This window comes from Oncorhynchus mykiss, chromosome 26 (genome assembly GCF_013265735.2).
Source record: "Oncorhynchus mykiss isolate Arlee chromosome 26, USDA_OmykA_1.1, whole genome shotgun sequence".
Lineage (NCBI taxonomy): Eukaryota > Metazoa > Chordata > Actinopteri > Salmoniformes > Salmonidae > Oncorhynchus > Oncorhynchus mykiss.
Window position 1 is genome coordinate 34,933,055 of NC_048590.1, and position 144,179 is coordinate 35,077,233.

The 144,179-nt window shown below is 44.5% G+C and overlaps 3 protein-coding genes across 4 annotated transcripts; 2 read left to right on the plus strand and 1 right to left on the minus strand.

Annotated features, from left to right (window-relative positions):
• Window positions 1–309: 309 nt before the first annotated feature.
• On the plus strand, window positions 310–47,645 carry LOC110506118 (leucine-rich repeat-containing protein 49). The gene is made up of 12 exons (XM_036963624.1): window positions 310–537; window positions 17,863–17,919; window positions 18,061–18,122; window positions 23,091–23,238; window positions 25,578–25,661; window positions 31,263–31,441; window positions 31,558–31,653; window positions 37,691–37,925; window positions 38,126–38,311; window positions 38,500–38,609; window positions 45,464–45,626; window positions 46,082–47,645. Exons 1-12 carry the CDS (start codon window positions 310–312, stop codon window positions 46,301–46,303), a joined length of 1,770 nt encoding a protein of 589 aa, XP_036819519.1. The 3' UTR covers window positions 46,304–47,645.
• An 11,992-nt stretch (window positions 47,646–59,637) lies between these two features.
• LOC110506714 (thrombospondin type-1 domain-containing protein 4-like) lies at window positions 59,638–102,963 on the plus strand. The gene is made up of 18 exons (XM_036964153.1): window positions 59,638–59,949; window positions 61,012–61,068; window positions 61,284–61,353; window positions 62,813–63,174; window positions 63,700–64,723; window positions 64,998–65,100; window positions 66,132–66,268; window positions 95,379–95,586; window positions 97,701–97,876; window positions 98,004–98,094; window positions 98,247–98,444; window positions 98,616–98,745; window positions 99,027–99,231; window positions 99,653–99,826; window positions 100,212–100,385; window positions 100,758–100,937; window positions 101,093–101,237; window positions 101,506–102,963. Exons 2-18 carry the CDS (start codon window positions 61,040–61,042, stop codon window positions 101,646–101,648), a joined length of 3,549 nt encoding a protein of 1,182 aa, XP_036820048.1. The 5' UTR covers window positions 59,638–59,949; window positions 61,012–61,039; the 3' UTR covers window positions 101,649–102,963.
• A 2,567-nt stretch (window positions 102,964–105,530) lies between these two features.
• Window positions 105,531–116,632, minus strand: pepd (peptidase D). Of its 2 annotated transcripts, none has more exons than XM_021586531.2 (15): window positions 116,482–116,632; window positions 114,151–114,334; window positions 112,800–112,927; window positions 112,584–112,647; window positions 112,371–112,418; window positions 112,186–112,247; window positions 112,041–112,085; window positions 111,170–111,245; window positions 110,046–110,092; window positions 108,526–108,594; window positions 108,271–108,348; window positions 107,165–107,313; window positions 106,722–106,906; window positions 106,382–106,573; window positions 105,531–106,130 (listed from the first exon to the last, which is right to left on the minus strand). In XM_021586531.2, the coding sequence occupies exons 1-15, from the start codon at window positions 116,520–116,522 to the stop codon at window positions 106,014–106,016; spliced, it is 1,485 nt and encodes a 494-aa protein (XP_021442206.2). In that variant the 5' UTR covers window positions 116,523–116,632; the 3' UTR covers window positions 105,531–106,013. The 2 variants fall into 2 exon arrangements, with proteins under 2 accessions (XP_021442206.2, XP_036819723.1); XM_036963828.1 differs by lacking the exon at window positions 116,482–116,632 and adding an exon at window positions 114,557–114,621.
• Window positions 116,633–144,179: the final 27,547 nt, after the last annotated feature.

A 144,179-nucleotide genomic window follows, 5' to 3' on the forward strand; every position in this document is an offset into this window, starting at 1 on the left:
GCTGATCCACCTTTCATTTTCCATTTGTTTCGTCTTGTTTTCCCGCATACTTGGTTTACATTCCCTCATTACTTGACGTGCATATAATCCTCTGTTCCCCCCATGTCTGTATGTGGAATTGTTTCCACATGTAAAGTGTATGTGCAATTCAGACTGGTTTGCTACGGGATATTTCAACCTGTATTATGTTGTTCTGAGTGCAGTTTGTTTTGCTCATTAAACTGCTCCGGTTGTTACCCGGTTCTGCTCTCCTGCACCTGACTTCCCTGCAGCCAGTTACGCACCTCTTACAGAATTCCACACCCAAATATGGAGTCAGCAGGAGCAGATGCCCCTGGTATAGGGGTTGAGGAGCGTGTCCGGGGGAACGCGGCAATGCTCCACCATCTCGGCGCCGCCATGGACCGCGTCATCCAAACCATGGACCGCTGGGAGAGACAGGGAGTTCCTCCACCCCACCAGCGCAACCGGGGTCTCTACTACTCGCCCCCCCTCTGCACCCAGTCCCAGTGGGATTCGTCTCACCCTTCCCCGGGAGTACGATGGGACGGCTGCACTCTGCCAGGGTTTCCTGTTGCAGCTGGATCTATACCTGGCAACCGTCCACCCGGCTCCTTCGGGCCGTGAGAGGGTGTCCGCCCTCGTCTCGTGCCTCTCGGGGAAAGCCCTGGAGTGGGCCAACGCCGTGTGGGGAGGAGTTGCGACGCTGGATCATTTAGAGGATTTCACCCGCCGCTTCCGGGCAGTCTTCGTTCAGTCTTTGGTGATCGTCTCTTCCATCTGAGGCAGGGGACGAGGAGCGCTCAGGAGTTCGCGATAGACTTTCGAACCCTGGCCGCCGGCGCGGGATGGAACAACAGGGCCCTGTTCGACCACTATCGCTGCAGTTTTCGCGAGGACGTCCGTCGGGAGTTGGCCTGCAGGGACACCACCCTCACCTTTGACCAGCTGGTGGACCTGTCCATTCGGCTGAATAACTTGCTGGCTACCCGCGGACGTCCAGAGCAGGGTCTGTCGGTTCCATCCCCCAGCACCACCGCTCCGATGCCCATGGAGCTGGGAAGCGCAGCGCTCAGGGAGACCGGAGGAGGTTCCGTCACGTGCACCATCTGTGGCCGCAGAGGTCACACTGCCGGTCGGTGCCGGGTTGGTTCCTCTGGGGGTCGAGGCAGCAGGGAGGGCACTCTGGCGTCACCCCAGGTGAGCCGGCACCATTCTCACCCAGAGCCCTCTGTTGCACACCTGTTTTTGTATGTTACTTTTCCTGAGTTTCCCCAGCATTCCCAGCATAAGGCACTCGTCGATTCAGGTGCGGCTTGGAATTTCATAGACAGATCATTTGCCCATAGTTTAGGGATCCCCATTGTTCCAGTGGCTATGCCCTTCCCAGTTCACGCCTTAGACAGTCGACCATTAGGGTCAGAGTTGATTAGGGAGGTCACCGCTCCCCTGGGCATGGTGACGCAAGGGGGTCACAAGGAGAGAATCAGTCTCTTTCTCATTGACTCTCCTGTGTTTCCCGTGGTGCTAGGCCTACCCTGGTTAGCCTGTCATTACCCCCACTGTTTCATGGCAACGGAGGGCTCTCACGGGGTGGTCGCGAGAGTGCTCGGGGAGGTGTTTAGGGGTTTCCATTGGTGCTACTACGGTGGAAAGTCCAGACCAGGTCTCCACCGTGCGCATTCCCCCCAAATATGCCGATTTGGCTCTCGCCTTCTCCAAAAAGGAGACTCAATTACCAATCCAACATCGGGGGGATTGTGCGATAAATCTCCTGGTAGATGCCGCACTTCCCAGGAGTCACGTGTATCCCCTGTCACAGGCGGAGACTATGGAAACATATGTCTCAGAATCCCTGCGTCAGGGGTACATTCGGTCCTCTACTTCACCCGCTTCCACAAGTTTATTTTTTGTGAAGAAGGAGGACGGGGGTCTACGCCCATGTATTGACTATCGAGCTCTAAACCAGATCACTGTGAAGTATAGTTACCCGTTGCCTCTCATAGCTACAGCGATTGGGTCAATGCACGGGGCACGCTTCTTCACAAAACTAGATCTCAGGAGCGCTTACAACCTGGTGTGTATCCAGGAGGGAGACGAGTGGAAGACAGAGTTCAGTACCACTTCAGGGCATTATGAGTACCTCGTCATGCCATACAGGTTGATGAATGCTTCGTCAGTCTTCCAAGCCTTTGTGGACGAGATTTTCAGGGACCTGCAGGCTGTAGTGGTGTATATCGATGACATTCTGATATACTCCGCTGCACGCGCCGAGCATGTGTCCTTGGTGCGCAGGGTGCTTAGTCGATTGTTGGAGCATGACCTGTATGTCAAGGCTGAGAAATGCCTGTTCTTCCAGCAGTCTGTCTCCTTCCTAGGGTACAGCATTTCCACCTCAGGGGTGGAGATGGAGAGTGACCGCATTTCAGCGGTGCGCAATTGGCCGACTCCCACCACGGTAAGGGAGGTGCAGCGTTTTCTAGGGTTTGCCAATTACTACCGGAGGTTTATCCGGGGTTTTGGTCAGGTAGCGGCTCCCATTACCTCACTGCTAAAGGGGGTCCGGTTCGGTTGCAGTGGTCGGCTGAGGCGGACAGGGCTTTTGTTCACCTAAGGGCCCTGCTTACCTCGGCTTCCATGCTGGCCCATCCGGATCCCTCTTTGGCGTTCGCAGTGGAGGCGGACGCCTCTGAGGCTGGGATAGGAGCCATGCTCTCTCAGCGTCGGGGACGCCACCGACACTCCGCCCCTGTGCCTACTTCTCGAGGAAGCTCAGCCCAGCGGAGCGAAACTATGACGTGGGGGACTGGGGCTGTTGGCTGTTGTCAAGGCTTTGAATGCATGGAGGCATTGGCTTGAGGGGACTAAACACCCTTTTCTCATCTGGACTGACCACATCTGGAGTACATCCGCACAGCGAGGAGACTGAATCCTCGCCAGGCAAGGTGGGACATATTTTTTACCCGTTTTGTTTTCACCCTTTCGTACAGATCAGGTTCCCAGAATGTCAAGGTAGACACACTGTCCCGGCTGTATGACACAGAGGAGCGGCCCATGGATCCCACCCCCATACTCCTGGCCTCCTGCCTGGTGGCGCCGGTAGTATGGGAGCTGAACGTGGATATTGAGCAGGCGTTACGTGCAGAGCCCGCTCCCCTCCAGTGTCCCGCTGGGCATCTGTACATTCCGTCTGCTGTTCGTGACTGGCTGATCTATTGGGCCCACATGTCACCCTCCTCTGGTCATCCAGGTATCGGTCGGACAGAGCGCTGTTGGAGTGGGGAGTACTGGTGGCCCACCTTGGCCAAGGATGTGAGGGTTTATGTTTCCTACTGCTCGGTGTGCGCCCAGTGTAAGGCTCCTAGGCACCTGCCCAGAGGTAAGTTTACAAACCTTACCCGTTCCACAACGACCATGTCGATAGATTTTTGTTACAGATCTCCCCCTCACAAGGTAACACCACAATCCTGGTCGTTGTGGACCGTTTCTCCAAGTCCTGCTGTCTCTTTCCTCTGCCCGGTCTCCCTACGGCCCTACAGACTGCGGAGGCCTTGTTCACTCACGTCTTCCGGCACTATGGGGTTCCTGAGGATATAGTGTCTGATCGAGGTCCCAAGTTCATGTCGAGGGTCTGGAGAGCGTTCATGGAGCGTCTGGGGGTCTCGATCAGCCTTACCTCAGTTTTTCACCCTGAGAGTAACGGGCAGGTTGATAGAGTTAACCAGGATGTGGGTAGGTTTCTGCGGTCTTATTGCCAGGACCGGACGGGGGAGTGGGCGGCATTCGTGCCCTGGGCAGAGATGGCCCAGAACAGGTTACAGCTCCCCCCGATTACCGTATTAACCCCTCGTTCCATGTGTCTCTCCTCAGGCCGGTGGTGGCTGGTCCGCTCCAGGAGTCTGAGGTGCGGGAGGTTCCTCCTCCCCCTCGATCGAGGGGGCCCCAGCGTACGCCGTTCGCTCCATACTGGATTCGAGGCGGGGGGCTTTCAGTACCTCGTGGAGTGGGAGGGGTACGGTACAGAGGAGAGATGATGGGTTCAGGTGGAGGACGTGTTGGAACCTTCAATGCTGCGGGAGTTCCACCGTCTTCGTCCTGAACGCCCTGCACCTCGCTCGCCCCCCGGGTCGTCCCTGAGGCCGGTGTCGGCGCGCTGCTGGAGCCGCGTGTCAAGGGGGGGGGGGTTACTGTCACGTCTTCTGCCGAAGTCGGTTCCTCTGCGGACGGCGTTCGGCGGTTGACGTCACCGGTCTTCTAGCCATCGCCTATCCACCTTTCATTTTCCATTTGTTTTGTCTTGTTTTCCCGCACACCTGGTTTACATTCCCTCATTACTTGACATGCATATAACCCTCTGTTCCCCCTATGTCTGTGTGTGGAATTGTTTGTTGTAAAGTATATGTGCACTTCAGACTGGTTTGCTATGGCTTATTTCAACCTGTATTATGTTGTTCTGAGTGCAGTTTGTTTTGCTCATTAAACTGCTCCGGTTGTTACCCGGTTCTGCTCTCCTGCGCCTGACTTCCCTGCAGCCAGTTACGCACCTCTTACAGGAACACAGGAGTGATGGTTGCTGATAATGGGCCTCTGTACGCCTATGTAGGTATTCCATTAAAAATCTGCCATTTCCAGCTACAATAGTCATTTACAACATTAACAATGTCTACACTGTATTTCTGATCAATTTAATGTTATTTTAATGGACAAAAAATGTGCTTTTCTTTCAAAAACAAGTACATTTCTAAGCGACTCTAACCTTTTGAACGGTAGTGTACATAAATTTAAAAATATTAACGTGTGTGTGTGTGTACATCTATCAGTTACACATACATGTCAGTATATACACACAACATAGCATACATACTGAGAGCTGCTGGGTTTTGAGATCTGAGGGGCCACAGGCTGGGGTTGGTGGAGGGACTGCAGGCTTGACATACTGAGGGGGCTACTGACTGGCTGATGGTAGAGCAGAGCCCTGGCTGTTCTGAACTGAAGCAGCTGGATTGTGTCTAATCCTTTGGGCTCACACTAATGCACTGTGCAGATGTAATGGCTCAGGCCTATAGTGATTCAGATCTGTGCTAAGATCGCAAACAGCTTGGCCCTTCTATCATCACAGTAATGGTTGAAGATGGTTCCCCCCACCCTGCAATATACTGTGCAAGAACAGTATGCTGCTGTGTTGCTAATGCTGCCAATTATAACAGATGCACACATCCAACTGTCGTGGTTTGATATATACACACTCATTGGCATACAGCTGATGGCTTAAGCTAGTCCTCAAGGTGATGCCAGTGTCTGCCCCCCTACCCACTCACGCATTGAGATGTGTAGACAGATTATAATTTTCTTCTTAGATGATAATGTTAGCTGCAGATTCTTTTTTCATCTTGTTATCATCCTCCGCTGCTGGCACAAGCCTTTGCATGTTTTCCTTATTTTGATGTTTGTCTTGGTATCACATTTAGAAGAATTTCTGTTTCATGTCTCACCAAGAAAAAACACAAAGTGAAGTAGCATACTTGTCCTCCTGCCATTCATTTACGGTGGTTACCAAGGGGAAATAGCTAGCTCATTAACACCTCCTCATGCTGACTCCAGTGGAAATTAAATAGGATATTTTTGAAACAGAAATTCCCTCCCCCTAAGTTTCTATAGTATTGTATTTCTGATCAACAGAGGAGCACAAACAGGCCTAAACAGGTCCTTCATTTGTATACAAGTCTGACATCTCCAAACCCTTCCCTCACTTGGTATGTTGGAAAATTCAACAAGCTCTCAGTCTCACGTCAGAATTAGACATTCATTCATGTTTCTCAAACATCAAATTTCAAAGTGTTTAAGGTTAAGTTTAGGCATTAACTCTGAATTTTTAAGGTTAGGGTTAAGTTTAGGCATTAACTCTGAAATCTTATGGTTAGGCATTAACTCTGAATGGTTAAGGCAGTGGCTCGTGAGGCACGGCCCCCGAGCACGGGGATCAAAAATATATATATGCACTACCGGTCCAACGTTTTAGAACACCTACTCATTAAATAATTTTTATTTCTACATTGTAGAATAATAGTGAAGATATCAAAACTAGGAAATAACAGATATGGAATCATGTGGGGGGGCTGTTCCCCAATACTGGAGGGGGCCCCGAGTGAATTTTTGGGGGATTAAGGTTTATATCATTGGATTTAAACATTCAACCTACTTTTGTACCTGAGGCAGATGTTTACTCCCATCTCCCATCCCTATCCGCAACGCCTTAGCAAAACCGAAATCTTCTTGAAGGTAACAGCGCTCATGGTTGCCTCTAGTGGCCAGTTTCTATGTCATCTCCCGACATCATCAGACATAGATGGACGTCTAATCCTGACTTGTATCACGTGACCAGGCTGGAAAAATTGTTTAAAAAAACAGAAATGTCACATCTTATCAACTACAGCTTCTGTTTACTCACTTAGAAGTTTTGCTGAAATTACTTTTAATAATCGGATATAATGTTTTATTGGCCTCACTGGAAAAAATTCTACCCTCCAGCATTTTTCTCAAGGCTCTTTCATTTTTCGGATTGCAGGCGCAAACTAAACACAGATACTTTCAGGTGTCTTAAAAGGTTTTTCTTTTCATTCTAGAGAGGAATAGAGTGGATATTTGGAAAGGACTTGAAGGGAAAGACAAATACATTGAAGTGCACTTTTCCAAACAGGTTTAAACCTACACTTAAACATTGGGCTCAGTTACATGGAAGGCCAGTATTTTAGACATTCTGTATGTATAACCCTTTGGGTACTGTGCTACATAGAGTACATGTCTGAAAGGTTTGTTTACCCTAGAAAACCATCCTAAATGACACCTAAAATGGAACAGTTTGGAGATGATGGTAACAGAGTAACACTCTGTTTGTGATGAATGGGTGAGATACTGTTCTGTATGGTTTTAGTCTGTATATTGTATGCACTCTCTAAAAGACAAGTAACTTAAACAACCTTAGTCATTGAATGACCAGGTCACCAGTAGCACTTACTAAGGATCTCTCTCTCTCACACACACACACACACGTTTGTTGGCGCTTCTCTTTGTAGTGTTGTTGCATGCAGCAGAGACAGAGGTTATGAGAGGCTGTGTTGGCACAGTAATGGTTTTAGGGGCGCTCCTCAGTGTGTGAGAAAATCTAACACACGTCAGCTGTCAGCATAGCTTGGGTGGAGCTGAGCTGTTGAAGTGAAGCCCAGGACACGCAGGAGAGAGACGGACACCAGGTTCAGACACAACTCCTACTCTCTGGTCCCCTGCTGTTAGAAGATGAGATAGACAGTGGTGGACAGACAGTGGGCTTTTTTTATGCACCACATCAGCCCAGTGATGACATCACTCTGTCTGAGACTGTGTCTAAATATAGACTCAGCCACGGTCGGAGCTGGAAGTGCTGTTGCACTGACGGAGAAGCAGAGGTGAATATTCAGTCTGGGAAGCAGGTGTATGTGTGGTAGACTATGTGCTCATACTGTGGTATGAATCGCATTGTCAGCATGCAGAAATGTATGTTATAAGGATTCATTGCAGCGTTTTCCTCAAAGCCTACTATGTGACACTGTGAGTGGGAGCGCACAGTCATCTAATGTCTTTATTTCAGGAGCAGAGCGTTCCTGTCACTATGGGGATGCAGCAGCAGACAGTACTGTTAATGTGTGTTCTCAAGTAGCAGTAGAGAAATGTTCCTATAAAAGCAGTGTTGCAAATGGCAGAGATTACAGCCTCCCTCGCACCTGTCTCTCTCATCATTTATGCAGTGATTGATTTTACAGCACCCCTGCGGAGGCAGCATCCCTGTAATACTGTTAGTGTTAGAGACAGTAAGCTGTAAAAACAAAGAGAGTCACACACACCATATGTATAAACTCCTAGTCATTTATTGTGTAAAACACCAACGTTTCGGCGTCACTGTGCCTTCTTCGGGGTAATGTCAGGAATGCTTGAACCAGGTTATGTAGACAAATAGTGCAATTAGTGAAACCAATGACAATAGTGAGGGGTGTCATAATTATTAGGTTGATAAGGAATTGAGTGAAACTGCTAAAAGACAATAGTTTACAGCATATTGAATATATTAGGGTATTGTTAGCATTATCATCAACATATATTATTGTTTAATTTAATTTCACATATATATTTAATTGTTTCCAATTTCATAAAATGTTTTTACATGTAATCTTTTGGTTCAACCAAAATGTATAATAAGCATAATAAACAGGGAGAACATATTGGGTGTACTCTGATAAACTGTAGAAGACAGCACATTAAAAGTGTTGTGTAACGGTGCCTGAACGGCATGAAGTGAATGCACTCCTCTTCTCCTTAGTTGTTTATACAGTAATTGTGTTAGAGCAGCCCACCATTAATGTCCCCCTAACTAAGTCACTGAGTGGTGTGGTGGGTTGACGGTACTGTATGCATACAGTAGCCTTATTTTGTTTATGCCTAAAGTAGGCTATGGCTTTATTTTGTAACCCATTGCACACTGCCACTGACATGCGCATTTAGTGCATTCGGAAAGTATTCAGACCCATTGACTTTTCCCCCAATTTGTTACGTTACAGGGATTAAATAAATATAAATCCTCATAATTTGTAGACAGTACTGTTAATGTGTGTACTCAACTAGCAGTAGAGAAATGTTCCTATAAAAGCAGTGTTGCAAATGGCAGAGATTACAGCCTTCCTCGCACCTGTCTCTGCAGCCGTCTTCATCGACCTGGCCAAGGCTTTCGACTCTGTCAATCACCGTATTCTTATCGGCAGACTCAACAGCCATGGTTTCTCAAATGACTGCCTCGCCTGGTTCACCAACTACATCTCAGACAGAGTTCAGTGTGTCAAATCGGAGGGCCTGTTGTCCGGACATCTGGCAGTCTCTATGGGGGTGCCACAGGGTTCAATTCTCAGGCTGACTCTTTTCTCTGTATATATCAATGATGTCGCTCTTGCTGCGGGTGATTCATTAATCCACCTCTACGCAGACGACACCATTCTATATACAGTGGGGCAAAAAAGTATTTAGTCAACCACCAATTGTGCAAGTTCTCCCACTTAAAAAGATGAGAGAGGCCTGTAATTTTCATCATAGGTATACTTCAACTATGACAGACAAAATGAGAAAAAAAATCCAGAATATTACATTGTAGGATTTTTTATGAATTTATTTGCAAATTATGGTGGAAAATAAGTATTTGGTCAATAAAAAAAGTTTATCTCAATACTTTGTTATATACCCTTTGTTGGCAATGACAGAGGTCACACGTTTTCTGTAAGTCTTCACAAGATTTTCACACACTGTTGCTGGTATTTTGGCCCATTCCTCCATGCAGATCTCCTCTAGAGCAGTGATGTTTTGGGGCTGTTGCTGGGCAACACGGACTTTCAACTCCCTCCAGAGATTTTCTATGGGGTTGAGATCTGGAGACTGGCTAGGCCACTCCAGGACCTTGAAATGCTTCTTACGAAGCCACTTATTCGTTGCCCGGGCAGTGTGTTTGGGATCATTGTCATGCTGAAAGACCCAGCCATTTTTCATCTTCAATGCCCTTGCTGATGGAAGGAGGTTTTCACTCAAAATCTCACAATACATGGCCCTATTCATTCTTTCCTTTACAAGGATCAGTCGCCCTGGTCCCTTTGCAGAAAAACAGCCCCAAAGCATGATGTTTCCACCCCAATGCTTCACAGTAGGTATGGTGTTCTTTGGATGCAACTCAGCATTCTTTGTCTTCCAAACACGACGAGTTGAGTTTTTACCAAAAAGTTATATTTTGGTTTCATCTGACCATATGACATTCTCCCAATCTTTTTCTGGATCATTCAAATGCTCTCTAGCAAACTTCAGACTGGCCTGGACATGTACTGGCTTAAGCAGGGGGACACGTCTGGCACTGCAGGATTTGAGTCCCTGGCGGCGTAGTGTGTTACTGATGGTAGGCTTTGTTACTTTGGTCCCAGCTCTCTGCAGGTCATTCACTAGGTCCCCCCGTGTGGTTCTGGGATTTTTGCTCACCGTTCTTGTGATCATTTTGACCCCACGGGGTGAGATCTTGCGTGGAGCCCCAGATCGAGGGAGATTATCAGTGGTCTTGTATGTCTTCCATTTACTAATAATTGCTCCCACAGTTGATTTCTTCAAACCAAGCTGCTTACCTATTGCAGATTCAGTCTTCCCAGCCTGGTGCAGGTCTACAATTTTGTTTCTGGTGTCCTGACAGCTCTTTGGTCTTGGCCATAGTGGAGTTTGGAGTGTGACTGTTTGAGGTTGTGGACAGGTGTCTTTTATACTGATAACAAGTTCAAACAGGTGCCATTAATACAGGTAACAAGTGGAGGACAGAGGCGCCTCTTAAAGAAGAAGTTACAGGTCTGTGAGAGCCAGAAATCTTGCTTGTTTGTAGGTGACCAAATACTTATTTTCCACCATAATTTGCAAATAAATTCATAAAAAAATCCTACAATGTGATTTTCTGGATTTTTTTTCTCATTTTATCTGTCATAGTTGAAGTGTACCTATGATGAAAATTACAGGCCTCTCTCATCTTTTTAAGTGGGAGAACTTGTACAATTGGTGGCTGACTAAATACTTTTTTGCCCCACTGTACATCTGGTCCTTCTTTGGACACTATGTTACAAACCTCCAAACGAGCTTCTATGCCATACAACACTCCTTCTGTGGCCTCCAACTGCTCTTAAACGCTAGTAAAACTAAATGCATGATCTTCAACCGATTGCTGCCCGCACCCTCCTGCCCGCCTAGCATCACTACTCTGGACGGTTCTGACTTAGAGTATGTGGACAACTATAAATACCTAGGTGTCTGGCTAGGCTGTAAACTCTCATTCCAGACTCCTATTAAGCATCTCCAATCCAAAATTAAATATAGAATCAGCTTCCTATTTCCTTCACTCATGCTGCCAAACATACCCTCGTAAAACTGACTACCCTGCCGATCATTGACTTCGACGATGTCATTTACAAAATAGCCTCCTACTCAGCAAATTGGATGCAGTCTATCACAGAGCCACCCGTTTTGTCACCAAAGCTCCATATACTACCCACCATTGCGACCTGTATGCTCTCGTTGGCTGGTCCTCGCTACATGTTCGTCGCCAAACCCACTGGCTCCAGGTCATCTATAAGTTTTTGCTAGGTAAAGCTCTGCTTTATCTCAGCTCACTGGTCACCATAGCAACACCCACCCGTAGCATGCGCTCCAGCAGGTATATTTCACTGGTCATCCCCAAAGCCAACACCTCATTGGCCGCCTTTCCTTCCAGTTCTCTGCTGCCAATGACTGGAACGAATTGCAAAAATCACTGAAGTTGGAGACTTATATCTCCCTCACTAACGTCAAGCATCAGCTGTCAGAGCAGCTTACCGATCGCTGCAGCTGTACACAGCCAACCTGTAAATAGCCCATCCAACCAACTACCTACCTCATCCCCTTATTGAAAAAAAAACAATTTCTGCTCTTTTGCACACCAGTATTTCTACTCGCACATCCTCATCTGCACATCTATCACTCCAGTGTTAATTGCCAAATTGTAATTACTCCGTAGAGCTCTGAGAAAAGATTTTGTTGAGGCACAGATCTGGGGAAGGGTAACAAAAAATGTCTGCAGCATTGAAGGTCCCCAAGAACACAGTGGCCTCCATTCTTTCTTTTTTTTTTTTGCAAGTTCAAATCCCCGAGCTGACAAGGTACAAATCCGTCGTTCTGCCCCTGAACAGGCAGTTAACCCACTGTTCCTAGGCCATCATTGAAAATATGAATTTGTTCTTAACTGACTTGCCTAGTTAAATAAAGGTTAAAAAGAAAGAAAGAATGGAGGCCACTGTGTTCTTGGGGACCTTCAATGCTGCAGACATTTTTTGTTACCCTTCCCCAGGTCTGTGCCTCGACAAAATCTTTTCTCAGAGCTCTACGGAGTAATTACAGGTTACGAGTCCAACACTCTAACCACTAGGCTACCCTGCCTCCCCAAATGGAAGAAGTTTGGAACCACCAAGACTTCCTAGAGCTAGCCGCCCGGCCAAACTGAGCAATCGGGGGAGAAGGACCTTGGTCAAGGAGGTGACCAAGAACCAGATGGTAACTCTGACAGAGCTCCAGAGTTCCTCTGTGGAGATGCGAGAACCTTCCAGAAGGACAACCATCTCTGCAGCACTCCACCAATCAGGCATTTATGGAATAGTGACCAGACGGAAGCCACTCAGTTAAAGGCACATGACAGCTCTCTTGGAGTTTGCCAAAAGGCACCTAAAGGACTCAGACCATGAGAAACAAGATTGAACTCTTTGGCCTGAATGCCAAGTGTTACGTCTGGAAGAAACCTGGCACCATCCCTACAGTGAAGCATGCGGCAGGGACTGGGAGACTAGTCAGGATCGAGGGAAAGATGAACGGAGCAAAGTACAGAGAGATCCAAGACAACGCAGCAGTGGTTTTGGGACAAGTCCCTGAATGTCCTTTGAGTGGCCCAGCCGGAGCCCAGACTTAAACCTGATCGAACATCTCTGGAGAGACCTGAAAATAGATGTGCAGCGACGCTCCCCATCCAACCTGACAGAGCTTGAGGGGATCTGCAGAGAAGAATGGGAGAAACTCCCCAAATACAGGTGTGCCAAGCTTGTAGCGTCATACCCAAAAATACTTGATGCTTTAATCGCTGCCAAAGGTGATTCAACAAGATACTGAATAAAGGGTCTGAGTACTTATGTAAATGTGATGTTTAAAATGTTTAATACATTTGCAAAATTGTCTAAAAGACAGTTTTTGCTTTGTCATTATGGGTTATTGTGTGTAGATTGATGAGGGGAAAATAACACTAATACATTTTAGAATAAAGCTGTAACATAACAAAATGTGGAAAAAGTCAGCACTGTAGCTGAGCAGGATGGTGCAGCAACAGGCCATACGAGGAGAGTTTTGTTCTATTCTGTGCCTGGCCCTGTTTAGTTTGTTTCATCCTCATTAGCTGCAGCTTTAGAAGCCTTCTCCTGCATTTGCCATTAATCTTTTTCCAAGGGAAACATGCATTTTGATAATGATTGAGTGTTAGAGCCCAGGGGGTATGAACATAACGTAAACAAAAGGAATATGAGTATCAGACTTTTGAATTATATTCATGTTTAAGTAAATCGGAACCCATGAAAGCTTTGCCCAAGCTTTGCCCTTCATGTGGGAGCAGAGTGGAATGAGAGATTAAGGCATGTTGATGTCTGTCCTGTATTATTTTGACTTTAATGTTTCCCTTGGATGTTAACGCAGTGTCTATCTCATGGGCTTCTAATGTACTTTACTATCTGGGTCATATGCTTACAGCATGAGCTATTCATAAGTAATATTGATCTATGAGAACTCAGCTGCCTTAACATACTGGACAAATTATTTAGACTAATTCAGTACTGTATATTATTTACAGTGTATTATACATTTTGTAGTGAATCCATATATTTTATTGGTGTGGTCAGTACTAGTTTTGTCTGTTTATTGCACCAGGCACACATTTGAATCTAACATGCACTATTAATGTTATTTTTTCTAAGCTGTGCCCTTGGATTTGGTCCAGTGTTCTGGTTGCAGGCAGCTAGCCTGACAGTTAGCTGTTGGGCTGCTACTAGTGATGGTGAAGGAAATCATTGTGTTATGGGATTTCAATACTGATGTCTGCAAAAGTATAGACCAACCCACAATGTATTTATGCACTTCTGTAGATCACTTGCTCTGACCCAAATGATAAAAGATCCCACCAGGGTATGTGAAACAGTGCAAAGTACAATTGACTTAAATATTAGTGTCTGATAAGTTCTAAATATTGCAGAGTGGAGTAATAGTCTATGGAATCAGTGATCATTTATTACATTTTGCACAAGTACGATTTTTTAAAATATATATTTAAGGGTCACAAAACTGTTCGAATCAGAGGACTCAAAAAATACTCTGTTGAACTGTTTAGGGAGCAAGTGGGTAAAATTGACTGGTCACCTGTGCTCGATAGTGTAGGGGTAGACAGTGCCTGGGAAGCCTTTAAATGTAGATTCCTTGATGTGGTGAATGTGATGGCTCCCATTAGACATCTGAGTAAAGTAGAGAATAAGGCCTTTAAGAAATGTAAGAACTCTCAAGAGCAACCTGATTTTGTCCTACACACCACAGACAGAGCAGGATGGATGAAGCTAAGGGGGGTTACTTTGCTGATAAAAATCATTGAGAACAAATAACCCTAAAAATCTTTGAAAATCATTTAAGGAATTAGGCTGTAGTACTACTAAAAACAAGCTAAACAGTATTGGACTGAACATCAGGGGGGAGATGGTATATGCAGAGGTTGCCAATTAATTTGTCACGCTGGTGTAAAGGATTTGGAGACAGGCGCAGGAATACATCATTCGGGTTTTTAATACACCCAAAACAAACATGTATACAATACACTGGGATGTACCCAAATAAAAGAGCGAGGGTAAAGCTCATAGAATGACACGGGACCGGTAATACACAATGCACAAAATACCAAGCGCAGGCTAAGACAACGCATAGGTACTCACACAACCAATGGATATAGGAACAATAATCGACAGCCCAATGGGGAAACAAAGGGCACAAACACAATCAGTGAGGAATTGGAACCAGGTGTGCGTAATGACACAGTTCAGTACAGCCTAGAAGGCCATTGACGTCGACCTCCGGAACTGGTGAACAGAATGAGCAGCAGTACCGGGGGGATACGTGACATAATTCAACTATTTTTTTTACTTCTGTTGCCAGCAAGCTAGTTAGCAAGCTGCCCACCAGTTTGACTGGAAACGACCAAGTCAGGAAATATTATTCTGAGTTAAGGGTTCAGCCAAACTCTTTTCTATTTTGCAAATGTAGCAACATACAAAATAGCCAGTATACTAGCAGAACTTAAATGCTCCAAAGCCACAGGCCTGGATAATATTCCTGCAAGGTTTCTTAGAGATTCTGCTGAGCAAATTGCCCCTTATATTACGCATATTGTTAATCTCTCTCTTGAACAAGGCATCTTTCGCATGGACATGAAACAAGCTAAAGTTATACCTCTATAAGAAGGGGATAAAGTCTGACCCTGAGAATTATAGGCCCGTATCTATCCTTAGTAAAACACCAAATATCCCGGAGAGAATTGTACTGTACATGAGCAAATTTATGAATATGTCAAGAAACAGTCTAATGCATGATTTTCAGTCGGGTTTTATAAGAACATACTCCACTGATTCATGTCTACTTTACTTGACTGACTTCATTAGGAAAGGGAAATCTGTGTGGAATGGTACTGCTGGACCTACAGAAGGCCTTTGATACAGTTAACCACTGTCTCCTAATCTCCAAACTGGAGGCCTATTTGTCAAGTAGGGAGAAGGTAGTAGAGGTTAATGGTTCGCTGTCTCAGGCAAAACAAATGAGTTGTGGCATTCCGCAGGGGAGCGTGCTTGGGCTCTAGTGTTTTTACAGTATATAAACGATATGAAAGATGCTTGTTCTTGCCGTCTTTTCCTTTATGCGAATGACTCTACACCTCTGTTGTCTCACAAAAGTAAAACAATGTTGGAGAGCACACTTAGCACAGCGCTTACTAGCATTAGCAAATAGCTTGGAGATAATAAGCTATCTCTGCACTTAGGTAAAACTGAGGCAATTATTTTGGGGTCCAGACCGAAATTGTGTAGGTCCTCTGAAATCAGAGTGGAGTTAGGGGGTGAGGTCCTGACTACTAAAACCTCTGTTAGCTACCTGGGATGGAAGCTTGGGAGGTGTGAACATGGCCACTAAAGTGCTAGGGAAGGTTAATGCCAAGACTAAGTTTTTGGCTAGAATGTCTAAGCTGCTTGATAAGGACTCCATGAGAGTGCTAGACACTGCCCTCATTCAATGCAGTTTTGACTATGCGAGTACTTCCTGGTTTGGGGGCTTATCTAAGCTTATGAAGGGGAAGCTCCAGATAGCCCACAGTACGCTGATCAGGATAGTATTGAAGGTGAGTCCACATACTCACATAGGCAGGAGCTGCATTCAGGAACTCAACTGTCTGCCTGTTGAGGCTAAGGTGTCCCAGATTAGACTGGGTTTGGTTTACAGGAGTATTTATGGTTCTGCACCCAGATATCTAAATGATTACTTTTCCCATGTTAGGGATGCACACAATCACAGCACCAGATCAGGTGTTGCTAATGTGTGCTTATACAGGTTCAGGAGTAATGCTGGGAAAGGTACTTTCTTGTATACTGGAGCCTGAGAGTGGACTGAGTTGTCTCTGCCCATAAAACAAGGTCCTCTCTGGGCAGCTCTGAAAAATAAAAAACTGTTTGATGTCTTCTGTGCCCAGTTACGTTGTAACTGCAATGATGAGATGGATGTTATTCTTCTTTGTTTTTATGTTTTATTATCTTGCTGTCATACTTTGTTCAACCGTGTTCGATCTTTCCTAGCCATCTTGTTATAAGAGGACCACAATGAAAATAAGTCCCAGACTTTATTGTGTGTTATCCTCCATGATTTTACTCATGTGCATGTGTGGGTTTTTCAAGTTTTGTGTGTACTTGTTTTTTAAATGGTCGAATTAATAAACTAAACTAAATGACAAAGCCCCACAGATCTGATTCATGTAACAGAGAGCATGGATATGGCTTTAGAGGTCAGCATGGCCATTACACAATGTTGTGCTCTAGTCCAGTGGCTGACCAGTTGGCCCTCGGCATAGTGAGAGCTGTAGTAGACGACCAGGTGTAGTAGACTGATCAGAGGGAATCCACTATAACTGGGCATCACGTCTTTCACCCACACAGATGAAAGGAGTACCTCCATTAGGCTAATCTGCCAGGTGGGCGTTTGGGTTGTTAGAATGGGGGGGATGGGGGTGTGCGTGCAAGTGAGCGTGTGTGGATGAGTATTGTGGGAGTTTATGTGGATGAGTATTGTAGTAGCGTAGAGGGAGTTGATGTGGATGAGTATTGTACTGTAGAGGGAGTTTATGTGGATGAGTATTGTGGTAGTGTAGAGGGAGTTTATGTGGATTAGTATTGCGGTAGTGTAGAGGGTGTGTATGTGGATGAGTATTGTGGTAGTGTAGAGGGAGTTTATGTGGATGAGTATTGTGGTAGTGTAGAGGGAGTTTATGTGGATGGCTGCTAGGTTAAGCTCTACCAGCTCATTGCTGGTAGAGGCTGTACAGTAGCTGTATGTGAGGTATTGTGTGTCTGCAGTATGGGCTGACAGCGCTTTAAGTCCCTCCTGGCAGTGTCCGCACACACACACGCATCCCAGCGCAGATCATTCATCCTCAGAGACACACTACAGCAGTGCAGGAGAAGGCTTCGAAAGTTGCAGCTAATGAGGTTGCCCTGTCCTACTGCGAGGCTGAACACGTCATCCCCACTGCCATCCCCCTGTCCTACCCTCTGTAGCTGGCTGTGACATTGCCTGTGCCTCTGTGTCCTCATCAGCCAGCCAGCCTGCTGGTCCTCCTCACATCCTCCCATCCTCCCACAGACTCCCTTCCTCCATTGATCCTGAAACAGCCTGATGGTGAAACAGATTCCATGACAACGGCACCACTGGAGACTTTAATCTATTCCTGTTGAATTCATAATATGCCCATATCGCTGTCGCCTTCCCTTTGTTCTTCTTCTGCTGCTGGGCTGTGTCTCTGTGTGTTTCTGTGTGCCAGTAGCCCCCTCTTTCGCTCTCTTTCTCTCTCTCTTCTATAAGCAGAGTGAGTGAGCGAGTTCCTGCAGCAGGGGATCACTGCATTAGCGCACTCTCCTGTTCTCTCCCTCCCCTTCTCCTTGCTCTCCCCCTCCCCTCCCTGTGCAGCCGCGGCAGTGTGCCTGCGCGCGCAGGGCGGATGGGGCTGTATCTGGGAGCTGCAAGGTGACTGAGGGAATGGAGAGGGATGGGAAGATCTGAGCCACGCTGTGACTGTGCAGTGCCCCACCGCTACCACAACGCAAGCCCCTCTAGAGCACCCTCTCCTCTCTTCATCCCCCTCTTTCTCTCCCTCTTTTTGTCTAGACAGAGGTAGACCAGCTGCCCTGCCTCCAGCGCCTCTTTCTCAGCTGCAACAGCATCACCAGGTAAGATCTGCTGCTACTGCTGCTACTGCTTAACCCCCTCCTCTCCACAGAGCACAGTGCTGGCAGGTTCCCCTCCCAGCCAGCTCCCTATAGCGCAGGGCTAGGTCTGGCCTCTGCTGCAGAGGAGGACCCATACTGCCTGGTCTCTCTATCTCTGAGCACACACTGAATGACTGCTGAGGTGGGCAGTCTCTCCCTTCCCAAGTGGGTAATAACCTACTGTACTGCTGGGGTGGGCAGTCTCTCCCTACCCCAGTGACTAACAAACTACTATACTGCTGGGTTGCTAAGAGATGGTGTGTCGGCATGTCTCATGAATGGAAAGTCTGTTTTGTTACTGTAGAGAGAGTTTTCAAACCCCTGTTCTTTTTTCATTGTGTGGTTTGTGGCTCTGCCTTTTACCTCCCTTAGCCTTATATAAATAGTGGAGTTGTCATTGAGTTCAGTCAGGAGGACAGGGGCTGAATGCTGAAGTAGCACTGTCTCTGCCTGTGAAAACGGTCCTGTGAAGTCCTGATTTAATAAGACAGTGTTGCCAGTCCAGAGGGCCACAGTTGACTCCTGATGTGATTAATTTCTCATGGCAGCTCTTGCTAGCCCACTCTGTTTTAGGCAGGAAATAAATCATTTAAAGCCTGCCTTGCCCAAACATAAAGCGTATATAAATCAATAATGATGGCAAAATACAACATCTAGTCTAATCTGGCTTGCATTTGATCCTCTGTCAGAGCCTTTTGATTTAAATCGTCTGAGAAATGTAGGCTACTATGCACAGTGAAGTCCTGGTGGATAACACGTGCCTTTATTTGACGTCTGCATAGCTGTAGCTGAGGGAGAAGCCATCCCAGGCTCAGCAAAGCCTTTGGTTGAAGCGATCATTATCACAATTAGGCCAATCAGAAGTTCTCTGTGCAAACAGTGCCGAGAACACTATTTATATTCACATGGTGAACCAACTGTACTGTTTACATTACATTTCCATATTTGTCATTGAGCAGACGTTCTTATTCAGAGTGATTTACAGGAGCAATTAGGATTAGGTGTCTTGCTCAAAGGGACAGCGACCGATTATTTTCACCTAGTCAGCTCAGGGATTTGAACCAGCGGCCCAACGTTCAGTGGCCCAACGCTCCTAACCGCTAGGTCACCTGCCACCCTAGTTAGCTTGGCTACCTACCACCCTGTTTAGCCTAGTTATTCTCTTCCCATCTAAAACTCTGTTCACCCAGCCCCAGGCCATGTCTGTTACTTTCAATGCCTTCTTCCACTGCCAGCCCCAGGCCCAATTAGCACGTTTCCATGTTTTATTTTTGTTGAGTTCTGGGCCCTGGGTATTCAAAAAGGGTCTTAGGGTAGGAGAGCTAATATTGGATTCATTTTGCCATAATAAGATTATATGGACTAGGGGGACCTGAACCTAGATCAGCATTCCTAATCTGAGACGCTTTGTGAATACGGGCCCTGTTCCCTGGTGGTATTGTCGACCTATGGATTATAAGGTTAATTCAACAAAAATAGAGGTTGGGGGAGCTTTTCTAAGTGAATTACTCATCATATTAACATATAGTTGCATCAGTGCCTGGTATGGCAACAGCTCGGTATCCGACCGTAAGGCTTACAGCCCAGTACATCACTGGGGCCAAGCTTCCTGCCATCCAGGACACATACATACATACATACATACATACATACATACATACATACATACATACATACATACATACATACATACATACATACATACAACTATATATATAGTTGAAGTCGGAAGTTTACATACACCTTAGCCATATACATTTTCACAATTCCTGACATTTAATCCTAGTAAAAATTATCTTTCTTAGGTCAGTTAGGATCACCACTTTATTCACCACTCCAATACCTTGACTTTGTTGTCCTTAAGCCATTTTGCCACAACTTTGGAAGTATGCTTGGGGTCATTGTCCATTTGGAAGACCCATTTGCGACCAAGCTTTAACTTCTTGACTGATGTCTTGCGATGTTGCTTCAATATATCCACATAATTTTCCTTCCTCATAACGCCATCTATTTTGTGAAGTGCACCAGTCCCTCCTGCAGCAACACACCCCCACAACATGATGCTGCAACCCCAGTGCTTCACGGTTGGGATGGTGTTCTTCGGCTTGCAAGCATCCCCCTTTTTCCTTCAAGCATAACGATGGTCATTATGGCCAAACAGTTCTATTTTTGTTTCATCAGACCAGAGGACATTTCTCCAAAAAGTACGATCTTTGTCCCCATGTGCAGTTGCAAACCGTAGTCTGGCTTTTTTATGGCGGTTTTGGAGCAATGGCTTCTTCCTTGCTGAGTGGATGTCGATATAGGACTTATTTTATTGTGGATATAGATACTTTTGTGCCTGTTTCCTCCAGCATCTTCACAAGGTCCTTTGCTGTTGTTCTGGGATTGATTTGCACTTTTCGCACCAATGTACGTTCATCTCTAGGAGACAGAACGCGTCTCCTTCCTGAGCGGTATGACGGCTGCGTTTGCACTTGGTACCTTCAGGCGTTTGGAAATTGCTCCCAAGGATGAAACAGACTTGTGGAGGTCTTGGCTGATTTATTTTTATTTCCCATGATGTCAAGCAAAGAGGCACTGAGTTTGAAGGTAGGCCTTGAAATACATCCACATGTACACCTCCAATTGACTCAAATTATGTCAATTAGCCTATCAGAAGCTTCTAAAGCCATGACATAATTTTCTGGAATTGTCCAAGCTGTTTAAAGACACAGTCAACTTTAAACTTCTGACCCACTGGAATTGTGATACAGTGAATTATAAGTGAAATAATCTTTCTGTAAACATTTTTTTTTTTAAATGACTTGTGTCATGCACAAAGTAGATGTCCTAACCGACTTGCCAAAACTATAGTTTGTTAAAAATAAATTTGTGGAGTGCTTGAAAAATTAGTTTTAGTGACTCCAACCTAAATATATGTAAACTTCCGACTTCAACCTACTGTTCAAAAGTTTGTGGTCACTTAGAAATGTCCTTGTTTTTAACATTGTTAATGTTGTAAACGACTATTGTAGTTGGAAACGGTCTGATTTTTTATGGAATATCTACATAGGCGTACAGAGGCCAATTGTCAGCAAACATCACTTCTGTGTTCCAATGGCACGTTATGTTAGCTAATCCATGTTTATAATTTTAAAAGGCTAATTGATCATTAGAAAACCCTTTTGCAATTATGTTAGCACAGCTAAAAATTGCTGTGCTAATTAATGAAGCAATAAAACCTAGACTAGTTGAGTATCTGGAGCATCAGCATTTGTGGGTTCGATTACAGGCTCAAAATGGCCAGAAACAAAGAACTTTCTTCTGAAACTTGTCAGTCTATTCTTGTTCTAAGAAATTAAGGCTATTCCATGCGAGAAATTGCCAAGGAACTGAAGATCTCGTACAACACGGTGTACTACTCCCTTCACAATTACAGCGCAAACTGTCTCTAACCAGAATAGAAATAGGAGTGGGAGGCCCCAGTGCACAACTGAGCAAGAGTACAAGTACATTAGAGTGTCTAGTTTGAGAAACAGAAACAGACGCCTCACAATTCCTCAACTGGCAGCTTCATTAAATAGTACCCGCAAAACACCAGTCTCAACGTCAACAGTGAAGAGTCACTCCGGGATTCTGGCCTTCTAGGCAGAGTTCGTCTGTCCAGTGTCTGTGTTCTTTTGCCCATCTTAATCTTTTATTTTTCTTGGCCAGTCTGAGATATGGCTTTTTCTTTGCAACTCTGCCTAGAAAAGCCAGCATCCCGGAGTTACCTCTTCACTGTTGACGTTGTGGGTACTATTTAATGAAGCTGCCTGTTGAGGACTTGTGAGGCATCTGTTTCTCAAACTAGACACTCTAATGTACTTGTCCTCTTGCTCAGTTGTGCACCAGGGTTAACTAACACAACGTGCCGTTGGAACACAGGAGTGATGGTCGCTGATAATGGGCCTCTGTGCGCCTATGTAGATATTCCATAAAAAATCTGCCGTTTCCAGCAAAAATTGTAATTTACAACATTAACAATGTCTACACTATTTCTGATCAATTTCATGTTTTTTTAATGGACAAAAAATGTGCTTTTCTTTCAGAAACAAGGACATTTCTTAGTGACCGCAAACTTTTGAACGGTAGTATATATACATTTTTTTACTTAACCTTTATTTAATTATTATTTATAATGACGGCCTACACCGACCAAACCCGGACGATGCTGGGCCAATTGTGCGCCACCCTATGGGACTCCCAATCACGGCCGGTTGCCATCCAGCCTGAATTCGAACCAGGGTGTCTGTAGTGACGCCTCAAGCACTGAGATGTAGTGCCTTAGACCGCTGTGCCACTCGGGAACCCAATAAATATACTAGGTGGTGTCAGAGGAATGCCTAAAAAATTGTCAAAGACTCCAGTCACCCAAGTCATAGACTGTTCTTTCTGCTACCACACGGCAAGAGGTACTGTAGTGCCAAGTCTAGTTCCAAAAGGCTCCTTAACAGCTTCTACCCCCAAGCCACAAGACTGCTGAACAATTAATTAAATGGCCACCCGGACTATTTTCTTGACACACCCCCTTTGTTTTTACACTGCTGCTACTCGCTGTTTATTATCAATGCATAGTCACTTTACCCCTACGTACACGTACAAATGAACTTGACTAACATGTGCCCCCGCACATTGACTCGGTACCCTGTGTATATATAGCCTCGTTGTTATTTTATTGTTACTTTAAAACATGTTTACTTTAGTTTATTTAGTAAATATTTTCTTAACTCTATTTTCTTAAAACTGCATTGTTTGTTAAGTGCTTGTAAGTAAGCATTTCACGGTAAAGTCTACACCTGTTGTATTTGGCGCATGTGACAAATAAAATTTGATTTGAAATTGTATTTATCCCATTGATAGTTGTTAATGACCTTTGTGGTGTGTGTTTTCTCTCTCTGTGTGTAGTTTTGATGAGCTAGGCTGCCTGGGAGAGTCGTGCTCCCTTTCTGAGCTCACCCTGGATGGGAACCCAGTAGCCCTGGAGACATGGTACAAGCAGGCCGCCCTGCGCTGTGTGCTTCAACTCAGACAGCTGGACATGAAACGTGTCACGGTAAGACATACGCTCGGTGTAACACTTTACAGGATCCTTGAAACTACCACATGCTTGATATCCATAGGGATAAAAGCTAAATTGCCCGTCAAACATGATGTCATTGTATTCACACTACATACGAGGCACTAGAGTTCAGAGGTTCATGCATTTGAAAGCTGTTAAGCAGGCAGGCAACACGCAGGTCTGAGCTTGTAGGCTACATGAACCCTGAGGTACACCACACACACACCTTACCCTTAGAATATGGAGGTAATGGCCTGCAGCCAATAGGATGGGCAAGTCCTCCTGAGATCAGAATCTGATTTGCACAACTTTCCACAGATGAGCACTCGCTCTATGTGACTGGTAGTAACATAGTTTGAGATATAACATACTTGCTGTCAGTGCCAAGGCAGGTAGATATAATGTATGAGTAAAATAAGGGGTAAAGCTGGTTGCAGATGTGGAGGAGCTGAACTCCTCTTGCTTTGAGACAGAAAATAATCAATAGATGCCAGGAAACTGTTACCTTTGCTCCTTGTGGGATATCAATCAATCAATCAATCAAATTTATTTTATATAGCCCTTCGTACATCAGCTGATATCTCAAAGTGCTGTACAGAAACCCAGCCTAAAACCCCAAACAGCAAGCAATGCAGGTGAAGAAGCACGGTGGCTAGGAAAAACTCCCTAGAAAGGCCAAAACCTAGGAAGAAACCTAGAGAGGAACCAGGCTATGTGGGGTGGCCAGTCCTCTTCTGGCTGTGCCGGGTGGAGATTATAACAAAACATGGTCAAGATGTTCAAATGTTCATAAATGACCAGCATGGTCGAATAATAATAAGGCAGAATAGTTGAAACTGGAGCAGCAGCACAGTCAGGTGGACTGGGGACAGCAAGGAGTCATCATGTCAGGTATTCCTGGGGCATGGTCCTAGGGCTCAGGTCCTCCGAGAGAGAGAAAGAAAGAGAGAATTAGAGAGAGCATATGTGGGATGGCCAGTCCTCTTCTGGCTGTGCCGGGTGGAGATTATAACAGAACATGGCCAAGATGTTCAAATGTTCATAAATGATCAGCATGGTCGAATAATAATAAGGCACAACAGTTGAAACTGGAGCAGCAGCACAGCCAGGTGGACTGGGGACAGCAAGGAGTCATCATGTCAGGTAGTCCTGGGGCATGGTCCTAGGGCTCAGGTCCTCCGAGAGAGAGAAAGAGAGAAGGAGAGAATTAGAGAACGCACACTTAGATTCACACAGGACACCGAATAGGACAGGAGAAGTACTCCAGATATAACAAACTGACCCTAGCCCCCCGACACATAAACTACTGCAGCATAAATACTGGTCAACACAACAGACTGGGTTTGTTCACGGGGAAATGAACAGTGTTAATGACAAATATTCAGCGCTATTTCACCTAATAATCTAGTCTACTAATTAGTGGGAAAGGATGACAATGCATTATTGATACTATTACACATAGCCTAGTTGTGACAGCACTTAAGGTCCTCTGCTCAAACTGATTTGAGCCCTTATTGCATGGAACTTCCATCTCATATTGCTCAAATAAACAGCAAACCTGGTTTAAAAAAACAGATAAAGCAACACCTCGTGGCACAACGCCTCTCCTCTATTTGACCTAGATAGTTTGTGTGTATTCATTGATATGTAGGCTACGTGTGCCTTTACATTTTTTTTTATGTAGTTCTGTCCTTAAGCTGTTCTTGTCTATTGATGTTCTTTCTGTATTATGTCATTCTGTATTATGTTTCATGTTTTGTGTGGATCCCAGAAAGAGTAGCTGCTGCTTTTGCAACAGCTAATGCGGATTCTAATAAAATACAAAAATACAACATTTCACATACTGATTTAACTTTTTTGTTACAAAGTATTTTTGATAAAAGGCCTTCCCTTATAGAAAAAAACATTATGCAAAGGGTATGAAAGATAGCACTTTGATTCTGGGGCCATGGCAGCATTTTCAGTGAACCATATCAAGGAATCCTTTCTCAGCCGAATCGTCACAGAGTAGCCAGCGCTAAACATCCCCTAGAGCTCAGCTGGCAGTCTCATATTGTCTCTGCTGGTGCATTGCATGCTGGGAGCTCTGCCTGGCACACCCAAACAGCTGGGCTCAGTTCAGATGAGGCTGCAGCCGAATATTAGAGAGACAGATAATCCTGTGATGCAGCAGGAGATGTTGTCTCTCCAACTGGTCCTTCCTACAGATGGAAAACCTGCAGCCAACATATCAGACATTATTCTGACTGTGCCTCCGTCTCATGTTGAATAATTCAGACTCGTCCTTGAATGGAGCGACACCCTGATTGTGTTATTGGCCCTCTTTTCTGCAGGAGGAGGAGAGACGTATGGCCTGCGTCACGGCCCGGAAGGAGGATGAGAAGAAGAGGGAGAGTCACAAGCAGGCCATGCACAAGGTACCTGACTTACCTTATGTTAACATACTGCACTATACTGTTACTATTGCAGATATCTCGCCATGTTGACTGAACAATATGTTATTCTGTTCTGACATATATACAACTGATGTTAGCTGGCTGATTGTCACATAAGAGGAAAAATTCCACAACGATATAGTGGAATTCAAATAATGTCACAGGTCATTGACACGTACTGAGCAGACTAGCTGGTGAGAGTTTAAGTCATTAACCAAATATTTCAAATATTTTGTGGCATTTAACATGTTATATAAGCTTTTCTGCCTTATGCATGTCAACAACACAATTAAGCCATACAGATTTCATTTGTGGAAAGTGCTTATTTGGACAATAACCAAACTCCTTGGCCCTCAATGCTGTTTGTTAAAACGTTTTTACCTACAAAACATTTCCTGTTTATTCATATGAATAGCCAAAACTAGTCACAATATGAACATGCTTATCGTCTGCTAGCCATTAGGGTTTATTATGAATACAATAGGATGTTAGGTGTGCTTTTGTTTAAACACATTTCACATGTAACATACACTGCATAACCCCTTGTAGACAGTGGATGAGGATGACTAATGTTGTGGGAGTTACACTATAAGTGCATTATTTAAGGAGAGTGCAAGAGGGCCGTTTTTGATGTTGAACAATGTATTAAATCATTTATATCAACTTGTATGATATGCTGTCATATGTCTGTAAGCAATTTCTGTTGATGCTGAGGTCCCGGTAAGCAGTTATCTCAGATGATACCTAAAGCGCTCTGAGGGCTGCTCCTCAATGGCCACTAATTCTTAACTACTTGAAATGCACCGCGGTGTTCGCTTGTCATGTAAAGAGGAGTCATCTGCTTTGCATTAACCGCCCAACCATGAGTTGATCAATGGGAGCATTATAGTAGGGAGATGAAGGCTCAACCCACTATGCCCCAGTAACCCTGCATTTATGTAGCTTGGCGTGGTGTCTTCTGTTTAGAAAAAAAGTTATTTTTCCAAGGGGGCTCAAATAACAGTGACTGTAGCTACAAGTTTTTCAATCCACTTCAATAGTCATGTCTTTTTCCTCCATTATCTTTTCCATAAGTGTTCCTCACAATAACTGTTCTAACTACAGGGTTTCTAAGTGCTCAGTTCCTTTTGAAGAATATCAGATCCCACCAACCTTTGTTTGAGACTGGTTATGATTTCAGTTCAAATGACCAAAACATGCTTGTTCAATCATTGTCTATCTGTACTGTACCTCTGTATTAGAGAATGCATACTGTACTGTATCTATACTGAACAAAAATATAAACGCAACGTGCAACAATTTCTACGATTTTACTGAGTTACAGTTCATAAGGAAATCAGTCAATTGAAATAAATTCATTAGACTCTAATCTATGGATTTCACATGGCTGGGCAGGGGCGCAGCCATGGGTGGGCATAGGCCCACCCACAGGGGAGCCAGTCCTAGCCAATCAGAATGAGTTTTCCCCTTAATAATGACTTTATTACAGACAAATACTAATCAGTTTCATTATCTGTCCGGCCGGCTGGTCTCAGCCGAATGTGGAAGTCTTGGGCTGGCGTGGTTACACGTGATCTGCAGTTGAGGCCGGTTGGACGTAATGCCACATTCTCTAAAATGATGTTGGAGACAGTTTATGGTAGAGAAATGAACATTTAATTATCTGGCAACAGCTCTGGTGGACATTCCTGCAGTCAGCATGTCAAATGCATGTTCCCTCAAAACTTAAGACATCTGTGGTATTGTGTTGTGTGACAAAACTGCACATTTTACAGTGACCTTTTATTGTCCTCTAGCATAAGGTGCACCTGTGTAATGATCATGTTGTAATGCCCGGGGTGTAGTGGAGGAAGAAGTCAGATGCAGGAAATAGAGAGTTCAGAGTAGCGCTTCTTTATTCACCACACAGGTGAAAACAACGCCACTCAAACAAATGCCCCAAAACACAGGGGAACTAAACAGTCCAGAATAACACACATACATGAACAACCGTGACTTACAGGTGTGTATACGAGTACACATAAAACAATCCCGGCACACCCAGCAGGCGGGCCGGCTGGATAATAAAGCCCAACTAATTAACCTAACTAAACACAGGTGTAAGTAATAAACAGACAAGGAGGGGGAGAAAAATATCAGTGGCAGCTAGTAGGCCGGTGATGATGACCGGCCTCGAGGGCGACCCGGAGGGCGAGGCGCAGGGCGAGCCGGATGGAGGCGATGGAAATCACTCAACATTGACGGATCCAAAATGTCCCCCACCGGTACCCAGCACCTCTCCTCCGGACCGTACCCCTCCCAGTCCACGAGGTACTGCAGGCCCCTCACCCGGCGTCTCGAGTCCAGAATGGCCCGTATCGTGTACGCCGGGGACCCCTCGATGTCCAGAGGGGGAGGAGGGACCTCCGGCACCTCACCGTCCTGCAGGGGACCAGCTACCACCGGCCTGAAGAAAGACACATGAAACGAGGGGTTAATACGATAATAGGAAGGGAGTTGTAATCGATAACACACCTCGTTTATTCTCCTCAGGACTTTGAAGGGCCCTACACACTGCGGCCCCAGTTTCTGGCAGGGCAAGCGGAGGGGTAGGTTTCGGGTCGAGAGCCAGACCCTGTCCCCCGGTACAAATACGGGGGCCTCACTGTGGTGGCGGTCAGTACTCCTCTTCTGCCGTCCACTGGCTTGTTTGAGGAATTCCTGGACGGCCCTCCAGGTCTCCTTGGAGCGCTGCACCCACTCCTCCACCGCAGGAGCCTCGGTCTGACTCGGATGCCAAGGTGCCAGGACCGGCTGGTGGCCCAACACACACTGGAACGGAGATAGGTTTGTCGAGGAGTGACGGAGTGGGTTTTGGGCCAACTCCGCCCATGGGACGTACCTAAACCACTCGCTGGGACGGTCCTGGCAATATGACCACAGAAACCTACCCACCTCCTGGTTCACTCTCTCCACCAGCCCATTACTCTCGGGGTGATAACCGGAGGTCAGGCTGACCGAGACACCCAGACGCTCCATGAACGCCCTCCATACCCGGGACGTGAACTGGGTACCCCGATCAGAGACGATGTCCTCCGGCACCCCGTAGTGTCGGAAGACGTGGGTAAGTAACACCTCCGCAGTCTGTAGGGCTGTAGGGAGACCGGGCAACGGGAGGAGACGGCAGGACTTAGAGAACTGATCCACAATCACCAAAACCATTGTGTTCCCCTGAGACGGGGGAGATCGGTCAGAAAATCCACTGATAGGTGAGACCATGGCCGTTGTGGAACGGGGAGGGGTTGTAAATTCCCTCTAGGAAGGTGCCTAGGAGCCTTACTCTGGGCGCACACCGAACAGGAAGAGACATACACCCTAATGTCCCTGGAACCGTGGCCTCCCGGACCAACCTTGACCCTAATGGCTGGCTATCAAGGGAGTGCACAGGGAAGGGAGAATCTATCGGCACGAGCGGAACACCCAGCTTGATGGCGAGTCCGCGATCCATAAAGTTCCCAGCTGGACCTGAATCGACTAGTGCCTTGTGCTGGGAAGAGGGGAAAAAAAATCAAGGAAAGAAATAAAGACAAACAAGTGACCAACAGGGGGTTCTGGGTGAGTTTGGTGCTGACTCACCTGGGGTGCCATCTCGACTCCCAGACGGGCCCCCCGCAGCACCGATCGGCCGTGTGTCCTCTCCGACCACAGCTGGTGCAGGGGGAGCCTCCTCCTCCGGTACCCCTCGGCATGGCCCCTCCCAACTCCATAGGAATGGGAGTGGGGGCGTTGGTTGGTGGAACGCACAGGACCCTCTCCGAACGCCCGCGGGCAGCCAGCAGATTGTTCAGCCGGATAGACATGTCAATAAGTTCATCTAGGGAGAGAGCGGTGTCCCGACACGCTAGCTCCCTGCGGAGGTCCTCCCGGAGACTACACCGGTAGTGGTCTATAAGGGCCCTGTCATTCCACCCAGGCCCAGCGGCCAAGGTCCGGAACTCCAAGGCGTAATCCTGGGCGCTCCTCTTCTCCTGCCTAAGGTGGAACAGTCGCCCTCCCGCCGCTCGAACCCCTGACACCATCATGATCGGTGGATGACGGTGGTGTGGTGGAGGACAGGTTCCTCCATCGATGGGAGGGGGTTGGCAGCTGCTCCTGCTGACTTCATTCAATCGGTGTGGTATTCTGTAACGTCCGGGGTGTAGTGGAGGAAGAAGTCAGACGCAGGAAACAGAGAGTTCAGAGTAGCACTACTTCTTTATTCACCACACAGGTGAAAACGACACCACTCAAACAAATGCCCCAAAACACAGAGGAACTAAACAGTCCTGAATAACACAGGTACACGAACAGGCGTGTACACATAAAACAATCCTGCACACCCAGCAGGCGGGCCGGCTGGATAATAAAGCCCAACTAATTAACCTAACTAAACACAGGTGTAAGTAATAAACAGACAAGGAGGGGGAGAAAAAGATCAGTGGCACCCGAACAGGAAGGGGAGCCACCTTCGGCAGGAGTCGTGACAGTTGTTTAATCAGCTTCTTGATATGCCACACCTGTCATGTGGATGGATTATCTAGCAAAGGAGAAACGCTCACTAACAGGGTAATGGAACATTTCTGCGATCTTTTATTTCAGATCATGAAACACTTCACATATTTTTGCACATATTATATTTTTGCTCATTATATACTGTATATTGATGTGTGTGTTCCTGCCTTCCTGCTGCATTGACTGATCCATACTGAGAGATCAGCAAGAGGTCTAGAGGAAGTTTAATTGCCTGTGTGTAATCCAAGCCAGCTAATTGAGCTAGTTGAGGAAATAATGATAAATGGAATGCTCCGTGAGGGTTCATGTAGTCTCAGAATGATCCACTATCAATCCTGTTTGCCAGCCGTCCTCTGTGTGTGGGAGTGGAGCATTCCATTCCATACCTGTGCGTAACAAAACTGAACTGAATAAAGGCAACAACAAAAAAAAGAAGAGAAAGCGAGAGAGAGAGCTGCATTCTTCCTTGTTGCAGGGTGGGGGTGGCACAGAAGTACTGCTGCTGCCTCTGCTACAGTCAACACGGATTCTGCTGCTGCAGTAATGCTGAGACAGTTGTTGAGAGATATGGGGCATATACAGTACAGCACACACAAATTGTACCTTGTTATTACAGACAGAGCCTTTGTAACTGTAACTGAGACTAGGTATTGGTAAGATAGACATGTTTGTAAGTAATGTAAGCTAAGTGACAGTCTATCAGTTAGAATAACATTTGATGTTTTATTTTTTTAAGATAAACAGTACATGTGTATTTGTGTTCATAGAGTCCTGCACATGTTGTGCCTCAGCAGTTCTACACTCAACTTGGACTCAAGTCTCAGGACTCCTCAGTGACAAGCAAGGTAGGTGGAATGTATTTGTCTGTAGCAGGAGAGAGATTTCAGTTTCATAATATCATCCTGTCCTCTGTGTGCCCTGCTGAGGACCAATGCCAACTGAACCCTGCTCTGTTCCTTGTGTGTGCGCGCATGTTTGTGCAAACATGTGTGCTTGTGTGTATGCGTGTGATCGTGTGTGTGCCTGTCTGCGTGCATTTCTGTGTATGTGCAGGAGAAGCGGCGTCTGGCCATCCGTAATGCAGCACTGCAGTGGGAGGGGGTCAGGGCCTGCCTGGAGCACCCGGCTCAGAACGGAGCCAAGGAGGAAGTCAGCCCTGAAGCAAGCCCTGCCCACAGTCCTGCCCAGACCAATGGCCTTGCACTGGAACCTTCTCCGGATGAGCAGCTCAGGTAACGTTAGGGGGGAGGGGCCGTGCATAGGGGTTGTACTTTGGGCTCTGGAAGACAGTAGTTATAGTTGCAGGACTGTTATAGAGGTATACATAATATGTTTTCTGTTCTGCCAGACGGGTGAGTCCGGTGTCGGCTCCGGACAGGCCAACAGGGGGCAGTGAGACCCGGATACGCTCCACCAGTCGCCCCAACAGTCCTCGAGACCCCAAGTTAGTACTACACCACACCCAGGAATACATACACATCACAGGAGGTTGGTGGCAACTTAATTGGGGAGGACGGGCTTGTGGTAATGGCGTGAGCGGCATAGGTGGAATGGTATCAAATACATCAATCACATGGTTTCCATGTGTTTGATGCCTTTCCATTTGCTGCGTTCCAGCCATTATTATGAGCCGTCCTCCCCTCAGCAGCCTCCACTGATATGCGTACTCACAGGGGATAGGATATTGGAATGTAAACATTATTCCAATGCAAGAAAACATGGTCCCGTTATAATTGTTCACACATTCTAATTATTTAAAGTTTAGCCAATAAAACTGTATAGTTGGAGCACATTTGAGGATTTTGTTTCATTCTCCTGGGTTCCATATGTGTCAGATGACTGGTGTCTACCACAGGTGGCTTGTGGCACCTTAACTGGGGAGAACGGTTCATTGTAATGGCTGGAACGAAATTAATGGAATAATATCAAACACATGGTTTCTATATGTTTTAATACCTTTCCATTCCAGCCATTATTATGAGCCGTCCTCCCTTCACCAGCCTCCTGTTGACTGTCTTCACTATACACTAGCATACAAAAGGATATCCCTCATCTATAATGGTTCCCTCCATAGAGACATGGTTCCCTCTGCTTTACACACTCAACATTTCACCCTCTAACACTCGTTAGTCGTTACACTGAAGATTTTCCTAAAACTGCACAGGGCACCATTAATTAGTTAGCAAACTTTATTGTGAAGTTTAGGGAGGGAGAGACCTTGTTCTCCATATGGCCATTCCCCCAGCCTGGCCTGACCATGCTTAGCCCCCGTGCTGCAGGCCCTAACTCCTCCTGGAGGGACTGTATACCAGTCCTGTGAGTTATAAGGGGTCAGGCTGAGATGGACACTGTGGCAGTGTCAACCACTATTATTACATGTTGCTTTCTTCCTCCAGGATATGAACATGTCCTGGAAGCGCAATCCTTCATGGCCCTAATTCACTTATAGGCTCACTTATAGCAGTTTGTGTCGCGAAAGGGGCCAAGGCTAGAGCTCAAGTGATTCACCATTCGGTGTGATGTGGTCTACTTATCTGTAACGTTAACCGTTTTTTATTGTTGTGCGCAATTGTCCAATAGGATAAAAGAGAATAACCATTTTATGATGTTTTACATCTATAACCTCGTACTGTCCTTTGTCTAAGTGCAGTTTGTCATCTCTCTGTCTGTTTCATGTAGTTGATGTATGTTTGTGATGCTTGGTATTCACTCCTTTGGGTGTCTTACAGTAAATATGCCCATGGGAATGTTCCTATTCCTGAAAGTATAAAAGAGAAGATGATAGATGGACTGAGCAGTGATTTATAGATGTGATGTTCTACAGGTATGACCCTCTGTCATCCCATGGTAAGAATGATTTGCTTTATCTCCGGATTGATAGTCTGTCCTGGTCCGGTATATTCCTCCTTAATCCTCAAAAGACAGAAAGGGTTCTTCATTCCCACAAGCTGGGCAGAGCTGCAGAGCTGGGCCTGTCTCTCTCTGTCCTCCACATCTGGTTCTGCTCTGGGACCGGGGAGGGGGGCAGGGGGAGCAGGGGGGCCCCCTGGTGTGGAGGGTTTTCCTCTCTGAGAGATGGAGGGCCTGGAGGCTGCCCTCTGCTCTGTCCCCACATTGCTTCTGAGAAAGAATAACCACTGGCGTCTGCATGATTAGATCCATTAGCTCTGGATATGCTATCTGTTGTTCCCTGGGTGTGACCGGCAATGTTCACATTCATCACAGAAAAATCAGCGTGTGACAGTTCACACGTTACTGCTGCTGCCATATGAAGACACACATCATCGTCTTTATAAGAGCATGTGAGAGAGGGCCAGCTAAAGTCCTGCTGAATAATTAACAACCACATAAACATGAATAGATGTGATGCGGGTTAGTGGAATCGTCTGATTTTACTTCCCTTGAGAAACTAGCTTAAAGGACTGTGCCCAGTGAAAGTCATGCACCTCAGAACTTCAGAACACTTGTCCCTGCAAAATGGTGATGTTTGGCACACACAGAGGCATGAACCTTGGCTAACCTTGTGCAATTATACCTAGTTGGCTAGAATTGGTGTATTAATGCTGTAAGTGTTTATCAGTATAGTCAATGGCCTTTTCAAGCTCCCCTTTCCACACCAAGCTAGAGTGGTAAATGATATGGGTTGACTGAAATGGGCCCCTGCCCCTCAGCAGGTAAAAGGAAACATATGTTGTCATCTCTGTTTGGCATTAGCAGTCCGACCTGAGCTGGAGAAGAATTAAGACAGGAGCAAATGTTGACAGTTCGTTTAGAATGGAGGAAGGAGGGAACCCCTTTTAGTGTGTTAGCATGAGAGATGGAGTAGGAGAATGGTTGTCTCTGTGAGGGCTTAGCAAATGTTGTGTGTGTGTGTGAATGTCTGTTTGTGAGTGTGTGTGTTAGCGTGTGTGCGTGCAGAAACAAGTTTGTGTGTGTGTGTATACGCGCGGGTGTGCCCGTGCCCGTCCGACTGCTGGATAGTAGCCTCTGTTTTATATTCCTTTGTGAGCAGACTGGAGGAACATTTATTCGTTCACGGTTCCCTTGAGATATGACAGGAGGGAAGAGTTATTACCCAGAAATCCAATATTGGGGCTGGCCAGAGAGTTAGAGAGGAGACATCAGTGCCCACATGCTATGTATATATTCATTAATACAGTGGCACGCTGGGTCTCCAAGCAGGTGGAGGGGCAAGCACATCAATCTTCAAGTTCTACTTATGATGGGAGAAGGAAGTCTGGGAATGAGCGAGAGAATCTGATGTCACCACCACTCAGAAACACTTCAATAAACACACTTCATTCAATAAATGTTACATCTACATCATGCCGAAGATATACAGAAATAGCCTAGTTCCAGATCTTACTCTACATCATGTCAGGAGAGACATACAGAAATAGCCTGGTTCCAGATCTTACTCTACATCGTGTCAGGAGAGACATACAGAAATAGCCTGGTTCCAGCTCTTACTCTACATCATGCCAGGAGAGACATACAGAAATAGCCTGGTTCCAGATCTTACTCTACATCATGCCAGGAGAGACATACAGAAATAGCCTGGTTCCAGATCTTACTCTACATCATGTCAGGAGAGACATACAGAAATAGCCTGGTTCCAGATCTTACTCTACATCATGTCAGGAGAGACATACAGAAATAGCCTCTACATCATGTCAGGAGAGACATACAGAAATAGCCTGGTTCCAGATCTTACTCTATATCATGTCAGGAGAGGCATACAGAAATAGCCTGGTTCCAGATCTTACTCTACATCATGTCAGGAGAGACATACAGAAATAGCCTGGTTCCAGATCTGTGTCAGCTCTAGCCAACTCCTCTGACTATCATTTTCATGCCTTATTGCAGACACTGTACAGATCTGCTACCATGCTAATAGAGAAATTGCTTGAACAATGACATTTTTCTTTCAGTTTAGAACATTTTGAAAGGTTCTTCTCACATCATGACAAGCTAAATAACCATGTTCCTTATGTGGTGCTATCATACACATGTAGGCTCATGACAGACATCGTTTTGAAGCTCCTGCTGGATTAGGTCCAGATAATTGAGCTGCTGAACACATCAGGAAATGTTTTCCACAGTTAGACTTTCCTCAGTTTGATCATCTTTGTGTCTCCTCTTCCTCTAAGTGTTTCAGGAGGGGATTTGGAGGCACCTGGCAGTCTATCAAGAGTGATTACCAGGAACAATACATGACACAGTGCAGAGTGGGCTGATGGCATGCTTCCAGACTTCCCCAGAAGGGGATGAAAAGTTACCATCACTCTTTTTTACTCTATCTACATATTACCCAGAGTCTCCTTTCTCTCGCTCTCTCTCTCTCTCTCTCTCTGTCTGTCTTTCTTTCTTTCTCTCTCGCTCTCGTCTCTGTCTCTCTCTCTATACCACTATCCCTCTCTGTCTGTCTCTGTCTGTCTGTCCAACTGCTTTTGATTTAGTACCTTTGGCAAAGCCACCTCTGAGAGGTGTGGCGTGTCCTGAAGATTAGCACCGTCTTTCACTTGTCTTGTCTATCGCTGGCCCAGACTTCCGCTCTGCTCCGTGGGGCCTGGGTCTCCCAGTGTGTGTGTGTGCGTGTGTGTGTGTGAATGAGGAGACCTCCAGCTAGTAGCTCCCTGGACGAGATGCTTTCCTCCGTGTGGCCAGTAGTACCCCCTTGCTCTTACATCACCGGTCATCACCCCTCACGTTCCTCGCCTGCCCCTCGGTGTCAGACGCGGCGCTTCCTTGAAACGCGACACTGTTTGATTAAGATTGGGTTTTACATCCACCGCATGGTGGGTCGTCTTAGATTAGCAACACGGCCAGCTAGCAACACGGCCTGCTAGAAAAATTGTTCTCCATGATTGAGTCAGACGCTAGTCTGTCAGTCACTGCTGGATTCTTGGAATCGGCTCGTACTGAATGTTAGGATTATCTGGAGGTTGTGTCTATTAGCTAATGTAATTCCTGGGTTGTTTTGTTAAGGTTGGGTTTTCTCCCAGGTTATTAAAACTCTGAGGGGAAATGGAGTATTACAGCAGGTGTTAATGACTGAACTCTGAGGCAGCCATGGGCAGTTTACTGACTCTCATTCACTCACACACACACACGCACGCTTGCATGCATACACAAGCATACACACACACACACACACACACACACAGGTGGTCCTATAGAGACACAGTAGTCATGGTGGCCAATACATGGCTTAACACTGTAGCTATGTGACCTTTAACCCTAGTGTCCTGAATCTCTCTGGCTCACATTCACCTTTCTTTCTCCTAGGGATGGAGTCAACTCTAGACCTGTAACCCTGCAGCTTGATAACAAACTGCTCTCTTGTGTCCCTTTGCAGCCACAGCCTTGATAGTGGTCTTTAGAATGTCCTGTCATGGTTATTACATGATAATCACAAGTCAATCAACATTTTAATCTCTCCTCTGTTCCAATACACCTTAATTTGTACCAGAATCTTCCCTGTTTCCCACTTCAGCACTCTCCTTCTGGGTCAGCACACCTGTCTGACCATCTTTGTATCCTCTCTTCTTCCTGTTCTTGCTCACAGTACAAAGCCTCTCTTACAGGTTGTCAGACCACTCTCCTTGATTCCTCTCTGTTCTTTGTCTCTGCTTACCTGGACAGCATCTTGCCAGGTCTTATATGCACTAAAAGGTGAGGCAGACAGAGATATGAGAGGAGGGTATGAGTCGGTCCTCAGTCCTCTAGAGAGAGAGAAGTGACCTCCAGGGGATCAGGTTTGGTGTGTGACAACAACGATGGCTTTTTAAAGAAGCCTTGTTTCACTCCCCTGACTCTGTAACAATCAGCCCAACAAGACTTGGCCTATAGGATTACAGCTCCAATAGTGTCAGGATTAGTCCTCCCTTGTGTTTTCTTTTCCCATGATCAGAGGTGTTACATTCGAAAGGGTGTGAAATATGAATAGACTGATTAGGTTGTTGGTGGGTGAACTCTAATGGCTGGTGTGGACTGCTGGTCCGTGGAGCTATATGATCCTCTGGTATGCAGCAGGTCCCCTGAGTGTCAGCAGACTGGGAGGCAGGGAGAGAAGGCAGAGAGACCCAGGGCAGCTAGTGAGGCTCCAACAGGGACAAAGAGATCATGTCTCCCTGAGACTCATCCTGATTCTCTACTCTCACGACTCCTTATCAGGGAAGGGCACTTCAACTGTTGTCACAGAGAATGGAGAGCAATTAGTCAGCATTGAAGACAAATGTTACATTCACTTAACTCTGATGACCCCTCTCACTGCTGTTTTTCTCCCCTCCGCTGATTGGCCCACTTCTTCAGACACATGTAAACTAAGATATCTTTTTCTTAATGATAGTCCAGAGGATCCTGGAAACTTGTGACTGTGCCAGGTGGGTAGAGAGTTGGCCAGGTGGGGGGGGGGGGGGAATCAGGTGCCCATCCTCACAGGTGTGTGTGCTGACTGTCTGTTTCTCTGTGTGCTCCAGGCTCCTTGAGGCAGGGGGTGCCAGCCTGCAGAGCCTCTCCCTGTCAGACAGCCACCTGGCGGAGCTGGATGGGGAAACCCTGCGCCTGTTCGGCCTCGGGGCCCTGGAGGCCCTGGAGAGAGGCTGGGGGGTCCAGACTGCAGGGGCCGTCACTGTCATAGCCTTCCGCTACATCCACTTTGATGCGATCGTGCCAACACTGCCACGCATAAGGGTCAAGTTCCCCAACCTATCTGTGAGAACACATTTACTACAAATTACATACTGTTCAATAAAGGGTCTTATCATTGGCTACTATGATAGGAGTCATATTCTCACCATGGTAACACATGGTCTCTGTTGGAGTTCTAAACTGAGGGTTCTCATTAGCCAATAGGATACTGATATGGCCACTCATTGACTGGTTTCCTGACTTATTATGGTACCTCCATACAGCACCTGATTTTCCTGGAGACCAACGTCAGCCGTCTTCCCCAGCTGGCTGCTCTGGCCCAGGTGAGACGTCTGGACCAGCTGACCATCCACCCAGAGGGGAACCCTGTAGTCAGCCTTTCCCTGTGGAGATCCTTCCTCATCTACCGCCTGCACCACTTCAACCTGCACAAGATCAACAACCTGGAGGTCAGGTCCACCTACACACTCAGAAAAAAATCTAACATGTTTTGTCTTTCAGTGTCTTTGTGCTATAATGTTCTGAACAACGTGTTAGCTGATGCCCTTTTTATTTCCCCTTGTGTGTGTGTGTGTGTGTGTGTGTGCGCATGCGTGTGTATGTGTGTGTATTTATATTGGGTGTGTGTGTGCATCAGGTGACCATGAATGACGTGATCTCTGCAGAGCGTTTGTTTGGGACGCTGGGTCATATCGCTGCCACCGAGACACCACGCTGCCGCCTGCTAGTACTACTGGAGGAGTCCAGGTGAGCTCCCTACCCACAGTACATGGTAACTGGCACTGACTGACACACACAGGCCGTGTCTGAATTTTATATATATATATTTTTTTTCACCTTTATTTAACCAGGTAGGCCAGTTGAGAACAAGTTCTCATTTACAACTGCGACCTGGCCAAGATAAAGCAAAGCAGTGCCACGCAAGCAACAACACAGATTTACACATAGACAAACGTACAGTCAATAACACAATAGAAAATAAACATAGAAAAATCTATGTACAGTGTGTGCAAATGTAGAAGAGTAGGGAGGTAGGCAATAAATAGGCCATAGAGGTGAAAATAAGGACAATTTAGCATTAATACTGGAGTGATAGATGTGCAGATGATGATGTGCAAGTAGAGATACTGGGGTGCAAAAGGGTAAGTAATAATATGGGGATGAGGTAGTCGGGTGTGCTATTTACAGATTGGCTATGTACAGGTACAGTGATCGGTAAGCTGCTCTGACAGCTGATGCTTAACGTTAGATAGGGAGATGTAAGACTCCAGCTTCAGAGATTTTTCCAATTTGTTCCAGTCATTGGCAGCAGAGTACCGGAAGGAAAGGCGGTCAAAGGAAGTTTTGGCTTTGGGGATGACAAGTGCAATATACCTGCTGGAGCGCATGCTATGGGTGGGTGTTGCTATGGTGACCAGTGAGCTGAGATAAGGCGGGGCTTTACCTAGCAAAGACTTTTAGATGACCTGGAGCCAGTGGGTATGTCGACGGATATGTAGTGAGGGCCAGCCAACGAGATCATACAGGTTGCAATGGTGGGTAGTATATGGGGCTTTGGTGACTAAACAGATGGCCCTGTGATAGACTACATCCAGTTTGCTGAGTAGAGTGTTAGGGGCTATTTTGTAAATGACATCGCCGAAGTCAATGATCGGTAGGATAGTCAGTTTTACGAAGGTATGTTTGGCAGCATGAGTGAAGGAGGCTTTGTTGCGAAATAGGAAGCTGATTCTAGATTTAATTTTGGATTGCAGATGCTTAATGTGAGTCTGGAAGGAGAGTTTACAGTCTAACCAGACACCTAGGTATTTGTAGATGTCAGAACCGTCCAGTGTAGTGATGCTAGTCGGGCTGGAGGGTGCAGGCAGCAATCGGTTGAAGATCATGCACTTAGTTTTACTTGCATTTAAAAGCAGTTGGAGGCCACAGAAGGAGTGTTGTATGGTGTTGAAGCTTGTTTGGAGGTTTGTTGACACAGTGTCCAAAGAAGGGCCAGATGTATACAGAATGGTGTCGTCAGAGGTGGATCAGAGAATCACCTGCAGCAAGAGCGACATCATTGATATATACAGAGAAAATAATCAGCCCGAGAATTGAGCCCTGTGGCACACAATAGAGACTGCCAGATGTCCGGACAACAGGCCCTCCGATTTGACACACTGAGCTCTATTTGAGAAGTAGTTGGTGAACCAGGCGAGGCAGTCATTTGAGAAGCCAAGGCTATTGAGTCTGCTGATAAGAATGTGGTGATTGACAGAGTCGAAAGCCTTGGCTAGGTAGATGAAGACGGCTGCACAGTACTGTCTTTTATCGATGGCGGTAATGATATCATTTAGGACCTTGAGCATGGCTAAGGTGCACCCTTGACCAGCTCGGAAACCAGATTGCATAGTGGAGAAGGTACTGTGGGATTCGAAATGGTCGGTGGTCTGTTTATTAACTTGGCTTTCGAAGATTTTAGAAAGGCGGGGCAGGATGGGTCTATAACAGTTTGGGTCTAGAGTGTCTCCCCCTCTGACTAGGGGGATGACCGCGGCAGCTTTCTAATCTTTGGGGATCTCAGACGATACAAAAGAGAGATTGAATAGGCTAGTAATAAGGGTTGCAACAATTTCGGTGGATAATTTTAGAAAGAGAGGGTCCAGATTGTCTAGCCCAGCTGATTTGTAGGGATCCAGATTTTGCAAGTTGCTGAGATGTTGGCCGGAATACCCATACTTGCATCCTAAATAGTAGGCCGTTAGAGTAAGCAAAAAATAAAATGTATGCGTCATTTTGAAAATCGAGTATACTTTAAATGCCCGGATGCCATGCTCTTTTCAGCTTTAACAACAGCTAATCAATTAGATATGGGGAAATGCTACCGAAATCAATGAATAACGGGAAACAACGCAATCATCATGTCGCGGTCTCAGTATGCGAAAATAGAGTATGTGAATTTCGAAAAATCGATTATGGTTTAAATGCCAGGATGTTATACTCCTTTTGGTTCTTCATCCAGTAGAATTAGATGAACACTTTTCCATAATGCATTGGAAGAGGTGGACTGGGAGTGATAGGCCCTAGTACTCTTCAAGTAGCCATACAACAAGACTAGGCTACTTAATTGGGAAGATGCCGAATAGCGAAGCTTCTGCAGTGGTGTTCAAATGTAAGCTAAGTCATTTTTCTTCTCCTTAAAATTTGTATTGCATCGTAGGATACATCTTTGAAAACAGAAGTCGTTTTTATTTTTTTATTTTTTTAAGTGGCTTTCTGTTTTCTCATTGAAAAGTGTTTATTGTTCTCTTGGCCTTTGTCAGAGCTTTTAAACTAAATACTAAACCATCTTTTGATTTGTTAATGTGTCGGCACCGTGGACTCAGGATGTGGCTGCGGTATTGATGTCATATTAGTCAGGCCTTTTGATTAAACACTTGAATTGTTTTAGTTTTGTAGGCGTGGCTACCTATTTAATTATTTCATTTATGGATCGTTCCCAATGATAAGTGCTTTAGTTTATTATGCTGCTGTCCAACGGTTCTGAATTTGCGACGCACCCGACAGTTTTCTGTGCAATAGTCTTTTGATTTGAACATTTGAAATGTTTCTGTGTGTGTACTAAGCTATTTAATTGAACTTATATATGTTACAGCACTTTAGTTTCACTAATAAATATGTTGACATTTAACCAAATGATCTGTTTCTGTCTTCTTTTTAAATAGGATAGATGGGCTATAAGGACTACAGTATAGGTCCAATTTGATAGTCTGCCTGTAACCAGCCTGAGTAGGCCTATAACTCCATTCATATTCTACAGTACATGCTAAATAGTATCCAACGATGAGTACATAGTATGCAGTTTGAATATGTAGTATGTAAGTATGAGTATTTGGACATGGCCACAGTCTGGTACCTGGTACACCTGGTACCTGGCACTGACTAACACACAGCGCTCACTCAGGTTACCAAACAAAAACATTAGCTACACTTTAATTACGTGTGTTCACTGTACCCTAGAGAACCTGTCTGAGTTTGTTTATGAGTTTGTATACTGTGTGGGTGTGTGCTTGTGTGTGTGTCTGTGTGTACGTATGTTAATGAGTCTGTGTGTGAAGGATAGACAAAGCCTGACATCAAGGAGCCATAGGGAGTTGGTTGGAAGCAGGGTCCCAGTGATAGGGTGGGTACCTGGCATCTTCCTCACATTCCCATTCCTCTCCCCAGCCAACAGCTCTTCAACTATATCACTTGGTCACTGAAACACAACCAAGCAAAGTAAAACATGCCATTGAACTGAAGGGGTCATGCCTCCTCAGCCCTGCTGTAGTGGCATCTCTCTCAGTGCCCCGAGCAGAGCCCTGTCTGTCAGGAGAATACTATATATTAAAAGTTAATTGGCAAACAAAAGGCCAACTGCCATTCTCTGCTGGCTTCCAGTTCCTCTTTAATAACTCACACTCACTGTCACCCGAAATAGAAAACACAATAAAATATGCCATTTAGCCAACGCTTTAATCCAAACCAAGTTACAGTCATACGTGCATACATTTTTACGTATGGGTGTACCCGAGAATCAAACCCACTACTCAGGTGTTATAAGCACCATGCTCTACCAAGTGAGCTACAAAGGACCACGCTCTACCAATAGCTGGGAGCTGATCATTATTTTCAGATCAACAATGAAATGGTATTCGCTGTGACCTGCTGACATTGTGTGATACTGCATAGATTTGTCAAATAAATATTTTATATGTATAGGATGTTTGATAACATGAACTTTGACCTTTCCAAAAATACTAGTTGAAATTAACTTGATCTTATAAAGAGAGTTTTTATAGACTGGTTCAGGGCAGATGAAGAAACAATTGATGTGATGGCCACTCCATGGAGATCAAACATGTATGGTTATTCATATCATAAATCTCTCTACTTGAATTAATTCCACTCTATGAATCACAATACACTTGGTACACTGCAAAATATGTTCTGAGAAGTTGAATGAGTGCCAGAGCGTTTTGTTTGTAATGTGTATCTGACTAATATATTAGTCTTTGAATGTCTTTGAATGTGTATTTATGTATGCATGTGTGCCGCAGGTATGTGTAATGTACTGTAAATGTACTGTATATCTCTGTCTGTGTGAGGCCTTGAGATGACAGGCCAGGGCTTGTCTGTCCCTAGCAGCTGCCGTTTTTATCGCTCGCTGTGAGAAATGGACGAGCATGGCAGTTAGTTCACTTCCCTAGCCTGTCCCTTCAGGTTCACTCTGTATGATTACCCACAACACCCCTGGGCCTTCTAGAGCAGAGCATTGAAGAAATGTCTGAGTATCAACCAATACTTTACCTTGAGCTGCCTTATGGAATTCATCCTTTTTCCCCCAACTGAGCCCACTGACCTACTCTGCAACAGCCCTAACCTTTTAAGTCCAGTAATATGTCTGTATTTGATTAAGGTTTAACCTTCCATATAAAATAATGTCTAAACTTTCCCCTCTCAGCCTCTGCACAGTGCACAGGGCTCTCACACTACTTCCTGTAGTTTGGTCCTTCCAGTGTATTCCTGTAATAATTAAGATGGGAGTTCACTACAGTCATCAGTGAATGGTTTCAGATCCAGTACAGACATGTATAACCCTGAGATATACATTATACAGTCATAGTTAGGTTTGGACAATCCATGTGGGAACACATATGGTCATGGGTAGGGCAGATATTGCTGTGAAGGTAGCCAGAGCAAAGGCTATGATGGCTATAATGCTTTTGGTGTATTGCGGTTGAGGACCAAGTCATAATCAAAAGTCATTGAACATGGGAGAAGGCCAAAAGGCCTGAAGATAGGCAATTCTGGGGTGGGGGACAGCTTGTCCCGTTGTGTGAACCATCATGTGATAGTTTTGACATTCATGTCTGTGATACAATACGAATTACTGGAGGCCAGAACGGAGTCCTGAACCCAATGTACGAGTGGTTCATCCTTCTTCTCAGTGAATTAAGTTGATGGTGTGGGCTGTTATACTGGGGTGTTTGCGTTCAACCTCCACTCTACTGTACAGTATCATTATACAGTAGAGTACATGCTCAGCTATGCTGAATGAGGGCTGTTTGATAGATACACACCACTCAGTTGATCCTCTGCCCACCTATACATACAGTGTTCAGGCTCTCTGTCTCCGACACAAGCACACACACTTATCCCAGTAGGTATTTTAGCCTGCAGCCTCTGTCTCAATGACTATTCCAGAGTTCTGGCACCAGCGTTTGGAACATGTTGGTGCAGTGCTGAATTTCATGAGATGAATAATGATGGACAGGGACGTTTGATGTAGCTAACATCCTTTATTAATGTTCTCATCCTGGTTACATCTGTACCAATCCTGCTGCTGAAAACTATACGACTGACAAAGAACTGATTTAAAAATGTATGTAGAAGTACTTTATCATTCCCAATTCATTGTTCGTAAAGTAATTGTTTGGCTTGGCTTCCATGGAATTAATGTCGGCACGACTGTAATAGTATCTGATACCAGTCTTGACAGATGTGTTAATGCGGAGCACTGAGTGAATGTCATTACTATTTGTCGAAACGTGTATTGTGATACTTTGTTATTCCCTTCTTTGACGATGGCACTGCCCCTGGCAGTGGATGCCCCTATTGGATGCCCTGATGCCCCAGACATGTCTAACTCACCTGTCCCCTTTGCATAGCCGCTGGAAGTAGGGGTGCTGCAGCACCCCCTGAAAAATCATATATATATATATTTTTTTAAACATTAATTAAGAAAAACATTTATTTGAACAAACAGTTTTTTCACAAAAGTAGTGCACTGGGCCTTTACTAGTATTAGCGGACCAATATAGACATCTGTAGCGTGGGCAAAACCATTTTTTCAGCATTCCCGCTTTGGCAAATAAGGTAGTTGAATAATTAAGAACAGTACCTTGCAGGATTCAATAGTTGGAATTGCAAGACTTGTTGCCCTTTCCCTTTCTCCTCGATTGTCATTCTAATAGAATCCAGAATGAACAAAACACTGTCCTCAACAAAACATCCACATCAAATTAAAGATTTTGTACATTACTGTATAGTACATAGGCTGGTCATCTAGGTTTGTCCCTGTAGACTTTCCATCACCATGAAGAAGAACAATGCACAATACAGTAATTGAGTACATTGACACATCAAGTGGTTTGTGATGATATGATGTGGCTCAGTTGGTAGCGCATGGTGCTTGCAATGCTAGGATTGTGGGTTTGATTCCCACGGGACTAGTATGAAAAAATATGTACGTGTGTGTGTATATATATATCAACCATGTATTTTTATATTCCACAAGCATTTTCAGATTAACTGTTTTGTACAGATAATCATCAGACTCAAGTTACAAATGCTGGTAAACACTCAAATGCATTTAGGGTAAAAAATGTCACAAAAGGAGTGTGTTGGGCCTTTGCTAGTCTTGTATTAGCGGACTGATATGGACGTAAAAGACAACACAGCACCCCCACCCCCAAAACGACTTCTGCCTTGTCTCAATCTCTCTCTCTTGCTCTCTCTCTCCCTCTCCCCTCCTCTCTCTCTTTTGCTCCCTCCTTCCCTGCCTCTCTCTCTCTCTCTAGGAAGCGTCAGCTGCAGTTTCTGTTGGAGGGGCGTGGGCGCCGCGCAGGCTTGAGCCCAGAGGAGCTGCGTGACAACGGCAAGCTGCTTGGAGAGGGCCTGAGCAGAGCCCTGTTCAACTACCCCAGTAGAGACTGCTGCAGTGTGGGAGCGGAGAGCCCAGAGGTCAGCACTCTCAGACTATCACTCTGTCTGTAGCCTGGTCCCAGTGGTGATGACTGCAGTAGCAGAGTGGAAGCAGCCAGTCTAGCCTGGTGGTCCCAGATCTCTTCCATCACAAAGAGATCTGGGACCAGGATAGACTGGCTGCGCTCACTCTGCTACTGTAGACATCACCACTACCTGTCACTGTATACCTGATGCTTCATACTATAGCAACTTTATTGAGGGCATGTTTCATACATTTACAGCTGTGATCCTCAATCCTGCTCCTTGAGCCGTGAAACACCTGATTTAGCCAATAAAAGTATTGAAGACAGTGGCTCTCCTGGAGAAGGATTGAGGATCACTGATTTACAATGTAACATGATTACTATCCAATAGGATGATCAATGGAGACTCTCACTCTTCCTCTCATCAGTGTCAAAGCTAACAGTCCTCTGTTCCCTGGATCTCCTCAGGAGGGTGCTATGGAGTCGTCATCGGAGCGCCGCGCTGTGATGGAACAGTATATACAGGCTCAGGTCCAGAGGGCATCTGACACCAACCTGAAGGGGGAGTCCCTCCACAAACTGTGGCCCTCCATGTTCATGGAGATGGTGAGAGACTATGTGCTGGAGATGAGGGACCGACCAACCTTCCGTCAGGCCTGCCTCAACAGGCTCTCCACACAGGGAAAGTGAGAGGGTGAGGGGTATAGACCTGGTAAAACTCCATAAGACCCACAGTACAGCAAACCGGACACATACTGGAAACGGGTACAGCATACTGGACAGATACTAGAAACAGGTACAGCATACTGGAAACAGCTACAGCATACTGGACACATACTAGAAACAGGTACAGCATACTGGACACATACTAGAAACAGGTACATCATACTGGACACATACTAGAAACAGCTACAGCATACTGGAAACAGGTACAGCATACTGGACACATACTACAAAAAGGTACATCATACTGGACACATACTAGAAACAGCTACAGCATACTGGACACATACTGGAAACAGGTACAGCATACTGGACACATACTAGAAACAGCTACAGCATACTGGACACATACTGGAAACAGCTACAGCATACTGGACACATACTAGAAACAGGTACAGCATACTGGACACATACTAGAAACAGCTACATCATACTGGACACATACTAGAAACAGCTACAGCATACTGGACACATACTGGAAACAGCTACAGCATACTGGACACATACTAGAAACAGGTACAGCATACTGGAAACAGGTACAGCATACTGGACACATACTAGAAACAGCTACAGCATACTGGACACATACTGGAAACAGGTACAGCATACTGGACACATACTGGAAACAGGTACAGCATACTGGACACATACTAGAAACAGCTACAGCATACTGGACACATACTAGAAACAGGTACAGCATACTGGACACATACTGGAAACAGGTACAGCATACTGGACACATACTAGAAACAGGTACAGCATACTGGACACATACTGGAAACAGGTACAGCATACTGGACACACTGGAAACAGGTACAGCATAATGGAAACAGGTACAGCATACTGGAAGATGGATGTGGATTTTTCTTTTAAAGGCAACTTTGAGGGGGGGTTCTCACCAGCTGGGCCTCATAAGCTTGAATTCACATTATCATGGAAAAGACAATATTGATGTTTGTTCTATACTCTGTTCTTCCTATTCAACTTGATTCCAGGATGCACGGAGCTATAGAGCTATAAACTTGAGAAAGTCATTGTGAGCTTGCATTGTCATCCCTAAAGAGGAACATGCTTTGCACTTTAAAGCCTTCATAAAAATCCTGTTCTGGAGCCTTCATCTCCAGCTGAAGATTACAATGAGTGTGTCTCATTGAGCCTAGAATGATTGTGTCATGATAATCCTCTTCTTAATGTTACTCTCTCTCTCTCTGCCTGGCGTGATGACAAGGGCACAAAATACACGTTTTCTTTTCGGACCACTCATTTTCTGTATTGTACTTAGAAATAAAATATTCTCTAACACTTAACTGTTCCATGTTTATTGCTCCTGTAGTGTCTCTGTTGATCAAGAAACCATGCTGCAGTAAATGTATTCTCCATCCATCAATCATCAAATTACTCAGAGCTAATATTTTGACTGAATCAGACAGACGATTTTGCACAACAACATATAATCAAAAGTTATTTTTTTGTTTTGTTATATTTATCTCTTTTGAGCATTAAACCCTAAGTATGTTATACTATATTATACCATCTCTGGCTCCTCTGATCTGACTATTAACTGAATTGTTTTGAAGAACAGCACTATATCCAGCCACCTCCTAATACATTAGACAGAGCCGTGTGCTAATGCTGTTCCACAGTACCTCAGTGTCCCTCCCTGTGCATGCTCTACCCTGCACTGGGACATCCAGGGGCAATGGAGAGGGTCCTCTCTCTCCTGTTGAACTCAGAAAGGAATGTTCTTGCAGGCTTCGATAGTGTAGACTGGTTTACTACCAGCTGTTCCTGGTCCCCTCACTCACTACAACTACTCTGTAGGGAGGCTGGGCTCTCCACGCTGCCTGTGCTGTCAATGGTTTACAGTCAAGGGTTTCCAAAGTCAACTCCAGACACCTGTGGCACTACACAGGGTTGGTGAAAAGGGAAACTGGAGCTTTGCCGGAGTGGGAGAGTTCAGAATTGAAGCTATCAGAAATGGTTTTCTGAATTGAATGTTCGATGTGCAACTGAATAAACAGAAGCATCTTGGGGAGAGGCAACTGTGGTTCAAGTGTAAGTACTACTGCTCTCAGACAGTGTAATGTCCTACTGCTCTCAGACAGTGTAATGTCCTACTGCTCTCAGACAGTGTAATATCCTACTGCTCTCAGACAGTGTAATGTCCTACTGCTCTCAGACAGTGTAATATCCTACTGCTCTCAGACAGTGAAATGTCCTACTGCTCTCAGACAGAGTAATGGTTTTATGTGCATTATAGTCAAACATTGTTCAGCAAAAATAAGAATTTCTCATGCACATTTAGGGAAAACGATATCATACACTACCGTTCAAAAGTTTGGTGTTTTGCGGGTACTATTTAATGAAGCTGCCAGTTGAGGACTTGTGAGGTGTCTGTCTCTCAAACTAGACACTCTAATGTACTTGTCCTCTTGCTCAGTTGTGCACCGGGGCCTCCCAATCCTCTTTCTATTCTGGTTAGAGACCGTTTGCGCTGTCCTGTGAAGGGAGTAGTACACAGCGTTGTACGAGATCTTCAGTTTCTTGGAAATTCCTGCACCCTCTGTAGTGCCTTGCGGTCGAAGGCCATGCAGTTGCCATACCAGGCAGTAATACAACCAGTCAGGATGCTCTCTGGTGCAGCTGTAGAACCTTTTGAGGATCTGAGGACCCATGCCGAATGTTTTCAGTTTCCTGAGGGGGAATAGGTTTTGTTGTGCCCTCTTCACAACTGTCTTGGTGTGCTTGGACCATGTTAGTTTGTTGGTGATGTGGACACCAAGGAACTTGAAGCTCTCAACTGCTCCACTACAGCTCCGTTAATGAGAATGGGGGCGTGCTCGGCCCTCCTTTTCCTGTAGTCCACAATCACGTTGAGGGAGAGGTTGTTGTCCTTGCACCACATGGTCAGGTCTCTGAGGATCAGCACTGCGGATTTGTTGTTACCTACCCTTACCACCTGGGGGACGGCCCGTCAGGAAGTCCAGGATCCAGTTGCAGAGGGAGGGGTTTAGTCTCAGGGTCCTTAGCTTAGTGATGAGCTTTGAGGGCACTATGGTGTTAAACACTGAGCTGTAGTCAGTGAATAGCATTCTCACATAGGTGTTCCTTTTGTCCAGGTGTGTAAGGGATGTGTGGAGGGCAATACAGATTGCATCATCTGTGGATCTGTTGGGGCGGTATGCAAATTGGAATGGGTCTAGGGTTTCTGGGATAATGGTGTTGATGTGAGCCATCACCAGCCTTTCAAAATCAAATCAAATGTATTTATATAGCCCTTCGTACATCAGCTGACATCTCAAAGTGCTGTACAGAAAACCAGCCTAAAACCCCAAACAGCAAGCAATGCAGGTGTAAAAGCACAGTGGCTAGGAAAAACTCCCTAGAAAGGCCAAAACCTAGGAAGAAACCTAGAGAGGAACCAGGCTATGAGGGGTGGCCAGTCCTCTTCTGGCTGTGCCGGGTGGAGATTATAACAGAACATGGCCAAGATGTTCAAATGTTCATAAATTACCAGCATCGTCAAATAATAATAATCACAGGCAGAACAGTTGAAACTGGAGCAGCAGCACGGCCAGGTGGACTGGGGACAGCAAGGAGTCATCGTGCCAGGTAGTCCTGAGGCATGGTCCTAGGGCTCAGGTCCTCCGAGAGAGAGAACGAGAGAATTAGAGAGAGCATACTTCAATTCACACAGGACACCGGATAAGACAGGAGAAGTACTGACCCTAGCCCCCCGACACCTAAACTACTGCAGCATAAATACTGGAGGCTGAGACAGGAGGGGTCAGGAGACACTGTGGCCCCATTCGATGATACCCCCGGACAGGGCCAAACAGGAAGGATATAACCCCACCCACTTTGCCAAAGCACAGCCCCACACCACTAGAGGGATATCTTCAACCACCAACTTACCATCCTGAGACAAGGCCGAGTATAGCCCACAAAGATCTCCACCACGGCACAACCCAAGGGGGGGTGCCAACCCAGACAGGAAGATCACATCAGTGACTCAACCCACTCAAGTGACGCACCCCTCCTAGGGACGGCATGAAAGAGCACCAGTAAGCCAGTGACTCAGCCCCTGTAATAGGGTTAGAGGCAGAGAATCCCAGTGGAAAGAGGGGAACTGACCAGGCTGAGACAGCAAGGGCGGTTCGTTGCTCCAGAGCCATTCCGTTCACCTTCACACTCCTGTGCCAGACTACACTCAATCATATGACCCACTGAAGAGATGAGTCTTTTGTAAAGACTTAAAGGTTGAGACCGAGTTTGCGTCTCTCACATGGGTAGACAGACCATTCCATAAAAATGGAGCTCTGTTTGCTTAGAAATTCTAGGGATAATTAGGAGGCCTGCGTCTTGTGACCCTAGCGTACATGTAGGTATGTACGGCAGGACCAAATCAGAGAGATAGGTAGGTGTAAGCCCATGTAATGCTTTGTAGGTTATCAGTAAAACCTTGAAATCAGCCCTTGCCTTGACAGGAAGCCAGTGTCGGGAGGCTAGCACTGGAGTAATATGATCACATTTTTTGGTTCTAGTCAGGATTCTAGCAGCCGTATTTAGCACTAACTGACGTTTATTTAGTGCTTTATCCGGGTAGCCGGATAGAGAATTGCAGTGGTCTAACCTAGAAGTAACAAAAGCATGGATAACTTTTTCTGCATCATTTTTTGACAGAAAAGCACTTCATGGCTACAGACGTGAGGGCTACGGGTCGGTAGTCATTTAGGCAGGTTACCTTAGTGTTCTTGGGCACAGGGACTATGGTGGTCTGCTTGACACATGTTGGTATTACAGACTCAGACAGTTGAAAATGTCAGTGAAGACACTTGCCAGTTGGTCAGCGCATGCTCGGAGTACACGTCCTGGTAATCTGTCTGCCCTGCGGCCTTGTGAATATTGACCTGTTTAAAGGTCTTATTCGCATTGGCTGCGGAGAACAGCTGATGCTCTCATGCATGTTTCAGTGTTACTTGCCTCGAAGCGAGCATAGAAGTAATTTAGCTTGTCTGGTAGGCTTGTGTCACTGGGCAGCTCTCGGCTGTGCTTCCCTTTGTAGTCTGTAATAGTTTGCAAGCTTTGCCACATCCTACGAGCATCGGAGCCGGTGTAGTACGATTCAATCTTAGTCCTATATTGACACTTTGCCTGATTGATGATTTATTGGAGGGCATAAGGGGATTTCTTATAAGCTTCCGGGTTAGAGTCCTGCTCCTTGAAAGCGGCAGCTCTACCCTTTAGCTCAGTGAGGATGTTGCCTGTAATCCATGGCTTCTGGTTGGGGTATGTACGTACGTCACTGTGGAGACGACATCATCAATGCACTTATTTATATCCTGCAGGAATCATTCCTTCATGACAGTGGCCTGTTGGGGATTAGAGGCTGTTACAATCTTTGAAATACAATTATTTTAATAACTAGAGCTGTCAGACACCATCTAGTCTTCTCTCATTAGTGTTTTTCTGACACTTTACAACATTGACCTGTGGAATGAGTGCCAATATCTGCCTCACTTAGAGCAAACTTAGATTTTTAAATGATGATAGCTAGAAAACATCAGTGCTGTGTTTCTTTTGTTGACAGATAAACAGTGCATTCATTTCTTCATAATACTTCATGTGATTTGGAGTGATAATGACAGTAATCAAAATACAACAAGTTTTTACACATTTCAGGAAGTTTTACTTTGACACAACATGCAACTACATCGTATTGAAACAGTTGTCAGTTTATAGAGACGAAACTGAGTCAGATTCACACAAACAGACTTTAGGGAGAACCTCAGAGAACCTGATGACAAGTGACAGCACACTGTGCTTGGTGGGGAGGTACAGTAGATAAGAGGAGAGGGAGAGTAATAAGTCATCCTTTGTTGGAAAGCAAATGAGAACTGCTGGCATGGCAGCACTTCCCAAACCCAGGGCTCTGAGGGGTCAACTCAATATCAACTCCAACATGCCGGACATTTACATACCACTCTTTGAGTAATAGCCAGCCTTATTGGTCTATACTCTTTATTTAGAAGCTTATTTTTACACTGACTGAAAGATGTGGTACTGGAATCCATCATTGGAAAACGTCCTTCTGATATCTGTTGGACTGGTGCATGAGAACCAACAATCCTTGATGTGAGCAAAACAAGGTCATAAAAGGGAACTTCTGCAGACTCCGTTCTTGAGAACATTTTTGAGAGATGCTGGTATCAAATCAAACCATATGTAGAGCTTCCTTCCAAAGCAATGTATTCCCAGCTGAATTCTCCCCCACACTCTTATATCATGCCCAGCCTAAGGTTCCTCCTTCGACACTGTAATGGAGGCAGGCCAAGGAGAGCTCTGCTGTTGACAAGCAAAACACAGCCAGGGTGTTTGTAGTATCAAAGAGCTGCATAGGATCCGTCATATTAATTAATACTGTATATTGCCATGTAGGTGTTGCTGTCAATGAGGAATCTTCACCTTAATCCACCCAAATTCTTTGATACGAGCAAAGGAAAAAGCCCTCAGGTAAGAGAGAAAAATGTTTTAGTGAATAAATATTGGACTCCTCAAGAATGATTGTCACATGCATATAGAACCCAGGTTGTCTGTGGGAATCTAGACTGCATAAGCCCACTGAGCATGAGCTCTGAGTGATATGATGAGTCTCAAGGTCTTCGTCAAGGTTACTCTTCATGCGTAATTTGTGAACTCATTCAGACATTAGGGAAATGCATTATGGTGGCATGCACAACCAATGAAAGTGACATTCATACAGTGTGTGGGGTGTTATCAAAACGATAGACTATCATGACAGACGATTAACTTTTTATTCATTAAATTTATCCTCAAATCAGAGTGTCTCCACAGTAATAGCTTGTTTATAAGCCTAGATACTTCTCCATATAGAGTATGTGACGACAGAAACTGGCAGTAACCTTGTGTTGTATTATTTACTTGTCATGCAGGATGTATTTCACAGGATTAAATACTGGTTATACTGTAAACAAACCAGCTCTGTTGGCTCTGATAGTAGCCTCTGCTATCAGTTCACTCATGTATATCAAAATATGTATCTGTACTGTGGTGTACAGGTATCATTCAGCAAATAGAGACTTTGATACCAGTTAAGATAGCAATGTGTGTGTGTATGGGTGAATGGACCAGAAGTATCCCATAGAAAAAATGTTTTACTTCTCAAGCAAAGGACGGATTGAGAGTCTGAGGTGCTGCTGATGAGGAGTTAGCTTTTTAAGTGTGTTCTATTGTTTCTGCTCGTAAAGCCATCCCACTGAGACACCACCTCCTCATAATGTATGATCTGGACACATGGATTCCTCTTAGTTCCACTTCATAGGACAGAGTATTACTTTTCCCTGGTCCTGGAATGAGCTTAGCACATTGTTTATTGTTAGTTACAGTGCTGACTGTGCTGTACGTCTGATGGCAGGGGATTCACATTTTTGTCGATGACAGGGTAGAACAGCTCTCCTTTTGAAAGTGTTTCCTTGTATAGTTTGAATGGGTCAACCGGAACAGTAGTTCATTAAGTTGCTATAATTGGGTGCGGTCACCCGTGACCATGGTTTGGAAACATAGAGGTTAAAGGCAAATTCACAGCCAGCATCAACATGGTCCCACCATTGAATAAAGCCATTATGATAGCCGGCACCTTTGGACACAACGGCCATGATGAGACACATATATAACACAGTATATTCAGTGGGGCAAAAAAGTATTTAGTCAGCCACCAATTGTGCAAGTTCTCCCACTTAAAAAGATGAGAGAGGCCTGTAATTTTCATCATAGGTACACTTCAACTATGACAGACAAAATGAGGGGGAAAAAAATCCAGAAAATCACATTGTAGGATTTTTAATGAATTTATTTGCAAATTATGGTGGAAAATAAGTATTTGGTCAATTGGTGAATACATATGCATGCACCACCTTTCTGTTTTCTATATTTTTGAAGTTCTTTTTTTCATTTCACTTCACCAATTTGGACTATTTTGTGTATGTCCATTACATGAAATCCAAATTAAATTAAATGTAGATTACAGGTTGTAATGTTACAAAATAGGAAAAACGCCAAGGGGGATGTCACGCCCTGACCGTAGATTGCTTTGTATGTTTCTATTTTTAGTTTGGTCAGGGTGTGATGTGGGCGGGTATTCTATGTTGTAGGTCTAGGTTTTCTTTTTCTATGTGTTTGGCCTGGTATGGTTTTCAATCAGAGGCAGCTGTCTATCGTTGTCTCTGATTGAGAGACATGCTTAGGTAGCCTGTTTTCCCATTTTGAGTTGTGGGTGATTATTTTCCGTTCCAGTGTTTTCACCATATGGGACTGTTTCGGTTTTCATTTATTTCTCTTGTTCTTTTGTCATTCAGTGTTCAGTTGTTCTTCATTAAAATGGACACTTACCACGCTCCACCTTCGTCCTCTCCTTCTTCCACCAACAACAACCGTTACAGGGGATGAATACTTTTGCAAGGCACTGTATTATTACTCAGAATTTTTTACTCAGAATCTTTAAACATACTTTCCCTGGTCTTTTCACCCTGACCCTTTACATTGTATTTGATCTTTCAGCAAATGACTGAGTGGGACAGTGTAAAGGGTGCAGGGAAGTCCGGCGCAGGAGAACGAACTTGGTATAAACGGATTTGTTTAATAAGTGCTCACAAACTCTGAAAACCAACATATACAAAAATAATGAAAGTGGGTACAAAACCCGTCGCACACCAGAATAATAATAGCATCAATACATACAACAAACAATCACCGACAAGGACATGAGGGGAAACAGAGGGTTAAATACACAACATGTAATTGATGGGATTGGAACCAGGTGTGATGGAAGACAAGACAAAACCAATGGAACATGAAAAATGGATCAGTGATGGCTAGAAGGTCGGTGACTTCGACCGCCGAACACCACCCGAACAAGGAGAGGGACCGACTTCGACAGAAGTCATGACAGTACCACCCCCCTGACGTCGACACCGACCTCGGGGGACAACCCGGAGGGCGAGGCGCAGGGCGATCCGGATTGAGACGGTAGAACTCTCGCAGCATTGAAGGATCAAACACGTCCTCCACCGGAACCCAGCATCTCTCCTCCGGACCATACCCCTCCCAGTCCACGAGGTACTAAAGGCCCCTCGCCCGACGTCTCGAATCCAGTATGGCTCCCTCGATTTCCAGAGGGGGGGAGGAACCTCCCACACATCAGACTCCTGGAGTGGGCCAGCCACCATCGGCCCGAAGAGAGACACATGGAATGAGGGGTTAATGCGGTAATTGGGGGGAAGCTGTAATCTGTAACATACCTTGTTCACTCTCCTCAGGACTTTAAATGGCCCCACAAACCGCAGACCCAGCTTCCGACAGGGCAGGCGGAGGGGCAGGTTTAGGGTCGAGAGCCAGGTGCGAACACGGGGCCTCACTGCAGTGACGGCCTGCGGCAACTTTCTGGGCGGCGTCTCATGTTTTCTCCGCGCGCCGGAACCAGTCGTCCACCGCAGGAGCCTCGGTCTGACTCTGATGCCAAGGAGCCAGAACCGGCTGATACCCCAATACACACTGGAAGGGAGAAAGGTTAGTGGAGGAGTGGCGGAGCGAGTTCTGGGCCATCTCTGCCCAGGGCATGAACGCTGCCCACTCCCCCGGGCCGGGCCTGGCCTGGCAGTAAGACCTCAGAAACCTACCCACATCCTGGTTATCTCTCTCCACCTGCCCGTTACTCTCGGGGTGAAAACCTGAGGTAAGGCTGACCGAGACCCCCAGACGTTCCATGAACGCCCTCCAGACCCTCGACATGAACTGGGGACCCCGATCAGACACTATATCCTCAGGCACCCCGTAGTGCCGGAAGACGTGTGTAAACAGAGCCTCCGCAGTCTGTAGGGCCGTAGGGAGACCGGGCAAAGGGAGGAGACAACAGGACTTAGAAAAACGATCCACAACGACCAGGATCGTGGTGTTACCCTGTGAAGGAGGAATATCAGTCAGGAAATCCACCGACAGGTGCAACCACGGCCGTTGTGGAACGGGTAAGGGTTGTAAACTTATCTCTGCGCAGGTGTCTAGGAGCCTTGCACTGGGCGCACACCGAACAGGAGGAAACATAAACCCTCATGTCCTTAGCTAAAGTGGGCCACCAGTACTTCCCACTAAGACAGCGCACCGCCCGACCAATACCAGGATGACCAGAGGAGGGTGACGTATGGGTCCAATAGATCAGCCGGTCGTGGACAGCAGACGGAACGTACAGACGCCCAGCCGGACACTGAATGGGAGCGGGCTCTGTACGCAATGCCTGCTCAATGTCCGCGTCCAGCTCCCACACTACCGGTGCCACCAGGCAAGAGGCCGGGAGTATGGGAGTGGGATCCATGGGTCGCTCCTCTGTGTCATACATCCGGGACAGTGCATCTGCCTTCGCCTTCTCGGAACCTGGTCTGTAGGATAGGGTGAAACCAAAACGTGTAAAAAAACATGGCCCACCTTGCCTGACGAGGATTCAGTCTCCTCACTGCCCGGATGTACTCCAGATTGTGGTGGTCAGTCCAGAAGAGAAAAGGGTGTTTAGCCCCCTCAATCCAATGTCTTCACGCCTTCAAAGCCTTGACGACAGCCAACAACACCCGGTCCCCCACGTCATAGTTTCGCTCCCCTGGGCTGAGCTTCTTCAAAAAGAAGGCACAGGGGTGGTGCTTTGGTGGCGTACCCGAGCGCTGAGAGAGCACGGCTCCTATCCCAGCCTTGGACACGTCCACCTCCACTATGAACGACAAAGAGGGATCCGGATGAGCCAGCACGGGAGCCGAGGTAACAGAGCCCTCAGCTGACCAAAAGCCCTGTCCGCCTCAGCCGACCACTGCAAACGTACTGGTCCCCCCTTCAGCAGTGAGGTAATGGGAGCTGCTACCTGACCAAAGCCCCGGATAAACCTCCGATAGTAGTTGGAATACCCTAGAAACCGCTGCACTTCCTTTACCGTGGTGGGAGTCGGTCAATTACGCATGGCTGAAATGCGGTCACTCTCCATCTCCACCCCTGACGTGGAAAGGAGACGGACTGTTGGAAAAACAGACATTTCTCAGGCTTGATGTACAGGTCATTCTCCAACAGTCGACCAAGCACCTGCGCACCAGGGACACATGCTCGGCTCGTGCAGCGGAGTATATCAGAATACACCCTGCCCATGCAGGTCCCGGAAAATCTAATCTACATAGGCCTGGAAGACTGATGGAGCATTCATCAACCCGTACGGCATGACGAGGTACTCATAGTGCCCTGAGATGGTACTAAATGCCGTCTTCCACTCGTCCCCCTCCGTGATACGCACCAGGTTGTAAGCGCTCCTGAGATCCAATTTTGTGAAGAAGCACGCCCAGTGAATTGACTCTATCGCACTGGCTATGAGAGGCAGCGGATAGCTGTACCTCACAGTGATTTGGTTGATACCTCGATAGTCAATACACGGGTGCAGACCTCCATCCTTCTTCTTCACAAAAAAGAAACTCAAGGAGGCAGGTGAAGTGGAGGGCCGAATGTACCCCTGCTCCAGAGATTCGGAGACGTATGTTTCCAAAGCCCCCGTCTCCGCCTGTGAGAGGGGCTCCGTGGAAGTGCAGCGTCTACCAGGAGATCTATCGCACAATCGCCCCCGTCGACAAGGTGGTTGTCAGGCCCTGGCCTTAGTATTTTGTGTTTTCTTTATTATTTTGGTCAGGCCAGGGTGTGACATGGGTGAATTATGTGTTGGTTTTGTCTAGGTTTTTTTTGTAGGTTATGGGATTGTGGTTAGTGGAGTTGTCTAGAAAAGTCTATGGTTGCCTGGAGTGGTTCTCAATCAGAGGCAGGTGTTTATCGTTGTCTCTGATTGGGAACCATATTTAGGCAGCCATATTCTTTGAGTGTTTTGTGGGTGATTGTTCCTGTCTCCTGTGTCAGTGTTTGTTCCACACGGGACTGTTTCGGGTTTACACGTTTGTTGTTTTTGTAGTTTATTCATGTGTAGTTTTCTTATTAAAAACAAACATGAATTTCAACCACGCTGCATTTTGGTCCTCCTCTCCTTTCCAGGAAGAACCGCGTAACAGTGGTAATTGAGTCTCCTTCTTTTTGGAGAAGGCGAGAGCCAAATCGGCATTCAGTGGGAATGCGCACGGTGGAGACCTGGTCTGGACTTTCCACCGTAGTAGCACCAACGGAAACCCCTAAACACCTACCTGAGCAATCTCGCAAACACCCCGTGAGAGCCCTCTGTGGCCAAGAAACATTTGGGTTATGACAAGCTAACCAGGGTAGGCCCAGCACCACGGGAAATGCAGGAGAGTCAGTTAGGAAGAGACTAATTCTCTCCGTATTACCCCCCCCTGAACACCGCCCGAACAAGGAGAGGGACCGACTTTGGCGGAAGTCGTGACAGACAGTTGGATAACTTTGACCTTTGTGTTGGCTTATTATTCTGTGTACCAATTAATTGATTGTGGTTGTCAAGCCTATGGCACTTGCAGTAATGACAGTGATAACCCTTACCTCGTCTGGTCTCTACACTCTGGGCTTTGTAGTCATGAAGAATTGTCTCAGTCCATATTTCAGCAGTGAGAGGATGGTAGTGGCCATCCAGGAGAGAAAGACTCTCAGAGACTCTACTGGAGGAGGAGAACATATCTTATAGATGATTATGAAAGTCTGACAAACCTTAGGAACTAGGACAGATTTCTGAGTTAATAAAACTTTTAGAAAAATATATACACTTAGTGTACAAAACATTAAGGACACCTGCTATTTCCATGACATAGACTGACCAGGTGAATCCAGGTGGTCACTTGTTAAATCCACTTTAATCAGTGTAGATGAAGGGGAGGAGACAGGTTAAAGAAGGATTTTTAAGCCTTGAGACAATTGAGACATGGGTTATGTATGTGTGCCATTCAGAGGGTGAATGGGCAAGACACAATATTTAAGTGCCTTTGAACAGGGTATGGTAGTAGGTGTCAGGCGCAATGCTTTGTGTCAAGAACTGCAATGCTGCTGGGTTTTTCACGCTCAACAGTTTCTCGTGTGTATCAAGAATGGTCCACCACCCAAAGAACATCCAGCCAACTTGACACAACTGTGGGAAGCATTGGAGTCAACATGGGCCAGCATCCCTGTGGAAAGCCTTCAACACCTTGTAGAGTCCATGCCCACACCATGCGGGGTGTTTTGTACACTCAGTTTATACAGTAGAGAGAGTAAGAGAGGCAGCAGGGGGCGCAACAAGCTGTTTTCTTCTCTGTCGTTCCCATGACTTTCATTCTCTCTCTGAGTAGAATTGTGTTTCAGGACGCCAGGGATACAGAGAGCGTGCGTGTGAGAGAGAGAGAGAGTGAAAATGAACTGAATAATGTCATGTTGACCAGTGACCAGCACGTTTACAGAACGTTTGGATATTTGGAGCGGTTTTAAAATGGATTAACTGATTCGGTTGTAGTAACTTTTTTACACCTGGATTGAACTCTGTCGATAGCTTGGATTATGAGGATAACTGGCGCCACAATTTACCATTGAGAAGCAGCAATACTGCACTGGAGAAAGCAACAAGGTAGCAAACACAAACACAGTCATCCAAGGTAGGAATAGACCATTTACGTTTTATGAAAGTGTAATAATATAGGCCTAATAATATTCATAATAGCCTAATCGTAATCATATAATACATAAGGAAACATTATAATGCAATTGATTAAATTATTGACATTTTAGTAATTTATCCATAATTATGCTTATAGTGTTTTTGTTTTGTCGACTAATTTCTTTCAAAGAAAATTCAAATGGTAGCCTACATGCTATGTTTCTATTAAATCGCTAAGGATTTCAGATTTTGAAAGTGTAATTTAATTTGGCTCGCTACTGCGCGCTCACACTTTAAATGAAAACCCCTCAGCCTGGACGAGAGCCTCCTGTCCAGTCCCTGTCGGGTTTGACAGAATGTCGATCTTTTTGCGCAGGATGCAGCCAGCTTCCTGTTTGTTGATAACACAGATATATACATGCCTGCAATTGTGATGTTGTTTACCATAACTACATCATATTTGTAATAGCCCAGCCTCATAATACGTTTTAAAGACGTTTGAAGTAATAGGCATAGCCTACATGTTTTTGGATAAATTAAATTCTAGGCTTTTGTGAAAATAAAGTAAATAGATATTGTGAATATTATTTATTTAATGACAATGGAACTTTCCAAACCTCACATGGAGTGGAATTGCACCAGTGTGAGACAAACAAAACAGATAGGTCTATGTTTAAGTTGGGATCTTTAAACCCCCACATTCATCATACCAAGTGTGGTTTATTTTGAGAGATACATCATGATGAGTTTTTACTACAAGCACAGTGATAAAAGTGTCACTGCATTCCAGCCATCTGAAAATGGAGTCCTATTTCAGTGGGTGGCCACTCATTAGGACCAGGGTAAGGGTCAAGGGTCAACACACATGGTCAAGTGGGCAGAAGCCATGTTCCCCTGAGTCTATGGTCAGGACCTTCAGACAAACTGAGACACTAAAGAGCAGACCAGACACTGCATGTGGTCTTGAGGAGAAAGTGTTGTATTAAATATGATATTACTGCTTTATTGCTGTGTTATTAATGTCATTATGTCTGCAAATACAACATATCAATTTTTTTAGGTACTGTAGCCCTCAAAATCTAGGAGATATGAGGGGACTTTGTATCTGGATTCTGAGGTGAGATATCACTTGTCACTTACAATCACTTTGGTGTACACTGAACAGACTCATCTTAAACATGTTGTATCACACTGCAGCTGCTGATCATGCACTATGCATGACTCAATTTAATAATTTTGTTTTAATTGTCTCCATTTTAGATTATAATACTTTTTCTCTGTAAAAAAGCTGTTAAATGTATTATAGCTCAGTATGCTATCTGTCACACACAGAGTTTCCATGCTTCTGCTGCTGCTCAGGCCAAATCCCCTGGATTGCCAACTCACTACAGGCCACAGGAAGGTCAGTAGAGTGGCTGGGGGTCAGCAGAGGGGAGAAGGGGAGCAGGGAGGGGGTTGTGCTGGGTGGAGTTTTAACATGTGTGTGGTCTGTTTGACATCCCCAAGCGCAGGACGATAGACCTCCCTCATGTGTTTGCAGCCTGAGAATCCATTTTTCACTCGCCTTTATCATCATCTCACGCCAGTTGGCACAGACTCACGGAATCTGAACTGCCAAAGAAGGCATGATCTTGTCTTCCGATCGTAACCGGAGCCAATTAACACCCTCCAGTTCACAGAGGATGTATATCCTTTCAGCTGTACAGGGGAAGTTTATAGTGTCTGCTGCCGTGATGATATTGTTCAACCACAAAGCCATTAAATACAACACTAGTCTATCTCGGGCCATTTAAACATGCAATCAGTCATTGAGGAAGGATGCCCCCCCAGGGGAATCCGATCCGGGTGTAAATCAGGAGAGCAGCGGTGAAAGTACGTTGTCCAACACTGGGGAACATGTAGAGGATCATGCCAGCAGTCAGCAATACATCCCCTTCAACCTCAGTGCTATGAGAAATGAAGAGTGGCTTGGGAAGGGGGGGAGGAGAGAGAGAGAGAGAGAGAGAGAGAGAGAGAGAGAGAGAGAGCAAATGAATGATGGACCAATATTTATAACTGTACTTTGTGGAGAGTGTTGATGGACAGGCTAACTGTCGGATGGGGCATTCCTCTCTGGGAGAGAGTTTGTCTCTGTTGGCCCTTTGCGTTTCCAGGAGTCCAGCTGTTTGACCCATGGCTGACCCTGGAGATGACAGTGGAGTAGAGTTACAAAGGCTGCAGCGAGGAGGAGGCCATGGTCTGAGTGATCTCTGAATAGCCCCATGTCAGTGACTGACAGAAGGATAGCTATCTGCCAACTCTCCCTACTATCCCTACCGTTTGGGTATTCTCTTACAGTCTTCTCAACGCCAAAGGGAGGCTGAGCCTTTACCATGTGCATGTGTAAGCTCACAGAGGACAGGATGAATGTAGACAAAGTGGCTCTTAAAGAGCTGGATTTCCTTCTTTGCGGCTCCTCAGGCAAAGCTGGCTGGCGTAGGGCAGGGTTGGCTGGCGTAGGGTCCTGAGACAGAGAGTGCAGTGATAGCCACTAAGGCGCTAATACGTCTCTGGCAGCTTTACACAGAGGGCTAGTCAACAGAGGGATATGCAGGTAGTCAGTAGGGGATGGGAGAGTAACAGACAACCTCTAATCAGACAAATCTGGGTTTTATCCGACATGAACAGAAGCTCATTGCATACACAGCGAGGGAGAGAGAAAACCGTTGTTGATGACATGAGGTCATTGTCTCATTGGCTTCAAGTCTTTCATGATTAATGATGTTATTCTTTTTCTTCTCTACTCTGCTCTTAAGTGGTGTCTGTTTCATGTTATCCATGCTGTGGGTGGAGTAGGGCTTTAACTCAGGATGTTCCTGCAGGTTCCTCAAAGGGCAGAGCAGCAGGAGGCTGGAGGAGTGCAGGGTGGGGCCCCAGGCTCCTGGGGCTCCTGGGGGCCTTGGTCCTCCTGCTCCCGCTCCTGTGGGGTAGGGGTTCAGGAACAGAACCGACCCTGCCTACCCTCCCACACCCCCTCCATGGGTGCTGTTGCTTACCCCTCCAGGCCGGATGGCCACCACCCCAACCAGAACCCAGGCCATGTAGTGTCTGCCCTAAGACCCACTGTCCCACTGCACCGCACCAACCCTGGGAGACCCCCACCGTCCAACAGCAACACCAGCTTGGCCAGCCGAGGAGAGCTGAGGGACCAGCAGAGAGACAGAGAGGCCAATGCTGGACGCAGGTACAGTTTCTATCACACCATACAGACAGGGGCCTGTCTCTGTCTTTCAGTCTGACCTGTGTTTAATGCCCTGCATGTTGAGCAGCCCAGTCTAAAAGTGTCCCTGTGGAGCTCCAGCTCACCCCATGGTCCATTGGACTCCCCTCCAGTGTAAAACTATTCTTTTAAGGATGGAGTCAATGGCTCGGCTTGTGCTTGGCGGGTTTGTGGCCTCCTTCCTGTGAGCTCGAGTTAAAAAGCTTTTAAATAAATAGAGCTGACAGTTGAGTAATGGGGGGTTGTTGACGTAGGAATCCAAGTCTCCAGACAAAGCGCTCTCTGCTCGGCTCTTGTTTGCTGATAGTAATATCCATCCGCCTCTCAGAAGTAATTTGCACCTGTGATGTGTATCTTTGACATTTTGTTTGACAGTCTTTGATAGTCCAGTCAACACATTTTGAATGTAAACAAGTGCCGTAAGTGGAGGTTATTTAGGACAATTGTCCTTACCCATGTGTGTGTGTGTGTGTGTGTGTGTGTTTTCAGGAGGGGCAGTGGCAGTCCCATCATTCCAGGGAAGTATGGCTATGGGAGGATGCCTTACGTTGTGTCTCTCCAGACAGACACAGGCCAGAGGTCTGGGATAGAGACAGGGACTGGTCTCTCCCACAGACAGAGACGCTCCCCACTCTCTGACCCCAGCCCGTCAGCCACCAGGCACGGAGGCCACAGGCCTAACCCCTACCGTCCGCCTTACAACAACCCCAGTCCAGTCCATCACCAGCTCCCAGCCTCCCTTCCCAGGTCTAACCCCAACCCAGCCACCCCTCCCAGGGCTAACCATAACTCTAACTCTAACCCTAACCCAGCCTCCCAGCCCAAGTCTAACCCTAACCCAGCCTCCCCTCCCAGGGCTAACCCTAATCCAGCCTCCCAGCCCAGGGCTAACCCTAACTCTAACCCCAAACCAGCCCCCCATCCCAGGGCTAACCCTAACTCTAACCCTAAACCAGCCCCCCAGCCCAGGGCTAACCCGAATCCAGCCTTCCAGCCCAGGGTTAACCCTAACCCTAATCCAGCCCCCCAGCATAGGTCTAACCCTAATCAAGCCTCCCAGCCCAGGGCTAACCCTAACTCTAACCCCAACCCAGCCCCCCAGCCCAGGTTTAACTTTGACTCTAACCACAACCCAGCCCCCCAGTCCAGGGCTAACCCGAATCCAGCCTTCCAGCCCAGGGTTAACCCTAACCCTAACCCAGCCCCCCAGCATAGGTCTAACCCTAATCCAGCCTCCCAGCCCAGGGCTAACCCTAACTCTAACCCCAACCCAGCCCCCCAGCCCAGGTCTAAACCTGACTCTAACCCCAACCCAGCCCCCCAGCCCAATTCTAACCCACCCTGGTCCTCCTCACTCTACCAGCCCAGCCAGAGGCACCAACCTAGGCAGGAGCAGCAGCACTCATCCAGCCAGGCCTCAGCAGCTCAGCAACCCTTTGGACGGCCCTACAACCCACTGCCCACCTCCTCCTGTGTGGGAGAGCACAACCAGTACAAGATTTGCAACAACAATGTAAGAACGGTTCAGCCATCACTTATGATCATTTATGAATGAATCCCTCACTGTAACCCACAGCTAAACAGCTACATCAATCATGAAGGGTAAAGCATGGAGGTTATTAAGGAAGATGAGGTCTGATAAGACAGATATAGTGGAGATGTTGTGATGGTTGACAATGCAAGGCTGCGATTGTAAAGACTGGAATTTACCTTGGGGGTGGCCATTTCTGGACTTAGTAGGCCGGGGGACACATATTCACTCTCTATCTGTCTATATGTCTGTCCAGGCCTGTCCTCCAGCCAGCAGACACATCAGAGCAGTGCAGTGTTCTTCCTACAACAGCTATCCCTTCATGGGTCGACTGTACGAGTGGGAGCCTTTCAATGAAGGTATGGGAGGGTCTTGTCATGTTTTTCATATTGCCTTGGTGTTGGACAATATTACCCAAGGTGTGAGGTGATGTAAGCACCACAGTATGTCACCTGTCTTGGCCATTTTGATGAATGTCCTGAGCTGCCAGATGTTGTTTAGCTGTTTAGAGATCTAGGTGTCTTAAGTATCCAAGCAACAGTCAAAACACCTCAAGGATAGACAATTACTTTTAGGATACTGATTAACATTTGATGTTTTTCTTCTCTCTGTTGGAGTGAATGGTATTTACTGCAGACGTATGACTAGAATAAAGCTCAAATAACTTCACTTTAGTTGATGAGGACAGGTCAAGTTTGCTTGATACCTATCTCAAACACATAAACATGCAATTACAACACTTTTAGCAGTAGCTGTCCTTGTAACCTCATGAGCTAATGGACAAAACATCTGAGTGAAGTCCAAGTGCAGGTGGATTACAAACCTGACGTTACATACACCCCACTGCCTGCCAACTCCCAATGGTTTCCAGGCCTGGAGGGCATCTGCCTCCCTCCCACACAAGAGACACCACCCAGAGATCTGTGGTTCTAATTACCACTAATGGATCACCAGAGAGGAGCAAATAACCTGTTAACTTCCCTTGATCCCTTGGATTTATTAAGAATTTGGTTAGCTTTCCTTGAATCCCTCGTTGTTGCTTGGCATTACCTTTCACAACACAGCATTACTGTAGAAGGCACACTGCAGACATTGATTTACTCATCACTTGTAATCACAGGATAATTGTGAGGACGTGCCAGTATTTAGTCCACTCCTCGCATCAGTTGCTAGATGGCAGCATGGCTCAATGGAAGAAAACAACAACTCTGCATCTCTTCACCAATTACTGCACTAGATCACAATTCTAATGCAGCAGTCTACCCAGCTTGTCCACCTACATTGAACAATGTACATTTACAGCCCTGCCAGGCACCGTACCAGAGAGAGATAATGTTTTGTACTCATAAATCATATCAAATCATTCATTTCTGTGTCTCCTCTGTCACAGTTTCAGGGGACCAGCGTTGTGAGCTCAACTGTCGTGCGATCGGTTTCCGCTTCTACGTGCGTCAGTCGGATAGGGTCATCGATGGGACGCCGTGCGGCCAGAACGAGACTTCCATCTGTGTGGCGGGGAGGTGTCAGGTAGGACACTTAACTCATTTACCAGTGGCCTGGCCAGACCTGTGGACTCCTGCCAAACCACTCAGAATAGAACAGAACAGTGACAGGATGGATGGAATCAGAGGAAAGAAAAGCTTAATTCATTGAGATGAAATGTTGACATCATTCCACACAAACCTTCATACACGAGAAAACACGGCCCCAAAAGAGTTCTCAAGATCAACTGCATCCAAATGCAAGATGACAGCACAATTTATTAAAGACATTTAATCAATTATATATAACCAGCAGAGGGCAGCAGAGTATAACACTGTTATCTGTCCATAAGGAGTGAAACAGAGGTCAGCTTGGGGTGATTGGGTTCTGAGTCCAGGATCTGGGATCTCAATGAAGGATTATGATGAACATATTTGTTCCTTTGACTTGATTTTTTATATACATCTCTAAAACACACCTGTGGCCAGAACTTGGAAAGTCAACAGTCCCTGTGTAAACCTGTGCTATTGACTGGCTGTGTCCAGTGTGCAGCTGGATACGTTTTACTTCTTATTTCATCAGGATTTAACTCTTAGAGATGTTTTTCCAATATGATTTTAAGCCACAATTCTGAGTGAACCCTTTCCAAGTTGCGCTCTAGGAACTCGTGCTTGCCTCTGAGTCTCCCTTCAACCCAATTTGCTGCGCTCTCAACCACATTTTTTCCCCCATGGAGATCTTTACTATATTAAGATTTAATCAAGATAAAGAGTCCCTCTGATCTCATATTAGCTTTAAGTAATTTCCACTTTTAATACCAGTGAAATTGTGATTTATCACAGGGGCCAGTGTTCTCACCAGACCTCTAGCCCTCCAGCCGATAGATCTCTGGGCAGTGTGGTGACTAGATGACCCCATGGAGGGAGTGGTCTGATTTTATGTGGCCGTGGTGGGATCTCACTCAGTATTCATGCAGCTGGTCTGTGGGTGTGGTATGGACTGCAGTGTGCACTGTACTGTACTCTACTGTACTGCACTGGACTGAACCGGACTGTACTGAAACTTACACTGTTGTGGTATGGACAGTAGTCTGGACTAGACTTACTGGACTGGACTGCTCTACTGTACTCTACTGTATTGGACTGTACTCTACTGTAGCTTATACTGCTGTGGTCTGTGGGTGTGGTATGAACTGCAGTGTGTACTGTACTCTACTGTATTGGACTGTACTCTAGCTTATACTGCTGTGGTCTGTGGGTGTGGTATGAACTGCAGTGTGTACTGTACTCTACTGTATTGGACTGTACTCTAGCTTATACTGCTGTGGTCTGTGGGTGTGGTATGAACTGCAGTGTGTACTGTACTCTATGTGTCTGGGTCCTTTTGGCTCTCTGTCTCTGATACCCTGCAGTGAGTTTCCCAGTAGGTTTACTTGTGTATAACACGGTCCATCTCTGTCCAAGGCGGACCCTGGATTTGAACCGACGCCAACGTCAACACCACTTACCCAGAAAGCCTAGGCATTTCCGACAGTGCTTTAGTATTTCCGACAGTAACTCCACCATCTGCTACACATTGTGAGCTAAACCAACCAGGGACCATTCTGTACTCTCTTTCTCTCACTACTAGGGAACGTATTGAGGCCTGATTTCGGTGTATACTCACCTAGGGAATATATTCAGCAGGTCAGAGCACATCCCATAGTAGCAGTGAGATGCTGTCATAAATTATATTGAGGAGACCAAAGTAGACTGATGACATAGACACTGAAACATCTGCTTTTCCTGCCTTGGCCCTTTTTGCTTGCGTACAATAACATCACATCTCCTACTGTAGCTGTGACCAAAGGCTCTGTTTATTCTGCCCTCTGTGTGGAGCTGGAGTCAGTTTGCAGCAGGCATCTCGTTACTTTGTATGGTTAAACTTTGACTCTGTTATTTCGCAAGGTGTCTGCAGAGGCTTATGGCTGCATTCTCTTTGAGCTCAATCAGATTTATCCTATAGACATGTTGCATAGAGTAGAGCCCAGGTCTGTTTCTGCCTTGTCTGTTTCCTGTGGTCCTGCTCAACAGAAAGCAGACCTGTCCTGCACTGTGTGCTGAACTCTGTGTTGCTGTGTTTTATAAGCTCAGGGTGTGTGTGCGGATGGGGGTGATTTTCAAATGTGATGAGAGGTTGTGCTGGAGCGTATAATGCAGGAGTATGTGTGTTTATTTATGTGTACCACACACACAATAGATAAGTAGAGTTTCCCACTGCAGATCCTGGAGAGCTTGGCATCCTGCCCACTCATACCCCTATAGCTCTACAGTCCTAAATACACACTGCAGACACAGACAGGTTTGACCTAAATTAGGCACAGTGACAATCCCTGTATTATTGCAGTAGATAATTTGTTCTCAATAATTTACCTGGCTAAATACAGGTTGAATAAATAAATATTGATCCTCTACTCTTTCTATTAGTCGGGCTAAACACATGCCTTTTGTGTGGTCCATACCGGATCAATATGATAAACAACCTAGCTCTCAATCTGACCTCTGACCTAAGGTGTCCCTGCATGCCTCTTGCTCATGTTCCTGACCCACTTTGATGATATATCAGTCTGACTTTATAGCTCAGTAAACACGGTGACATTTCCTTTAGGTCCATGTCTCAGAGCTCATACTGTTAATCAGGCAGTGAGTTGAGTATCAGAATATTAGAGAATGTCAGAAAAACTGAACATCTTCTTTCTTCAAAATGGCCCTAGATAGTATAAAAAAGGATTTGGCAGATATCCAGTAGTCATCGGTTAAAAATGTTAGTAAAGCCTGCTTGTATTGGTTCCTATTAAGTCCCTGTGCTTACTGTGAGACAGGCAGGCTGCATGCTGAATGTAAGAGAGCTTAGCTGGCTAAACACTTGGTCTGTTCTGTAGTCTCTTTGTGCTCAGAGTTGCTTTGTATTAAGATTGGTCTTCCTACAGCTGTGATGCCTTGGCTCCAATGAGCCGCCTCAGGGCTGTGGAACTGGGTTATATGCAATGCACTCTTAGTTAAAAAGCTCAACATAACTGTGGAATTGCACTACACACTTGATTAGATAGCTCAACATAAACGGTGAAATGAATGACATTGAATGACTCTTGGCGTGTGGCCCACTGTGATCTCCTAAGGCTCGTAAGAAATTTAACGGAATGGTGCCAGATTTCATAGCAGCACTAGAACCATCCGGCATGGAGGTATTCTCAGAGCTAGAGAGGTGTCTATCTCTGTCAGTGAGAGAGTAGTAAACCATATTCTACTACCACAGTCCTGTTACAGTCCTGTTAGCTCAGTTGGTAGAGCATGGCGCCAGGATGGTGGGTTTGATTCCCGGGGCCACCCATACATAACATTGTATGTCACTTTGGATAAAAGGCTTTGCTAAATGCAATAGATGTATTACATACAGTGACTGACTGGCAATGCACAAACAATACTTAAAAAAAATCTATATAAACAATATCATTATAGCGATAAACTCAAAATACAAATGAGATGTACTGTACTTTATTAATGTTTCAATGGAACCCACCAAAATCATTTATTGATTTAATAAAAAATCAATGTCCTCCAAATCAAGGTTTCACAAAATAAATCACATCTACCAAAATGTAACCAGGAATTAAATTCCTCTTATTTAAGTCTTAAGAAACTATATTGAGCCATTACTTCACTTCCTGTTTCACTAGGGTAGATGAGTAGAGATGAGTAATGTAGGGTGAGTAATGTAGGGTATGTAAACATTATATTAAACAATGCTACTTAATATGTTTACATACCCTACATTACTCATCTCATATGTATATACTTTACTCGATACCATCTACTGCATCTTTCCTATGCCGTTCTGTACCATCACTCATTCATATTTCTTTATGTACATATTCTTTATCCCCTTACACTGTGTATAAGGTAGTAGTTTTGGATTTGTTAGCTAGATTACTCGTTGGTTATTACTGCATTGTCGGAACTAGAAGCACAAGCATTTCGCTACACTCGCATTAACATCTGCTAACCATATGTATGTGATAAATACATTTGATTTGTATAAAAATTTGGTAACACGCATGCAATATCCCTTTGTCATCCAACACCATGAAGGAAACAAAATAACTGGCAGTTCAAAAGAGACAGATGGTTGTTATCCCGAACGTCGTCAGGGAAATGACCGGACCAAGGTGCAGCATGGTGAGCGTACATTTCTTTTTAATGTTATAAATGTCGCCAACAAAAACAAGTAATACCAAAAACGACACTTACTAGGGCAATACAGGCCACTAACAAAGTCAACTACCCACAACTAAGGTGGAAAAACAGGCTGCCTAAATATGATTCCCAATCAGAGACAACGATTGACAGCTGTCCCTGATTGAGAAACACACCCGGCCATAACATAGAAACAGAAAACATAGAAATAAAGAAACTAGAATTCCCACCCTAGTCACACCCTGGCCTAACCAAAATAGAGAATAAAAGCCTCTCTATGGCCAGGGCGTGACAGTTGTAGACCTTCATAAATCTAATAATGGCTACAAGAACATCCACAAACGATTGAATATACAATTGAGCACTGTCAGGGCAATTATTATAACATTCAAAAGATATGGAACAGTTGAAAACCTCACGGGTAGAGGACGCAAATGCATTTTGCCCCACAGGATAGGTAGGAGGACGGTGAGAGAAGCAACAAAATCCCCAAGAATCACTGTGAAAGAATTGCAGGCCTTGGTGGCGTCTTGGGGTCACCAGGTTTCAAAAAGCACTATCAGACGTCACCTCCACAACCACAGGCTCTTTGGAAGGGTTGACAGAAGAAAGCCCTTTCTGACCCCAAGACACAGACGCAAGCGCTTGGAGTTTGCCAAACATCATTTAAATTATGACTGGAAGAAGGTGCTCTTGTCAGATGAGACCAAAATGTTACATTTTGGTCAGATACAGCATCGGCATGTTTGGCGTCGAAACAGAGATGCATACAAGGAGAGGCACCTCATACCCACGGTGAAATATGGAGGGGGGGGGGGGGGTCAGTGATGTTTTGCGGCTGTTTTAATTACAGAGATCCAGGAGCACTGGTTAAGACTGATGGCATAATGAATTCCACCAAGTATCAGGCAATTTTGGCTGACAATCTGGTTGCCTCTGCCAGAAGGCTGGGACTTGGCCGTAGGTGGACTTTCCAACAAGACAATGACCCAAAACATACCTCAAGATCCACACAGAAATGGTTCTGTGACAACAACATCAATGTTCTGCCATGGCCATCTCAGTGGCCGGACCTCAATCCAATGGAAAACCTGTGGGCTGAGTGGAAGAGGGCAGTTGATAAGCGCAAAGCCGAGAATGTGAAGGATCTTGAAAGGATCTGCATAGAGGAATGGTCCAACAACCTTTCAAATGTGTTCCTTAACCTTGTCAAACATTACAGGAAAAGACTCCATGCTGTTATCCTTGCCAGAGTACTAAATGAGGAGTGCCAATCATTTTGAAAGTTTGATTTTGGTGAAATGTATTTTGTATTAAATAGTTGTATGATTTTGTTTGGTTCCATTGAAACATGAATAAAGTATAGCATTTCTCACATGTTGGTATTTTGAGTTTATCTCTATAATTATAATGTTTATATTTTTTAAAGTATTGTTTGTGTATTGCCAGTAATTTTGGAGCCCACAGTACATTACTTTAGACTGAGAACACTGCTAAGTTCTTCTCTCTACACGGGTGCTTTAGTTGATGCTTTCCATGGGATGCCTTAAATTCCACAGGGCTCACACACATCTCACTCAGATCCATGGGACACATCATCAAATCCAACCTTGTTGTCTAATGGCGTTTTGTTACTGGACACGGTACCCATACGCTACTATCTACTCTGGTTGAGTTGATGTGATATTTCTACAGTACACTAGAGGAAAATCTTACATAGGGTGTAGGATATCTTTATAGGTATTGTAAAGTGACAAATGTGTTATTTTGGGGTCTTTGATATGAGGAAGCAAAGAGTAAGCAAAGAACAGAGAGAATGAGTTGGAAGCAGCTCTTTTGATCAGCATTACTACTAAAGATGGCAGCTGGAAAACTGTGTGGCTTCTTCTACGGCTTCCTGTATTTTCCTTGAAACAGAAAAATTTGGTCAGAACTGTTTGAACTTGTCGTGATCCTCTGCGCATGTGCTACTGACTCTACCTACCAAGAAATGTGTTATTTCAGGTGCTGTTTCTCCCCTCTGTATAACACAAAGAGGAAAAGCCTGTCCTCTGTAGAGGACTGTTACATTTTCCTACATATATTATAGTCAGGATATCTGTACTTGTTAACAGATGTATGTCTTCATAAAGAGTATTCATCATGGGAGTGAGTACAACAGTAATAGTGTAGTGTGCACTGTAAACTGTCTGACCGATGCATAGAGGCTAAACGAGGTCTCTTTAGGATACCCCTTTGTCTCTTAACAGTGGAAAGACTGAGCCCTACCTATGAATCATGAGCTTAATGTGAAAGGCTTGGACCTTGTCACTGAATACGGTGCGCCTCATACACGATCCAGGTTTTACGCTGAAAGAAGGAAAACCCAGATTTGAGCCATAGAAAACGTTGAATGTGGTTACACATTTCAGATGGACGCTAAAATAAAGTTGCTTTTATGGCTGGAATTCCATTGAGCTGCTCTTTCTCTTTACATGACAAGGATAGGCACTTGAGAAGGGTGTGTGTATTTTTGAAGGGCAATCTCTGACCACACACTTTTCTGCTGGCGGGTGATGGTGGGGCTGAAGATCCACCTCAATAGCTGGAGGGTGTGTTCTGAGTGCTCTGTGGATAATTAGGAGATAAAGCTTTTACCTCATCTACCGTATTTTACCACATCTACCGTAAGAGTAACTTAATGACCCCCCCCCCCCCCACAAAAAATATATATATATATTCAACATCCACTGTTGGTCATTCTGGTCAAGACTTTCACATGCATTATACCTCTCTTTTTTTTCCACATTTGCTGTGTTTTTATTGAACACTGAGGATAGAGTGCTAACCTAGGCTCTATACCCTTTACATAACAGATGGCCCTCCTGTTCCTTCCTTTAAACTTTCTTCACACCAGTTAAATAAACATTTCCCTGTGAATGTATTCAATAGTACCATATGGTTTCGTATGGTTTCAAACAACAAGAGTATAAGGGTAAAATGACCATATAAAGGCTGAAAATAGTGTGGTTTCAACATGTAGGCTAACACAGGTCCCTGTTCTGAAAGGGTAAAACCATAGACTCCTACTACAGTAATTCAGCGGTCTCTTCCCCAGAGCCTTGTCTTGGCGGTCAAAGTCAGCTCCTCCACTGGTGTCTTTGCCAGTGCTCTGTCTCTGTTCCATATCTCACTTTCATTATGTGTTTGAGGTCAGATTGTGTGTCTGTGTGAGTCTATGGGTCCGCCCTGCCCTGAGTCCTGGGTAAAGAGCTTGGCTGCCTGGCCGTTGCAGTGGCTCCCTCTCCTCTCCTCCCCAGTGCTGCTGTGGCTGGCCTGCATACCTCTGCATCCCTCTCTGCCAGGCTCACCCTAACACAGCCAAGTCTCCCGTCGCTCCCTGCAAAACTCCTCCACCGACCAAGAGACAGCTGCATCTGTTTTAGGCATTCCCCGCGCGGGGAGCGACTGACTTGTTAAAATGGGGATGAGAGGTTCTGAAATACGGCTGGCACAGACTGGTGAAGAGATCACAACTCTGTCTCTCTCATGACAGGCCCCAGCATGTTATCCACCATTTTCTGGGTATGAAGAGGCACTTTAGTCAAACGAGCCTGGTCTTACATTTACATTTTAGTAATTTAGCAGATGCTTTAATCCACTTTGTGCATTCATCTTAAGATAGCTAGGTGGTACAACCACATTTCAGTCATAGTAACTACATGTTTCCTCAATAAAGTAGCTATCAGCAAAGTCAGAGCTAGTAAAGGGGGAAAAAAGTCAAGTGCGAGTGTTAGTTCACAAAAGGCTTTTTAAATTGATATATATATATATATATATATATATATATATATATATATATATATATATATATATATATATTTATATTATTTACAAAAATTGAGGAGGGGTGCGAGTGGGGGTACTGTGGAATTCTTTAAGATACTCTTTGAAAAGGTAGCGTTTCAGATGTTTTCGGAAGATGGGTAGGGACTCTGCTGTCCTAGCTTCAGGGGGAAGCTGGTTCCACCATTGGGGTGCCAGGACAGAGAAGAACTTGGGCTGGGCTGAGGGGGAGCTGCTCTGCCCTCTCGTAGGGGACCAGAGGTGGCAGAACAGATTGCTTGTGTTGTAGAGTTTGAGCATAGCCTGAAGGTAGGGAGAGGCAGTTCCTCTTGCTGCTCCGTAGGCAAGTACCATTGTCTTGTAGTAGATGCGAGCTTTGACTGGAAGCCAGAAGTGGGGTAATATGGGAGTATTTAGGAAGGCGGGCTGCAGCGTTTTGGATGAGTTGCAGGCGTTTGATGGCACAAGTGGGGAGACCAACCAACAGCGAGTTGCAGTAGTCCAGATGGCCTGGATTAGGACCTGCGCTGCTTCCTGTGTGAGGTAGGGTCGTACTCTACGGATATTTTAGAGCATGAACCTGCAGGTACTAGTCACTGCTTTGATGTTTGCAGAGAACGACACAGTGTCATCCAGGGTCACGCCAAGGTTCTTTGCGCTCTGGGAGGGGGACACCGTGGCGTTGTCAACTGTATTGGAGAGGACTTTGAGTGGGCAGGCCTTCCCCGGGAGGAAGAGCAGCTCTGTCTCATTGAGCTTTAGGTGGTGTGCTGACATCCAAGCTAAGATATCTGCCAGGCACGCAGAGATGCGTGTCTCCTCCTGGGTGTCAGAAGTGGGGAAGGAGAAAAGTAATTGAGTGTCATCCACATAGCAATGATAGGAGAGACCATGTCAGGACATGACAGAGTCAAGTGACTTGATGTACAGAGAGAAGAGGAAGGGGTCTAGAACCGAGCCCTGGGGGACACCAGTGGTGAGAATACATGGTGCAGACTCAGAGAGAGATGGTCAGAGACCGCACACCCAAGTGTTTTGGAAAGAAAAGAAAGGGATACCGGTCTGTAGTTTTTGATGTCAGAGGAGTCGAGTGTTGGTTTCTTTAGGATGGGAGCGACTCGGGCCATTTTGAAGTCAGAGAGGATGCAGCCAGTTGTTAGGGATGAGTTGATGATGGAAGTGAGGAATGGGAGAAGGCCTCCAGAGATGGTCTGGAGAAAGGAGGAGGGGATCGGGTCGAGCGGGAAAGTTGTCGGGCGGCCGGACCTTACTAGTTGCAGGATTTCATCTGGAGAGAGAGATTAGAAAGATGTCAAGGCGTAGGTTAGTTCTGTGTGGGACCAGTGGACTAAGTAGGCTAAGAGAATGAGGAGCTGATTTTGTCAACCTGCAGGTGGTGGAGGATTAAGGAGGTTAAGGAGGTTAAGGAGGGAGGAGAAGGTGGAAAATACTTTCCTAGGGTTAGAGGCAGAAGCTTGAAATTTAGAATGATAGAAAGTGTCTTAAGCAACTGATACAAAGGAAGAGAAGGTAGAAAGGAGGAAGTGAAAGGATGATAGGTCCTCCATTTTCGCTCAGCTACCCGCAGCCCTGTTCTATAATCTGGCGATGAGTCACGGAGCAGGAGGGAAGGACCGAGCCGGCCGGGAGGAAAGGGGACAGTGCGAGTCATAAGATGTGGAAAGGGAGGAGAGTACGGTCAAATATGCAGAATCAGGAGACAGGAGGGAGAAGGAATTAGCTGAAGGGAGAGATGATAGAATAGAAGAGGAGAGAATAGTGGGAGAGAGAGAGTGAAGATTGCGAGGGCACATTACCATTGGGATAGGGGCTGAGTGGCTAGGGTTGGAGGAGAGGGAGACAGAAAAGGAAACAAAGTAGTGATCAGAGACCTGGAGGGGGGTTCAGTGAGATTAGTAGGTGAACAGCCTCTAGTAAAGATGAGGTCAAGCATATTCCCTGCCTTGTGAGTGGGAGGCGACTGGGAAAAGGTAAGTTCAAAAGAGGAAAAGAGAGTTGGAAAGAAATTAATTGAAAGGCAGACATCGGGAGGTTGAAGTCACCAGATATGAAGAGCAGTGAACCATCCTCTGGAAATTAGCTCATCAAGGTGTCAAGCTCATTGAGGAACTCTCCAAGGGTATCTGGTGAGTGACAGCCGGTGCCAAAGACCAGGAATTCCACATGGGTTGTGCGTGCAGGATACACTAAATTAGAAGGGTTGCTGTCAAGGGGTGTGGAGCATCTGTAAAGCCTACAGGGAGAGGAGCAAACAGGTATAGAAAACACACACATAGTTGCAAGAGCAAAAGGAGATCATCTGAAAATGACTAGGTAAGATACTCAAGTGAGCCTAGTGGTGTGGATCCCTCTCTTTCCTTTCTCAGAACAACTCTGCAGAACCGTTTTTGTTACGGTGACAGCCTTAGTGTGGCAACGAGTCCGCCTCTGACACGCCATTTACAGCTGCTGCTGAGAAAACAGGGGAGACGGAAGTACTAATTGCTAATTTCCTTGCAAAGGTGAAGAGCACATTTCTCTGTACTAAGAAGCTGGTTATATACTCCGAAAAGAGGTGAAGTCACTCCCCCTTCCAATACAGTCACTGATTACCAAAACAACAACAGCCAGTGATTGGGTGAGTTAGTGTATGTGCTGTAAATAATTTCCAGTAGGACAGGCAACGTGTGCATCAGTGAAATACAGCAGGTAGCTTGTTCTTTCACTGTATGCATGTTAAAGTAGAGGTGTTTACTGTACAGTATATGGTTTAGGCCAGCCGGATGAGAAGGAGATGATAGACACTTAAATCACATTTTAGTCATGCATTAATGTCAATGGGAGACTAAGTGAACATTTGATTTAAGAAGAAGTTAGGATTCTCCCCTAAGTGTGTCATCTCAGCCTCCCTGGTCCCGTTCAGCCCTGGTCCACCTGTTTCGTACTGGGTGACTGGCCTGTAATGTGCCGGCTGGATCTGTGGGTCAGACTTCTGCTGACCAATTCTCAGGGGTTGAACACAGAGCTCATAAAGGATGTGTCTGGAGACAGGGGAGTCTTTGACCCTCTGAGTAGGGGCACGTTAAATCCTTCACGCTGTGAACAGAAAGTGTCTGCTTTCAATAGGACTCAAACTTTATCCATTTCCAACACTCTGTTAGTTCCGGTCTCCACCTCCTGGCTTTTAGATTTAGGAAGACTCATTTCCTCTGAATACAATAAATACATTTTTAGCTCTGTGTCTCTGAAGTCTGAGATGTTTTCCCTGTTTGATTCTTTGTCTGGTAGATAAAGTGAGATATACTATTTACTCTAAATACAGTAAGTACACTGTACAAAACTATGCATTTAATATTTCCATCATGATTCAATTTTGAAATAAATAATACGGTAATTTACATGTACAGCCAAAGGGCTGAACCATTTGGAATCCATTTGCTGACTGCTTACTGTCTGTGACGGCTGTCTGTCCAGGCTTCTCCACTGTGTGAAACATCCCCTGGTCTCTACGGCCTTCACTGCCCCCGGACCTCCATGCTCATTTCCTGCCCCTGGTATTCAGCTGAAATATATGGCTCCTTTCTACTATGGGAGCTGTCAGCTCCACTGAGCTTGAACAAGCCATACATGAGCGCAAGATAGACCTGAACTATAGTACACACCTCTGGGGACAGGTAGTGGAGCAGAACAGAATACTTCCAAGGTAGTGTTAAAGACTCTCTGACTGCTGTTGCTTCCTCTGCCAGGTTGAAACGAGTGCTAAACTGTCTCTTTCGACTGGAACAGTATCTTTACAGTACAGTACTCGCAGGTTATATACTAATACTCTCTCATCAGTCTTTGTTATGAGTCAATAGAAAAAAATCTAACACTCTTTTTTAGTTTTCTGGGAGACTGACCAAGGTTGATGAACTCCTCTAGTGATTGGTTTTTGGTATCCTGTGGTGATTGTTGTTCACTATACCATAGCCTAAGTAATATTATAGTTTTGGTACTATGTGGTTATGGGCCTTAGTGCAGTTGTACCTGAGAGGTGAACAGATTTATGAGGGGACCCTGTAGGGTCATACAGTGTTATTCTTTACATTCAGTCAGCAGCCACACACACTGACTAACTGCTGTTGACAGTGATTGGATTGGCTGTTGTCTGGGTGGTTGTCAATGTCAATTGAGGAGCTAGTTGAATGGATTTGAAGCTTCAATAGCTTGTTTGTTTCATCTGAAGGCCATTCAATGAGTGGTCAAGGTTCGCTGAATGGCAGGAATTATATGGTCAATTGAGAGGGTGACATTGTGTGTTTGTGTGTGTTTGAGCGCACACGAGTGTGAAAGTGCATGTTTGAGCGTGCATGTGTTTGTGTGCTGCATGTGTGTGTGAAAAAGGGGATAAGTGCATTGGTACATACTTGTCGTGTCTAAGTGAATGTGTCATCAGTGCTGCAAGTGGGCTGCCCCCAGAGGTCAACCTGGTCATGAATAATCACCTTTTCTGTGTCTCCTAACGACTTCATTACCATCAGGCAGGAGTGTCACGCAGGAAAAAAACACCAGCATACAAACAGGATCAGTTTTCCCACAGAGCTTATATCCTGTCTATCCCTCAGCTACATCCCACATGGCCCCTTATCCCCCTATACAGTACCTTCAGAAAGTATTCAGACCCCTTCCCTTTTTCCACATGTTACGTTACAGCCGTATTCTAAAATGTATTAAATAGTTTTATATTTTCATCAATCTACACACAATAATAATCTACACCCCATAATAACAAAGCAAAACCTGCTTTTTTAGATTGTTTTGCAAATGCATACACGTTTTAAAACTTAAATATCACATTTACACAAGTATTCAGGCCCTTTACTCAGTACTTTGTCGAAGCACCTTTGGCAGTGATTACAGCCTCGACTCTTCTTGGGTATGATGCTACAAGCTTGACACCCATGTATTTGGGAAGTTTCTCCCATTCTTCTCTGCAGATCCTCTCAAGTTCTGTCAGCTTGGATGGGGAGCATCGCTGCACAGCTATTTTTAGCTCTCTCCGGAGATGTTCGATTGGGTTCTGGCTGGGCCACTCAAGGACATTCAGAGACTTGTCCTGCGTGCTCTGGAGCAGGTTTTCATCAAGGATCTCTCTGTACATTGCTCCGTTCATCTTTCCCTAGATCCTGACTAGTCTCCCAGTCCCTGCCGCTGAACAACATCCCCACAGCATGATGCTGCCACCACCATTCTTCACCATAGGGATGGTGCCAGGTTTACTCCAGACTTGATGCTTGGCATTCAGGCCATTCTTCCATTTAAGAATGATGGAGGCCACTGTGTTCTTGGGGACCTTCAATGCTGCATACCTTTTTTGGTACCCTTCCCCAGATCTGTGCCTCGACACAGTACAGTGCCTTGCGAAAGTATTCGGCCCCCTTGAACTTTGCGACCTTTTGCCACATTTCAGGCTTCAAACATAAAGATATAAAACTGTATTTTTTTGTGAAGAATCAACAACAAGTGGGACACAATCATGAAGTGGAACGACATTTATTGGATATTTCAAACTTTTTTAACAAATCAAAAACTGAAAAATTGGGCGTGCAAAATTATTCAGCCCCCTTAAGTTAATACTTTGTAGCGCCACCTTTTGCTGCGATTACAGCTGTAAGTCGCTTGGGGTATGTCTCTATCAGTTTTGCACATCGAGAGACTGAAATTTTTCCCCATTCCTCCTTGCAAAACAGCTCGAGCTCAGTGAGGTTGGATGGAGAGCATTTGTGAACAGCAGTTTTCAGTTCTTTCCACAGATTCTCGATTGGATTCAGGTCTGGACTTTGACTTGGCCATTCTAACACCTGGATATGTTTATTTTTGAACCATTCCATTGTAGATTTTGCTTTATGTTTTGGATCATTGTCTTGTTGGAAGACAAATCTCCGTCCCAGTCTCAGATCTTTTGCAGACTCCATCAGGTTTTCTTCCAGAATGGTCCTGTATTTGGCTCCATCCATCTTCCCATCAAATTTAACCATCTTCCCTGTCCCTGCTGAAGAAAAGCAGGCCCAAACCATGATGCTGCCACCACCATGTTTGACAGTGGGGATGGTGTGTTCAGCTGTGTTGCTTTTACGCCAAACATAACGTTTTGCATTGTTGCCAAAAAGTTCAATTTTGGTTTCATCTGACCAGAGCACCTTCTTCCACATGTTTGGTGTGTCTCCCAGGTGACTTGTGGCAAACTTTAAACGACACTTTTTATGGATATCTTTAAGAAATGGCTTTCTTCTTGCCACTCTTCCATAAAGGCCAGATTTGTGCAATATACGACTGATTGTTGTCCTATGGACAGAGTCTCCCACCTCAGCTGTAGATCTCTGCAGTTCATCCAGAGTGATCATGGGCCTCTTGGCTGCATCTCTGATCAGTCTTCTCCTTGTATGAGCTGAAAGTTTAGAGGGACGGCCAGGTCTTGGTAGATTTGCAGTGGTCTGATACTCCTTACATTTCAATATTATCGCTTGCACAGTGCTCCTTGGGATGTTTAAAGCTTGGGAAATCTTTTTGTATCCAAATCCGGCTTTAAACTTCTTCACAACAGTATCTCGGACCTGCCTGGTGTGTTCCTTGTTCTTCATGATGCTCTCTGCGCTTTTAACGGACCTCTGAGACTATCACAGTGCAGGTGCATTTATACGGAGACTTGATTACACATAGGTGGATTGTATTTATCATCATTAGTCATTTAGGTCAACATTGGATCATTCAGAGATCCTCACTGAACTTCCAGCCTTGTCCTCGTAAACACTCATACCTGTGTTAACGAGATAATCACTGACATGATGTCAGCTGGTCCTTTTGTGGCAGGGCTGAAATGCAGTGGAAATGTTTTTTGGGTATTCAGTTCATTTGCATGGCAAAGAGGGACTTTGCAATTAATTGCAATTCATCTGATTAATTGCAATTCATCAATTCATCATCACTCTTCATAACATTCTGGAGTATATGCAAATTGGCATCATACAAACTGAGGATGCAGACTTTGTGAAAATTCATATTTGTGTCATTCTCAAAACTTTTGGCCACAACTGTAGAACCCTATGGTCTCTGGTGAAAGGTAGTGCACTATAAAGGGAATAGGGTGCCATTTGGGGCACATCGCTCTATCAGTCAGTCAGTCAGTCCCATGCCCCACAATGAATCTCCAGTGATAATGTAGCATACCGTGGATCTCCATACCACTGTCCTCCTCACAGGATGACCCTGTTATGCACAGACAGCTGGCTTTATGAGCCAAACAGGCCAAAGAATAAATAGTGATTGCAGCTATGTTCCCCGATTCCTAACCTCACCTCCACCACACCCCTCATTATCCTAACACTCTCACCTGTTTTATTCATTAACAACCCACTCTCTCTGCCTTCCTTAGTCAAAGACATTGCTTGAAGGAAACAATCAAGGGACCTACATGCCTGGCCTTGCTGCAGCTAATATGTATTCCAGATGCACAAAAATCTGTTTTTTTTTCTCTCTTTCTGCTCTACTACTCGATCTTCAAACTGTGCTCTTCCTGACACAGTCCACTCCAATAGGTCTTTCTAACGTACAAGCAGTTCATGTTTGGGTTTCGGGTTTGAAATGTACAGTAATATGGATAAATAATTTTTAAATATACAACAGATTGAATTGAAATCCAGAGTAGTGTTTGGTTAGAAAATGGTTTTTGAATATGTCTGCTCAAATTGACAGGATGTGAAAAAAGCAAACATGAATATACCCATTGTATGAATCCTTTTGTAATGCATCATAATACCATACAGTAATGGTAAGACCACCTGATGCTGTAGGCTAGTGCATGTCTCTGGTGTGTGTGGATGTGTGTGGGTAGGAGACTTCAGGAATCAGACATTGTGAGCCAAGGCTGCTGACCTGACCCATATGTTGAAGGAAACACAACTCCAACCAGAACCAGGCCATGCTTTACTTTTCAGCCTGTCTGATCCAGCAGCCGGTCTCGGGGCGTTACAGTATATCAGGAGAGCATTAGTATACAGTATATCAGGAGAGCATTAGTATATCAGGAGAGCATTAGTATACAGTATATCAGGAGAGCATTAGTATACAGTATATCAGGAGAGCATTAGTATACAGTATATCAGGAGAGCATTAGTATACAGTATATCAGGAGAGCATTAGTATACAGTATATCAGGAGAGCATTAGTATACAGTATATCAGTCCAGATTAGTATACAGTATATCAGGAGAGCATTAGTATACAGTATATCAGTCCAGATTAGTATACAGTATATCAGGAGAGCATTAGTATACAGTATATCAGTCCAGATTAGTATACAGTATATCAGGAGAGCATTAGTAGCTGATGTGTCTGAGATAATAGAGATATATACGCTGTTGAAAGCTCCCCATACACTACGTTCCCTGTAAACATGTGTGCAGCTGTGTTGCTGCAGAGACTGCTCACTGCTCACTCACTGGCTGTCAGTCAGTCTGCCTCTGGGAGAGAGAGAGAGTGCCAGCGTGTGGGAGAGACAAGAGAGTGCCAGCGAGCGGGGAAAGACAAGAGAGTGCCAGCGAGCGGGGAAAGACAAGAGAGTGCCAGCGAGCGGGGAAAGACAAGAGAGTGCCAGCGAGCGGGGAAAGACAAGAGAGTGCCAGCGAGCGGGGAAAGACAAGAGAGTGCCAGCGAGCGGGGAAAGACAAGAGAGTGCCAGCGAGTGGGGAAAGACAAGAGAGTGCCAGCGAGCGGGGAAAGACAAGAGAGTGCCAGCGAGTGGGGAAAGACAAGAGAGTGCCAGCGAGTGGGGAAAGACAAGAGAGTGCCAGCGAGTGGGGAAAGACAAGAGAGTGCCAGCGAGTGGGGAAAGACAAGAGAGTGCCAGCGAGTGTGGAAAGACAAGAGAGTGCCAGCAGAAGCCAAGCCAAGTCCAGGTGTTGAGACGCCTCTATCTAAACTTTCTGGCTTTTTGCCTGTCCATGATGCCTTTGCTTGCCGCTGTGAAAGATTTAAACACAATTGGAGATGTAATGGAATTAGATGCACTCAATAGGTGCTGATATGACTTGTTATCCTGTTCAGTGTTCTCAGTACTCTCATTCATATTATGCAGTGACTCACTGCTGGCTTTGCCTAACAGGGGCAGGCCATTTTTTTAGTGCTAAAAAAGCTTATTTTCTCTTAATGGTGTGTAAGCACCTGTGGCCCAAAGAAGAGGGTGTGTTCACTAACAGCCTGCTGGAACTCTCTCTCTCTCTCTCTCTCTCTCTCTCTCTCACTCACTCACTCACTCACTCACTCACTCACTCACTCACTCACTCACTCACTCACTCACTCACTCACTCACTCACTCACTCACTCACTCACTCACTCACTCACTCACTCACTCACTCACTCACTCACTCACTCACTCACTCACTCACTCACTCACTCACTCACTCACTCACTCACTCACTCACTCACTCACTCCTCATAGCCCAGCTGAAATACAGAATTGTAGTGGATACAGCAGTCTGCTGCATGTGCCTGTTTAGGTCTCCCTACACTGCTTTAAAATCGGAAAATATTGCGTTAAGTGAGGATGGCTGCAAAAATGCTCTTTGTCTACAAATCAAATACAGCCACAATGCCCTGATGCACCCACTATGGTCATATAATTTTATGTGAAAACCAACTGTCATAGTCTGATGAAGAGCGCACTCCTAACTACAGTGTGTCCTGATGAATTAGGGTTTAATGTTGTGGAAACAATGGTGCAGAAATAGGAAAACCATATGATGAGTTCAGTCTTTTTGGCTTCGGCTTCTTTACTTCCAGCCTTCCTTGCGACGTGGCTCGCAATTAAGTGCTTGAGTATGCTTGTATAAGAGAGGGTGCAAAGGGATCGTATTGTTGCAGAGTTTGTGGTTTTTCCATGTTTAAGAATATGAAATGCAGTCCGTAGTCTGTCTATTTCAGTGTTAGAATGTCCACTTGACCACAAAGTGTTTTGGGCTGTTATGTTACTTTACGTTGGCTGTCTGCTGTGTTCCATTGTCAGTGGTCTAGATTACATTGCAATGGTATTCCATCAAGTCCTACTAAATAATGATTAGCAAAGGTATCCAGTTGAGTTGTCTCACCAACACCTGTCCATTGTTGACTACACAGTAGGAGGCTTCATGTTCCACCATTCATAAACAATAAATACTCTTCCTCTTCCCTTCCCAAATATTTCCTTTTCTTTTAAACATCTCTCCACTAATCTTCTTTCTTCCCAGATATACCTTTCTCTCTCTCTCTGTCTCTCTCCCTCCCCCCTCCCGGCCCTAACTTTTCCTCTTAAATGCCCCAGCCTTCCCAGCTGCGCCTCCTCCAGCTCAGTTTACAAGGCTGTGCATACAGATCAGCAGAGTAGTGGTTTTGGCGTTCACTGCACTACAGGGGCAAGGCGAAACAGCCAGGAGCAGCTACCGTTTTCTACTGGACCTGTCTGAATGCATGACTGAGAGCTGCTGGTCAATAGTTCTTGGCCACATGAGAGAATGCTATCAGGTCTGGCTCTTCTGCTGCTTGTCTGCCTCCTCCACATGTTTGTGACTGCACAGGGGAACCCGTGGTCACAGGTAAGACTTAAACCATACCATGGTCTTACTATGGACCCTCTCTCTGCTTTTCCACAGGTTGGACTGAGACTGACCGTCTGGGACTGGCTACTCATCGCTCCCAGTCCCAGCACCTTTACACGTCCCAAACAGACATAAGAGGGACTCCCTCTAAAATTATGACCTGTATAAATCTGTATTATGAATGTAATTAGCCTGTTTAGCCGGTGCTCTTCTTAAGTAATTCTCGAGCTGCTGAACTGTAAGTTGATAGGTTTAATTCTATCTATTAGAATCAGACTAAGTTAGTTCATGCCTTGGCTATGACTGCAGACTATAGATCATGAGGAGGAAGTAGGGATCAGATCAGGTATTTACTGTGTGACTGTTTTCACTGTTAAGCAGCTTTGGCAGTCTGTGCTGTTGACTCTGTAGCACATATAAGGCAGGCTGTTATATAGTTATAAAGGACAGAGTCCTTCAAAGTTGTACTTAGTATAACTGTGGAAACTCTAAAGGGGGATGTCTGGCTTGTAATAGGGCATAGATTGGCACAGCTCCGTGTGTGTAGATGATTGACTACATGGCTGTGACATCATTGTGATACTGCTGCAGACAGGTGATGTACAGTCATAGAAATAGAATATCTCATTCTAGTGTGTACAGTATCCTGCTTTGATCTGTTCATCAAGGTCATATGCCTTAATGAAGGTCATTTTGACCAAAATATTACATGTGAATGAATGGAGTCCATGAAACCGGTTTGCTTTGTCTTCTGTTAAACATCTAAAATGTGTGACGTCAGGCGAAGCTGCAGTTGGTCATTTGGCAGGAGTTGAGATTGGTGTCTTAGAGAATGATTGTATAGGAATACGTGTTCCCTCTATAAAACTCTCACTATAGGGCACCTTTCATTTCCATATGTAAACATGTAGGTGTGTCCTTAAGTTGTCCCTCACCCTGTATTTAGGCACTTTTTAAAATATCCATTCATTATGTTCCCAACACAGAACCTCTACAAACAGATACTGATGACAGAAGAAACCCTCAGTGTTTTAAAGACTGTAGAATCAACACGGTTTGTGCTATTTCAGAGACGTTTACAAGCAGTGGGCATTTATGAGGCTGCTGTGCCCTTGACCTGAGGCCTGAGGCTGGGAGAGAGGTTTGAGAAGTTTGTGGGGTATGTGAGAAAACATCCCCCAGTCATGACCAGTATATATCACTCTACTCTTCACTGTTGAGGACCCCTCTCTTATCCAGGAGGGGTCCTCAAAAAGTATTTGAGTTACTATAGCTTGTTGCCATACTATTATCATGTTATTGCCACTTTATCCTGTATTGTATCCGGTGCTGATGTGACGTTCTACAGTAGAGGGTGTCTTTAAAATGGATGGAGGAGCCCAATAGCCCTACTCCTTTCAGTGGGAAGAGTTATCCCCACAGTTCAGTCATTATTCCTGGTTGTTTTGGATACCCACTTGGGGTTTGACACATGTAATGATTGATGTTGGGAAACGTAACCACTTATTTTAGTGGTTACAAGCTCAGATTATTGCCTTGGTTTGGTTGACTTCCCAACACATCCATGATATTCCCAACACATCCCTCAGAGCCTGGTTCCTCTCTAGGCTTCTTCCTAGGTTCCAGTCTATCTAGGGAGTTTTTCCTAGCCACCGTGCTTCTATATCTGGGGCGGCAGGTAGCCTAGTGGTTAGAGTGTTGGGCCAGTAACCGAAAGGTTGTTGGATCGAATCCCTGAGCTGACAAGATAAAAATCTGTCGTTCTGCTCCTGAACAAGGCAGTTAACCCACTGTTCCCCGGTAAGCCGTCATTGTAAATAAACATTTGTTCTTAATTGACTTGCCTAGTTAAATAAAGGTTCAAATAAAAAATCTGCATTGCTTGCTGTTTGGGGTTTTAGGCTGCGTTTCTGTAGGGCACTTTGGGACATCAGCGGATGTATAAATACATTTGATTGATACAAGTTCCAGGGATGAAATCGGAGGAAAAGTCTGTGATTCTTGAAAGTATTGTGATGGTCCATTTGTCTATTTAATTTTGTGAAGCAACATTTTTTTTTTAAGTGCACATGCATAGGACATAAATAGATTTTCTAGTTCTTTGTTGAAGTCTGCCAATTTTCCCTCTCTTCTGTCATAGCAGACAGAACGGCCATATTTCCTAATCTCCTTTTAATGCTGCAATCTGATATGGAAATGTCAATTGGTATTGGAAGTTGTACAGTACCACAGCAGGTCTAGCACTGCTATGGGAGCTGCCCTTCAATGTCTGATGGATGTAGTTTACAAAGTGACTTCATTATACTGTACGCAAGTGAAAATCACCTTTTACCTTGTGATCACTGAGCAGTCCCCAGCACTACAGTAGCCTACCTCCACCACAGCTGCAGATGTGTTTCCAGTGCTGACTGTGTTGAAGGCAGTGTGTGTTGTTAGCGACCTCACCCTCATTAAACACTGTTCTGATAAAGGAGCCTCTAAAGGGAAGGTAGAAAGGAACACAGCATCTCACCATGTGGGAGACAGATGCTTGTGGCCTACGCCCCTGCCAACGGTCGGCCACATGCACTTCACATGGACCGACCGACCGAACGGAGGGGGTGGGTTGTCATGCCATACTATGACGTTATACTGGATTCTGTGTGAGAAATGAAATAGGAATCAGTGGTAAAACACAAACAGACACTATTATATGGGACATGTGGCTCTGTATTTTCTAATGATATACAGGATGCCAGTATGGTCCTATTCTAAAAGCTGCCCAGTGTTTCAAATCAGCAGGTCCAATATTCAGTGTTCACAGGGTTTGCATTTGTCCTAGCCTTGGTAACAATTTAAAAGCTGATAGAATTTAGCATTTTGTTATTTTCTAAATAATCACCTTTACTTTATACCTGTATTGTGAATACTATTCAACAACAGCAGCAGCATAGAGGGGTTTGGTTAAATGCGGAAGACACATTTAAGTTTAATGCATTGTACAACTGACTAGGTATCCCCCTTTCCCATTAGAGCACCTTTAGCCTTCAGTCAGAAGTTGAGCTCATCAGACAGTAATGAACATAGTAGAGTGAGCCTCTGTCCTGAATCCCTGCCTGAATCCCTGCCTGTCTTCCTTCCTGCCTGCCTGCCTGCCTGCCTGCCTGCCTGCCTGCCTGCCTGCCTGCCTGCCTGCCTGCTGTGGCAGAGAGCACCTCCACCTCGTTGTGCTGTAGTGTTAAAACAGACAGGAAGGAAAGCGTACATGGACGGAGATTAAATTAATGGAATGACTGACGCATAGCTGAGGTTTGCTGCCCGCTCCAAAGCCAAGCCACACCGCTTCCTGACATCCTGACACCAACTCCCAGGGCTGCCTGCCTGGGAGATTCAGCGGTAGCTGGCTGGCATACCATACATACACCAACCCCAGATGATACCACTATGGCATGTCTAACTTAAAGTCTACACCAAACCCTTATGATACTGTACCACTATCACAAGTCTAGCTTGGGAGACTGACAGGATGTCAGGGTGAGAGCACTTCTAGTCGTTCACATCACAGTCAAGGAAGGTTAAAGGAAGGTCTGGTTCATTTCCTTGACCACAGTGCCAAAGTGCTCTGTGATTTCAAACCAGGCAGACAGTGAAGGCATCCTCAGTGAGTGGGTAGGTAGATAGAAAACCATAATCAGTCTCAGAGAGGATGTTAATTTGGCATTTCTATAGATCTATACCTTCGTCTTTCCAACCCAGTCAGCAGTAGTTAACTATGTTTATTGAATGTAAGTATTATTTTGTGCATTGGGGAGTCAAACTGAAAGAGTTTAAGTTGGCCCAACTGATGTAGGATTATGTAGACATAGTTTCTTGCATTCGGTTTGATTTTAAACGCTTAGAACCCACATATTTCTCATTGCCTGCACTTCTAATACGTATACAGTATGACCCAGTTTACTATTTACTACTACAATTTCTTCCAGAGCAATGAGTCACATTTTTTATAAAACAGACAATGATCCCAACTCATATTTTTTTTTATGTTGAGATTGTGGTCAGTCATTGAGTTTTCTATAGATTTCAGCATAATGTAATTTCCATTCGGTGGCCATCTTGCTGTAAGGTCACCTCCGCTATGAATTATTATCTGGTATGACATTGCCTCAGAATTCTCAGCTTGGAAGCCCAGTAATGTAAATATTACATTTCCAGGTGAGCTGGCATATCATTGCAAGCCAAGTCTTGATAACAGCAATGGCAACACTCCAGCAGAACTCTCTGCTGGCTGTACAGCAAGTGAAGAGTTAAAAATGTTCTCATAATGTTCACAAAACAACGTTTGTTACTCTTTGGTCGTAAATTTGGTCGACAGTGTGTGTGTGTTTTTTTTAAATGTCAAAGTGGAGTGTTATCATTTGAAAATAAAGGGAGAATTCCTTTAATCTGAAGATATTCTCATTAGAATTTAAGTTGAATCAAATGTCATTGGTGAAGCGAGGCCAAACCATTGAGCTGACACTTAATTCTAGAGCCTGTTATTGTTATTAATATGTATTCCATTAATGCAGCATTCATTTAGTTTGTTGTCATTTGATAAACATGTTGTGACAACATGTTAGGTGTTAAAATATTAGATGTCATGTTAAATAATATGCAAGATTTCAACCTTGGAACATTAAACAAAAACTTTTAGTATCGGTGACCAGATACAGCTGGATGCATATCTAAGTTTGTGCACTCAGCGTTTATGTACCCTGTAATCGTGTTAAGTGTGTTAATATATTCAAATTCAAACTTTATAAACTCAGCAAAAAAAGAAACGTCCTCTCACTGTTAACTGCATTTATTTTCAGCAAACTTAACATGTGAAAATATTTGTATGAACATAACAAGAGGACCTGCAACAACTGAAACATAAACTGAACAAGTTCCACAGACATGTGACGAACAGAAATTTAATAACGTGTCCCTGAACAAAGGGGGGGGGGGGGGGGGGGGGGGGTCAAAATCAAACGTAACAGTCAGTATCTGGTGTGGCCACCAGTTTCATTAAGTACTGCACTGCATCTCCTCCTCATGGACTGCACCAGATTTGCCAGTTCTTGCTGTGAGATGTTACCCCACTCCTCCACCAAGGCACCTGCAACTTCCCAGGGGGGGAATGGCCCTAGCCCTCACTCTCCAATCCAACAGGTCCCAGACGTGCTCAATGGGATTGAGATCCGGGCTCTTCGCTGGCCATGGCAGAACACTGACATCAGTGTCTTGCAGGAAATCACAAACAGAACGAGCAGTATGGCTGGTGGCATTGTCATGCTGGAGGGTCGTGTCAGGATGAGCCTGCAGGAAGGGTACCACATGAGGGAGGAGGATGTCTTCCCTGTAACGCACAGCGTTGAGATTGCCTGCAATGACAACACGCTCAGTCCGATGATGCTGTGACACACCGCCCCAGACCATGACAGACCCTCCACATCCAAATCGATCCTGCTCCAGAGTACAGGCCTCGGTGTAACGCTCATTCCTTTGACGATAAACACAAATCCGACCATCACCGCTGGTGAGAGAGAACCGTGACTCCTTTTTGCCAATCCTGTCTGGTCCAGTGATGGTGGGTTTGTGCCCATAGGAGACGTTGTTGCCGGTGATGTCTGTTGTGGACCTGCCTTACAACAGGCCTACAAGCCCCCAGTCCAGCCTCTCTCAGCCTATTGTGGACTCTGAGCACTGATGGAAGGTTTGTGCGTTCCTGGTGTAACTGGGGCAGTTGTTGTTGCCATCCTGTACCTGTCCCCCAGGTGTGACGTTCGGATGTACCTATTCTGTGCAGGTGTTGTTACACGTGGTCTGCAACTGCGAGGACGATCAGCTGTCAAACTTGTCTCCCTGTAGCTCTGTCTTAGGCATCTCACAGAACGGACATAGCAATTCATTGCCCTGGCCACATCTGCTGTCCTCATGCCTCCTTGCAGCATGCCTAAGGCACGTTCACTCAGATGAGCAGGGACTCTGGGCATCTTTCTTTTGGTGTTTTTCAGAGTCAGTAGAAAGGCCTATTTAGTGTCCTAAGCTTTCATAACTGTGACCTTATTTGCCTACCATCTGTAAGCTGTTAGTGTCTTAATGACCATTCCACGGGTGCAGGTTCATTAATTGTTTATGGCATGAGCATGAGAAACAGTGTTTAAACCCTTTACAATGAGGATCTGTGAAGTTATTTGGATTTTTACAAATTATCTTTGAAAGACAGGGTCCTGAAAAAGGGACGTTTCTTTTGTTGCTGAGTTTAGGATCATGTATACAGTGAGCAGTCTTGGTACTCTCTCAGGGACTCATTGAGCGATCTACCTTCCTGACTCCCTGGTGGTTTCTAGGCTGGTGGGTCTGGCATGGCACCCAGTCTAAGCTCTAGTCTAAGCTCTGACAAGACCCAAGTACATTCTGACCTCAAGCCATGGACATATCAGAGATCAGAAGAGTTATGGTCTAGGATCAGTTACAGCAATGACTGAATAAAAGTGTCTGGAGTCCCTGATATGCAGAGTGTGTGGTTGATAATGGATCATTTGTGTAGATGGGGCTCCTGAAACAGCTGCATGAATCTGGATGTATTTGTGCACCATAGTGCTCCCTGATAGGCCTATACAGTACAGCCGTCTGCACATGTTAATGTCAATCACTCGTTAGCTTAAATCTCGTTGTCATTAGTGTATTTCTCTGTCTAAACATCCACTCACAAACACTCTCCATTTAAACCCAGGGTCACAGTCCCACGCCTGTGAGAAACCCTAGCAGTCAGTCCACTGATGACTTTTTCCACCACATCTATAACTTCCTTTACAGAAGATGGGGTGGATGAAGGCCTCGATTCAGTCAGAACTAGTGTTAACCGGCGTTGGCAGACATACGCATAGCAGATGTTTTGGTGGTGTTGGAGGTGTAACTGTGGTGTGAGCTGACAAATAGGTGAGTGGCTGCTCATGTGTCACAAACCACTCCCTTCCTTATTATCCCCACTGCATTAGAAGTTCAAAACGGCGATAGAAACTGTAGGCTTCTAATGCATGTTTTCATTTGAATTTGAATGGGGGGGGGGGGGTTATAGTCTATCCGTCTAATCGAGGTGTAGACAAAACAACATCACACATTTGAGTGTTAGAACTTGTAATGTGGCTGCATGTGATTTGTCGGATTATAAAATTGGGTGATTTTGTTGCCACGATAAGCTAACGCAAGGAGCCGCTTGTGGATCTGACAGCTCTAACGTATTTCTATCAACAACACCGCCAAAACAATCGCTATGCGGGTGTTGACTAGCGCAGATCTAATAGAATCTAGCCCGAAGTCTTTACAGTCAAAGAAGATGGAGGCTGGTCGACTTAAGGACTGTAAGATGTTTCCAACATTCCTGTTGACTCCAGCATAAAGTCACCGTGACCACTCATTTTCATATTCATATTCATTCCTTGTGGGAAACCACAAACCAAGGCCCCCCACACAGTTAAAAGCAACATTATTGCAAGGCAAGTGTAACCTGCGCCAAGCCTGTGGGAAAAGGATCAAGTGACATGGAGTGTCTTTGCAACTGTTTATTGACAGTTTGTGCATGTTTGTAATGAAATAAATGTTGGTTTTCATTCCTTCTTTACCCACTCAATTAAAGTGCATTAGGCACTTATTTTAAAGCTCCCAAACCTTGATTTCTGAGAAGAGGCGCCTCTGTGCACAGCTGAGGACATGCTTGAAATTGGGATAGCTTTACCATCATAGTGAGACTGTAGTTCAAGGGTATCTAATAACCTTATAAATGCAAACTCAAACTTTTGTTATAAAGTGGTTACTGGTATGATGGCAAGAGACCGATAGTCTGCTGGTTCAGTTGTGTAGAATTTCATAAATTCAATTCAATTAAACTCAGCAAGGGATTATTATCCATATCATGACAAGCCAATTCCTAAAAGCACAAGACCTTACATCTATTGTATCTGGAAAAGTACTGCTGGGGTTTATTGGAAGGCTAATGTTGTTTTCATCCGACGTTCCTCACTTTGACTGGTAGTTGACTACCATCCTGACACGTCTAACCATTTCCAGATGAGGTGGATTTTAGTGACATTTAAAGGCCCATTATAGTGCTACTGAAAGGGGATGTCGTCCAGTGCCAAGCATAATTATAAACCACCCACAGAGAGCAGATTAGAAAAATGCAATGATGTGGTCTCTTAATAAATTGAGTACTTAAACACTGTGAATCCCCTTGAAAGGGAAAACTAGGATCCCTCCAAACTTGGTTCAGTGAGACACCTCATTTTGATGGATTCGTGATGCAGGACCTTTTATATTTGATGTATCAAGGACAGCCTGGATGACTGTTTTCAGGTTTGGGAAACAAATGACTGCTGGCTTCACTGTTTTGCATGGGGTATCATCTGTTCTCCAAAGTCTGTTTTGACAGTTTATGATTTGAAAGATATACTGTATATTAACAGTGAAACTATTTGATATCAAATAATACCCACACACTTCAATGCTTCCTGTATAGGTCCCATGCCCTAAGCCATTTTACCATATTAAAAGGCTTGGAAAACCTTATTGCACAATTTTTCTAAAAACACTACTGACGCCTCTTAGTCACATGATATTTCATACATTGACGGATGACTCAGATTACAGGTAATAAATTATGTGACTCTCCATTCACACGTTAACACACAGTGATTCAGAGCTTTTCTCTGGAAAATGGCCACAGATAGCCATTACTCGCCAAGCTTGTCAAGCTGTAGTTTATGAGGGGAAGGAAGGAACAGTTTTCTTTCTCCTGGGATTAAGGCTAAACATTGAAATGATATCTGTGATAATGTTGTTGCTTAAAGTCAGGGTGTTTTATGGTGAAAATTGAGAAGACCGATACCACTCACTTAGTATCCCAATTTTTTTGTGATAGCCTTGCATACTGTATATGTGATGTATGAAAATAAAATGTGTAAACTCATATGGAACAATCTGGTTTTCATCATATACCATTCTTACATTTGAGTGCCTATAGGCTACAGTATGTATCCATAATTCCACATAGGCTAATATAACATTTACCCTGTTCGGTCATTTCTCAGGGCTCTTAGTTTGCTATTCCCTCTCTCATCGCTTATTTCCTGTATAGAAGGAGGTGGTGTGTATTTGTTTTGGCCTGGGTGGAGTGTTGGCCCAATGCAGACCTCGCTGCAATGGGTGGGCGAGTGCCAGGCTTCTGTCTCCTGAGCCTACCCCAATCTCCTCAGTCCACCCCTAGCCCAGGCCTGGCTACCATCTCCCCTGTTCCAGCCCCATGTCCCAGCCTGCAACCAGCCTGCAGCTGACTGTCTTACTGCAGCTCCAGGAAGAACTAAGTCCGCTGAGAGAGCATGAATCTACAGCAAAACCCTTTTTAATTACCACTGTAGACTGCTCTTCATTTGTTTGTGTGATTATTCTATGTAAGCCTAGTTATGTCCCGTGCTTAAGGACCACACAAAACATGTTGTGTAATATTTTTTATGAATGTTGGGACATAATATATACAGTTGGTCTGAGAAAATACGCCGGTTTAGCAAGGCAAGATCCCCATTAGTCCTGGTTTGGGATTGGGAGGAAATTGTTTGTGACAGGGTTTTGTCTAGGAATGGGGGGGATTATTGACTGGACTGCTGAACGTAACGTTCCCTGAGAGATACTGACTTACTAGAGACTAACGTTGGCAACCGTCCAATCACAGAGGAGCTTTGTGTCATTAAAACAAAACAGTTGTTTTGTCCCCTGCTGACCCCTCCCTTGGTTGTTCGGTTCGAGGTTCGAGTGGTGACTCTCCACTGCCCAGGGGTCTGCAGTTATAGAAATACGGTGACCTGCTGGGATCAGTCCCAACCAGGCCCCTGCCTGCAGCACATGTTCACACAGCGAGCTACTTTTATGTCTGGATTGGCTGGATTTATCGACTGCTGATTTGAGTGTTCTATACTAACCTTATCCAGGCTTCCTGTAATTTATGAGTGCCAATGTGACAGAGAAAGCTAACACCCCCGAGGATTTGCTTTGGGAGCCATTACTACTCTAGCATCATGCCAAGAATATGCCTGTTGTTGGAATGAAGCCGGCTCAGGCTAATTGGTTGTTGTGTTATGGTAGTTAATTATGTGCAGCAGGTCATCGAATTAGAGAGGTGAAATAACATGGGTTTGTTTATGAATATGCTGGATAGGCTTTGGTTTATTATCTCTCATTCTCCCCTCTTTACTTGATTAATGAGGTTGCTCATGTTATTTACTTTTCCATGCACTTCAGTGGTAAAACAGTTGCCTGTTAAAATAGATGTCTCAGTAGCTCAACAGTTGAACATTGCTTCACCTCAAAAATCATACAGTCCCTCTGCTTACAACAAAAATCGTACTGTACTGTTTGTAATGTACTGGTATTGATTAGTGAGGTGCAATACATGTCTTCTGTCCCCTCCTTTAACCTCCTTCTCTCTCTCTGACAGAGTCTGGGCTGCGATGAGTACCTGGGCTCAGGCAAGGTGATGGACAAGTGTGGGGTGTGTGGCGGGGACAACACGGCCTGTAAACTGGTGTCAGGGCTCTTCCAGCAGCACAGCCTGAACAAGGTGGGCTACCACAAGATAGTGGAGATCCCAGAGGGAGCCACCAAGATCAACGTCACCGAGACGGTGAAGAGCAGGAATTACCTGGGTGAGTAGGACTGTGACTGACCAGTGTTTTAAACCGGGTCAGAATGTGTTAGCCTGCTGAGCTAAAGCCTAGACATTACCCACTGGGTACAGATGTCAATTCAATGTCTATTCCATGTTGGTTCAATGTAATTTCATTGAAATGATGAGGAAACAATGTTGATATGCCCAGTGGGTGGCTTGGGAGTCTTCATGTCTGAGGCAAGGTTACTCAACACACAAGCATGGTTCCAAACCACCTCTGTTTAACTACAGAGTTACCAGCTCTTTATCCACGGCCCTTTAAGGCTCCATACATCTCTGTCTGAATCAGACCCATGAGCTATGACACATGCAATAACAATTTTAGGTTTTCCCTTCGACCACGTTAGATTATGTTTCATATTACATTAACAGTACTAATAAAAAGTCACAATTTAAAGATAAGCTTCAGGTTATAAAACATCTGACAGCAGTAGCTATTTTTGAAATATAATTTAGGCCATGTCTTGCTACATCCGTGCTGTGAGCCTGGTATCAGGCAGCAGGGAACAGCTGCTTCTTAAATTGATTTGATTCATTTAATTAAAAGGCAGCTCAAATACAGAGCAGGAGGGATTTTTCTGGAATTTTGGATGTGAGCATTTCTATGTTGTCAGTAGTAAGTAACCACACAGTGCACTTCTGGTTACAAACTTTTATTTAATTAATTGAATAGATCTTGTCTTTATATGAGCATAACAGTGTGACACAGAAGTGGGTCTATTGTGTTTTAGAGAGAGAGAGAGAGAGAGAGAGAGAGAGAGAGAGAGAGAGAGAGAGAGAGAGAGAGAGAGAGAGAGAGAGAGAGAGAGAGAGAGAGAGAGAGAGAGAGAGAGAGAGAGAGAGAGAGAGAGAGAGAGAGAGAGAGAGAGAGAGAGAGAGAGAGAGAGAGAGAGAGAGAGAGAGAGAGAGAGAGAGAGAGAGAGAGAGAGAGAGAGAGAGAGAGAGAGAGAGAGAGAGAGAGAGAGAGAGAGAGAGAGAGAGAGAGAGAGAGAGAGAGAGAGAGAGAGAGAGAGAGAGAGAGAGAGAGAGAGAGAGAGAGAGAGAGAGAGAGAGAGAGAGAGAGAGAGAGAGAGAGAGAGAGAGAGAGAGAGAGAGAGAGAGAGAGAGAGAGAGAGAGAGAGAGAGAGAGAGAGAGAGAGAGAGAGAGAGAGAGAGAGAAACTCCCTTCCTTCCCTCGCCTGGCCTGGCTGCTCCCCTCAGGGGAAAGTATATAAACAAGCTTTCATTAGAGGACCCTTTCCTCTAGCCTTCCCATCCTTTTTAATTAAGGTGAGGAATTTCACTGCTGCCTAGAAAACCACCACTACTGACTGAACACAGCGATGAAACCTACTTTGAAACTACCTTTCTAAGTCAAAACTACTAACTGGGGGTGCCAAGTTATGCCTTGCTTTTTTTATATGAGTCCCCACTCAACCCATACACAATACTTACTCAGTGAGTAAGCACCTAAGCAGGAAATGTAGAGTATGCGTGAACAATGGCTCCTTTCTGTGACTGTTGTTCCTGCGTCGTTTGGCGTTGTTGTTGGAAGAGTTCATATATCAGTGGGTAAAAGCGTGCTGTGATGCAACATCCTGGGGATAAACAGGACTGAGGATTCTTCTATGGAACTACTTATCATTACCATTATCCCCTGATGTTTGCCCCACTCTCCTCAACAGACTTCTGTTCTAGTTTATTTCTGCATGCCTAATATGTGCTTTAAGTTGTCCAAACACTCTTATATTCAGTAGTCTTAATGTTACTTGTCTAATGTTCAGCATTTAAAGAAAAATAGCTCACTCCTTTCAAAATACAAAAATCCTCAGAAAAAAAAGCTGTCTTTTGTAAATGAGCAAACCTGTTAGTAAAAAGCTGGCATAGTTTTATGTTAATTGTGTAGCTGAATCTCTCAACTCTACAGCCAGTTTGGAGAATTCCATGGTTAGGGCAACAGGCCATCTGAAAAACATTACAGAAAAGTTACATACCTGAAAACTTGAGTGCTGGCAAGCAAAACATTTTGGGACTAATGGAAGAAATACCAAAATATTGTTTTTGGGTGCAGTTTTATTAACGGTCAACCATCAACTCATGGTCTGTCTGCAGCTCTGAAAAGCCGCTCAGGTCGCTCCATCATCAATGGGAACTGGGCCATTGACCGGCCAGGGGAGTATGAGGGGGTGGGCACCATGTTCACCTACCGACGACCAAATGAGGTCACCAGCACCGCCGGGGAGTCCTTCCTGGCTGAGGGGCCAACCAATGAGATCCTGGATGTTTATGTATGTAATCAGTCAACTTGTATGTACAGTAAAATGTAGCTCATATTGGCACATATGTCTCTGGCAGTTTACACTGGCACATTAAGTTGTAATTAACTTGTTCACTGAAGAATTTTTTTGTCCTCAGGTGATCTACCAGCAGCCCAACCCAGGAGTGAGCTTTGAATTCATCCTTCCCTCTGACAACCCTCCACAGCACCCCAACCACAGACCTGGAGGTGAGGCTCCCCATAGTTACTGATGCATCTGACTGGGACTGTATGGCCTAAATGAACTCTTAGTCCACAAAGGGAGGGGGTCGACAAGCATCTCAATGACTGTGAGTTTTCCCCTGGTTTTGTTGGCTGAAATACCATGTTCGATCTCCCAGGGAACACTCTGTATGGGCAAAGTGGGAATGATCACCGGGGCAACCCCAACCAGGATGGGTACGATCCAGCCGGAGGGGGCAAGTACCCTCCCCAGGTACCCAACAACCAGGTGCCAGCAGTCCTGCCACCCAGACGTCAGAGAGAATACAACTGGAAACTGTCTGGGGCAACAGAATGTAGCGCCTCCTGTGGCAGAGGTAAGACATGGCATGTATCTTTGTCTGAACTGAAGCCCCAAAAGTTCTCAACCTCTGATGCTATGATTGATACTAGTTGATCAACTAGGTTTAACAGATTCCCACAGTGAGTAGTGACGATGCAGTATTGAGGCATGAACATCTAATGCTCTCCTGTGTATTGGTTTTCAGGTAGCAGGTACACCATCTTCCGCTGTGTCCACAGACTGAGCCATGAGCAGGTACCAGAGAACCAGTGTGACAGCAGCACCAGGCCCAGTTCACAGGAAGAGCCCTGCAACCTTCAGTCCTGCCCTGCCTTGTGAGAGACCCCTCTGTCTCAACCACACTTACATTACATACAGGGCTCTTAGACATTACACACACTGATTCAATACATACACAGAGCTTTAGCAGAACTCATAGGACCCAGATTTCTATATTCTTCATGAAAAGTTCCTGACCCGTCCTCTTTATAGTCTAATAATTAGATCATAATTAGAATCTAATTGGACAATTGACCACATGTTTTATTAGCTATGTTGGTACCACATAGCTATTGTGTCCTTCTGAATGTGGGGCCTTGTGTGTCCTACTGTGCAGCTGGGACATTGGTGAGTGGTCGGAGTGCAGTAAGACATGTGGCCTGGGTATGCAGCACCGCCAGGTCTTGTGCAGGCAGGTGTATGCCAACCGGACCCTCAACGTCCACACCAGCCGCTGCCGCCACCTGGAGCAGCCCGAGACCACCAGCACCTGCCAGCTGAAAATCTGCAGCGAGTGGCAGATACAAACCGAGTGGAGCGCAGTGAGTGACAGCTGTCAATCAATATGCTTCAAATAGTATTTGTTTCAAATACTTTAGCTGCACTTGTTTGAGCTTGCTCGGCGCATGGAACTATTAGAGTAGTGTTAAAAGTGTAAACTTACCCCACCCATCTGAGGCTCAATCAAACGTTCCAAGTACTACAAGATTTAACATACTGTATTAGAAGAATGTATCAGAAAGTACATGAACCCCAATTAGATAAATGTTATCATTCCTCGAAAGTTGCTAGCATTCCTTATCAGAAATGAAACCCAAGCAAGTATTCTATGGAGCATTTTCCCAGTTGTTTTCACAGACAACAGATTACATTCATCAGAGAGAACTGACCATTATTTACACTGTGAGATGACCTGAAAACTACCCCTATAGTATTTTTACTGTCCCTCCTGTGTTTCCCCAGTGCTATGTTCCCTGTGGCGTGGGCCAGAGGACCAGGGAGGTGCACTGTGTCAGCAACGTGGGAGACTTTGTGTCGGACGAGGAGTGCAACATGAAGCTGCGACCCAGTGACAATGAGAACTGTGACATGGGGCCCTGTGCTAAAAGTTGGTTCTTCACTGAGTGGGGGAATAAGGTATGTATGTGTAGGACTGAGGACATGGACTCTCAAGATCACTGTCTAACACTTTTCTAACCTAATACTGTAGTAATTGTTGAACTTGATTGATCTACTACAGTATTATAGATGCAAGATTATAATTGAATACAAATTGACTTGATGCTAGTGTTAAAAATGGGGGTGATACTAGGGCCGGGATCCAATCAGTTGGCGTTTTGTCAGCTTTGCACTTTTTAAATGCAATGTTCCACATTCCCAGTAAACGCTGCATATGCCGGCTCAATTGGAAATTACCTTTGAATGTCAAGTGCACTATACACGGATCTGCCACTGATCGGATTGAATCAAGGCATAGGTCAACTGTTTGTATTGTCACTTACCATGTCTTTGCTCTCTGTAGTGTTCTGCTGAGTGTGGGATGGGTGTGCGGACCCGAGGCGTACTGTGCCTGACCAATCACATCAGCAGCTTGCCTCTGGAGGGGTGTGGCCATGAGCGCCCCACTGACTCTCAGGTCTGTAATCACGGCCCCTGTGAGAGTCGCATCGAGTGGTTTACAGCCCCCTGGAGTCAGGTAAGACAGGACAACACGGGGTCAAACTGGGCTTGTTTGCTGCTGATTTTACAGATGTCTCCTATCCATATCTTACATTTTTGCTGATGTCTCATGTCAGTGTTGTAAAGAGGAACACTCAGATGTTACAAATCCATTGTCCATTATTTCCATTTGAAATAGCTTTTTAGTTCAGGACAAGGCTTAATCTCTGTCCGGGAAACCAGCCCTGTAAGTAAGGTGTACCTTCTATAACTCAGGTCGGCCAATCAACTGAGCCAGTGATGCCTTTTTCTTTTTTTAAATAAAAAAACTAAACATGTTGAAACAGTTCAGATGCCTCATGTCATGCCCATGTGTAGTATTACCTATGGTATTTTCTCCTTCCCCCAGTGTTCAACGGAGTGTGGCTCTGGCAGCCAGCAGAGGGCAGTGGTGTGTCTGATGAAGTCAGACGAGGGGTTCAATGTAATGCCGCCCTACGAATGTTCTTCTCTAGACAAGCCTCTTAATCAGCAGAGCTGCCACCTAAAGTCCTGCGGGGCCAAGTGGTACCACACAGACTGGAGCGCTGTGAGTAACTGTACACGCACATGCCCACACATGCGTGCACTCACACATGAAAAAACAGACACACGCTTTTATGTGGAGTTGTGAAATACACTCTCTTGAAAGTGTAATTGAAGAAAGGGAGAGTGTGGTTTGCACTGTATTCTCTGTCCCTGCAGTGTTCTAAGACGTGTGAGGGGGGCTTCCGTGTGAGGGAGGTGCGCTGTCTGTCTGATGACATGCTTTCCAGTGAGCGCTGTGAGGAGGAGCTGAAACCAGTGGAGAGAGAGGAGTGCAACCCAGAGCCCTGCGTCCCACACATAGGTCAGTTACTACTGTGTAGTAAACATGGATCTGGGGCCAAGGCACCTCCGCTGGAATGTCATACAGTTGGATTGGTTAATGATGGCATGTCTGGTCCTAACTACTGTCAGACAGTTTTAATGAGGGTTAGATGGGATTTTAGTCTGAAATGGTTCAACATTTATGAAGATCTTATTCCATACAGAAAACTTGTGAAAAATACTTAAAGTTTTCTAAAACTTAAAATCACTGATCATCACTGACTTTCGATGTTATGATTGTTTTTCAGACGAGAACTGTCGAGACAAGTATTTCAACTGCAATGTGGTGGTCCAGGCACGTCTCTGTGTGTATGACTACTACAAGACAACCTGCTGTGCCTCCTGCACACGAGTGGCCCACAGACAGTCACAACACAGGGCACTCAGCTAGCCCCCTCTCCCCAGGCCTCAGACCTCTAGGGGGCCTGACACAGTGCCCAGAGCAGGCCCTCAGTCCCTGGGCCAAACACACTGACCCACAGTGGAGAGGACAGCCTAGAACCTGACTCTGGGTGGACACTGACTGGACACTATAATATGAGTGCTGAAACTACAGACTGAAAAACTGAAAGACTGCAAAGAAAGGAAGTGAAAGCCCAACTTGTTTTTGGCATGTGAGGAGATTGCCAATGGGCAATACGTGAAACTGAATGGTTCGTGGAGGATGGTTTTGAAGGACACGTTTAACAGGGCTATGAGTGGAGGAGCTCTGGTGAGGCGAGATGATAGACAGGACACCAAACCGAAGAATCTGGAACCACTTTATGGACTGTAACCAGAATCCCCTGCAATAAAAGTTCCCGTCTGGGTTAATATTGTGTTTCACGGGAAGCAGTTTGCCGCTGCCATTCACCTGAATGGATTAAGGTCTTGAAAAAGGTCTTTGGCCGAAACGTTGACAAAATAAACTGCTACCCCATCTGTGATGAGACTCTTGACTACCATGGCTCTCTTGGATTACATTAAAAGAGAGGAAGCTACAGTATGAAAGGAAAGCGGGATTGTTTGTTTTGCATAATGTATAGACTGTACACATTTTAATAAGCTTCTTTGTGCTCTAAAATCCACAATATTTATGATCTAATTAACTACATGTAGTATTAAGTTGCCCAAGCTTGCTCTTAAATCATCCCCAATTACGTATCATGAGGGCTCTATTCAATACTCTCCTACACTGCAGTTTAGTTGACCAAAGATTTCACTATTTCACAGGAGGACGTGTCAAACAGTAATTGCTCAGTCCAGATCTATGGCTCTATTTAATCTGTACCGGTGAAGCGTTACAGATGGTGCAATATAAATGTTAAGGTAATTTCTGATTGAGCCAACATATGCAGTGTTTACCGTGATGCAGTCTCCACTAATATGGAACATTGCCTTTAAGTTTCAAACACGCTGTAACGCTGAACTTCTGCGATACGGATTGAATAGAGCCCCAAGTTATGGTGCTAAGACAACTTAAGTTGAAAAGTGTTTTTATGTGACAGCTCACCAGTTTTACACAGCAACCCTCTAACAAATTAAGCTCTAAAATGTTAATGTGTTGTTGTAGTGTATCATATATTTTGCATCACTGCTGCGTGTATGTACTGTGTATATACAGAACCAGTCAAAAGTTGACACACCTACTCATTCAAGGGTTTTTTATTTTTACTATTTTCGACACTAGAATAATAGGGAAGACATCAAAACTATGAAATTTTACAAGGAATCATGTAGTAACCAAAAAAAGGTTAAACAAATCAAAATACATTTTAGATTCTTCAAACAGCCACATTTTGCCTTGATGACAACTTTGCATTCTTGGTATTCTCTCAACCAGCTTCACCTGGAATGCTTTTCCAACACTCTTGAAGGAGTTCCCACATATGCTGAGCACTTGTTGGTTGCTTTTCCTTCACTCTGCGGTCGAACTCATCCCAAACTATCTCAATTGGGTTGCTTGTGGAGGCCAGGTCATCTGATGCAGCACTCCATCACTCTCCTTCTTGGTAAAATAGCCCTTACACAGCCTGGAGGTGTGTTGGGTCATTGTCCTGTAGTAAAAAAGATAGTTCCACTAAGCGCAAACCAGATGGGATAGTGTATCGCTGCAGAATGCTGTGGTAACCATGCTGGTTAAGTGTGCCTTGAATTATAAATAAATCAGTGTCACCAGCAAAGCACCCCCACACCTCCTCCTCCATGCTTCACGGTGGGAACCACACATGCGGTAATCATTCGTTCACCTACTCCGCATTTCAAAATTACTCATCAGATCAAAGCACAGATTTCCACCAGTCTAATGTCCATATTCCAAATTTCTTCTATTGGTGTCTTTTAGTGGTTTCTTTGCAGCAATTACACCATGAAGGCCTGATTCACATAGTCTCCTCTGATGTTGAGATGTGACTTGAACTCTGTGAAGCATTTATTTGGGCTGCAATTTTTGAGGCTGGTAACTCTAATGAACTTATCCTCTGCAGCAGAGGTAACACTGGGTCTTCCTTTCCTGTGGCGGTCCTCATGAGAGTCAAGTCTCATCAAAGCGCTTGCTGATTTTTGCGAGAGCACTTGAAGAATCTTTCAAAGTTCTTGACAGACCTTTGTGTTTTAAAGTAATAATGGACTGTCATTTCTCTTTCCTTATTTGAGCTATTCTTGCCATAATATGGACTTGGTCTTTTACCAAATTGGGCTATCTTCTGTATACCACCCCTACTGTACATGTACCTTGTCACAACACAACTGATTGGCTCAAACGCATTAAGAAGGAAAGACATTCCACAAGTTAACAAGGCACACCTGTTAATTGAAATGCATTCAAGGTGACTACCTCATGAAGCTGGTTGAGAGAATGCCAAATGTGTGCACATCTGTCAAGGCAAAGGGTGGCTACTTTGTTGAATCTCAAATAAAAAATATTTTGATTTGTTTAACACTTTTTTGGTTACTGCATGATTTGATGTGTTGTTTTGATGTCTTCACTATTATTCAACAATGTAGAAAATAGTAAAAATAAAGAAAAACCCTGGAATGAGGTGGTGTGTAAGTGAGTGAGTGAAGAAGTTGCTGAACTGAAGGAAATTCAGCAGGTCCTCCCAGTGACTGAACAGAGCAGAAAGCCCTCCATTTATTTATTGGGGTCCCCAGGGAGGGCGCTGGTTTATCGGCACCAGTGGCCCCTTTTGGCTGCAGGGTTAAAACGTCTGTTACCTCTCCACCAATCGCTGCCTAGGAAAGGGATGTAGGCATTCCAGAGCCCACTGGATGGTTAAAGCAGATGGTTAGAAATTCTAGAACGCTATACTTCTTAAAGAGAAGGTAAAATAACTACTACATTTGCGTGAGATAAAAAGATTACACCATTGTACATTTCTATGCTCATGGGAAAATAGAAACATTAATTCACTAAAAGGATACTGGATTATTCATGACACTTTATAACTGCAGTAATGTACCACAAGTTTCACAAATAATAAAAATGTTAAAAAGTACATTTGATTAAATTGAAACTGTTACTCATGTAGGCCTGGTAAACATCTAAACAAAGGTGATAAATTGACCATGCCAGTAAAGCATTATGCCCCATTATTTTGTCCTTTATCCTGTATTGTACCTCAAGAGCAAGGAGTTCCCTTTTGATTGCATCCATCCTAGTAACGTTCACTGTAAGAAAAGGTTTTGAGGATTCTCATCCTGTATGTATTGTGTGTGTAATCAGATGTTACGTCTGGGATGGACTCAATAGCTAAAAACATGATAATACAGTGTATTCAATGCAACTTTGAGTTAAAGGGAATTAACTGAATTTGCCAACTGCCAAGTATTTAAGTTTAATGATTTAACACCATCTTGCTCTCTTTTAAAAAATATATTTTTAAATCAGAGACATGGTGTATGACTGAAATGCTATACTTTAGTATTTGGAATTCTAATGCAAACATCTGCAATGTACACTACTTCATAATTGAAATGGGAAAGGTTTGATTGACACTGTTTTGGAGAGAATAGGTAAATAAATGTGTTTATACTTATTTAGTGCATATTTGTAGTCATTCCATTTATTTTAACACCAGTTCACTGGTGGTGTGAATCAAATCTGTAACAAATAAGGGCATCAATACAAGGCAACTCTTCTTACCAGAGCTACATGAACTTCACAATGACTTAAGGACCCCATCTAGTGAAGACTGGCAGTATTACTACACAGTTGTAGTAAACCAACCCACTGTTCCATGACACTATGATCACTGGCATTTACAACTGGAAGCACACTCTACAAATGTCACAGAACGCAAAACTGCAAGTTGAGGGGTTTATTTACTTCAATTGCACTGTATTTTATGAGAATTGTATAAACGTCCAAGAAAATAAAGTCTATTACGCACAGTCATAAAGCAATTAACTAGGCACTGAAATATTGTCAACCGTCACTGTTTTTACACGGCAAGATGGCCACAGCTGTTTAATTCACTGCATTTTCACAATAATCATCTTTATCACTAAGAGCTTCAAATAGTATAGGTAGTTTAACCTGCACTTGTTTATTAGTGTGTTATGCTACTGATACTGCATTCACTGAGATTAAACAGACACCTTTCTAGATTGAAATGTTCTGCATCTAATGCATCCATTATTGATTATATATGGCATTATGTAGACTGGCAAGATATTAGAGAAACTGCATCTCTTACATCAGAAAACAGATATTCTCTCCACAATTAGGAGTGAAAATACCATTTGGTTAGATCAGCTTGGATATGTGCGACATTATTTAGAAGGATTTTCCACGGTCGGCCATGAAAGCCTCAATCTCCTCCACTGTACGAGGGACACAGGTGAGCAGCTCCATTCCGCTGGCAGTCACTGCAATGTCGTCCTCAATACGCACCTGGAGAGAGGAGGAAATATCCAGGAAGACACATGAGGGTCAGAGGCAAGGTTAATAATCAACAGCAGATAATAATCAGGGGAAGCAGGTATAGCAGAAGACTTAACAGAACAGCATAATGTGTATATTATTTGCTGCCATGGAGTAGATTGAGACAAAGGGGTTTCTATGTGTAAGCTTTGGGTGGTTGACATTGACAGTAAAACCAGCACACTAATGAGTACAAACTGTCTGTGGATAGGTAAACGTACCCCTCCAAAGCTGCGGAAGCGGGTCAGCACTTCATTGTTGATGAAGCAGCTCTGGGCTGGGTTGGCCAAGGCCTGGTCCAGCAGGTGGTTGATGAAGTAGATACCAGGCTCCACAGTCAGGACCATGCGTTCCTGCACCAGACGGCCCATCCTCAAGCTCTTCAGACCGGGCTCGTTGACCCGCTCAATACCCTGTGTAACCAAGAACAAGCGGCATGACACGGACGTTAGCTTTGTCTAGAAGGAAAGAGAGACATGTCTTTTTGGAAGTGTATTTAGAACTTCCTGTAGCACTGACCATTGATGAATAGAATACTGTATCTATCTCTCTGGTACTGACCTCTGGGTATCCGCCCACGTCGTGCACGTCGATGCCCAGCAGGTGTCCCAGGCCGTGGGGCATGAAGACAGAGCCCATGTGGACCTTCAGCATGTCCTCCACACTCCCACGCAGGATCCCAATCTTCACCAGCTCCTCTAGGTGAACCCGGTCAGCCAGACGGTGCATCTCTGTCCACTTGACCTCTGAAACACAAGACACCTTCAGTCAGGTTTTTAAATTGGAGGTTAAAAGTTTCAAAGCAGCCTAGTATGCAGGTGATAATGACCGGTGGTGAGGATATGTTCTGTGGTAGTCTTCAGTCTTCAACAACTCACTATTAGTCAAACCATGGAACAAATGAATATATTAAAGGTATAATCCTTCCTTGTGCCCAAGCTAAGTATGTACTGTATGTTTAGTGAATGCTTCCTCTGTCCTGCCTGTGTACAGTAGGATTATACCTGGTTTAATGGCAGCCATGACAGCCCGTGATGACTTGAGCACAGCCTCATAGATGGCCTTCTGGTCTGGAGAGAACTTTCCATTGGCTGGGAAGGAGCAGGTGATGTCAGAGGAGTAGCAGTAGTATTCTCCACCCATGTCAAACAGACTGCAAGAAAAAAAACACACGTCACAGTTAGATCAGTGTTACTGCTCAACCAAAGGGCTCTATAGCCATTCCGGCATCATTATTTCCAAACATAAATCAGAGAAATTATTCACAGCATGTACATCATAATGAATACAACTTTTGCCTTTCAAAGGTGCTCATGTTATGTCACCATGGGCGCTCCACACAGCCACTTTAAATCTCCATCAGTATCCCTATGCACACAGCAGCCTGACTTATGTTCAAAGCCAGTCCAAGCTATGCTCTCCATGGGAGAGCCACTCAGTGGATCTAGCTGACAGTGAGAACAAAACAACACCCTACTATACTAATGACAGCAAGGGAGGTGTAGCTCTCTGAGATGTACAGTATTCCATTAAACAAAACAACACCCTACTATACTAATGACAGCAGGGGAGGTGTAGCTCTCTGAGATGTACAGTATTCCATTAAACAAAACAACACCCTACTATACTAATGACAGCAGGGGAGGTGTAGCTCTCTGAGATGTACAGTATTCCATTAAACAAAACAACACCCTACTATACTAATGACAGCAGGGGAGGTGTAGCTCTCTGAGATGTACAGTATTCCATTAAACAAAACCCTACTATACTAATGACAGCAGGGGAGGTGTAGCTCTCTGAGATGTACAGTATTCCATTAAACAAAACAACACCCTACTATACTAATGACAGCAGGGGAGGTGTAGCTCTCTGAGATGTACAGTATTCCATTAAACAAAACCCTACTATACTAATGACAGCAGGGGAGGTGTAGCTCTCTGAGATGTACAGTATTCCATTAAACAAAACAACAGATCACTGCAAGTGTTTTTGATATACAAATCCAAGACAAAATTAACACAGAATATAATAAAACCAAGCAAACAACCCAAAAAGGACAATTGAGGAGTGGAATAACTTCACATCATGTGAAATGATCGCGCCGACTTACCACATGTCTCCGTCATCGATGGTCTTGTCATTGGGAGCTCCTGCATGGCCGTAGTGCAGGACTGAGCCGTTGTTTCCACTGATGAAGATTTAAGCATACGAGTAGGTCATTATAGAGGCACTGAACACACGTCAGATAGAACAATAGCACCTCATTTCTGTACGTCAAAATGTAACACGGATGATGTCACGCATCATATATGTTCTCCATTAAATTAACCCATTTGTGTGCAGCAAAGGGAAGTAAGTGCCTTACGTTCCACAGATACAGGTGTAGGAGGTGTGACGCATTCCCCCATGAGAGTAGCAGTAGTGCTGGAACAGGCTGCAACAGAAAAGCACTGACATGAGTGACCGTACACAAGAAGCTCCACAGTTCTAACAATGAAGTGTAATCAAGGGTTAACCTCCTTTTTGATATTGGTTAGCCTAGAATACAAGAAGAGAGTCATCTGAACCTCCCACCTTGAAGATCTCCATCGCCTGATACTTAACTGGGGGATAGTACAAATAAAAGCATTTGGACTCATCTTCACTTGGTTATTGGTTTATTCACTGGAGACTTGAGTCAGTGATTACATATTTCTCTGCTGCACGTTCTTTCTGCAGTCAATTAGTCAGATAGTGGGCTGGCGAGGGGCACTGCTATAGTAGTTCAGATTATTTACATTCTTCAGCCACCCAAATGAAGGTTTAATTAAAAACACAAAAAGCTGCCAACTAAAAACAGGAAATTGATTCAGCTCAGTGGGTGGCTGTTACTTCATCGTAAAATACACTCCCCTCCATATGTATTTGGACAGTGAAGCCATTTTTTCCATTTGGCTCGATACTCCAACATTTTACGTTTGAGATCAAATGTTTCACACGAGGTGACAGTACAGAATGTCACCTTTTATTTGAAGGTATTTTCATGCATACTGTATCTGTTTAACCATTTAGAAATGAAAGCAGTTCATGTATTGTCCCCCCCATGTGAAGAAGTCATAAGTATTTGGACAAATGTGCTTATAGTGTATCAAAGTAGTCAAAAGTTTAGTATTTGGTCCCATATTCCTTGCACGCAATGAATACATCAAACTTGTGACTCTGCAAATTCATTGGATGCATTTGAAGTTTGTTTTGGATTATGTTTTGCCCAATAGTAACAGAAAGAAAATGATTAGATATTTCTTATAAATAACACTTCTAAATACATTTTCATAATGCAAAAATCATGAATGAATCATGAATAACGATCAGTGAGATGCTGTTCAGAAGCTACAAAACAACATGCTAACCCCTCACCATTACCAGTAACGAGGTTAAAAATGGGGGGGGGGTGATATTTGTGCCTCTAACCTTTTCCTTTTTCACGATTCATTCATGATGGTCGATTATCCTGGTAGCATTCACATGAATATAGAAGTGTTCAGAAGCATCTTCTATTCTTACTTATAATAAATGCATCCAACACGTTTTTAGTCAGAAGCTTGATGTCGTCATTGCATGCAAGGAATATGGGACCAAATACTACACTTTTGACTACTTGAAAAAACTATGTGAATTTGTCCAAAAACTTATGACTTCAGTAGTGATCAGATCAGACGTGCTGTGAATGTAGTTTATCCAGAGGAACACACCTTGATAGATAAGGAACATACCGTTTTACCATCACCTTTATGGTCAGGCGGGACATAGTACACCACATAGCCTTTTGTCATACAATATGCCTTTATACGGTACAAACAGTTCAATATAGCTGGCATACCCTTCATGATAAAAAGCTCCACTCACCTCTCCATTTCATATTCTTTCTGTCCAGGTCTCACATGCTTCATGATCTGAGGAGAAAGACAACAGCACTTCAGGTTGGCTATACCTGTGATATACAAGGCTGCAAGTGGGCAATAATGACTGAGATGTATTCTTTTAGCTTTGATTATATTCATATATTAATCATGATATAACAACATGGTGAGCTCCAAAAGTATTGGGACATTGACACATTTTTGGTTGTTTTGGCTGTGTACTCCAGCACTTTGGTTAAAGTGCAGACTCCTAGCTTTAATTTGAGGGTATTTCCATCCATACCAGGTGAACTGTTTAGAAATTACAGCACTTTTTGTACATAGTCCCCCCCCCCCCCATTTTATTGGGACAAATTAACTCATATATACTGTACATGTGTTCTAAAGAAGTCAAAAATTCAGTATTTGGTCTCATATTCCTAGTACGCAATGATTACATGAAGCTTGTGACTCTAGAAACTCGTTGGATGCATTTGCTGTCACTTTTATTGGAAATAAGAAGAGAATGTTATTAAACACTTCTACATTCATGTGGATGCTACCATGACTACGGATAGTCCTGAATGAATTGTGAATAATGATGTGTAAGAAAGTTACACACAAATATCATACCCCCAAGACATGCTAACCTCCCAACATTAAAATAACAGGGGAGGTTAGCCTTTTTTGGGAGGTATGATAGTTGTGCGTCCAACTTTCTCACTCATCTTATTCACAATTGATTCAGGACTACTCATAATCATGGGTCCACATCCACATGAATGTAGAAGTGTGTAGAAACATTTTCTTATTTTCTTATTACTTATTTAATAAAAGTGACTCCAAAAGGACACAATACATGATTTACCATTACTTTATATTGGGCACAAAATCATCTGAAACTCAACCAAAACAAACAGCAGACGCATCCAACAAGTTTGAAGAGTCACACGCTAGATGTAGTTCTTGTGTGCTAGGAATATGGGACTACTTTAATACACATAAGTGAATTTGTCCCAATACTTTCGGTCCCCTAAAATCCAAAATGCACAGATCAAATGAGATGAGCCAGAATCTGGAGCTCCTTCTCCCCCTGTGGCAGGTATGTCTGTCTGTCCTGCAGGATTTTACCTCTTTATGGGCTTCACTGGAAATCCGGTTAGTGTATCGCAGAACCTCCAGCTCCATGTCAGTCTTAGTCAGCCGGCTGCAGGAAGAGAAGGAACAAGGAGTCAAAGGCCAGGTGTATATCTCTATATTATAAATTGGGTGGTTTGAGCCCTGAATGCTGATTGGCTGAAAGCCGTGGTATGTCAGACCATATACCACGGGTATGACAAAACATTACTTTTTACTGTTCAATAACGTTGGTAACCAGCTTATAAAAGTAATAAGGCACCTCAGGGTTTGTGGTAATATAATATACACTGTGTTCTGTCCACGCCAATATACCACAGCTGAGGGGTGTATTCAGGCACTCCACATTGTGGCGTGCATAAGAACAGCCCTTAGCCGTGGTATATCGGTCATATACCGCACCCCCTCAGGCATTTTTGCTTAATTCCATCATGCACAAACACGTACTAGGCTTGGCTTATAGCACCCAGCCAGAAACAAAATATTGATGATCAAAGCTAAAGCTCTGTGTTTATGTGTGTGCTTTATATTTGGTAGCTCATAATGAATGCAGAAATAATACCTGTATTACTCATCCATTCCTCACTGCTGGAGGAGCCTTACACTCCCCTCTTTATCTTTCAGGAAAATCAGCTTCTTACCATATTGTTAGTGAGGTGTTTTTCTGATTCTATTCTTGGTTATGGTTTCTACCACCATTTATGTCTTAATGGTTCTCTTCACATTAGAGATGCAGTCACCACCTCAGATGACTCAGTGTGAAACAGGCACAGACTAATAAGGTTTCACAAAAATAGTTCCACATAACAGAAAAGCAGCAGCAACCAATGGTTACGAGCTGGATATAGTATCATACAGTACTTACCATTCCACAATGACTGGATGCAGAAGAGTGTTGTTCACTTGGAATCTGAAATATCATATCATATTTATCAAGGTAAAACATTGAACCAAATAAATTAGAAATACAAAGTTTCAAATGGACATCAATTGATGCCAATTAAACGTACTGGCTGATTCCTTCAAAGGAGGCTTCGCGGCAGGTACTCCCACTATCTGTGTTCTGTCCACGCTGGAAGAAACATGATATACTTATCAGGCCCACTTTCACGTCTCTTTTAAAATGATACTTTATCTAATGAATTTCTACTGTAAACCACTGTCATAGCATCAACAGAATATATTAAGGACATACCAAAGTGAGAAGAGCTCCAAGCTTCATCTTGGAGAAGACATCAGCAATCTGTAAGAGTTCAGACAGAAAGGCAGAATTGTCGAGGGATCAGAGAACTGACACTATCAAATAGAGGGAAAGAAGTGAAGCTACAAGATCACAAGCTAAGCTACAACACTACAAAGATGGGTAAGGTGTACAGTATGTGCATGCAAACGTGACACACTAACTTACATCACAGGTGTATTGCACCTCATCGACTGCGTATTTCTCCTTGAAGTATTCCCGCGGATGGATCCTGTCAATAGACAATGACACAATCGTTTTTAATGAAAAGGCCTAAGGAGTGTTCTTAGAGTGTCTTTGTGAGTCCATGATGCTGAAAGTGGTAGGCTGTCTCCTGAGGCTGATCACATTCACATATAGTTTGAGTTACAGTCACTGACTCACTCTCCCATCCAGGTTGCATAGCTCTCAGGCAGCTTTGGGACAAAGAGGATGGATTTTCCTGTGTCCACATCGATGGCTCCGTAGCAGTCGGCTTCAGTCACTCCAAAAGCCCAATGGAAGAAGGACTCCTACAGAACCACATGAGTCAAAAGAGTCAGCCAGGGTCTGCTCAGTCACACCTCCATCCATCTCATCAATGTGTGATCCTATGTGGCTCAGCTGGTAGAGAAACACTAGGATTGTGGATTCAATTCTCGCTGGGGTCATCAATATGAAAATGTATGCACTTATTACTGTATGTCGCTTTAGGATAAAACAATGGCATATCTGTAACTGACTGTTAGGGCTAGGCCCCTTTTTTTCTCCACTTCCTGCCTGAATGACGTGCCCAAAGCGAACTGCCTGTAGCTGAGGCCCTGAAGCCAGGATATGCATATAATTGGTACCATTGGAATGAAAACACTTTGACGTTTGTGTAAAAATGTTAAAATAATGTAGGAGAATATAACAGATATGGTAGGAGAAAATCCAAAGAAAAACCAACCAGAATTTTGTTTTTTTGGAGAGACCAATTCTCTTAGAAATGCAAGAGAAAGGTCATATTGAAAATTAGCTCCCTGGATGCAATTCCCATGGCTTCCACAGACTGACAACAGTCTATGTTCAAGGTTTCAGGCTTGTAACTTTAAAAACGAATAAGAAATAACAGTTTTATGAGAGGGACACAGTCTTGGAAATTCATGTTTGCGTGCGTCATGGAGCCATTACGCACCTGCTAAAATCGCTTTCCTATTGAACATACTTCTTTCCAAAGTAAATATTATAGTTTGATTATATTTTAGGGTATCTGAGGAGTAAATAGAACCGTATTTTGACTTGTTGAAACAAAGTTTAGGGGTAGATTTTCGGATTAATTTCTCTGCAAATTGAACGAGTGGATTACTCAAATCGATGGCGCCAACTCAACAGACTCTTTGGCATATAAAGAAGGACTTTATCTAACAAAACGACACTACATGTTATAGCTGGGACCCTTTGGATTGCAAATCAGAGGAAGATTTTCAAAAAGTAAGTGAATATTTAATCATTACACGTGAATTTATGAAACCTGGTGGAAAAATATTTTGTGTGGCGCCGTCCTCAAACAATCGCACGGCATGTTTTCGCTGTAATAGCTACTGTAAATCGGACAATGCAGTTATATTAACAAGAATTTAAGCTTTCAGCCAATATAAGACACTTATAACATAAATGTTTAAAATCCATAATATTTATGATTATTTGAATTTTGCGCGACCTCCATTTTCACCGGAAGTTGTCCCGCTAGCGGGACACCGATCCTTACATGTACCTGTCTGAAGAGCATGTCTGTATCGGTGCAGTATCTCTGCTTCTGCTCCCCTCCCTGCAGCACGACTACAGACTTGGGGGCCACCCCATCCGTGGCCTTCATGCCTTGGCACAGCCGCCGCCGGTTCTCAGCAAACAGGGCTGCTGACACTCTCAGGGTGTCTTTACCCAGCCAATACACAGGTCTATAGAAAGACAGCATTGGGAAATGGGTTAATATGTTGTACATTACTGTCTAGTACTTTTCTATTTTCAGTTAGCTAAACCAATTGCCTGCCTTTGTTTCAGTTCGGCTGATTCTATCTAAAACAATAAATCAATAAAAATACTTAAACCCTTTAGTAAATATACAATGTAAAAAAAACAAATCATTGTTTATCATTATACTGCACAGTTATGAAAGTTACATTTTTAGTGAAACTTTAGCAGAAGTGGTGAGGACATAGACATTGACCATTTTTAGGACTCAAAGAGTTTTACACTCAACAAAAAATATGATTTTGCACAAACTGTAGAACAGTATTGCCCTAAATGGATCTGGTTTCAATGATCCCCAGTGTGTGGTAAAGACAACACTTGATCTCTGGAGAGTGCTCCCTTCCTTGTGTGATTTAGTAACAACAAAGACCAATGTACATGATCAAAGGTCACTAAACTTAGAGTTGTTGATCACCAACCTGCCTCAGATTTTGTCAACTCGACAATAAGATGTCTAAACACTTCTGTGATCATGTGAGTGGGTTTCAATGTGCACTTCCTGTTTTAGAGATGTAGTACATTTAAACAAGAAACACGAGCTATGATAGGATAGAGTATAATGCATCATATCACCTCTATATTAATTAATAACAATTGGAACATTGACATATTGTAGGGATGGGGGAAATCGATACAGTAGAGCAGTGGTCTTCAGTCGATCTTCTATGCATTCCTAGTTGATCACCAAACATAACATAGCTGTAGAAAAGCCAACGATAAAGGCTTGCGCTCCTTTATTTATTTGACTTTGCGCTTTTGGCGGAAGGTGCACTTGATTTAGAAGCCCTGCATGCCAGGTAGGCAAACTGTTCTGAACCATTTCAAACTCCACCTACCCAGCGGACCAGAAGAGCTGTCGTTAAATCAAGTGCGCTGGCCAATTAGATAGCTCAAAATGTTATCACCATGCCGAGTAACGCTTCCACAACCCCACAGCAAAGTTTGATACTAGCCTACGTGAGATTTCATAACTTTTAAAACCATGACCAGGGATAAACTTTCAGAATACAGAAAAGCCCTGCTGTTTTTATAAATGAGTTTGTTTAAAAAAAATTGCTGCACTGTCAACACTTCTACAAAACGCGCTTCTCCCTACTTCTCGTGCCACAGCTGCAATGAATTAGTAGCTAAGTGTATCGATGGGCCTGCGTTTCTATTATTAGCAGCTCGTCATGTCTATTTTAACGTTGAGGAATATTTCACTTTCTCTAGTCATACAGTAGGAACACGAATTTGTGCATGAGGCAAAAGCAATGCGGTGCGACTCAAGTTTTGGCATCAGTGGTAGGATGGTGTCCTCTCTCTGGCTAGTCTCACCGGAGGAAAGGAGAGAACAGGGACAGGGAGAGGTGGACCCTCTGCTGGTACCATCAGTCCAGTAAAATAAAAAAGCAACGTTTCTCAATTTATGCTCAGCTATGCCTCGCAAGTGGTACAACTGATCTATTTTGTTATCAAAGCTCGAGTTTTTAAATATAATATGGTCTTATAAGAACAATATTGACAGGCCAAGCACATATACTGTGGCCAATATGAGGCGATAACGTTTCTGGCCTGCTGCAAACTTCATTCCTACAGAACTGTTTTTATTAATGTTGAATAGGCTTACATGCTTTTAAATAATCTGAGTGGTAGATCTCAGCTTGTTTTTGACTGCAAAAGTGATCAAAAGTGCTACTACCAATCGTGATAACATCGTATCGTGAGGTCCCTGGCAATTATTCCGGAAACAACCCGTCTGTAGAGATACTAGCTAATATTATCCACAAACTGGAGCTGTAACCACCTGTTTTTGCCTATTATGCGAATAAATGTAAAGTCAGACAGGCATAGTTAGTTAATGGCAACGTTGCTCATTGATGTCTGACTGCCAGCCTGCAAAAACTACGCCGCTATTTTCTTGTGCTTGACAGCTAGCTCCGGTAACGAGAGTTACCTTAATTGATCAGGTTTATGCAGATAGCAAGCAAGCAAAAAATTCGTGCATTATAATTTGTTTAATTCAGAATCAGTGGCCAAGTACGCTTAAGAGAAAGAGAAATCACAGAAATAATACAAAACAGAATATACTCACTCCTGTCGTGCAGCCATGTTGCTCAAGAATGGAGGTGTCATGTGACAGTGGCGATCAGCTGATTATGGCTGAAGTGAGTGCTGAACAAAATGTATGTCGGCAGTATGTAATATCAAGCGAACCGAATGATGCTTGAAATAGTATGGCCATTTATTTGATCCACTAACTTGAAATATATGTTAGGGTTGTATTGCATGGCAAGGTCTTTATAACTGTCTTTCAGAAAACCCCCAGGGAGTTGTTTCAGTTACAAATCCACTTTTTTTTAAAATCAGTAAACGTCACACAATATTTAAATGTTTGTGTTGGATATATACCTAGTGTTCAGATTTTAGTTTTTATTATGAACCAACTTTTGAGGTGTTATTTCATTCTCAATTTCATTGTCACTCTTCAGTGAATATTCTTGACATATTTTCTCACTGATAACTTCTACAGAAGTCTGTTATCGCACACAAGTTATGTAACTTATTATGGCCTTTCTTTTTATCAGAAGCAGCAATTATTTCAACACTTAGTTCAAGGTTCAAGAAAGCATTTGCAGACACTGCGTGACTCATGCTGCATTTACACAGGCAGCCCAATTCTGATATTTGCCAAAAGATCTGATCTGACTGGTCAAAATACCCATTAGTGGCAAAAAGATCTGAATTGGGCTGCCTGACTGTCATAAATAGAAAATGCATCCCAGCCCTAACAGTATTGACTATGACGGACATGCCCCACTTGGATTAGGAGGGCAGTGGGGTGAATTTGTTTCAACTGAACAGATTCATGTAATCCATTTCAGAGACCTTATTACAGTGTAATTATAATGCAATAACCCATGTTAATGTGTACTAGGTAGATAAGTACATGCAGTAAAGTTGTACTTTCCACCGCTAAATTCAGTACTGTACTCCGTACAGCATGTACTTCTTAGCCAGTGTAAATGCATAGATTATTCTCCTGACAAGGACCCCGCTCCACATCCTGACCAGCACCAGACATACACCATTAGAACTACTGCTATAACTTAAAATATAATGAACAAATCAATGAGTTGCTGGTGCTTGTACTCTGCCTGGATGCTACAGAGTGCAGAGAAATGACAGACTGCGTCTTTAATTGAGACTCGAATTAACCTGTGCCTGCAGTCCAAACACTTAAAAGACACACCCTATCCCCTCAGCCCTCAAATTAAGTGGACACTTCTGATGACGTATCATGACGTCTGACGAGTATACACTTGCAGGGCAAGGGGCGAGGGAGGAAGGAAGGAATGATTTTTAAATGAACCACCCTTGGCTGCAAATTTGTCACTCATTCATCCCGCGATGATTGTGTTTTCAGCCACCGGTAGCTTTATATGTGCTACAGTCAATTATGAGTGCATGTCTACTTATATTAAATATATAATTATTAATAAACACCTACTGTATGATAGCTGACAAATTAATTTGCTTACTAACATTAGCCTGCCTAGCTAGAACTTCTGAAGAAGGAACATTTTCTATTTCTACAATTTCCAAAAGATAACCAAACAAAAACATATTTACTTTTTACGAGATGTGGTTGTGCCATCAAGGGCATTAGTAGCACAATTTCTAACTTTTCTTAGCAGATGTACAATAGTTGCGAATTGAATTACAGTGCATTGCAAAAGTATTCATCCCCTGTGGTGTTTTTCCTATTTTGTTGCATTACAACCTGTAATTTAAATTGATTTTTATTTGAATGTCATGTAATGGACATACACAAAATAGTCCAACTTGGTGAAGTAATATTTTAAAAATGAACAAAAATAAACAGAAAAGTGGTGTGTGCATATGTATTCACCCTCTTTGCTATAAAGCCCCTAAATAAGATCTGCTGCAACCAATTACCTTCAGAAGTCACAGAATTAGTTAAATAAAGTCCACCTGTGTGCAATGTAAGTGTCACAGGATCTCAGTATATATACACCTGTTCTGAAAGGTCCCCGAGTCTGCAACACCACTAAGCAAGCAGCACCACCACCAAGCAAGCGGCACCATGAAGACCAAGGAGCTCTCCAAACAGGTCAGGGACAAAGTTGTGGAGAAGTACAGATCAGGGTTGGGTTATAAAAAAATATCAGAAACTTTGAACATCCCACGGAGCACCATTAAATCTGTTATAAAAAAAATGGAAAGAACATGGCACCACAACAAACCTGCCAAGAGAGGGCTGCTGTTAGTGTTCAAATACTGGAGAGTTGAGACTAAATCACGGACGCTGGACAGAGTGGATTTCAGTTGTAACAAAAGACAGTTTTAATGAGTCAGAGATATCTTGTCCCGCAGTTTTACGTGCACGGACCTAGTTCACATAACTCGGCAAGGAGCCAGGTGAAAAAGAGGCCTATACAATGGTTACATACATTTTTATACATAGAATAAAGTAGGTGGAGTCTTGTCGTTTCGGTCTTCTTGACTGGTCGGAGGGTTGGAGGCGGGCCTTGCTCTAGCCAGAGCGGGCCCCATTGGTGCACAGCAAAAGTTCTTTGCTCTTGGGACCGGCCAGTTAGAGGGAGATGAGATGTGTGTTTATATAAGGAAAAGGGGGTCAGTCTTATGGCTGGGTGTATGTGTTCTTACGACGGAATGTCTTTGTTTATATGAGCTATGTGTATGAATATTTATATAACAAATCCCCCTCTTCACGTCTATTAGACGTGAAAACTATAGCAGAAAGGTGGCGGTTGCAATCGTGGGTATACATAAGGTGGTGCTCCTAACCTTGTCTGGTTTGCATGGTGGGTCTGTAGGTGTAGTGCTACGTTTGGGACGGGAGTGATTGGAGGGAGTGATATCAGGAAAGGAGTTAGGGACATGTGTAGGGGTTGGTGTATGTGATGTGGCAGGGTGAAGTAGTTGTTCAATTAACCATGTGAAAGTCCTAGGGTTACTCCAAATATCAGTATGAATATCACAAATAAGGGACCAGATATCCCCAGCCTCACCCAGAGAGGGAGAAATTTCCCTCTAACTGGGCGAGGTTCCCTTCTCAGGGGAGGCGGAGTTTGATGCCGCATCACCTGAGGAAGGAGTGTCTTCATTTGGAATCGAATTTAGGCCGCTCAAATCAGCTCTGACTTCAGTCAGTGTTCTAGAAGGAATTGGGGCTGGGGTGCAATGTGTAAGGCGGTGCCAAGGTGTGCCTGATTTACCTTTGACCTGGACTGAGTGTGAAGTAACCTCCTTCACTTCGTACGGTCCAGTCCACCTGGGTTCCAGCCACTTTCTCTTGTGGACTGTAACCCTCACCCCGTCACCAACCTTTACCTTCAGTAGTGGCGTGTCCCCCGGCAGCTCCCCCTCCTGGACCTTGTGAACCTGGGTAGAGAGTGCTGCAGCGAGAACCGTCAGTTTTTTCACATAATTAGACATTACAATTTGTTGTACATCAAGGGCGGGCATATGACCTCCCTCCCTTGGTGGACCATGCATGACTCTACCAGTCATTATCCCATGAGGCACATACTTTAGCTATCTTAGCTTTTGCTTTTGGTTTGACGTTCCACCAGATTTTGGGATTGGGGCCTGTACACAGATCCAAATCTGTGGGTTATGCCAAATCTTTCTTCCACCTGTCTCAGGTGTTTGTTAAATGTAGCCATTTGTCAAATTTGATTTGTCTTGGGATGCCATACCTGGGTATTAGTTTGGTTTGTAGCCACTTAAAGACTGACCTAGCATCCTCCCCTTTTGTTAGTATTGCCTCTACCCATTTGGAGAACCTATCTACTATGACTAGGAGATAGAGTTTGCCTTTAGATACATTTTTGGGGTCCATGTCGGTGTAGTCTATACTAATATCCTGAAAACATGCATTAGGTATTACGTATGAGCCCATTGGTGTTTGATATGGTTTCTTTGGGTTGTGTCTGTCACAACCATTGCATTCGTCACAAAATAAATCATCGTCATAAAATAAGTCAGTCATATTTTTTATGTGAGGGTGCCACCAGATGTGCGAGGCCTTTTTGGAGGGTCTTTAGTTTGCCTTCGTGTGTGGGGCCATGTGTTTCTCATAAAAGTTCTGGGTCCATCAGTGTGGCCTGCTTCCTGGGCATGGGCTGAGTCTGTATAGATATTCAGTCTTTCCTTTTCCTCTGATGAGGACCTGCGTCAATCCGATGATTTCAGCTAATTTGGCCGATGCTGGTTGAGGGATGATGGCTGATTGAAGGGTGCCGTCACGAGGTGAGCTGTTTTTTCAATAGCTTTTGCTACTGCAGCAACGTATCTGGAGCATGTTGACTGTCCTACCTCAATGTGGTCAAGTTTGAAGAGTAGTACATCAAGACCCTTCTCTCCCCCTCTTGTTTCTGGAATACGACGGATGAGGTGAATCCTTCCCTTCCAGAAACATCCAAATGGAACTTGTTCTTGTAGTCAGGTGCAGTCAGAGCTGCTGCCGCTGATAGATCTGTTTTCAGGAGTGCTATGGCTGTTGATGCTTCAGCCGTCCAGGCCAGGGGTGCATGGAGGTTCCTTGATCGTAGGATGACCGGTGCTGCCACCCCCTCTGGGCCACACCCAATGGTACAACACCTGATAGGTGGGGTCAGGTGCATCATGTCTTCGTCCCAGTCTGCAGTGTAGAGGCAGTCATCAGTTTCTGTTGCATTGAGTGTGCAATGGATCTCAGCTTGGGGAGTCTTATATGGGTGCAGAGTGTAGATTTGAGCTTTCAGTTGGTTGAACTTAAACTGGATGTGAGGGGTGGCAGGCCCTGTGGGTAGGCATTTTAGCCAGTACACTTCTTGGGCTTCAGACAGTGTGGTCATCGGCAGGAGTGGCATCCTCATCATTCTTACTGGGTGATCAGGTGTTGAAGTGGGAGGGTTAGTTGTAATCTTGCTGCTCCTGCTGCATGTGGCTAGATTCTGGGTGGTTGTATGCTGGCTGTTGCTGATGCATGGGTGTGGGTCCTGGTTGCTGATGTTGCAGAGGTGGGTTTCCCCCACTTCCTCTTGCTCTCCATTGCTGTTGCTGCGGGGAGAGTGGTTTCATGAAATCTCTAGCAAAATGACCGGTAATTCCGCAGTTAAAACACTGGTAGTTTCCCCCTCTGTATGGTCCAGTGTAGGGGCCTCGTTGAGCCCGTTGCCGTTGCAGGATATACCGCTGTGGGGGAGGGTAATGGGGTGGTGGGGCTGCCTGCTGTTGGATCATCTGAGAGACAGTCTGTGCCACGATCTGAGTGTTATCTGGCTGCTCCCCTTGGTCTTGAGTTTCTACTGCAATCATTTGTTTGGGCGTGATGGCTGCAGACATTTTATCTAAGTCGTCTGATAATGTGTATAATGCGTTATTTAGGTATATCCAATCCTTACTATGTGGTGTTTATTTCTATCGTTGTATGCTTAGCCTGTCCCTGGTCGAGACAAAGGGGGTTATCAGTATGTGACGCCCGCCACGTGTGTATTTCACCGGTATTTTATTTGAATTTGTTCAGCGATTCGTTTAGGTATTTTCTATAAATGATTCTGCGATTTCCTTTTGGAACAATATATCAGTGAATATATGCGGTTCTATAACAATTTTCAGAGTAATTCTAGCTCTTTAGTAAATATAGATAGAATAGAAAAACCCAAAAATCAGTGTGTAGCTTTTAGCGTCTGTCAAACAAAGTCTGTACTAAGCTCGGCGGCTTATTTAAATACTTTCTAGAAACAATTCAGTAAGTTCCTTTATGAACTTATATCAGTAAATTCCAGCGATTCTATAGCAATTGTCAGAATAATTTTAAACTTTAGGCAATATCAACAGGAATGAAAAAAAAGAAAATCAGTATTCCATTCGATACTAAGGTGGCTTTGTCTACCAGCACGTGTGCATAATAGCCCAGTTACGTATCCCAACCTACTCCGCGACAAACGTTTCTTTCAATTTAATTTCCCCCTCTCCAAATCATGGAATGTCAACTCTGGTTCATATTATGTTTATTGTTTGATGTGCAATAGCCACATCATTCCCGATCTCTGTCTTGTGGAAGGCCAAACTTACATATCCTATATCTATTCGACTACACCTCTAACATAACCAATTAAACAGTTTACAACTCATTCAATAGGATCTTTTACATGCAGATTCAGTCGATCTATTAATTAACTAAATCTCTAAACACAACCAATTAAACAGTTTAGAACTTATTCAATAGGAACTTTTACGTGCATACTACACTTCTAAACACAACCAATTAAACAGTAAGCACTTATTTAATAGGAACTTGTACATGCATACTACACTTCTAATAATAGGCCAATTGATAAAAAATAAAAATACAAATAAAAAATAAAAACGAGCAAAACAAGATCTCCCCGATCAATGTCTTAGGTTCTTATGTAAAAATTTGGGCACCGATTCATACTCACGCCCAGTACTTTCTGATCAAAATTTGGTTTAGGCTATAATACAATATGCAGATTTCGATATAACGGGCTCTGCTCACCTTTATATAGAGCGCTCCGATCAGATTTCCTGAGGCAAGATGAATGGCTGGGGAAGTCACTCTTCCGTCTGATTTTTTAGCCGTGATCAGTCTCATCCTCTCACACTAACTTATAATAGATCGAATTCAAGAAAAACCATCCTCTGCTACCAATTTTGTTAGTGTTCAAATACTGGAGAGTTGAGACCAAATCACGGACGCTGGACAGAGTGGATTTCAGTTGTAACAAAAGACAGTTTTAATGAGTCAGAGATATCTTGTCCCGCAGTTTTACGTGCACGGACCTAGTTCACATAACTCGGCAAGGAGCCAGGTGAAAAAGAGGCCTATACAATGGTTACATACATTTTTATACATAGAATAGGTATAAAGGTGGAGTCTTGTCGTTTCGGTCTTCTTGACTGGTCGGAGGGTTGGAGGCGGGCCTTGCTCTAGCCAGAGCGGGCCCCATTGGTGCACAGCAAAAGTTCTTTGCTCTTGGGACCGGCCAGTTAGAGGGAGATGAGATGTGTGTTTATATAAGGAAAAGGGGGTCAGTCTTATGGCTGGGTGTATGTGTTCTTACGACGGAATGTCTTTGTTTATATGAGCTATGTGTATGAATATTTATATAACACTGCCCACCAAAATTCAGGGACCAGGCAAGGAGGGCATTAATCAGAGAGGCAACAAAGAGACCAACGATAACCCTGAAGGAGCTGCAAAGCTCCACAGCAGAGATTGGAGTATCTGTCCATAGGACCACTAAGCCATACACTCCACAGAGCTGGGCTTTATGGACAAGTGGCCAGAAAAAAAGCCATTGTTTAAAGAAAAAAATAAGCAAACACGTTTGGTGTTCGCCAAAAGGCATATGGGAGACTCCCCAAACATATGGAAGAATGTACTCTGGTCAGATGAGACTCAAATGTAGCTTTTTGGCCATCAAGGAAAACGCTATGTCTGGCGCAAACCCAACACCTCTCATCACCTCGAGAACACCATCCACACAGGGAAGCATACTGGTGGCAGCATCATTCTCTGTGGATGTTTTTCATCGGCAGGGACTGAGAGACTGGTCAGAATTGAAGAAATTATGGATACCGCTAAATACAGGGAAATCCTTGAGGAAAACCTGTTTCAGTCTTCCAGAGATTTGAGACTGGGACGGAGGTTCACCTTCCAGCAGGACAATGACCCTAAGCATACTGCTAAAGCAACACTCGAGTGGTTTAAGGGGAAACATTTAAATGTCTTGGAATGGCCTAGTCAAAGCCCAGACCTCAATCCAATTGAGAATCTGTGGTAAGACTTAAATATTGCTGTACACCAGCAGAACCTATCCAACTTGAAGGAGCTGGAGCAGTTTTGCCTTGAAGAATGGGCAAAAGTCCCAGTGGCTAGATGTGCCAAGCTTATAGAGACATACACTAAGAGACTTGTAGCCGTAATTGTTGCAAAAGGTGTCTCTACAAAGTATTGACTTTGGGGGGGGGGGGGGGGGGGGGGTGAATAGTTATGCACACTCAAGTTTTCTGTTTTTTTTTGTCTTATTTCTTGTTTGTTTCATAATAAAAAATATTTTGCACCTTCAAAGTGATATGTTGTGTAAATCAAACGATACAAATCCCCTAAAAATCCATTTTATTTCCAGGTTGTAAGGCAACAAAATAAGAAAAATGCCAAGGGGGATGAATACTTTCGCAAGCCACTGTATGTGGAGTTTCAGGCCCCAGAGTGAACATAATTGTACACTCGCAAAGCCAACTAAAAACAAGGGCAGAGGGGTTTACGTTGCAAACTTCCCTTGCTTGGCTAATCATTGGACTGCCCTCCAAGATGGCAACGGGGATTCCCCAAGGGCATAAGGTGAGGGTAAGTGGACGAGGGTGTCTTTTAAGTGTTTGGACCACAGTCAGTGTCTCACCCTGGATGGTTCAGGAAGTACTGACATCTGGGTAGCTGCCCATTTCATGCACGTTGATGCCCAGCAGGTGTCCCAGGCCATGGGACATGAAGACAGAGCCCATGTGGACCTTCAGCATGAACTCCACACTCCCACGTAGGATCCCAATCTTCACCAGCTCCTGACAAACCCGGTCAGCCAGAAGGTGCATCTCTGTCTACTTGACCTCTGAAACACAAGACTCATCCAGGCATGTTTTGTGGACTGGATATAGTATTCACTATTAAAGGCATAGCCCATTTGATTTGCTCACTAGCATATATGAATGAAGAGAGTTGACACTTGATTTAGACATATTTGTAAGTATGCATGTGTTTTGAGTGGGTTGAGTCACTGATGTGATCTTCCTGTCTGGGCTGGCGCCCCGCCATGGGTTATACTCGGCCTTGTCTCAGGATGGTAAGTTGGTGGTTGAAGATATCCCTCTAGTGGTGTGGGGGCTGTGCTTTGGCAAAATGGGTGGGGTTATATCCTTCCTGTTTGGCCCTGTCCGGAGGTATCATCGGATGGGGACACAGTGTCTCCTGACCCCTCCTGTCTCATCCTCCAGTATTTATGCTGCAGTAGTTTAGGTGTCGGGGGGCTAGGGTCAGTTTGTTATATCTGGAGTACTTTTCCTGTCTTATCCGGTGTCCTGTGTGAATTTAAGTATGCTCTCTCTAATCCTCACTTTCTCTCTATCTCGGAGGACCTAAGCCCTCGGACCATGCCTCAGGACTACCTGGCATGATGACTCCTTGCTGTCCCCAGTCCACCTGGCCGTGCTGCTGCTCCAGTTTCAACTGTTCTGCCTGCGGCTATGGAATCCTTACCTGTTCACCGGACGTGCTACCTGTCTCAGACCTATTATTTGACCATGCTGGTCATTTATGAACATTTGAACATCTTGGCCATGTTCTGTTATAATCTCCACCCGGCACAGCCAGAAGAGAACTGGCCACCCCTTATAGCCTGGTTCCTCTCTAGGTTTCGTTCTAGGTTTTGGCCTTTTCTAGGGAGTTTTTCCTAGCCAACGTGCTTCAACACCTGCATTGCTTGCTGTTTGGGGTTTTAGGCTGGGTTTCTGTACAGCACTTTGAGATATCAGCTGATGTACGAAGGGCTATATAAATACATTTGATTTGATTTAATGACCTGGTTTAATGAGAGCCATGATGGTCCATGATGACTTCAGCAAAGCCTCATAGAGTGCTTTCTCCACCCTTGTCAAACAGACAATAAATTGTTCCCAGCATGCACATCAGAATGAATAAAAGTTTTGAGTGGAGGCAGTTTGCCTTTCAAAGGTGCTCATGTTTTGTCACCATGGGCGCTCCAAACAGCCACTTTAAATCTCCATCAGTATCCCTATGCACACAGCAGCCTGCCTCAGGTTCAAATACAGTCAAGCTGTGCTCTGTTTATGAATAAACTCATGGGAGAGCCACTCAGTGATACAAGACTCTAAAGGATCCATCTTCTGTGTATCAACATTTTAAACCTGCTCAACTTTCAACCTCTAAGACAAACGTTCAAGAAGAATCCAGTGGGTATGTTAAAGAGGCTTTCCAAGAGTTCCCCTTTCAAGCACCATCGTCTTTTTAATACCCTCTTAGATGTTTAGTCTTTCAGTGGTTCTGGACCAGTTCCGACTGACAAATAATGCCAAAAACCCTGGACTGGATCTAGTATTCACCCAATAAATATTTTGATTGGTACCATATGTAGAAAGAATTTCAGTCATTTCAAGTCCTATTGCCCCACTTTTGTTAAATAGGAAAAAAATAAAACCATATACACTGAACAAAAATATAAACACAACATACAACAATTTCAAAGATTTTACAGAGCTACAGTTCATATAAGGAAATCAGTCAATTTAAATGAATTAATCAGGCTCTAATATATGGATTTCACATTACTGGGAATACAGATATGTATCTGTTGGTCACAGATACCCTAAAAAAGGAAGAACTGGGACCTTTTCAGCTTCCAGGAATTGTGTACAGATCCTTGCGACATGGGGCTGTACATTATCATGCTGAAACATGAGGTGATGGCGCGACAATTGGCCTCGGGATCTCGTCACGATATTTCTGTGCACTCAAATTGCCATTGATAAAATGCAATTGTGTTCGATGTCCGTAGCATCCCATGCCATAACCCCACCGCCACGATGGGACACTGTTCACAATGTTGACATCGGCAAACCGCTCACCCTCACAATGCCATACATGCTGTCTGCCATCTGCCCGGTACAGTTGAAACTGAGATTCATCCATGAAGAGCACACTTCTCCATCGTGCCAGTGGCCATCGAAGGTGAGCATTTAACCACTGCAGTAGGTTATGATGCCGAACTGCAGTCAGGTCAAGACCCTGTGAGGACGGGGAGCACGCAGATGAGCTTCCCTGAGACGGTTTCTGACAATTTGTGCAGAAATCCTTCGGATGTGCAAACCCACAGTTTCATCAGCTGTCCGGGTGACTGGTCACAGATGATCCCGCAGGTGAAGAAGCCGGATGTGGAGGTCCTGGGCTGGTGTGGTTATACTTGGTCTGTGGTTTTGAGACCGGTTGGACGTATTACCAAATTCTCTAAAACTATGTTGGAGGTAGCTTATGATAAAGAAATTTACATTACATTATCTGGCAATAGCTCTGGTGGGCATTCCTGCGTGTTGTGTGACAGAACTATAAATTGTAGAGTGGCCTTTTATTCTCCCAATGCATCTGTGTAATGATCATGCTGTTTGATCAGCTTCTTCCAGTGGTGGGCCGTCAGGGCCAGCAAGGCCTTCTCTGCTGGCCTAAACATCATCAGAATATAATTTTTTTTAAAATATATTTTCCCACAAATATGTATTAAATTATTCCCCAGAGTAAGAGTTATACTCTTCATTTCATGGCTTTCCTCTTGGTTGCACTGCTTCCAGCCCCAGGTTGAGATTTGGAGGGCTGGTCTTTATGTTAGATCTTTTATCCAATCATATTCAGCCATCATGTGTTGCCAGGGGTCTAAAATCTGCCCTCAGGCCTTCAGAATCAACAGTGCGGGCGCTTGTAGCTTAAAGTGAATGGAAATGAAAATTTAGTGTCAACCAATCAGCTTTAGAGTTGGCTATTGTACGCCTGATGGCTGGCTCCAGTGTTACACAGGAGCCAGCTAGCAGGCGTAGTGCGTGCACGTCTTTTGATTGGATTACCAATATTGAGAGGCAGGTCCTATATGGGAAGGTATATGCAAACCCCAGAACTAGGAAACTGAATTTGATAAACTAATTAATTTGCGTACTACTAAGCTGTTTTTTTAACCCACAATGGCGGAAGGAGGAGAAGATATCGATTTGGTCGAGGATATAATTAGAACGCCATTCTCAAGACAAACTTTTCAAGAAAAGTTAGACATTGTCAGGAGAGGTCGCCCGACGCCGACGCTACAAAGCTTGTCACAGGCGGTTTGAAAGGGGTTTGTTCGCCACTTTCAAAGTTCCAACTACGAGCGCTATCAATGGCTCACAGGCTCCGAGAAGCACTGCAAACTGTACTGCTGGGAATGCCTATTATTTGCAAGTGATAGATTTGGTGTTTGGAGCCACACTGGCTTTGCAAACTTGAATTGTCTAACCAAGCAGCAATGAGACACGGCTGGGCACTTACAAGCAATGGTGCTTTTGAAAACTTTTGTGGACACCCGAGTGGATCTACAGCTCAACGAACAAGCGCGCAGGGCAATGGGAGCTGCACAATGAAAAGGTATTGTACTCTTCCCCTGCAATTCTATGAATAAAAATGTCAATTTCAAGGTGACGCAACGCCTGGTTTTATACTGCGTTTCTGTCTAAATGTATAGTGTCTAGAGCCATAGCATCATAATGATGGTAATAAGAGGTGGATTAATTCGGGTGGGACTGTGTAGGACCTCACTGAAGGCCCAGCCCACAGGCCCACCGCACGCCACTGGATTGTTGCCCCATCATTCAACTGGTATTAAAGCTGCCACTTTGTCACATAAAACTAATAGTGTTTATGTAATAATAGCTCATAATAAATATATAATGAAACATCTTACAGCTTCAATCACACTCTAGGGTTAGGCTATATGATGACTGAATCCAGGGTCAGATCACATCAGGGACAGCACTGCATCCATCATGTTTCCTAAAATAACAAGGGAAAACTACAGTAAGACACCACTATAGTATGGACAGCAGGGGGAGGTGTGCCTCTCTTTGACTGTACAGTACTGTATCCAATCTAAAACTGAGAAACAATGGATCTCTGAGAGTATTTCTTGATACCAAAGGTAGCTAAACTACATGAAAACCCCAGAATATTTTGATTGTGGGTACAGCAGTGGATCCCAACCTTTACTGTACCACCAACTGAATTTTACTCTTTATTAATTTAATTTCACCTTCATTTAACCAGGTCGGCCAGTTGAGAACAAGTTCTCATTTACAACTGCGACCTGGCCAAGATAAAGGAAAGCAGTGCAACAAAAACAACACAGAGTTACACATAAACAAGCGTACAGTCAATAACACAATAGAAAAATCTATACACATTGTGTGCAAATGTAGTAACATTAGGGAGGTAGTAAGGCAATAAATAGGCCATAGTGGCAAAATAATTACAATTAAACATTGGAGTGATAGATGTGCAGATGATGATCTGCAAGTAGAAATACTGGGGTGCAAAAGAGCAAAAAATAAATAACAATAAGGGGATGAGGTAGTTGGGTGGGCTATTTACAGATGGGCTGTGTACAGGTGCAGTGATCGGTAAGCTGCTCTGACAGCTGATGCTTAAAGTTAGTGAGGGAGATATAAGTCTCTAGCTTCTGTGATTTTTGCAATTCGTTCCAGTCATTGACAGCAGAGAACTGGAAGGAAAGGCAACTAAAGGAGGAGTTGGCTTTGGGGATGACCAGTGAACTATACCTCCTGGAGCGCGTGCTACTCGTGTGTGTTGCTATGGTGACCAGTGAGCTGAGATAAGGCAGGGCTTTAACTAGCAAGCACTTATAGATGACCTGGAGTCAGCGGGTTTGGCGCCGAATATGAAGCGATAGCAGTGGTGGGTAATATATGGGGCTTTGGTGACCAAATGGATGGCCCTGTGATAGACTACATCCAATTTGCTGAGTAGAGTGTTGGAGGCTATTTTGTAAATGACACCGCCAAAGTCAAGGATCGTTAAAATTGTCCGTTTTACGAGGGTATGTTTAGCAGCATAAGTGAAGGAGTCTGTGTTGCGAAATCGGAAGCTGATTCTAGATTTAATTTTGGTTTGGAGATGCTTAATGTGAGTCTGGAAGGAGAGTTTACAGTCTATCCAGACACCTAGGTATTTGTAGTTGTCCACATATTCTAAGTCAGAACCATCCAGAGTGGTGATGCTAGACTGGCGGTCTCGAGCGCGGGCGGGTGCGGGCGGGTGCGGGCAGCAATCGGTTGAAGAGCATGCATTTAGTTTTACTGGCAGTTAAAAGCAGTGTTGTATGGAATTGAAGCTCGTCTGGAGGTTTGTTAACAGAGTCCAAAGAAGGGCCAGAAGTACCACTGAAGTACCCCCTCGTGCATTTTACCAGTAGGCCTATGGTCTCATGAGTCTTTCAAGTACCCCCTGTGGTCGTAGTACCCCTGGTTGGAAACAACTGAGGTACAGCATATACAGTGATTGCTGATTCACCATGTATCATCCACTATAGACTTGTCATTGGGAGCTCCTAGATGACCATAGTACAGAGATGAGTTGTGTCCTCTGTTGAATCTATAAAACATTTATCATCATCAAGACAGTGGGCATGCGGGTCAAATAATAAAATAGAACCACATTTGTGCAAGATTGCAAAATTACCCTCATACTTTTTTCTTAAGATAAAGAGAAGCTCATTATAACAACAGTTTACAGGCCAAACTGTAATCATCATATTTACTTAAAAACATTTAATCCAAAATAGACTGATGTTGTTCACCACCAGCAGTAGCAGTCCTGGACCAGCAGAGAGGAACTGGATCTGCCAGTAGCTCAAACAGTACAGTAAAGCTTGGGCTCCAAAATGTCAAGACACCCCGATCTCTGCATACAGTGCCAGCTCCCCTGAATCCTAAATGTTATCTCTACTGCCAGCTGCATGTTCTGATGAAACAGTTGAACTGTAGAGCTTTGAACTGAAAACCTGAGGGCTTGGGACCATTACAGTGGCTTGAAGGATGTCCTAGAAGAAAGCAATGCTGTAACTTGTAGTAAACAAGATGGAGAAAGACATAAAACACACTAGCTGGGATGTCGCTTTAGCTGGGAAGCCGAGGAGACTTCAAAACGGAATAGTGGTCATAGCTATCACAATTTCCAATGGCCCATTGAAGTGGTAAAAGATGAATTATAGATTATGTTCACCATAAATTCAATTCTGTAGTGAGGGGGAAGTGCCTTACGTTCCACAGATACAGGTGTAGGAGGTGTGACACATTCCCCCATGAGAGTAGCAGTAGTGTTACAGGCTGCAACAGAAAAGCACTGACGTGAGGATCACACACAACTACAGATTTAGCAATGAACCCATTGGTAGGACATTATCCTATTTACCCCTTTACATACAGAGCAGAAGAAGATCTTCTCAGAAATTAGATGAAAACATAAACCTCCCACCTTGAAAATCTCAATCTATATTTATGTTTTTATCTTGAGACTGAAAGTGTGATTATTCACTAATCAACTGGCTGAAATTCAAGTCGATGTAAACAGAAGAGTAAACGTTTTCACAGCAGGTCATCTATTGTCTCGGCAGTAACTAAACCTGAGCCAACAACTACAGATAATGTAACTGCCAAAATAAAGGAAACACTTCAGTAAATTAAGGATATAAAGTATATTGAAAGCAGATTCTTGAGGTGTGGTTAATTAAGCATGAACAAACATCCCATCATACTTAGGGTCATGTATAAGTATGCCCAGTATTTTGGCTAACATGGCTAGAAGAAGACATCTCAGTGACTTTGAAAAGAGGGGTCTCAAAATACTCCCCAGCCTGCCTCCAGGGTCCCTTCCCATCCTGGATCTCCTCCCATGTCCAGGAGTCCATTAACCCACGCTGCTTGGTCCTTTGGTGGTGGGTAGTAACGGCCGTTGGTTGATGAAGGTGAGGACCAAGGTGCAGCGTGGTGCGTATTCATCTTTTAAACATTTTAACTGAACACTATACAACAAGCAACAACAAAAAAAAAACACCCGAAACAGCTCCGTCAGGTGCAAAACACACTAAACAGAAATGAACTACCCACACCACACAGGTGGGAAAAAGCTACCTAAGTATGGTTCTCAATCAGAGACAATGATAGACAGCAACCACACCCGGCCAAACAACACAAAAATCCAAAACATATAAAATGAACATAGAATGCCCACCCTAATCACACCCTGGCCTAACCAAAATAGAGAATAAAAGCCTCTCTATGGCCAGTGCGTGACACAGAAAGCCAGCAGCCTACAGCTACAGTAGGAGAGAGGGAGAGGAGAAAGTGAGAGAAAGGAAAAAAGAGAGATAAGAATGGCAGAAAGCTCAGTCTCTCCTCCCAAAGCAAACCAGGGGAGGCGTCGCTCTGGAGACGTGGTGCAGTCAATTATGCAGAGAGTTGGGTGGCGAGCGGCGCTGCTATCATAACTCAGATTATTTACACAATTCAGCCACCCAGATGAAGGTTTAATTAAAACAGAAAAAGCTGCCAGCGAGAGAGAAACAGGATATAGATGCTGCTGAGTGGGTGGCGGCTGCTGCAACACCTTCAGGTGAATACATCTCCAGATGATCACAGCATCAGAAGCTTTCAAGGAGATGCAGTGGAAGAAAGGATAGAAATAAGTGGGGGTTTTGAGAAGAATGATTTGTACCCCAAAATGGAACACAATTGTTATCCGTTTTATACTTGCTATACTTTAATAAATTCTGACTGTACTACTATAATATATATAAATATTTTGCACACACTGTATATAGACTTTTCTATTGTGTTATTGACTGTATGTTTGTTAATTCCATGTGTAACTCTGTGTTGTTTGTGTCACACTGCTTTGCTTTATCTTTGCCAGGTCGCAGTCGTAAAGGAGAACTTGTTCTCAACTGGCCTACCTGGTTAAATAAAGGTGAAATAAAATAAATATCAGGCCTACACCTGCCTCCTTCAGTGAGATAGCCTGGTCCTTATTTGGCCTCAAACTTCACTAGCATCAACCAACAGTGTTTTTATCAGAATAAAATGTGTCTAGAATACTTTTACCACAAACTAAAGTTGGCCGGCGTCCAGACATTTCAAACAAAAACTCATCAGAGATCAGACAAATGCTGGTCAGCTCAAAATGGTTTTCCAAACAGCAGTTCAAACACTTCTGTCCTCTTCCAGACCTGCTGTTTTAAGAAGTCCTCATGCGTTCCTCTAATCATCATACCAGGAGACAGATCAAACAGCTCTGCAGCTCTATCCGCTCTATATTAACATCAGAATGAACGGTATCCAAGGCGATGGGGAAAAACTCCATAGCTGTCTCCCCTCACAGTGGCAACAGAGAATCACAGAGATGATTCATAATTGATGAGACTCAACAAGTATGTTTGTGAAAGAAACAAACACAATCATTGCTAATAGGGTGGGTAAAACGGTCATTAGTGTTATTGGAGTGATTGCCCATGCTCATGTTTTATCATAAGACTAAAGTTCTCTACAAACCCTATCATCTACATCAAAGGGCTGATCCAAAACACTGATTCGAGCCATTCCGCTTGGTTTGATCAACACAATGCAGTCCCGACCTGCTTGCAAACTTGTCAAAACATTTACTAGCAAACTCCGGGTTTATTACACTGAAAGGAAAGCTCTGACTAAAGCAACTCAGCAGGAGATCTATTTGAGGCGATGTTTGTCTGATTAGTTATGCCTAATGCAGACGAGGAGGCTAATAATTATTACATTTAACCTCCCACTGCATTCTTGTAATGAATAAAGCTATTGCTGTTCTGGCGAAGACTATCGCTCTGAATCCATCCTATTACTGCTGTTTGAATAGTTCCACTGAGGCATACATGGGTCAGCCATCCTGTGGTCATGTTCACCATAATGCACACCTGTCACAATGTACATGTCACAAAATGTACACATACAGTACATGCATGTTCACAGAGACACACACGCTCACACACACACACACATGCACACAAAGAAAAAGACTGAGGTGGAAAATAAAGTCTTGAACTTCACAAAACTAAACTTAACTCACAGATTTGGTTCAAATAAAGGGAACTTCTTTATTTTGGATGTAAATGTGATAGAAGAGTCCAGACACTTTTTTTTTACTTACCCAGACCAGCAATACACTTCCCCATACTAGTTTTGCAGTGCCAGGGCTTAGATAAAACAATGTTACATTCCATTTTGTGCGACTCGAGCGGTTTCCCCTATCCAGCTGTGATATTTCTATGTGTACATAGACACGGAAAAGTATGGCCCGAGTCGCACAAAATGGAATATAACATTGCAGATAAAGTTCAGAATGACACAATTTCATGTTTACAACATCTAAAGACCCGCATCACTATACTGAGAGCGTTGCAATTTCTAACAGGTGTTTTATATAGCTTTAGTTCATGTTTTATCTAAGCCCTGGCACTGAGACACACATGGGTCAGGCACTGGAGAATGATCATGAGGAGGTGTGTCGCTGGTTGGGGTAAGTTTCTCAAAGCCAAGTAAAAAAGTGTCTGGACTCTTCTATAACATGCCGTTTACATCCAAAATACAGATATGGTCCAAATAAAGTGAACTTCTTCTTTAATGCTGTCCTTGCTTTAAACAACACTTTCATCGTTGAGTTAAACCATGTCGTTCCATCCGTCCTCTCGGGTGCCCCCAGGGCACTCTACTGTTGGCACAAACACCATGTGCCAATTCCTCCCTCTTCCACAGATGGTAGGCTAGGAGATGGATTTTCCACCCAGAACCGGTTCTGCTTGTTTCCGTCTTGTTAATTTCCCTGTGAGAGGCCGAGGCGAGCCAGGATGCCCACTCTGGGGGCTAGCTCTGGAGACTTGGACAAGATAAACATGGTTTGTCGAAGGCAGGGGGACCTTCGGAGCTAGCGTAAATAACCTTGCATCTTCCGTAGGAGAGTCTGGGGCTGGGCACAGTGGCTGTCTTGGTAACTATCTGGCATCAGACAGACTGCTGCTGATTAATGCCCAAACCAGCACTGTCCTGCTCTGCGGTCTCTACAGCTGCAACGCTACTGTAGGCTACAGTACATAATGTAGCACACTGAGGGCCAGTTTCCTGGATAAATATTTAGCCTTTGACTAAAAGGCATGTTCATTGTAGATTCTCAGTCCAGGACTAGGCTTAATCTGTGTCCGTGAAACCAGCCCTAGGATCGTCGACTGACTTTGTTTATCCTGGGTCATCATTTGCCTGTGTTGCCTGTGCTCATTCTGGATCAATTAACATTCAGTGCAGTTCCTTTTGTAAAACATCAACATCTCCCTACTCAACATTTGATGGATGAGGTGTATAAATGTGAGAATGTTATAAACACTTTATAACAACCACTGCTTGAACATGATCAATAGTTTTGGCAGCAGTGATGTCCTTTTGAAAAGAGACTACTCACAGTGCCATTTCAGTAGCATTTCAGAGTGACAATCTTCACTCCAAGCCAGTAGCAGGAGAGTGCCAGGATGCTTGGATTGACTTTATATAATTCCACTACAGCAAATAGTTACTAGCAGCACCCTGTCCTTACGGGTGGCAAATCATTTTAAATTAATCATTTGATTCAATGCAATTCCCACTTCAATTCCCACTTTATTTGAACTAAATGTATGATATCTGGCAGTTAATTTGTGCCAATTAGAAAAATTCCTTGTAAACTACCTGGAAAGTTTCTGGGAAATATGTCTTGAAAATGACCTAAAATCTTACCTGGTTCAGTCACTGATCATAGTACTTGAACACCCCTGTTTTTACGGATCCACCCAGAGAGCCAGGCCACTATAGTGCGTAGCAGCCAGCTAACTCCACATTTCCTGTGGGATCATTGCACTTGCATTCTCTTGGAAATTCAATTGTTGAGATCAAATTTCATCCTCTCCAGTCTGGGTTGACTAATCTACCAGCTCACATTTGTTGCCTATGTTTTAGACCTAGTGCTTATTTGAGTCATTATGAACCTTGCTTTATTTGAAAGGATTTGAGGGTTAGTTTAAAAGTAGGGGAAAACAGGCCAGCAGGCCATGAGATATGTAGTTGTTTATATGTGAGGGGATACCTTTCCCCTCCAGATCCATACACGTTGGTCATCAATGTTTTTAGCATAGACTTAAGATTTTGTCATTTAATAGGATCTCTATGGTTTTTACCAAAAGCATTATGATGCATACATTATGAGGCATTTACATGACATCACATAATGAAATGGAAGCAGACAGAATGATGGGTAATTTAGTGATTCTACAGGTTCCAAATTGGCCTACAAATGCATAGAATTAGGAATTGGAATACTAATTTAATAGTATCTCAAATGCACAAATGAATACATTATATGCATTGTGACAGCACAATATTACCAGGGATACCGACACTCCAAAACACAAAAGCCGGGAAAATAAACATAGCGGAATATAAAGGGGCCATTGGCATGTAAAAGGACAGCTCGCTTCTTTCGGGCCTAAAATTAAGAAAATCTGCACAAAATTATAGGAGGAGATCCTGACGCAGTTTTGTGGCTAAGAGTATTATAACACCTTTTCATTGATGGGTATAGTCAACACAGACAACAGGCATTTATAGGGATATATCAACATAGGCCTATTCAGATTTCTCTCTCAACATTTCAGTCAGAGGCTTTCACTATTATTCATGATGTGTTATTCTTTCCTGCTGAATGTAACAAACTATACCGTTGGCGCAAATATAATGAAACATTTGACCTTGCTAGAGCAGGTTCAGTAACCTAATGTGACGCAATTTAAATTAAGTAGCTAATATCCTCAATTCAATGAATGGACCACAGGGACGGAATACAATATGAAATTTTATTAAATAGTTTGGGGAATGGCCTCGTCTCCGAGGGAAGATCCTTTGAGCCAGATGGTGTGATGACAGGGGCGGCTGGCATCAAAACACCCCTGCTGGGAGAAAGGAGTTCCAGTTACGGGCCTTATAAGGTTATTATAGCTGGTGGGGAGGTTGAGTTGTCTGAAACTTTTTAGAACATGGGTAAGGTTGATTCAGTGGTACTCAAGGATGTGTTGTGTTGCATTTTCCCCAAACGTAACGCTTTGTATTGTATTCGTAAAGTTGATTTATTTTCCACATGTTTTGCAGTTTCACTAGTGCCTTGTTGCAAACAGGATTCATGTTTTGGAATATTTTATATTCTGTACAGGCTTCCTTCTTTTCACTCTTGCAATTAGCTTATTGCTGTGGAGTAACTACAGTGTTGTTGATCCATTCTCAGTTTTCTCCTATCACAGCCTTTAAACTCTGTAACTGTTTTAAAGTCACCATTGGCCTCATGGTGAAATCCCTGAGCGGTTTCCTCCCTCTCCAGCAACTGAGTTAGGAAGGACACCTTTATCTTTGTAGTGACATGGTGTATTGATACACCATCCAAAGTGTAATTAACTTCACCACGTTCTTTTTTTATGATACCCATCTACCAATAGGTGCCCTTCTTTGCAGTGCATTGGAAAACCTCCCTGATCTTTGTGGTTGAATCTGTGTTTGAAATTTACTGCTCGACTGAGGGACCTAACAGATAATTGTAGGGTACACAGATGAGGTAGTCATTCAGAAATCATGTTAAGCACTATTATTGCACACAGAGTGCGCCCATGCAACTTATTATGTGACTTGTTAAGCACATTTTTACTCCTGAACGTATTTAGGCTTCCCATAACAAAGGGGTTAAATATTGATTGACTCAAGACATTTCAGCTTTTCATTTTTTATTAATTTGTAAAAATGTTTAAACCTTTTGACAAGATGGGATATTGTGTGTAGTCCACTGACACACAACTTGAACATTGAATTCCTGTATTTAGTTAAAGTGAGCATTCAGACCAGCCTTACTAATTGAGCTTTCGTAAACTACATTACATGTGTTAAAGAGATCAATGGAACACAGACCATGGGGCATAGAAAAAGACGATGATATGAACATGTATTGGGGTTGACATCCATACCAGCATTATACTCAGATTTTGACCCCAATGAGGAGATTCTTTATCCATCCCCTACAAGGGGTGGCGTTTCCATGGCGTTTCCATTGTTTTGGTCAAGTTTGATTAATCTCTACTGCATGTATAAGAATGCTTCCAATTCTAGAATGTAAACGCTATCCATTCCAAAGCTGTTCTGAAGTCTTTAGTGACAGTGTGACTCATTGGAATGCTACAAAAAGACATTGACCTTCATCCATTACACTCTGAATCACATACAGTCATTAGTATGCATCACAAGTACCAGGAATATAATACAGGCTAAGCCAATTAATCTACTCATCTGGTGACCAGAATGGACATAATTTATGCCCTGAAAAGTGACTAAAGGCAATATGAGGGGACCAAATGTTTGTCCATTTTCTAATACTCTGTTTGGACTCACACATGTAATTAAAAAAAGAAAAACCGGCCAAAGTGGTGCAAATATGGCAGATGGTTTGGAAAAAGATCAGGATAGTCAGTGCAATCTGGACAGAGCAGAAATCCTGATCAAAACCCTCTTTGCAACGTCAGGTTAAGCAACAGCCACATCCATAACCCAGGACAGCTGTTTATTACGGAGGGGATTTGGTTTATGGGACAAGCACTCATATTTCATCTGGATTTATTCCTTGTCAGTTAAAAAAAAATGGATTGTGCTAAATCCACTCAGTTTAGCTGCTAAATCATTTCAATTATTATGCAACTACTTCTCAGCAGAGGTCGCTTGTGACGGAGGGATTCTGAGTGTTCAGACAAATCTATCATTACAAACACCCACACCTTCAACCGACCTTCAGATTTAATACTTCAGACAGATCTATCATTACAAACAACCACACCTTCAACCGACCTTCAGATTTAATACTTCAGACAGATCTATCATTACAAACAACCACACCTTCAACCAACCTTCAGATTTAATACTTCAGGCAGATAAAGACAGTACAGTATTGCCTTTCATTGCCACTGTCAGCCACAATTCTATTGGCATGGAGTCATTTTATCTAAATCGATTACAGAGGATTGCTGCTATTTCTTATGTTTTGTGACAGTTATAGAAATCACACATTTCGTCATTAGTCTAAGTAGCTACAGCACTACCAACTCAGGATCCTCTCATCTTCTATCACTTGGTATTTGGCTGCAGGGGGAACATTGTCTTTGTCTGGGAGCAGAAGCATCCAACAGATTTCTCTAGTTGAATAGTTTGGCTTTCTCTTTGCATCTCCAGCAGACTGGTCTGGTCTACTATCTACCCCATGGACCAACCCACAGGGGGCCAGACAGACAGACGACTCCAGGTCCCAGATTCACAAAACCTTCTTGAGAAGAAATTCATTTTAAGTGCCCTTTTTTCCTTAACTGTATACTTAAGAAGAAACTTACGAAAAGTTGCTATTCCTCAATACATTCCGCCATGTCCTGGTTGCTAAAATTCTAATAGTTTGGCTAATTTCTGTACAGCTGGTGTACAGAACCGAAAGTAAAAGACACAAAAACTAAACTTAAACACTGGAAGCATAGAATTTACGCACATAGAACAGATATACCGCTTCTTAGTCTTGCATTCAATAAGAAAGTCAGATCTATAACTACATTTCTATGTGTCATGTACTGTCATGTTGTGTCTTGTCTCTGTCCTTTCCCTTCACCCTGTCTCCCTCTGCTGGTCGTTGTTAGGTTACCTTTTCTCCCCCTCTTTCCCCCAGCTGTGCCTTGTCTCCTCCTAACCACCTCGTCACCCCTTTTCCCACCTGTTCCCTTTTTCCCTCTGATTAGGTCCCTATATCTCTCTCTGTTTCTGCTCCTGTCCTTGTCGGATTCTTGTTTGTTGTGTTTCATGCCTGAGCCAGACTATCGTCATGTTTGCTGTAACCTTGTCCTGTCCTGTCGGAATCTGCCGGTCTATCTGAGCCTACCTATGTTTGGTTATTAAAGAAGCTCTGTTTAAGTTAGTTCGCTTTTGGGTCCTCATTCACTCACCGTAACAGAAGAATCCGACCAAGAATGGACCCAGCGACTTCGGATCCTCTCCACTCAGCCGTCGAGATCCAGGGAGCGATGCTAGGCAGACACGAGCAGGAATTGTCTGCTGCTCGACATGCCGTTGAGACCCTGGCCACCCAAGTCTCCAACCTCACAGAACAGGTTCACCATCTCCGCCTCGATCCACCGGCCACTTCCAGGGCTTTCGAATCTCCGGAGCCCAGAATCAATAACCCGCCGTGTTACTCTGGGGAGCCCACTGAATGCCGCTCGTTCCTCACCCAGTGTGATATTGTGTTTTCTCTCCAGCCCAACACTTACGCCAGGAGCACTGCTCGTGTCGCCTACGTCATATCTCTCCTTACTGGACGGGCTCGTGAGTGGGGCACGGCAATCTGGGAGGCAAGGGCTGAGTGTACTAACCAGTATCAGGACTTTAAGGAGGAGATGATACGGGTTTTTGATCGATCTGTTTTTGGGGAGGAGGCTTCCAGGGCCCTGTCTTCCCTATGTCAAGGCAATCGATCCATAACAGACTACTCTATTGAGTTTCGCACTCTTGCTGCCTCCAGTGGCTGGAACGAGCCGGCTTTGCTCGCTCGTCTTCTGGAGGGTCTCCGCGCAGAGGTAAAGGATGAGATTCTCTCCCGGGAGGTTCCTTCCAGCGTGGATTCCTTGATTGAACTCGCTATTCGCTTTGAGCGACGGGTTGATCTTCGTCACCGAGCTCGTGGAAAGGAGCTCGCGTTCTCCGTTGCCCCCCTCTCCGCATCACTACCATCTTCCTCTGCCGGCTCGGGAGCTGAGCCTATGCAGCTGGGAGGTATCCGCATCTCGACTAAGGAGAGGGAACGGAGAATCACCAACCGCCTCTGTCTCTATTGCGGTTCTGCGGGTCATTTTGTCACTTCATGTCCAGTAAAAGCCAGAGCTCATCAGTAAGCGGAGGGCTACTGGTGAGCGCTACTACTCCTGTCTCTCCTTCAAGATCCTGCACTACCTTGTCGGTCCATCTACGCTGGACCGGTTCGTCAGCTTCCTGCAGTGCCTTAATAGACTCTGGGGCGGAGGGCTGTTTTATGGACGAGACCTGGGCTCGGGAACATGACATTCCTCTCAGACAGTTAAGGGAGTCCACGGCCTTGTTCGCCCTGGATGGTAGTCCTCTCCCCAGGATTCAGCGTGAGACGCTACCTTTAACCCTCACTGTTTCTGGTAATCATAGCGAAACCATTTATTTTTTGATTTTTCGTTCACCTTTTACACCTGTTGTTTTGGGCCATCCCTGGCTAGTTTGTCATAATCCTTCCATTAATTGGTCTAGTAATTCTATCCTCTCCTGGAACGTCTCTTGTCATGTGAAATGTTTAATGTCTGCTATCCCTCCTGTTTCCTCTGTCTCTTCTTCACAGGAGGAGCCTGGTGATTTGACAGGGGTGCCGGAGGAATATCACGATCTGCGCACGGTGTTCAGTCGGTCCAGGGCCACCTCTCTTCCTCCACACCGGTCGTATGATTGTAGTATTGATCTCCTTCCGGGAACCACTCCCCCCCGGGGTAGACTATACTCTCTGTCGGCTCCCGAACGTAAGGCTCTCGAGGATTATTTGTCTGTAGCTCTTGACGCCGGTACCATAGTCCCCTCCTCCTCTCCCGCCGGAGCGGGGTTTTTTTTTGTCAAGAAGAAGGACGGGTCTCTGCGCCCCTGCATAGATTATCGAGGGCTGAATGACATAACAGTTAAGAATCGTTATCCGCTTCCTCTTATGTCCTCAGCCTTCGAGATCCTGCAGGGAGCCAGGTTTTTCACTAAGTTGGACCTTCGTAACGCTTACCATCTTGTGCGCATCAGGGAGGGGGACGAGTGGAAGACGGCGTTTAACACTCCGTTAGGGCACTTTGAATACCGGGTTCTTCCTTTCGGCCTCGCTAACGCTCCAGCTGTCTTTCAGGCATTAGTCAATGATGTCCTGAGAGACATGCTGAACATCTTTGTTTTCGTTTACCTTGACGATATCCTGATTTTTTCACCGTCACTCCAGATTCATCTTCAGCACGTTCGACGTGTCCTCCAGCGCCTTTTAGAGAATTGTCTTTTTGTGAAGGCTGAGAAGTGCACTTTTCATGCCTCCTCCGTCACATTTCTCGGTTCTGTTATTTCCGCTGAAGGCATTAAGATGGATCCCGCTAAGGTCCAAGCTGTCATTGATTGGCCCGCCCCTAAGTCACGCGTCGAGCTGCAGCGCTTTCTCGGCTTCGCGAACTTCTATCGTCGTTTCATCCGTAATTTCGGTCAGGTGGCAGCTCCTCTCACAGCCCTTACTTCTGTCAAGACGTGCTTTAAGTGGTCCGTTTCCGCCCAGGGAGCTTTTGATCTCCTCAAGAATCGTTTTACATCCGCTCCTATCCTTGTTACACCTGACGTCTCTAGACAGTTCGTTGTCGAGGTTGACGCGTCAGAGGTGGGCGTGGGAGCCATTCTTTCTCAGCGCTCCCTCTCTGACGACAGGGTCCACCCATGCGCGTATTTTTCTCATCGCCTGTCCCCGTCGGAACGTAACTATGATGTGGGAAACCGCGAACTGCTCGCCATCCGGTTAGCCCTAGGCGAATGGCGACAGTGGTTGGAGGGGGCGACCGTTCCTTTTGTCGTTTGGACTGACCATAGGAACCTTGAGTACATCCGTTCTGCCAAACGACTTAATGCGCGTCAGGCGCGTTGGGCGCTGTTTTTCGCTCGTTTCGAGTTCGTGATTTCTTATCGTCCGGGCTCTAAGAACACCAAGCCTGATGCTTTATCTCGTCTCTTCAGTTCTTCAGTAGCCTCCACTGACCCCGAGGGGATTCTCCCTGAGGGGCGTGTTGTCGGGTTGACTGTCTGGGGAATTGAGAGGCAGGTAAAGCAAGCGCTCACTCACACTCCGTCGCCGCGCGCTTGTCCTAGGAACCTTCTTTTCGTTCCCGTTCCTACTCGTCTGGCCGTTCTTCAGTGGGCTCACTCTGCCAAGTTAGCCGGCCACCCTGGCGTTCGGGGTACGCTTGCTTCCATTCGCCAGCGTTTTTGGTGGCCCACCCGGGAGCATGACACGCGTCGTTTCGTGGCTGCTTGTTCGGTCTGCGCGCAGACTAAGTCCGGTAACTCCCCTCCTGCCGGCCGTCTCAGGCCGCTTCCCATTCCCTCTCGACCGTGGTCTCACATCGCCTTAGATTTTGTCACCGGACTGCCTTCGTCAGCGGGGAAGACTGTTATTCTTACGGTTGTCGATAGGTTCTCTAAGGCGGCTCATTTCATTCCCCTTGCTAAGCTTCCTTCTGCTAAAGAGACGGCACAAATCATCATCGAGAATGTTTTCAGAATTCATGGCCTTCCGTCAGACGTCGTTTCGGACAGAGGTCCGCAATTCACGTCTCAATTTTGGAGGGAGTTTTGCCGTTTGATTGGGGCTTCCGTCAGTCTCTCTTCCGGCTTTCACCCCCAGTCTAACGGTCAAGCAGAACGGGCCAATCAGACTATTGGTCGCATCTTACGCAGTCTTTCTTTTCGCAACCCTGCGTCTTGGTCAGAACAGCTCCCCTGGGCAGAATACGCCCACAACTCGCTTCCTTCGTCTGCGACCGGGCTATCTCCTTTTCAGAGTAGCCTCGGGTACCAGCCTCCGCTGTTCTCATCTCAGTTCGCCGAGTCCAGCGTCCCCTCCGCTCAGGCTTTTGTCCAACGTTGCGAGCGCACCTGGAAGAGGGTCAGGTCTGCACTTTGCCGTTATAGGACGCAGACTGTGAGGGCTGCTAATAAGCGTAGAACTAAGAGTCCTCGATATTGTCGCGGTCAGAGTCTTTGGCTCTCCACTCAGAACCTTCCCCTTAAGACGGCTTCTCGCAAGTTGACCCCGTGGTTCATTGGTCCGTTCCGTATTTCTCGGGTCATTAATCCTGTCGCAGTTCGACTTCTTCTTCCGCGATACCTTCGTCGCGTCCACCCGGTCTTCCATGTCTCCGGTATTAAGCCCGTTCTTCGCGCCCCCGCTCGTCTTCCCCCCCCCCCCCCCCCATCCTTGTCGAGGGCGCACCCATCTAC

What these genes read in the sequence shown, in the direction of transcription:
- LOC110506118 (XM_036963624.1), top strand. Translation starts at nt 310, where the DNA reads ATGGAGTCAGCAGGAGCAGATGCCCCTGGTATAGGGGTTGAGGAGCGT. An exon ending in AGCTGCAACAGCATCACCAG is followed by an intron (nt 18,123 to 23,090) that starts GTAAGATCTGCT and finishes CTCTGTGTGTAG; the next exon opens with TTTTGATGAGCTAGGCTGCC. An exon ending in TGGACATGAAACGTGTCACG is followed by an intron (nt 23,239 to 25,577) that starts GTAAGACATACG and finishes TCTTTTCTGCAG; the next exon opens with GAGGAGGAGAGACGTATGGC.
- LOC110506714 (XM_036964153.1), top strand. Translation starts at nt 61,040, where the DNA reads ATGAGGGGACTTTGTATCTGGATTCTGAG. An exon ending in CTTTGTATCTGGATTCTGAG is followed by an intron (nt 61,069 to 61,283) that starts GTGAGATATCAC and finishes TGTCACACACAG; the next exon opens with AGTTTCCATGCTTCTGCTGC. An exon ending in GTGTGGCGGGGAGGTGTCAG is followed by an intron (nt 66,269 to 95,378) that starts GTAGGACACTTA and finishes TCTCTCTGACAG; the next exon opens with AGTCTGGGCTGCGATGAGTA.
- pepd (XM_036963828.1), bottom strand. Translation starts at nt 114,606, where the DNA reads ATGGTCAATGTCTATGTCCTCACCACTTCTGCTAAAGTTTCACTAAAA. An exon ending in TTGGAGCTCTTCTCACTTTG is followed by an intron (nt 112,248 to 112,370) that starts GTATGTCCTTAA and finishes TGTTTCTTCCAG; the next exon opens with CGTGGACAGAACACAGATAG. An exon ending in ACGTGGGCGGATACCCAGAG is followed by an intron (nt 106,574 to 106,721) that starts GTCAGTACCAGA and finishes TTGGTTACACAG; the next exon opens with GGTATTGAGCGGGTCAACGA.